Source organism: Ochotona curzoniae, unplaced genomic scaffold (genome assembly GCF_017591425.1).
Source record: "Ochotona curzoniae isolate NIBS_2020 unplaced genomic scaffold, NIBS_Ocur_1.0 contig_4105, whole genome shotgun sequence".
Lineage (NCBI taxonomy): Eukaryota > Metazoa > Chordata > Mammalia > Lagomorpha > Ochotonidae > Ochotona > Ochotona curzoniae.
Window position 1 is genome coordinate 6,029,894 of NW_024466129.1, and position 144,179 is coordinate 6,174,072.

A 144,179-nucleotide genomic window follows, 5' to 3' on the forward strand; every position below is an offset into this window, starting at 1 on the left:
CCCGACTAAGGCCTGGTGCAGCCACATATGTGACAGGCCATTCCCTATCCCTCATGGGGCAAGTGCTTCTCCCAGTACTACGTGCTCACAAGCCACCATAACTCCTAGTACCTGGGTGGTCCTATGCCAGTGCTACCTGTGGCCACAGGTCCCACTAGAACTTGCAGCTACTCAATGAGATGCCCCAGTGTGTGCTGATCACTCCTGGGCAGGCAGAAAATGTCTGTGAGCTCAGGATCGAGATACCAGCAAATGTGCTGCAGGTCCTGATGGTGAGCTCTGGGTCCGGGAAGTGCCACAACACCCTGCTAAAACTAAGAAAAGAAGACAAACCAATACAACAGTCAACGTATCAAACATGAATGTCCCATGAATGTCACAAGTTGTGAAAAGCCAAAACGTCAAACTTGGAAGTTACAGGAAAACTTTACTGGATATCCTTCAGGGAATAAAAGGGAAAAAAATAAGGCATACAGGAGCTGGGCAAGTGCTGTGGCCCAATGGAGTAAGGCGCTAACTGTGATGTCAGGATTCCATGTGAGTGGCCTCTGCTTCGTGTCCAGCTCCCTGCTGATGTGCCTAGGAAACCACGAAATGCGGCCCAGGTGTCATCATCCCACCTGGGAGACCCAAAGAGGCACCTGCTTTCAACCTGCACCAACACCAGCAACTGAGGCATGATTGAAACTCTCCAGCAGACAGAAATGCATCTCTCACCCTTTCTCATTAATTGGCTACAAGATCAGCAATTCTTTAAATGTGTGTGTGTGTGTGTGTGTGTGTGTGTGTGTGTGTAACTCCGAGATACAGATGGAGGGAGAATGTGGAAATTTGCTCCTTAGATGGCCACCAATTACCAGGGACCACCAGGCTGAACACAGGCACCCAGAGCTGCTTCTAGGAATGTCAAATAGTGGCAGGGCACCAGCACTTGGGCTTTCTTCCGCTGCTTTTCCCAGGTCAATAGCAGAGAGCGGCACTGGAGTGACAGAAGCCAGGACACTGATCGCCTCCCATGTAGGAGGCCAGCATTGTAGACACAGCTGTTACTAAAGATTGGCTTATTTTACTTGGAATGTCACAGTTACATACAGATTGAGAGATCTTTCAATTGCTGGTTCACTCCCTAAATGGCTGCAATGGTTGAAACTGAGCCAATCTGAAACCAGGAGTCAAGAACCTCCTCTTGGTTTGCCACATGGGTGCAGGGTCCCAACAACTTGAGCCACATCATCTGATTTCCCAGGCCATAAAAGTTGCATTGAGAACTGGAGCACTCAGGACATGAACTGGCACCCATTTGGCAGCCATCTGACCGCCAACTTTAAACACCAGCCCCTTCAATCATTCTTTAAAAGAGAATGCTCTCATAAAGCTCACTTTCCAGCCTTCCCTTCTAGATTCTGCAGGTGAGCACTGAGAGTTACCACGCCCCAAGTACTGGATCCTTCTCACAGACAGTATGCGACTCTAAGTCACACCATACATGTCAGCTCAAGAGTGATCCTGGTGCTTACAATGAAGAGCAAAAGATGTTCTACCACGGGGCAACCCCTGGATCGGAGGAGCTCTGTGATAGCACGTGGGGACAAAGATCCAACGTATTTCCTGTTAAATGTCTCTACCGCAGCAAATGAACTCATTCTGTCTGTGGCAATGTTTTACTCACATATTTCTGACCTTTTTAAAACTTATATTTGATATTCCAGAGAGACATATTAAAACACAAGCTAGGGCCCGGCGCGGTGGCACAAGTGGTTAAGGTCCTCGCCTTGAACGCCCGGGATCCCATATGGGCACCGGTTCTAATCCCGGCAGCCCCGCTTCCCTTCCAGCTCCCTGCCTGTGGCCTGGGAAAGCAGTTGAGGACGGCCCAAAGCTTTGGGACCCTGCACCCGTGTGGGAGACCCTGAAGAGGCTCCTGGGTTCGGATCGGCATGGCACTGGCCGTTGCGCTCACTTGGGGAGTAAATCATCAGACGGAAGATTTTCCTCTCTGTCTCTCCTCTCTGTATGTCCGCCTTTCCAATAAAAATAAAAACTAAAAAAAAAAAAAGCACAAGCTAGTTTTCTGAGTGTTTAAAGACTAAATTGGGAGCCCACATGACAGCTTAGACTTCATCTGTAATGGTCTCTTCCTTAAGACTGGACAACAAAGCAACAACACATTTGACCTTTTTTTGCCTGCACTTCAACTAATCCTTTCCACAGATACACAGCAAAACGACTTGACTTCGGTTCTGTATTTGCAAGTCCCACAGCATGACATTTAAAGGACTCTGCAACCTGGCCCTGGGTCAAATTCTTGTAGCTTCAACACCTTGGCTTTCCCTACAGCCCACATCCTTTGCTCCTCTGGAGGGCTTCTGCTTTTCAGACGTGCCTCCACCTCCACACTTCCGCGCTCCACGGCTGATGTCTTCACCTCTGCCCAGAGAAAAGCCCTACCTCCACACCGACCCCTGTCAAATTTCTCAAGGCCAGCCAGGACCGATCTGAGTACCAACAAAACACAGGTCAAGCCAGGAGAGAGGTGGCGCTCATGTCTTGTCTGCTGCACTACCCTTGAATGTCCAAACAGAAGCACATAACACATGTTGAAATGGTTATTGCCACATGAAAGCAAAGTCGTGATTATACACAGCAGATGTCAAGCCCATCTCTATTTAGCATCAGCACGGCATCTCTATTTATCGCTGTCCTCAGCACCATGACTATTCAAGGCTGAATACACATCTAGCCTGCATGCAGTGACCACGACATTCACAGAACTAAAGCAAGTGTTTTCCACTTTCACAAGTATTCACTATGAGGATAAATGCACACTCAGAAAGTCAAAGAATCATGTATCACTCATACATGCAGGTTGACAGAGTTCTAAAAGACACGGGACCCGCTCCTACGTTATTTGTTCTAGTTCTCTCACACACAGAGCTGCCTTAAAAATGAAGCCAAAAAAAGGTTCTTTCACAACAAAACATCAGGCCATTAAGACAGGGTAACAAGAACAAGTGCTTCTGAGCACTTACACAGCTGTCCGGGCCACCGGGCCACACCTGCACTATTCATGCAAGACGTGTGAGAGTGAACAATCCTGGGATGGGAAGCACGTGATCCTGACAAGCATGGCCGCCCCAAAGAAGGGCAGGCTCAACTGACATTTTCCATTATGCAATCAGCCTGGTTCTCAGGCTTGACAGAAAACATCATGTTCCAAAACCATTGGCTGTGAAAGACTCATGAGCAAATTAGACACAACAGGTCAATCCCACCGGAAGTATGACTTTATCTTACCAATACAGAGCAGGCCGCTTTCCTAAATGCCAGCCAGTACTTTGGAAGGCCCTCAGCTCACATCCCAGCAAGTCAATAGAGACCCATCCAGGAGCATTCCACATCCCAGGATGAGAGACGCATACCCAGAGATCACCTGTAGCACTAATGCCATAAACCTAGAAGCACCACTTGGCGCGCACGCAGCTTTCCAAGTGCACTGCCTGCTGTTGGTCCCAAGGCCAATCTTGGCACATCTGTCCACTTCTGAAAGTGGAGCTAGGGGAAAAGCCCAAGCTAACAGGTACTTGAAAAGTCCTCCTGACACCTGCTGTCCCTTAAACACTACAAACGCAAAGGGCTTGAACAGCAGGAACAGCAACAAGCCCAGATGAGCTGGGTCAGAGTTACGCTCACACTTCTGTAGCATATTCAACTCTTCCGTCCACAAACTTGAGTGCAACCACAGATTCCTCAGGCCCTTGCTGAGCCTGAGAGCCGATCTCATCTGGACCAACCAGGACCAACCTGGACCTCTCAGCCTCGGTCACACACAACCCTTCCCAGGCCTATCAGAGTCCTCCCTGCCCTGCCGTGTTCCGGTCACACAGCCATGCAAACATTAGGCCCCACACATTTTTCCCTGTCTCACCTTTCTGTTGCCATGCTTCTCGGCTTGACCTGGGGGCTGGTGCTCCTGAGGTGGTATCCAGGCATGAGGAATTCAGGCGAGATGGCTAATAACAGCTGGTACAGGCAGCTTACAGCGGCAATGGCAGTAACCTGCATGTGCAGGTAGGGGATGGGACCCAGAGGCCTGGGGCAGCAGCCAGCAACGCCCAGAAAGCACACAGTGACAGGCGCACATCAGGGCGGGCGGCAGGGGCTGGTGGAGGCAGCCCTGATGGATAGAGGGATAGAGGTGGGCTGAGCCAGGCACTGGAGGCTCTGCCCAGGGAGGTGGGCGGAGGCCAGGGAAGGCAGAGCAGGAAGGCAAGAGGAGGAGGCAATGAGGAAATGAAGGTGCCTCTCACCGTGATGGGGTCATCCAGGAACACAGCGGAGCCCCCACTCCCCAACACACAAAGCCAGCCCCCCAGTATAGCACCTCCGGAGCCCAAGTTCTAAGGGAGACTTCTGGTCATGGCAAGAAGGAAGCACAGGTAGAGGGGTCAGAGAATCAGAAACAATTTAGTCAGGGTTGTTCACAGGATGTTCCAAGGCCAGCTGATGTGGCAACATTGTTCTCAGAGCTGGCCAGACCATCACACACTAGGAGGGCTGAGTCAGAGCTCTTAATGAGAGGATCCCAAAATAGACGTTGTCAGAGGAGGGTCTTCCTGTTGGCCTTTTTCTGACACCTGCACTCTTCTCCTGCTACTTGCTGTGTGAGCTCAGGCCAACTGCTTCTCAGGGAGGCGGCTTCAGGGCTGCCTGACAAGCCAGAGGCCCCTGAGCAGGGCCTTGAGAGCAGCCCAGCTGCCCTCACACCATTGCCCCGCCAGCCTTGAGCTGTGCAGCCTGCTAAGGACCATGACGAGGGCTTATCCTTCTGGACTGGCCTTTCAGGCCGCACTGAGCCCTTGCCGAAACAAAGTGTGGTAATGTGTGTTTATTTATTTGAGCTGTGCTTTCTCACTTGCATTAAAGTATGATAACAATAGCTTGGGAAAATTCACATTTTCTTGCTCTGATTATTAACTCCTAATCCCCATAAGAATTAAAATAAATCTTGAGACCTGTATCATGAGAAATGTCAATATCAGTACAATAATGTCGAACTCATGACTTTGCTATACTTCCATGACATACAAGACAAAAAGAAGACAGTCATGTTTCTACAGGAAACACTGAGTACAGTTAGAATATGTAGGTGTTTAAAGGATGAACTAATATAAAAGCAAAACTTGGATTACCTGCAGAAGGACACAAAATGGAAATGTTAGAAGCTTGTTTGGAGCGCTGCTATTATGACCTGACAAGCCAGCCTTTGCCTGAAAGGTTGGGATCTCTTGTTAGTGTTAGTTCAAGTTGCAGCTGCTCCACTGAAAACCAGATCCTTGCTAATACACCTGGGAAAGCACCAGAGGATGGCCCAAGTGTTTGGCCCCTACACCCATGCTGGAGACCTGGATGGAGCTCCTGCTTTCAGCCTGGCCCATCCCTGGCCATCGCAGCATTTGGGGGGAGTGGCAGGCCCCTCTCTCATTCTCTCTCTCTCTCTCTTTCCCTCTCTTCTTCCCTCCCTCCTTCCAAATAAAATTAAAAACATATATCTTAAACAATGACTGTTGTGTGCTACTTGTTAAAACTGACTTTTGGATGGGAACAAGAAAACAGGAATATTCAATTTGTTTCTGGTGGTGACAGTGTAGGGGTCAAGATGATATGAGACATTACAGAGGAGACAAAGGCCGTGTGAGTGGCCTTGGTAGGAGACTCTGATCTCAGGCCGGCTGCCCTGCCACCATCGGCCTGTCGTGTGTGAGGACAGTCCATGTGGGGATCAGGAGGGCCTGAGCCCGTCAGGAAAAGGGTGGGAAGCAGCCTGGTGCATGCTCTGGAGGCTGGCTGTGGGGCTGGAGTCCCGGAGGCCTAAGGCACTAAAGCTGCTTGCCAGGTGTGTTCATGCAAGCTGTCCCTGCACGAGCCCAGACCTTCTGGGTGACACGGATGTTGACAGATTCACGGGGGCTCCTGATGCTGAGCGGGGAGGGTGGCCATCTTGGCTGTGAGACTGCTGTGCTGCCTGATTGCATCTCAGTGTTGGCGGAGTATTTGCCAGGCTTCAGGAAGGATCCATTCAGGGGTCCAGCTTTGCTAGTGCAAAGACTGCCTACCACTGGGGGCAGATAGGTGTCACGGGTAGTCCACTTCACAGGTTTCTGAACCTCCTGTGCCTTTTCACCCAAGCAAGCCAAGCCCAGGGCTGCACACCATGGAGCCGTTTGATGTTCCACCATGCTGCTGGTCATGCTCCTCAACCACAAGATGGTGACACCCTGCTGCCAGGCTTATGTTGGCATTTGGGACCTTGTGCAGGAAGGACATCTCTCTGTTCATGGCTCTGGGCCTCAGTGATGGAGACAGTGCTCCTTCAAACGGCAGGGCTTCTCCAGGTACACAGCCACATGTCCAGCCAACTGCAGCCCACGCCACCCCACCCCACTGTTACAGCAACGTGTCATGGACTGCACAGGGCATCCGTGTCAAAGGCACAGGACTCAAAGTAGAGAGGCTCAAACTCTCCCAAAGACCTGTGTCTACAGGTGTGTCCATCTGCTAGTCCCCTCAGCCACCCACCCTGGCTGGGCAGCAGTGACACCACACACAGAAGAGTCTGAGGACATCTGCAGATACTGACAGTCCACGTCTTGGTCTGGCCCAGATGACCACTTCTAGGCTGCCTCTCACACAAATGGCATCCTGTCACTCATTTGGCCCCAGTGCCTGCTAGCCTGCCCATGCCCCTCAGGCCCAGTCATGCCTCTGGCCACCTCCCCCAGGCTGCCAGGGATCAAAGTTCTTTGTGTCAAAGCATACCTTATGTCTCATGTGAGCCGTGCTGAGCACCCCCTCCACACGACGTGCATGTGGCATTGCCGCATCAAGTTTTTCTTTGCTCTGGCATAAATCTGGAGTGACAACAAGGACTGGATGTGAGGACCTAGATTTTCTCGGAATACCCTCTCCAGACTCATGGCTCTTCTCTAACTCCCCAGGCTCTGCTGGCATGTGTCGGCTCCACAGCTCATTGGTCAGGGTCTGCACCTGCTTCTCCATGCTGGGTACGTGTGCTTGAGCTGCAGCAGCTGGGTGGCAGTGGGTCACATGCACAGTAGCTGTAGCACAGTGGGGTGTCAACAGTGCAGCCTCTTACTTAGAGAGATCGGTTGGGGTTAGCCACCTGAGTCACACCGCTGGCGGGAGAGGGGGTTGAGTCACACCGCCCGGGACTGGGGTGCTACCCAAATTTCGGGGCACCCTCTGGCTAACATCTGTAGGACTTCGATCCATACACAGTCACCATAGCTTGGCAGACGAACTGGAGAAGTAGTCTTTCTATTATTTTGTTTTGTCTGCCTAGCAGCCTTTTACTGCCTCCCATTCTGTTGCAGGAAGCAATTTAAAATCCTTTTTTCTCCTTCCACACTGCAACTCACTTATCCATACACCTTATAAGAAAACAATTTTTGAAGAAACTAAACATTAGTCTCCCTGAAAGCTAAATATCATTGCAAAAATTAAACATCAGTTTACAAAGTATGCTTCCAAATCATATCATGCCTACGGTACTTATCAAGGCTTTCAGCTGAAAACAGCAATAACGGTGAAGACACTCACCAGAAATGTCCTGGGGGATAGTAATTGGCACATAGAACCTGCCAGGTGTTTGCAAACACTAACTCAGAAAGCAGAAGAAACAGGCAAAGTCCGGACAGCTGGACTCAGAGTCAACGAACGAGTGCACCTGACAGCGAGGATGTTGTCGGCACCCTTCATCAGCACCGGTCGTGTGCTGCCTTGGTCTGATCCCTCTGCAACCTGCTGATACCCAAGAAGGCTGCTCTGGTCTTCATGATTCATTGGTTCTGGGACTGAAGTTTACGACCGGCTCAACTGGGCTCATGGGTTTGTGGATTATGTCATTGCCGCTCGTAGCCATCAGTTCAGATGGATGTTGCCATAGAGCCTCAAGACTGTTTGCAAAGGAGCCTGGGAGAGGGAGTATTTGTCCTTTCAGGCTCTCACGGCTCTCCTACCCACCATGGCCATGGACACGTATTCTGTAACACAGGAAGGGTTCATCTACACTCGACCAAAGAAAGCAGGCTAACAACAGTAAGAACACCCAATGTCCACCACAGCAACACAATAAAGAAAGGACTTCTAAGTTTAACTTGATTAATTTGCACTTAACCCATTATTCTACATTTGGAAAGATACACAAATGATTATCACTTTTAAAGTTTTAAGAATCTCCCTTTTGGGCCCGTCGCGGTGGCACAAGTGGTTAAGGTCCTCGCCTTGCACGCCTGGGATCCCATATGGGCACCGGTTCTATCCCGGCAGCCCCGCTTCCCTTCCAGCCCCCTGCCTGTGGCCCGGGAAAGCAGTCGAGGACAGCCCAAAGCTTTGGGACCCTGCACCCGCGTGGGAGACCTGGAAGAGGCTCCTGGCTTCGGATTGGCATAGCATCGGCCGTTGCGCTCACTTGGGGAGTGAATCATCGGACGGAAGATCTTCCTCTCTCTCTCCTCTCTGTATATTCGCCTTTCCAATAAAAAAATAATAAAAATAAGTCTTAAAAAAAAAAAAAGAATATCCCTTTTGTCTGGCCTTGGGGCTGGGGTGAAAGGAGCCCTCTGCAGTGTGGCATTTGCGGGGGGTGCCTGAGCCAGGTGGGACCCCATGCTTGGGAGCAATGCCATAGCCACTGCTGCCACGCGGTGAGCGAGTCCCAAGCCTTCAGAGGCCAGCGTGCTAAGTAGCGCAAGGCTCCGCCTGCTGGCCACCCAGCAGTGAGCTCTGGGGGTTTTTTGGGTATGTAATTGCTACCAAAAGACATCAGTGGATAAAGCCAATGTAGGTGAAGGAAGAATTCTATGTGACTCCCAGCGACAGGGTCACCGAACTTGCTGGCAAGCGTGGGGACTGAGACCTGGCCATTCAGAAGGGAGAGTCCATATGATGTGTTTGGGTCAGATTGATCCACCAGCCCTGAGTCCTGAGATGAGCTGTTAACACAGAGCATTGAGCATAGAGCACTGCTGACTGCCACACGCCAGTACTCACAAAAGCTATGACTAAGGGCCTGTCTGGCAGGGTTGGATCCCAGTACCTGACTGTCAGAACAGGGGTGAGCCACATTAGGAAGGGTCATGACACCAACCAGCACGCGAGAGAACCAGGTCTGGGGGTAGATCCTGCAGGGAATAAATGGGCCCAATCCTGTGGAAATACAAGTCCTGCTGGTTAGCTTAAGAATTGGGCGGTGATGGGCTGAGCTAGAAATGACTATGGAACTCACCTACACTCATGGGTGCTAGGGCTGCCAACAGCTGGGGCAGGTCCAGGCTGCAGTACCCACATGTGAATCCTATCACAGGGTGTGAGGTGGGCTGGGCTGCAACATTCTCCAGCTAGGCTGTCAGACATACCAGATTGCATGAGACTGGTAGGGGAGCAGATGGAGCAGGGCCAGGTTCCAGCACCTGCGGTGGGACATGGTTTAGGCTCAGTCAGGACAGGCTACAGCATCCAAAGGCAAAGGTCATGACAGGTGAGTGACTAGGCCAAGTTGGTTCGGAGCAACCACTGCCACATGCAAGATCAATAGCTGGGAACAGACCTAGAAGTTCTGGCAAATAAAATCCATGTGTTTAAACAAACTTCAAGAAAAACTGTAAGAAAACACAAAGTCCCCTCGTGAGTCCATACTTACATAGATTAGTGCAGAGCAGCCCAGGATACAGACGCCGCCACGGGGATTCAGCACGCCCACGAAGGGCACTCACAGGCTGCGCAAAAGACAGCTTCTTTTCCAGAGGCGGAAATCAGAGCTGCCACTGGAAATCAAGGGAGAAATACTCCAATCTCAAGCCTATGGTGCCAATAAAATATTGCAACCTTTATTTAAAACAGAACACGACGTGGCAAACCTTGTGGAGACAGCAGGCAGAGCGAGCAGTCCCTTTCAAGGGCATCATTTATTTACATCAAGTTTAACACTGTTAGCAGTTCACAGTCAGACAAGAGTGAAAGAATTAAATTAGGAAACGAAACAACTGCAAATACGTTACAATAACAATTAAGAAGCAATATGACAACACTGGTAGTGCCCGTAATGGATGTGTTTCCGTTCAATCCTGCCCGGTCTCATTGTGGCCCGTCAGCAATGCACAGTGCCCAAGGCTGAGGGTGCCACACACACACACACACACACACACACACACACACACGCACACGCACACACACACACACACACACACACACACACACACACACACACACACGAGTTTCAGAGATCTGAATGAGCACACTTTAGGTCAAAGTTCCGTCCACCACCATGAAACGTTCCAACTGATCTTTACTGAGCCAGCCTAAACAGGGGTTTCTCCTCTGACAGTCATTATAGGATCCGACTGCAGAGAAGGGCAAGGGCAAGGCCTCAAGGTAGACAGGGCTTTGATCTGCACACAGCTCACCACAGGGAAGGACCTGCTCCACTGCCCCCACCCTCTCCTCTTGGTGGGCACAAGCATGTCCCCCATATAGGTCTGAGACATTTTCACACACACACACACACACACCCTCACTGCTGCAGGCAGTGTCCTTTCTAAGTTTCTGAAGACAAATTTCCCTGCAGCACAGTCAGCCTGCTCAAGGTGATTTGCAAAGACTCAGAAAAAAAAAAATCCTCCTCACAACGGAGTCACAGTGGCCACAGTGGAAAGTGACCATCACAAAGGAAGGTTGGTCTACCTGGTCCTCAGGTGCTAGAAGCATCTGTCACCTCCTCTCACAGCTCGTAGTACACGGCACCACGCTTCCGAATCAAGCACAACAGCATTTGGGATTGTCTGCCCATGAACCTGAAGCTCCACAGGGTCTTGCAGTAACGTTTCAATCAAGAATACATTCATGGGCCTAGTGTGATAGCCTAGTGGCTAAAGTTCTTGCCTTGCAGGCTCTGGGATCCCATATGGGCACCCAGCTACTCCACTTCCCATCCAGCTCCCTGCTTGTGGCATGGAAAAACAGCAGGGGATGGGCCCAAAGCCTTGGGAATCTACACTCACGTGAGAGACTCGGAAGAAGCTCTTAGCTCCTGGCTTCAGACCAGCTTGGCTCTGGACGTTGAGGTCACTTGGGGAGTCAACCAGCAGATGGAATATCTATCTCATCTGTCTCTCCTTCTCTCTGAAAATCTAACTTTCCAATAAATAAATCTTAAAAAAAAGAGAGAGAGAGAGAATACATTCATTTGGCATACCTTTTATGTTACTGTGCTATAATTTGTAAAAACTGGGTCTCCATCTATGTGAAAATTAACCACAAATCCCTTCCATTAAAGTTCATGGTCCCTGATCACATGACTTAAATCTCCTTTTCCGAGGGTCAGAAGCAAGTCTAAGCCAGTTTCAGCCACGCCAAGTCCCTGTATTTTCTTCCATAAAGCCTACTGCCTAGGGGAGTTTGCTTCCAGTGTCTCAAAGGGTTAAGCAGCATGGGCAAAGACCTCAAGGTCTGCAGAGCTCAGTAGCTTCAAGTGAGGTGCATGAGCCAGGAGACAACGTCAAACAGCCAATCTCCAAGAATGCAGAGGCTGCACACTCCAATTCTGTTCTGGATTTGGCACGATGCAAGGCTGGCACTGAACCCAACCTCTGCACGTGCAGTGGCTGTGCGTTGTCCACAGGTGGTCTGCAGGTGTGAAGGCCTGCTCGACATGCCACCTGTCATCTCTGACCCAGTCAGCAGGGCACTGCCTTTGCCAGGAGCCTAGCCATGGGGAAGCAAAGTCACGTTTCTAGGAGAAAGCAACAATTTTCAACATGTAATTGCAAGTACGGGCATCTGCAGTGTCCTTCCTCAGCTCCCCAAGCCTGACTCAAAAGTCCTGCCCACTTGGCGCAGGGGGCGGGGAGGATACTCACTGGATGGCTCACCCAGAGTTGGCTCTGGGCCTCACCAGCTCCAGCTCAGTCAAGCAAATCGCTCCTGCTGGCAAGTCTGGTCCTCTGCCAGACTCCAGAGCCCACCTCCGAAGGGGCCGACCTGCTGGGAGTGCTGCCGCTCCAAGGCAGCGCAGAGGTGAAGGGCTCTGGGAGAAGCGCGGCTCTTCTCCTGCGGGCGCAGGGTGGAAGCCGACCTCCCAGCCGTTGGCTCTGGAAGGCCAAGTCAGACCTGGAGGAAGGTTCATCTCACACCAGGACAAAACAGAACATGTACCTCTAGGTGTGGCATGAAAAGTAACTGTTGTCCCCAGGCAGAAAGGCATCCTTCTGGGCAGGACAACAAATATGACAGACAGGCTCTGGCAAGGTCCCAGCCCAGCCACAGGGAACGGCAGTAATGTTCAGGTGAACTGAGGCAGTGCTGCAAAAGGCAAATGGCAGGCATGAGCACTCTAGGTACCACTGGTTTACCAGGAAAAGCCACCCTTGCATTAGACTTCCTAAGCTCCAGAACTCTATCCAGCAGAGAGCCTGACTGTTCAGAGTGGGAGATACGTTAGAACCAGGCAAGGCCTCTCTGCTCCACCTGGTGAAGTTACAGTCAGTAGCATTTCTCTGATTGTTCTTCAGAAGCTACAGCAGCCCTGGGGCTGCCTCTGTTGGCCTGTGTCCCAGAGCACAGGCTGCCCTGGAGCTGCCTTTCTAGGTTCTCCTCTGCTCTCACACAGCCTGGGACTGGAAGATGCTGGTAAAGGAACTCAGCTACCGGCCTAGACGGGCACAGGGGAGGGACCAGTCCAGAGACACACCCACCTACAGAAGAGGGACTGATCGCCAACAGATGCCAAGGGTGTCATGGGCCCCAGTCCAGGTGCAGCAGGGAAATGCTAGCAAAATGAGGAGACCCCAAAATCATAGAAAACAGAAATACAGACAGCCCTATCAGCTCAACTTGAACTGTGGGGGCACAGTCTAAAAATAAGTGACATTAGTAACAAAAAATGAAAGGGAGTGGGAGATCGGCATGAAATGTGGCCATTCTTTAAATCTCTACTGATACAACTTATTCTTTAAGATTTTATAATCTAATAGGGGACTTCAACTCAGCTAGTCTTTGGAAAAAAAAATATATATATGCACATGATAACTGCCAATATTATTTGGAACGGGTAGGAAATCCTGGAGATGTCATTTATAAGCCACACTGGCTCTATGGCCAGTCAGCTCCTCCTCCCCGCCCTCAAAAGAACCACACAGGTTAAAAGAGCCACTGCCAACATCAACAGGTAGTCAGTCGGCTCCCCAACACACAGGCTGCCAGAGTGCAGTGCGCAGCAGATGCATGTTCAAGGGCAAGAGGGCCTCACCCTTCTGGAGACAAGGTCCTTGGAGGAGCTTCTATGTTCTGGAGTAAGGACACATTACTGCTTCTTAAAAATCAGAATTAAACTAAGAAGTTGGTCCCTCGTTTTCAGAAGTTACTCAGCTCTGAATTTTAGCTAGAACACTTGCTAAACCTGCCCAGTCATTTAGCAGTGGGCAGCATGGATGGCACGAATTACAGACGAGCCTGTTAATCTCAGGTCTCCCCCATAGCTAAACGCCTTCTGAAAAGACATTAATGACACAACCATATAGTTACATTACACTTGATACTTTTTCAAAGTGCCTTCATATACATTATCTCATAGTCATTCAAATGATACTGAACAATAAATTTAAGAATAAGGAATGTAGGATTAGGTCTTTACAACAAAAATACTAACCAATTTCAGTTTTAACTACAAAGTGCAGACCTGCTGTGGTTGGTGACCCCGGGTTGTTGTTTAAATTACTGAGTACTGCTGAAGGCTGGCTTGCTAGGGTCACCACCACCTAAGCTGGAAGCTCGAAGGGTCAGAGGGCACCGTGAGCATGTGCCTTGGAGAGGGTGCAGCCCCCTGCAGCCTGATTGTCGAGCTGAGCTGTTTTGGCGGGCAATGTCTCATGAGGCTACAGGTGTGGTGTTCTGGAAAGGCCCCGCCACCGGGGAGCCAGGAACCCTGCTTCCTGGCTCTGCCACCTAACACGCAGGCAAAGAAACCCTTCTCTCCTCCAGTTTCTGCTCTGCAAAAGGCCAGGCGGTGATGACCTCAGACAGCACTGGGGTGTCGAAGCCGTGGGACAGATCCTTGCAAAACAATCTTGGCTGAGACCCACCTCACTGGGAACCCTAATCTACAGAGTACTTCATCAAGCTTTGCTTCTGTTTTGAACAGAGTAAAGCTTGTTGGTACATACACAGGAGGCAACAAGAGAAGTAACTGGTTCAGACTCATCCGCTGAAACAAAGCCCCATGGGATTCTGTCGTCCATGCTGGGTCTTGGGGTCAACAGCACCAGTCAGCAGTCACCTGGTGTCAGGCACTTTGGCTGTGTCTAACTACCTCTCCACATCCTGACAACTGCCCTGAGGTAGTCTGTCATCATCCCTGCTAACAGAACTGCTCTTCCCGACCGGCTTGAGAGCCTGACTCTAGCCCACCGTCTACACGGCAACGTTTACACTCAGGCACTCCATGACTGCAGATCAATATGGGCGGGGCCTCAGCAAGCTCAGCATGTTTTATTGCCTGGAAACTATTTCACCAGCCAATTTTGAACTGAACTGTAAGAAGATGTCCAATTTAAACCCTGGGGAAAAAAATCTCTAGTGACCCCCCCCCATATAAAAAGGTCATCTAGAAAGATAGTAAAATTCTTGGGGCTAAATTCTTCTTTTATGGCTAAAACTCTGAAAATTATGATCAAGGTCTCCAGAAAGATTACATGCATTTCAGTTTTACACAGAGCATCTTAAGAAAAAAAAATCTTTAAAAGTACAATCAAGATGTGTTCAACACAAAACGCTCCAGTCTAAAGGCGAAAATGCAGAGTGAAGCCATTTTCCTGTATGTGAAGGGAGTGGAGCCGCGGCAGCCACACAGCACGCGCACAGCCGCATCCCACCACGTTCTGACAGCACCAGCTCCCTGCACAAGGGACTCTCCCTTGCTGTCTGCTCTTAGGCTAGATAAAATTAAATTACATTTTTAGTGTCTAGAAGCAATGGTCTCTGCTTGGGACTCAAGCCTTTTCATTGATGCAAGGTTTTAAGGTTGGTCTTTTTCAAGTAGAAAAAGGAAAAACCTCCACGACACATGCGTGGTGAGTCGACAGTGCCACTTTAACCCCGGGTCCTCAACCCCTGCAGTCACAGCTCAAGTGTCATGCGGATCGAGAGTGCTACAGCAGTCCGTGCTGCTCGTGGAAGTGTTGGGGAAAACCAAGTCGGCTTCTGAGTTTCTGGAGCACCCACTACAGGCAGACAGAGCGAGGTGCTGCCCTGAGTAAGACACAGTCCCCGCTCCCACCCTTGGTCTGTGGTGAGAAAACCAGGGAGCTTAAATACACTCAGTAGTGTTTCTCCAAGGCTTGTTTTCAGAACTCTCAAACAGAGCTCTTGATTTAAAAAAAAAAAAAAATCCCCTGACAAACAACTATAATCCCTTAACTTATATCCCACAATGATGGGGATAAATTGAAAAAGCAGCATAATCATATTCTAAAGTTTCAGCCTTCCCTCCCCTCCCTTGAAAGGATAACTGCTAAAATGGAGTTCAAGTTTATGGATGTGTATGATGCGGGGGAGTGACAAGGAAGAAGGTGGGACATCCAAGTTCTCTTGGAGCCACGACAAGGAGATCCACCTGGTGGGCAGGTGCCTGCACTGCAGCTCAAGGTGACACACTGACAGGCGCCCCCAACACCTGTCGCTACTGCCCCTCAAGTCCTTCTCTTAACCCGGGCCTCCTCTGGAGAAGCAAGGAGGAAAAAAAAAAAATCAAAGCTTCCTTCCTTTCTAACCAAAACTGTATTTCCTCCTCAAAGATGCTAAACTCTATCCAAATGAAACATTTTCCCCCTTGGTATTCTAAACTCAATCAGTATAAATACTCTTCGCTGTTACAAGTTTTATTAGTACCTGCTACTCAGCAGAGAATGAAAAAGAGAGAGAGAGAGAGAGAGAGAGAGAGAGAGAGAGAGAGAGAAAGCCTGCCCATTCCATATAACACTGCCCTGAAGAGCTGTCCAGAGGGGCTCCAAGGGATGGCCTCACACCTGTTTGCAAATAGCTCATTCTGTTACACTGAAATGGAACTGTGGCTCAACAGTGGACAGAAGACAGACTCAGGTAGAAAACTCCCTGCTCAATTGCGAATTCCCATCTTTTTAAACTAATCTTTGCTTGGGAGGAAAAAAGTTTCATGTGTTGGATTCTCCTTGGCAAGCGGGGAGGGAAGTGCTCACCAAGGTTTTAAAACGGAAGTAATAACCCGGATTGCACCTGACACTGCCAACACCAAAACACCACACCCACCAAATTCCAGACAACCAGGCATCCTAACCGAGCAGGGAAGGAAAAGAGCTATTTTTTTTTTCAAGGACAAAACATCTTTGAGTGTCCACCTGAGGCTTCCTGATGCATTCCTTCAATCACACATTCTTAAAATAGAGGTGCAATGACAAAATAAATTAACAATATTCCCCATATGATCTGTACAAACAAGCACACTGATTGTGAGGGGGCAGGATTATGTGAGGGGAGAAAAACTTGTGGGAGATATTAAACTGGGAGTCATTCATTTCAAATCCCCAGAGCTAGGATGCCTGCACGCCCCCCGCCACTTCGCCGAGTTGTGGGTAAGCTGGACTAGAGGGGGAAGGAACAGAGAGACAGCCACTGGGCCCGCACCAGCTTCTCTCAGCCACAGGCCTCCGGGCCTGGCCACTGGGTTCCTAAGAGACCACCCCGCTGGCATTTTAGTGCACAAGCAATGAGACAGCTGCTTGGGTGTGTCAGCACCCAGGTTCCCCCAGAACCTGTGGGGACCACTGTTTTCACAATCAATGCTGATTAATACCCTCAATGCTGCCAGGAATAAAGATGGCTCGCCCAGCAATATGTTTAAACGGCCACCAATACTCAAAAAGAAGAAAAAAAAGTCGGTCCCGGTACACTGAGAAAACAACACTCAAATGGGAAAGTGACTCCTGCTAAACAGTGTAAGATTTTAGGAGGCAATTTCAATCTCCCTGGTTCCTGCACCAACCAATATACCTGTGACAGCCAGCCCAGGAGCAGAGACCAGACCGACTCTCTGGCTTTATACACTAACAGCGCCAGCTACAGGGCTCGCTACAGCAGCAGCCTCATGGGAGCGAGGTTAACAGACGCTTCCAGTAACCTTGACCTAAGCTGCTCCCGGTGCATTCTCACCTGCCCTGCCTTGTGCTCCACCCAATTCCTCCAGCCAGTCTTCTGGCCTGGCCCGGCCCGGCCCTGCCGCCCTGTGGAGAGCAGCGCTGGCCAGCGCCTCCCACCTCCAGAGAGCCGGTGGCCTTTTCTCCCTTCCCTTCCGTAGGACACACACGTGCCACAGCTGACTCCTTCCACCACTGCCTTGCCCCCATCTCATCCACCTCTCCTACACTTGGGTGGTTTGCCTGGCGTGACTAGTGAGATGAACCTGTAAACGTGAGAGCTCGGGGAGCTGAGGGACTTCACATGAGCACACTCAAGCATCAGTCTTTCGTATCTTGGAAACAAGAACACAGGAAAACAAGTCCCTTTCCCTCTCCCCGCAGAAATGTGTGCACTCGCCCAGCAGGCTGGCAGTGGCTACCTCTGCACCACATCGCTGATCTCCTGCACACACGACAACAAGTTATTAAGGACGGGGTTTGCCCCGGCCACGCCAGCAGCTGCTGAAGACACCTGCAGCTCCTGCAGGCTCAGTTCCAGTTTGCTCACGGCCTCTCGGAAGGCAAACTTGTTGCGGGTTTGAGGGATGCAGTCCACGTAGCCTGAGCAGTAGTCGAGCAGCTGGTGCCCAGTGTCCACCAGCTGGCTGTTGGGCACAGGCTCTGTGATCGCACTGGACAGTAGGTCAGCACACTCCAGCAGGGCCTCTTTGCTGATTTTGTCTGCTGAGATCTTCTCAGCCGCCTGCTTGGTTTTCCTCAGAGCCACTTTCGTACCTGCTGTGCCATTAGCCAGAGTGGCTGGTGAGATGGAAGACGTGGGTGGAGGCACTTGAGGTGGAGGCACAGCTGGCCTCCCAACTTTCCCACTGATGGGCACCGGCCCTGGAGCTGCCTTTTTTCCTCCTTCCTGGGTTTCTGGTGTGGGCTGACCTGCGCTTGGGGCGGACGGCTCTTCCGCAGGATCTGAGCCTGGGGACGGATGCTGCAGTAGTCTCATCACTGGTGGAGGGGGCGGGGCACACTTTGGTTTTACCCGTCGGGGCCGGTCCTTGTCCCCAGAGGACGTGACCTGATGCTCGGATAAGAGCTTGAACTTGTTCCCCTGAGAGTCCGTGCCGATGAGCTGCACGTCAGCCGGAGTGTGTTTCAGAGTGGGAGAGATAAGGACTGGCACTTTGTGGTTGTGAGTGGTTGGGAAGACTGATGCCACCTTGGCTGGGGAAGACCAGCCCGGCTGCTCTCCGTCATCTGGGACTCCAGCCATCCCAAGGCGGGCCCCACCATTCCTCTCCTTGCCCTTGGGAGCGGCTGCCACTCCAGCTGCCCCCAGCCCCGCAGAGTCCTTCTCGGCAATGGCTGGGTCGCCCGAGGGGGCCCGGAGAGGAAGCGCTGTGGCTCCCCGGGGCAGGAGCTTGGCTTTTGGTCTCTCCCTGGGCGCTGCAGGCCCTTCCTCTGACTTTTTGGGGAGCATGTCACTGGCCCTGCCCACATTCTCTTCTGGCTGGGAAGAGGTAGACACTGTCCTTTCCAGCTGGAGTCTGGTCCTCTGGCAGTTCCTGGGAAGGGTCATTGCCATCCTATCCTGCTCTGGAAGCCCTGAAGACATGGAAGATGTAGAGTTTGACCTTGGAAAAGGCTTGGAAGTGTCATCACTGGCTGTGGGTTTACCTGCTCGTAAGCCCAGTGTCTTTTTGATTAAACGTGGCGTAAAGAAGCCCGTGATGCCAGACCACCCGCCCCCAGCAGTGCCACTGCCCGCACTGTCATCATTACAGAGGTTCCTCTGTGCAAAGCTCCCCCCGTAGCACTTGGGTGGCACCAGGCTTGCCTCTTGCTGGGCAGGAGCGAAAGACAACCCATCAGCATGCTGTGGGGAAGCAACAGATGAGAAGTTACCCGCGAGTTCGTATTTCTTTTGGGGCTGATTCTCCATTTCTCGGAAGGAGCTGCTGCGTTTTGGGGGTGTCGGGGCACTTCTCTTCCTCATGAAGGAGCTGAAGAACCCCCCCTTCCTGTCCCGAGTGAAACACGTCTCTTTGGCATCTTCCAAGAGGCTGCTGGGTGACTTGTCTCTGTGCTTTCGAGGCAGTGCCGGGGACCCGCTGGATGCCTGTGCACTTCGAATGAACCCTGGTCAGAAACAGCCAATCAATAACAAGCAGACAAGCAGTAGATCCACTACAGTTCCCAAGGGTCAGTCCTAAGTTTCGCCAGCAATAATGAAGTGCCAAGTGTTGTTTGGGTGCACGGGAGATTAGTAATGCACAATCACTTTACAGTGATGAGTGGTTTCAAATGCAATGTGGTTATAACTAGGGACAAATACCCTGCTCTGTGCTCAACCTGGCCTCATCCGTCAAACCCAATGAATAAGCTTTTGCCAGAACTGGATGGAGGGTAACGCTGGGAACTGGGAGCAAAGGGCACGGAGTAGGAGACAGAGTCGCAGGTCGGGCAGACAGGTTAGGACTACTAGTGCTAGCAATGCCGAACCCAGGACGAGAGCGGTCAGAAAGGGCAGGTATGAAAACAGGCAGAAGAGCATCTTACCCTATGCTGCTTTACACAAGTCAGCTGCTACCCTGACTCTGCCTGCACACAGCCCTTACCTGGGGCCGAGTTGCAAGCAGGATTCTCGGTGGCATCTGGTAGCCCTTCGATATTCTCCTTGTTCTCCAACTGTTTCTTCAGCGTCCGCGTCTTGGAAGGAAGGATGGGCAAGCGGGGCAGGTAAGGAACCACCGATGACGAGGAGGCAGCTCGCCCAAGCTCCTCAGCTACCTCTGTGAGAAAGACCAAGGAACTGAGAATGACGCAACCTCATAAGGAGAAAGGGGTCCGCACTTCAGGCAGGCACAGACCCAAGCAAGACCTGAACAGCAGAAAGCAGAAGTGTGTAACACACACTTACACAGTCACACACGAGGTTCCCATGCCAGCTGCTTCTCAACGTAAGGTCTGCAGATAAAGTCTGTGCTCTTGAACGTGGAGAGGTTCTTTCTCGTGCTAGTACAGCTTCCAAAGTGCTAACACAGCAACATTCACTTGTTTCTAGTTTTCAGCTAATAAGGACTGCTGCTGGGAATATCCAGCTACGGATCCTCTGTCTCACAATGGAATGCATATCTGCTTGGCACAGGCTCAGAGAAACTGCTGGGTCCATGCATGTGCAGCTTTAGAGTGACTGTACCAGGCCCAGCGCTGTGGCCTAGTGGCTAAAGTCCTCACCTTGAATGCGCCGGGATCCCATATGGGCACCTGTTCTAATCCCAGCAGCTCCACTTCCCATCCAGCTCCCTGCTTGTGGCCTGGGAAAGCAGTCGAGGATGGCCCAGGGCCTTGGTACCCTGCAACCGTGTGGGAGACCCAGAAAGAAGTTCCTGGCTCCTGGCTTTGGATTAGCATAGCACCAACCGTTGCGCTCACTTGGGGAGTGAATCATTGGACGGAAGATCTTCCTCTCTGTCTCTCCTCCTCTCTGTATCTTTGTAATAAAAATAAACAAATCTTAAAAAAAAGTGACTACCGATTTATACTTTTTCTAGCAGCAGTGTTTATAATTTCTGCCTCCTCTGCTTGCTTGCCAGCATCAACTTATTCACTTGAATTTAATCTTAACCATTCTTGTAGGCATGTCTAGGTATCTCACGTGGTTTTATTTTGGAATTCTCTGTGATAAGTGCTGTTGGCTATGGTTATTGCTCATCAGTATGTTCTCATTTACTGAGTGTCTGTTCAGATGTTGAACCAAGTGGATAAACAGAGAGGAATGAATATTCTAACTTTTGGCTGCACATTGTGCTATAAATGAGAACAAATGAGATTCCATTTCATGCAAATGAAGTAAATTAGGCTCATAAAAAAGTGTTCATCCCATTAGTAACATTTGGATGAGTAAAACTTGGCAATGGTGTTGTGGCTTTGTTATTCATTGCTGAACAAAAGCAAAGAAGGCAACAACAACTGTAAAATTTTATAATTCTTTTACAATTTTCTGGATAACTAATTTGCTCCGAGAGCCAGGGCAGACATTGTCTGTATTGTCAGGTTACAAGCTCTGAAGACTAAACCTCCCAGATGTTGGCAACTACATCTCACACCATTTCTTCAAACTGATGATGGATTCAACTAGTGGCAGAGAGCAAAAAGCAGAGAGCTGCTGGGACAGCTGTCTGAAACTCCTGGAGGGTCCCAGGCTTTGAGCTGTCCTCAACTGCTTTCCCAGGTCATAAGCAGGAAACTGGATGGGAAGCGGCACTGCCAGGATTAGAACTGGTGACCATTTGGGATCCCAGCGCATTCAAGGTGAAGACTTTAGCCACTAGGCCACAGTGCTGGGCCACAGCCAACTAATCTTTGACAAGAAAACAGAAAACAGGGAAAAAGCCTGGTCTATTCAACAAATGCTGTTGGGACAACTGGTTAACAGCCTGCAGAAATAAGAAACAAGATCCACACCTTTCACCAAACTTTTGGAAGAAAAAGTTGGAAATACTTTGCAAGATATAGGTGTAGGCACTGACTTCCTAGAAAAATCATCAAATGCAAAGAAAGTCAAGACCAAAATAAACAAATGGGACTACATCAAACTAAGAAGCTTCTGCACAGCAAATGAAGCAATCAACAAAGTAAAAAAGCACCAACAGAGTGGGAAAAAAATCTTTGCACACTATACAGAAGACAAGGGGCTAATTTCCACAATATACAAAAAAAACTCCAGAACAACCATAACAACAAAACAAATAAACCAGTCAGAAAATCGGCAAGGGAAATGGGCAGATACTTTTGAAAGGAACAAATCCAAATGGCTAACAGGCATATGAAAAAACGCTCACGCTCCATGGCAATAAGGGAAATTCAAATAAAAACAACACTGAGGTTCCACTTAACTCCAGTAAGAATGTCCCAAATACAGGAAACTACCAACAACACCTGCTGGTGAGGTTGTGGGGAAAAAGGAACCATTACTCCACTGCTGGCGGGACTGCAGACTGGTTCAACCACTATGGAAGTCAGTATGGAGAATACTTAGGCAACTGAAAATCTACCTACCATATGACCCAGAATACTACTCCTAGGAACATATCCAAAAGACTTGTTACATGCGAAAGCAATGTGCGACCCTGTGTTCATTGCAGCACAATCAATAATCGCAAAAACATGGAAGCAATCTAAATGCTCATTAACAGAGGACTGAATAAAGAAACTGTGGTTCATCTACTCCAGGGAATACTATTCAGCTATCAAAAAAAAAAAAAAAATGAAGCACAATACTTTGTGGCCAAATGGCCCAAATCTGGAGACCATTAAGCTAAGGGATATGAGCCAACCCCAAAAGGTCAGATGTCATATGTTTGCTCTAATATATTATGATGTCAAATCTAAGGATTTACCTGCAAATTTTACGTTATGCACTTCCTAGCTATTTGTATCTTTCATAATAAGATCTTATAATGCAATCCATTAATCAATCATCCATAAGAGACTGCTTGTCATCACCCAAGATCGTCAATGTCCCTTTAACACTGTATTGCTACTGCCTGTAAGTAATGATGGTGTAGTCCTTACTGCACTTTCATTAGTGCCACACGGGACACATGATGGCATTTATTCCTACATGAAGATGCTGGACAGTCTTTCCCCACCCTAGTGTCACACTGCTACCTTTGCTACATGTTCCTTAACTTCATGTGGATGAAGGTTCTTCTCATGGTGGACTGTACTTCAGCGGATGCACAATGGAAGCGTAGCAGAAATGAACACGTTCATAGGTGGAAATAGAAGTTTGTCTCCATGGATGCAGTGCAAGGTGGACTCGCAGCGAAATGGCTGACAATCTCCTGCCCTGTTGCAAGATGCCTCAGTGGCAGCATGATGGACTTGTGAAAATGCACAAATGACACCCATTGCAAGACTGGAGGGGAGTGCAGCGGGGGAGGGGAGGGAACTTCAAGAAGGGGAAGAGAGACCCCAGTGCCTACTAAACTGTTACAAAATTAAAAAAACAAAAACAAAAAAACTTCTGAATTGGGCCTGGCATGGTAGACTACCAGCAGAAGTCCTCATCTTGCGCGTGCCAGGACCTTATATAGGTACCGGGTTCTAATCCTGGTAGCCCTGTTTCCCATTAAGCTCCCTGCCTGTGGCCTGGGAAAGCAATGGAGGACGGGTCAAAGCCTCGGGAGCCCGTACCCACATGGAAGACCTGGAAGAGGCTCCTGGCTTTGGAATGGCGCAGCTCTGGCCATTGCCGCCATTTGGGGTGTGTGATTCAATAGATGGAAGATCTTCTTGTCTCTCCTTTTCTTTATATATCTGACTTTCCAACAAAATTTTTAAAATAAATAAAAATCTTCAAAACAAACAAACAAAAAACCTTCTGAACTGATAGACATGGTACAGAGCTTCAATGGCTAAATCCTTGTCTTGCAAGCACCAGGATATCATATGAGTGCTGGTTCATATCCTGGCTGCTGCCACTTTCCATCCAGCTCCCTGCTTGTGGCCTGGGAAAGAAGTGGAGGACGGCCCAAAGTCTTGGGACCCTGCACCCACATGGGAGACCTGGAGGAAGCTCCTGGCTTCAGACCGGCTCAGCTGTGGCCATTGTAGCCACCTGGGAAGTGAACCAGTGGATGGACAACCTCTCTCTCTTCACATCTCCTTCTCTCTGTACATCTGCCTTTCCAATAAAAATGAAATAAATCTTAAAAAAAAAAAACCACTAGAGCAATCAGACAAGTCAACTCGCCTGATTTCCTCTCTTTGTATTTTCTCTTGAATTCAAGTGGTCAAATCTGTTCAATTAGGAAGAAAAGAAAACTCTGAAAAACAAATACAAAATTTGAGAACCAGTTTTGTCGTCTTTCTATCTTAATAAGTAAGAGTGATTTCCCACCTACTGGCTCACTGAGCAGCTAGGGCTTAGACAGGTGGGAGGCTCACTTGGAAGACAATGAAGGACAAGAAACAGGGTGTCACGCATTGTGCAATTTAGAGAAGGGGAAGAAGAAAAGAAGTGTGACTCATCTGCCAGGAACAGCACCTGGAAGAAGTGGCAATATACGGTAACAAAGAGACGAGCTCAAAGATCCATGGGGGGATGAGCCAGAGACGTCTAGGTACAGACTGTGGTTCAACTGAGGTTTGCTTAATTTTTTAAAATTATTATTCATTTTCCACGCTATTTGAGTCACACAGACAAGAGAGCTGCATCTCTCCATCTTCCATCTGCTGATCCATTTCCCCAACATGTCATAAAACTGAGGCTGGGTCAGACTGAGCCCAGGAGCTGTCAACTCCAGCTGGGCCTCCCTGGTGGGTGGCAGGATCCCAAGTCCTCGAGTCACCCTCTTCTACCTGCCAGGCTGTGTGAGCAGCTGGACTGGAAGCAGAGCTGGAACAACCCAGGCACACTATACTGGAGGCAGGACCTCAACTGTCGTGCCAAACACCTCCACAGCATATCAATCGAACATTCAATTATACAGATGTAATAATTAATAGTCTTCTAGATATTTAAGTTGTTCTTAATTTTTCAATATTAAAATCTAGCCTCTAACGCATTCAAAAAGTTATAAGTGTTTATGCTTAAAAGGACTACAAGTTTATTAACTTGATGAAGAAACAAAATCATTTTCTACTTAAAACAATTTTTGATAGTAAGTATACTGAGAAAGACGCACTATAAAAAGCAATACAGGAACAATAAAGGCCAAAAGTTAACTTAGTATCTTGAGACAGTCACAAGCCACAAAAGTCGATGACTTCTAAAGTATTATTCCCATCGTCATCACTAGCGACACCTGAAACTAGTCACCTACAAACACCAAAGTCACCAGTCTCTCACCTTCAGAGATGCTCGAGTCATGGAACATGGTTTCAAAAGCTTGATGTGTTTCGGCAAAAGAAGGCCTGTCCGCAGGGCTCCATTTCCAGCCTACGGAAGAGAAAAGGAACATTAAGAGCCCCCAGAAGGTCAGGCAGCCCGTGCCTGGGGTGCTCTGCCTCAGCCTGTTCACTGTGACGGGGATAACAGCTGCTTCTCCACTCCCGGCTCGGTGATGAACCCACCGCTAGGTGGGCCTCGGGTCCTATTCCCCACTAAGAGGATGAGGGCAGGTGGGGAAAACAGAAGCAGTAAAACTTGTCTTTGAAACTCAGTCTAATTATACCAGATACTTAACTCTACACTCAGAAATAGACTAGCGTATCAGAAAAAAGGAAGTTGAAGTTCGTATGTGCAAAGGGTAAGAGAGAACACCAATGGTGAATGAGAAAATCACCTAAGGAAGGGCTGACAAACTCAACTGTGACTCATGACTCGCCTCTATCCCCGCATCTTGAAGCAGGCGCTGGTGTTTACTCATCCCCAAGCCAACCTGGTACACTGGTCAGTCTTTAGCTATCTCATCTAGCTGCAAGCAGCCCTCCCCTATTGTGATCTCTAAACCCAATTTCTTTAAAGTGTTTTTTTTTTTTAAACTGGGTCAATACTCAGGTCATAAGCGACAGGTTCTTAGGATTCCAGTAAGTCACAATGATAACAGGAAAACAAGAGACCAACTTTCCAAGCAGCACAGGGCTGGATTCAACCTAACAATACTCCAGAGAGGTGTTTCCAATTTGTTAAGCACTCTGAATTGCTGCCGTAAACTTTCAAAGTTATAGACAATACTCACACGCTCTCATTAGTTCATACACTTTGGGCGGGCATCCCTCTGGTTGTTCCATCCGATACCCTTTCTCCAGCAGATCATAGACTTGCGACAGGTCAATACCCGGATAGGGTGACATCCCGTATGTAGCAATTTCCCATAACAGTACTCCAAAAGCTGCACAAGGATTACAAAAAGCACTACGTATTACTTCTTTATAAGACTAGCTAACTTCTCTGTTAAATTCTGGGTTACATTTACCCCTAGTAATAACATTACCACGTCCTGTTCTTAACATGATTTTTCCTGTCCTCTAAGATACCTGCCCCAGGAACACTGCAGGCAATTCTCAAGGCAGTTTTCTTTGAAATATGCACTTTGGACTGGTTGTGTAGTGCATCAGTGAATTGCCACCTATGACAGTGGTGTCCCCAGTGCTCCACTTCTGATTCAGCTCCCGCCTAATGTGCCTGGGAAAGCAGCAGGCCATCCACATGAGAGCAGGACCGAGCTCTGACTCGTGGCTCCAGACTGGCCAGCACCCAGGCACTACGGAGCTCTCCTCACCTCTCTCTCTGTCTCTGCCTATCAAATAAGCACAGCTTTTAAAAGTATACCAACCTCCAAATTTTTATTTAACTAGTTTTACTCCAATGAGATACAGCAAACTATAACCATGTAAGAAATCCTTGCCTTGAACACTCCAGGATCCCATATGAGCACCGGTTTGTGTCCTGGCTGTTCCACTTCCCATCAGCTCCCTGCTTGTGGCCTGGGAAAGCAGTCAAGGACGGCCCAAAGCCTTGGGACCCTGAACCCGTGTGGGAGACCGAGAAGAAACTCCTGGCTCCTGGCTTTGGGTCAGCTCAGCTCTGGCTGTTGCGGCCAGTTGGGGAGTGAAACAGCAGATGGAACATCTGTTTCCCCTTCTCTCTCTAAATCAACCTTTCCAATAAAAATAATGAAATAAGTCATTAAAAAAAAAAAGGTGAAGGGCAGGAGCTGGCATCGATAGCTACATTGACTAATCCTCCACCTGCAAGCACCAGCATCTCATATCAGCATCAGTTTGATTCCCAGCTGTTTCACTTCCACTCCAACTCCCTGCTAATGACCTGGGGAAGCAGTGAAGGACAGCCCAAAGCTTTGGGACTCTGTGCCCACGTGGCAGATCCAGAAGAAGCTCCTGGTTCCTGGTTTGGGGATGGCTCAGCTCTGGCTGTTGCAGCCATTTGGGGAGTGAAACAGCAGATAGGAAATCTTTCTCCCCTCCTCTCTGTAAAATATGCCTTCCCAACAAAAACAAATAAATCTTACTTTTTTTTAAACAAATGGAAGGGGGGTAGTATCCAACCATTAGAACTGTCTTTGAACTGCCTAATACTTTTCATGGTTTTAAAGTCAGCTAATCAGAGGACTGAAGTGAAGAGGTTCATTCATACTCCACAAAGGAGCAGGCATCTAACCGAGTGGTTTGCGACACCGGCTGACGCCGCAGCCCGCAGGGGACTGCCTGGCCTTGACTGCTGCTTCCAGCGTGACTGCAGCTTCTGCAGCACACTGCGCGCTCTGCGGACACAGACTTCTTCGTTGTCAACCTTGCTCTTCAAACTTACTTCTGTGTCCAGTCCCTAGCAGCTAGGAGAGACGCAGAAGTGCTTGCTGAGTGATTCAAGAAGGGTCAAGGTCAAAGCAGAGCCCACTAAATGTCACGTGAAAGAGACCTGAAGGGACCAAGGTGATACACGCAGGGAAAGAGTGTTCCAACCTTACCCCACACGTCAGACTTAATGGAGAAGGTATTGTAGGCAAGACTCTCCGGTGCCGTCCACTTAATGGGGAATTTGGCCCCCGCATGAGCAGTATAGGTGTCTCCTGTCATCAGTCTGCTTAAGCCAAAGTCAGCCACTTTCACCACGTGGTTTTCTCCCACTAGGCAGTTGCGAGCTGCAAGATCTCTGTGAGATAGAGAAGCCTAACATGACTCCATGCAGATGGTGAGAAAATGGCCACAGATGCTGTATTTTTTCGTGCTACAAGCAGCACTGGTAAGTGCGTGCTAACAAGCATGATGGCATTCTATGACAATCTACCATGGCAAAAAGTCGCTAATGACACATCACTCCTAGCATAGAGGAAGTTAAGGATCTTTGCAAAATGGCTTCCTATCTGTAAGCAGCTGGGGTAGATTTCAGAGTGGAGCTATCGGTGGCTTTTCCCTAGGGCTGTTCAGTTCTTTGCCAAGACAGAAAACTACTTTAAAAATTCAGCCACTAGGGGCCCGGCGCGGTGGCACAAGTGGTTAAGGTCCTCGCCTTGCACGCCCGGGATCCCATATGGGCACCGGTTCTAATCCCGGCAGCCCCGCTTCCCTTCCAGCCCCCTGCCTGTGGCCCGGGAAAGCAGTCGAGGACGGCCCAAAGCTTTGGGACCCTGCACCCGCGTGGGAGACCCGGAAGAGGCTCCTGGCTTCGGATCAGCATAGTATCGGCCGTTGCGCTCACTTGGGGAGTAAATCATCAGACGAAAGATCTTCCTCTCTGTCTCTCCTCTCTGTATATCTGCCTTTCCAATAAAAAAAATAATAAAAATAAATCTTAAAAAAAAATTCAGCCACTAGAGGGAGCATTTGGACAGTGCTGAGCAAGAGAAACCTTTCCAGTTTTGGCAGTAACAAAGGCTCCTGGCACTTGATCAGAGGGTGGAGGGATTACAGGTTAGACACGATATCATTACTTCATTATGTGAAAGCTGTAACTACTTCCTTCGTTCATGGGAAAGCCTGGGAAGGGTCTCACTCTGCTCCTTCATCTCTGTGTCAAGCAGGATGACTTCACGCTTAGTCCCAGCAGTGCCCAGGCTGACGCACCTGTGGATGAAGTTCTTCTTCTCTAGATACTCCATGGCAGACGAGATCTGAGTGGCCATGTAAAGCAGGACGACTGCAGTCACCTCCTCGCGGTTGCATTCTCGGAGATAATCAAGCAAATTCCCATACGGCATGTATTCAGTCACAATGTAAAAGGGGGGTTCCAAAGTACACACACCTGCAATTTGAAGATTAGAGCTTTTTTGTTCTTACTAGTACATATTCAAACAATGCATTTGATAGCTCTCCGAACTAGTTTGGTTGTAATCTTTCCCCCTTCTCAGCAAGCAATCAGGAAGCTGGTTGAGAGGCAGGCACCCGAGCCGGCAGGTGAGACACCTCCTGGGACGGCCGCTTCCGTGCCGGAGTGCCAAGGTGCCAGTCCGGCTCTGCTGCAGATGTCAGGGTTCTGCTGAGGTGCACGCTGGGCTGCAGCAGGCGACAGGCCCAGTACGAAGGTCCCTGGCTGAGTCCCTGGCTGAGTCCCTGACCGAGTCCCTGGCTGAGTCCCTGACCAAGTCCCTGGCTCAGCCCCAGCTACTGCAGACACTGGAGAAGGGCACCTACGGACAGATCTCTGTGTCACTGTGTCTTTCCCCTTTGAGGGGAGAAAAGAGCAAGGGAGAAGGAAGAAAAGTTGAAAAGGGAGTCCTTGTGTCACTGTTTTCTAGAAATCATATGGCTATGAGTATCTGCCTATTTGAGCAGATTTACTCGCATTAATTCCATACAGGGCCAAGAAGATTATAATTAAATAACTTCGATTTGAAAAGCAGACAGGGAGATTTTCCATTTGTTGGTTTGCCCTTCCCGCCTCCACCCCTAAATGCCCACTGGGCAAGGCTGAGGCCTTAGGGACTAAGGACTCAAGTCAGCACCTCCCACGGAGGTGGCAGGTACCAAGTCCTTGGGCCATCACCCACTGCCCCCCCACTCCCCCGAATGCACAGCAGGACGGAGACCAAACCAGAAGTGCAGCAAGGACCTAGGCCCAGGTACTCTGGGACAGGCACAGCCATGGCACCACATGCATTCCCAGAAACCAAAGCTAGTTCTTTCCATGCTTGGATTCTCCGCCACACAACCTGGAGACTGTGAACTCCACCTCTAACAATGCTTTGTAAAAAGACCTTAACGTTTGCCATGTTCAAGGATTTCACTGATAGCAAATTCCTTATTTGGACAAATTTGTGCATCCAAAGAAACCAGCCCTATTTTTAAAAGGGAAAAGCTTTTAGTCAAAGGTTTCTTTGCAGTCTGCACGGGTGTAGAGCCAATCTACGGCATCCAAGCACTTCCTGCCGCCAGAGGACCAGGGGTTTGGTTACAAGCTTTAACTGCTTTTCAATTATTTATTTTGCTTGTTTAGAATTTCTTGATGTTGTGAAAATATTTAATGACAGCTGTTAGTCTGGCACCATTCTAAAAGCTCCGGAGTCGGAATCTGGAGCAATGCCCACCAGCTCAACAGTTTCCTGTAATGAAGTCAAGATCAGGCCGCTAAAGCAGGACCTGATAAGGAACGGCGGCGGGGCTGGGGGGCAGCATCAGAGAAATCGGGTTCACGCACACTTCCTCACCTAACAGCTGTACCAGATTCGGATGCTTGATTTCCTTCATAACTGCAGCTTCTTTTAGGAACTCCTCCACTTCCATGGTATCTTCCTGGGAAACAGAAAGGTGCGGAGAAAAAAAAGGGACAAGCCCCTCTTAATTGTTTAGTCAACTTACAACTCTAACACTTCAATTTTGAAAGTAGAAGGGAATGTCTTTTAAATACTTCGGCATGGCTTTATCACAGTGCAATGTGCTCTATGGAAGTCTCAAGACATCCTTGAACACGTTACAAACTTCAGTAGAAATTACAAGGGTGAGTAGCATTCAGCAACCATGTCCTATCAGCAACCAACACAGGCCAGGGGCGCTCGGGCTGGATCTTCCATCCTCTGGCAGCTCACTCCTCGGGGGTCTCGGCCTTGAAACCAGTTCACAGACCACACTCCACTGTTCAGCGCCCACCGTCCCGATCAGATGATGAGCTTCTCAGGGAGAGATGCATCTTCAGCACTCAGCTTATACTTAACAAGCTCACAGCAGGAGGAAAGCCCTTCTGCGTGCTGGCCTGGAGCTGGCAACCCTGTAATTTTGCTTCAGCAGACCCAAAGGAGAGAGCGTGGGATCAGGAAAAATGGTTTCTGGAAACAGTACGGACAAGAAGTGACCCAACACATGGAGAGGGGAGAAGTAAGGACAGAATAAAGAGTGAGCCCCATGGTTCAGACAAGGGCTAAAGAGCTCTGCGCTGCCCAGGGTGTCCTCAGGAAGCCAGCAGCCAGGGAGTTTTTGGAAATTCTAATTTGCCTCTAACCTCCTACAAGGTCTGCACTAACAGGTTCCAGAAACATTTTGCTCACGCATGGCTTTCACTGTCTTGCAGTTAATAATCTGCCTTTGCAATGTCAGCAGTGACACTGGAGTTAATCACTGCAATTTGCTAAAACGCTTGCCGATCAGTGGGTGGAAAGTGTTTCAAAGTTAAAGGGCACAGCAGTATTTCCAAGGGATTTGGCCCAGAAGAGCAGGCTACCTGGAAACTGCAATTCTGGGCAACCCACCTTGAGCGTTTTCACGGCAACTGTAAGGCTGTATCTCTTCCACACGCCGACGTAAACCTCTCCGTACTGACCGCCCCCAAGCTTGTGCTTCATGGTGATATCTGTCCGTTCCATTTCCCATTTGTCATGGATGGGGGACACCCCATAGACCGTGGGCTTATTACACTTGGGTGCAGGGTAGTGCAGGGTTGTCACCAGCCCGTCAGCCACTGTGGAGTGATGGTGAACAAGCTCGGCCAGGGTGCTAAAGCGACTCTCAGCGGTCACGTACACCTGGCCAAGAAAAAGAAAAGCGATGAGGGACTTTGGCCCAGACTTCACCTGCCTGAAGCTACAGAGAGGAAAGCTACTCTGAGGCCAGTGAACACGTTACACGACGGCAGAACTCCCGCTGTATCTTATTTAAGCCAATCTCCCAGTTCTCCCTGAGTTAGTGAAGTACTGGGGGAAATTATTCTTCTTTTTTTTAAGATTTATTTTTATTTATTTATTTTTTTATTGGAAAGGCAGATATACAGAGAGGAGAGACAGAGAGGAAGATCTTCCGTCTGATGATTCACTCCCCAAGTGAGTGCAACGGGCCGATGCTATGCTGGTCCGAAGCCAGGAGCCTCCTCCGGGTCTCCCACGCGGGTGCAGGGTCCCAAAGCTTTGGGCCGTCCTCAGCTGCTTTCCCGGGCCACAGGCAGGGAGCTGGATGGGAAGCGGGGCTGCCGGGCTAGAACCGGCGCCCACATGGGATCCCGGGCGTGCAAGGCGAGGACCTTTAACCACTTGTGCCACCGCGCCGGCCCTGGAGGAAATTCTTAAAGACAGTTTTCTGGATCACCCAGCTCACTGACCTCCAAATATTTCTAAGCACCAGGACTCTGAAGTCCAACACATGAGGGAGACAAAGAAGAGATCCTCCGATTGAAGAAGGCAACCACCAGGTGGACTCCTGCGGGCACCTGGCCTCTGGCAGCCACCAGCAAACTGCCAGGACCTTTGAGTCCTTCGCCTGTACGTAGGCGTCTTTTGTGTTTGCTTTCTCACATTCAACTTCTTTTTTTACTGACTATAACCCACGTCACAAAAAATTCACCATTTTGGTATGCACAGGTCAGTTTCCTTTGTTGTTATTTTTGTTATATTCACAACTCTCCGACCATCACAGAACTCAAATCCAGAACATTTTCATCGTCAAAGGAAATGCCAGTCAGCGGTGGTCCCCATCTCCTGGCAGCCACTGCTCACACGCACTGATCTGTGAACCTCATTTACAGCAGGCAAAGGCAAGCTATTTGTAAAGGGCCAAGTAACAAATACTTTAGGCCTGGGTCAATGTTACAAGCACTCCACACTTCCCAGTAATAACCATGCATAAACGAGTGGGTGTAGGCTGGTCCCAATAACGGTTAAAGTGGGGCCGAAGGAAGGCCATAGTTATTCCTGACTTCCATTGGCAGCAGGGCCGTGTTCACACATCTTGTTGCATGGGACTCCATTTCTGAATATGCTAGAATTTCTTCATCAGTGCACTAGCTATCACAGAACACTGCTAGGAACACTGCTGTGCGTGTTCTGGCACACACACACACTCATCCCTGTTGGTGTGCAAGCAGCAGCAGAACTGCTGGGTCTCTCACATTATTATTTGGTTTTATTTGCTTTGGTCAACAGCATAGTACAGATGGCGGCACAAAAGACAAAGAATTAATGATCTGCCCGTTTCTTACTTTGTACTGGTTACGATATCTTACATAAATAATTTAATTTCATCCTTACAATAATCCAGAAAGTGGGATGTAATGATAGACTGGGGGATCGATGCTTACGTGCGCTCACAACCGACTGGCACAGTGACAGCCAGCCAGGTCCCCCGCCCCAAGCCCCGCTTCCCCTTCCATGCAAACACTGAGAGAAGGATTAGATAAATGAGCCCATAAAACGTACACTTCAATAAAAGAAAATCCCGTTTCTACAGTTTATAAAGTACAACCGTTCAAGTTTAAAATACATTCTGGCACAGTGCTTTTCTTTTTATTTTTTTAAAGATTTTTATTTATTTCTTCAAAAGGCAGATTTACAGAGAGGAGAGACAAAGATCTTCCATCTACTGGTTCACTTCCCAAGTGGCGACAACAGCTGCAGCTGAGCCGATCCGAAGCCAGAAGCCAGGAGCCAGGAGCTTCCTTCAGGTTTCCCACATGGTGAGGGTCCCAAGGCTTTGGGCCATGCCCTACTCTTTTCCCAGGCCGCAAGCAGGGAACTGGATGGAAAGCAGGGCAGCCAAGACAGGAACCAGTGCCCATATGGGATCCCGGCATGTGCATGGCGAGGATTTAGCTACGAGGCTATCGTGCTGGACCCATACGTCTAAATCTTTAATGTGAACTTTCTCAGAGAGATCGTTTTTATTAACATGTAAGATTAATTTACAAGTTCTAGAGCAATATGCAGCGTCGCCCCTCATCCATGTTTTGACTTGCCTCAGTCTCAGTTACAGCCAATGTAGTAAGATACTCTAACAGCGGCTAGTGTTGTGGAAGTGTTTAAGCTGCTGCCTGTGACACCAGAACAGCAGTTCAAGTCCCGGCTGCTCTGTTTCTGATCTACCCCCCTGCTAGTGCACCTGGGAAAGCAGCAAGCTGGCCAATGCACTCGGGCCCAGCACCCAGTGAGGACCAGTGTTGTAGCTCCAGTCTGCCCCAGGCCTGGCCGCTGTGGTCATTCAGGCTGTGAGCCAGCAGATGGGGGATCTCTCAGACTTTCCCCTTCTCTGTAACTATGCCTTTCAAGTAAATAAACAAAAAACTTAAAAAAATGTATTCAGAAAAACATTCACACAAATTTTCTTTATACTATATTGTTCCAGCTGTTTCTATATCTCACTATTATTGTTGTTCATCTCTTATTGTGCATAACCTACACATTAAGCTTCACTCACAAGTGTACACATAAAGAAAGAACCTGCAGCACAGAGCTTTGGTGTTGTCTGTAGCTCTAGATTTCAACTGGCAGTGTGACAGCAAATCCCACTTAAATGGGAGATGGTCTTGGCAGGTATACACCTGTGAAATGACCACTAGAAAGGCTCACCATTCTTCACCTCCAAATTTAGCTTATCATTAAACTATCAATACCATTTGCTTTCAATTTCCATTACCTAGCATCTAAAGGCAAAGCCGAGACCGCTGGGGGCTCCGCCAAGCTGGGTCAGAGCAGCCACCGACACGTATGAGATCTATAGTGGGAACAGGCCTGGCTGAGGAGTTAAGAGGACACCCTGTCTGGGTTGTGGTTCCCACTGGTGAGTGCAAAGGGCCAGAGTGGGGACTGTGGTCTGGTCTGTACATGGCTACAGTCTCCCTCAGCATGGGTGTGGACTGGGTCTGAGGTGTGCCAGACTGGGCTGGACTCCAGTACCCACTGGAGCTCATGAAATCCAGGATGGGTGTAGGATGGGCCTGGGCTAGATCTCTGTCTCTACTGTGCCATTAGTGAGCTGTGTCTGGTTATAGACCAGGCTTGGCTGGGCTGTAGCACCCAACAGTAACAACTGGAATGGATAATGGCAGGTCAGGAAAGGTCACTATTCCTGCTAGGATGGAAGGTGGACTAAGTAGGGCTGGCCCAAGGACCCATCAGTAGGCCCAAGACTGGCACTGGGAGAGGTTCTGATGGAGGTGCTTGGGGAACTCCTCTGTTGGGACACAGTCCCTGCAGGTAAGTGCAAAGACCAAGCCAGGTATTGGTACCCACTGGCATACATTTGGCTCAGATTTGGGGCAAGCCAGCCCAGGCCAGTTCATATCATCCCCGGCAAATGCGAGCACCAGAATGGAGTGTGGGTCGGGCTGGGGTGGGTCACAACACAACTCAGTTCACATGAGGGCCAGGATGGGGGCCAGCTGGCTGGGCTAGACTGTAGGCCCCACCAGTGGGAGCCACACTATAGCACCCACTGGCAAATGCCATTTTCAGCAGGCCATGCCCGACTGGACCACAGCACCCAACCAGCACACGAGACCCAGCGGCGGAGGAAGTGAAGCTAGTAATGGGGCTGCATGGGGTTCCCCTGCTGGACCAGAACTCCCATTGTGAGCATGAGAGCTGGGATTGGGAGCAGACCAGACTGGGCAGAGCTACAACATGTGTTGGCCTCATGTGAGCTGGACAGGGGAAAGTCAGGCTGGGTTTACTGTTCATACCTGTGCATTCATAAGCAAAGTGGGTGAGGGTTGGTTGGGCTTTGCCACAGCATCAGCTGGCAGATGCTGGCACAGGGAGCTAATTTTGTCATGTTAAACTGCAGAATCACCTGGAGAGTGCAAAATCCAGGAGTGAGAGTGGGCCTAGTAGGGAAACGGTGGGCCCTTCCTTCCTGAATTGCCACTCTTACTGGTGAGCATGAGAACCAGGACTGGGACAGGGGTGGCTAGACAGAATGGCACCCACCAGCATATGTTTTGGCTGGATAGTGGGGCTGGTTGGGTTGAACTAGGCTTCATTGCCTTTTGACATGTATAAAAACTGAATGGGATACGGGACAGACTAGACCAGTCTGTTGTACATATTGGTAAGCACAGGAACCAGGGCAGGAGGCTGGTCTGGTAGGGATAACTGGGAGTCACCCAAACTAGGCTGCAGCTCCCACTGGTTAATGTGGCTCCCACTGGCTTAAGTATGTGATGGGTGGGCAGGATCGGGCTGGGCTGCAACACCCATTGGTTTGTGTAGAAGACAGGGCTGGAGACAGAACTAACCCAGCAATTGCAACCACCAGTGCACGTGTTAGCTGATTGGGGCAACAGACTGTGCTGGAATCAGGTCTGGCGTCACCTCAGATGACGTTTCTTTGGGGATCTCCCAACGAAACCACTGGACTCAGAACTTTGACCATGGAGAAAATTGCAGGTTCCATGGTCTAACCATGGGATGCTTGCATCAGACCTGTGCCTCCCCAGTGGCTTAGATGAAACAGTGGACAGCATGGCCAGTTGCACATGGAGGATATGATGGCACGTTAGAATCTGCAGAGGACACCTGGTACCACAACAGATGATGGAGGACAAATTGGTCAACTGCCCCAGCCAAGTTAACAGTGATAATCTGGGCAAACAGAGACTCTAAGGTGGACTATGTCAGCCAGTGGATTCTGTTTGGAAAGGCGAGATTGGCAGCAATTCAGAACTGCTGAACTATCAAAACCACTTGAGCAGTGCCCTCGGAGCATGACCCCCGCACTGGAGAACCTGGGATGGGTGGGAGGGTGGCTTTTCTCCTTATCTCGCTCCTTCCCCCAGATACAGGCAGGGGAAAAGAGGATGTGAAAACAATGGTCTTACCCACTCTCCCCTAGCCTCTGACCCTTTGCGCCCTAATAACTATGTAAAGATCATCAACAAAATTAAAATAAGGAAAAAAAATTTCCATTACCATATTCTTTTGGAAACAGTAAGGTTTGTCTCACATGCCAAACAGACTCAACTCCTAAGGCTAGCCCATGCTTGTTTCATGTCAAATCTAGAGCCCACTTTGGTTATTCTGAGTGTCCACAGAGCAGCCAGCCCACCGCTGGCCGTGAGTCCTGGCAAATCTTACCTTGCCGTCTGTGCTGGTATTGATCCTGTAGTGATACACACGGCCCTCGTACCTGAGCGAGATGGATAGCTGCCCAGGGCTGCTCTCGCTTTCTCGCACCAGGAAGCTGCCGTTGATGAGACTGCTGAGCAGGTACTCGGCCGCGCTGCGGGACACCGGGCCATGGTACCAGGAATGCTTCTCCAAGCTGTTCACAGGAGTGATGTAGTTGCTTGGTACCCAACCCTGTCCATTCTTAGAACGGACTTCACTCCACTCGCCATTCTGGTTGTAACCGAGGACTCGTAACTTTTCACCTGGCAGTGAAAACACAGACCAAACGCTGTTAAGATTTCCTTTTACAGTGAAGCAGTATTCTATCAAACTTTAAATTTATTGAAAAATAAACATATAAACTTTATGCTAAAAGCTGTCTTAAATGATATAAACAAAAAGCCAAACTTGACTGCTCACTCTACCCTGAGAGATCTCTTTAATTAGAATGTAAACCACAAAAGCATAGTGAGATGTGGCTCAACATATTTTTAAAGGTTTATACATGTTGTGGCTGGTATTAGCTTGAATGTGGAAGGTTTGACCCCCAAGCACTTATATTAATGATACTAAGATGGCAAAAACATAACTGAATTTGTTGTTGGGGTAGCATCCTGGCACAGCAGCCTCAACAACAGCTTTGATGCCAGTATCCCATACAGGGGTGCCAATGAAAGCCCTGGCTGCTCTGCTTTCAATCCAGCTCCCTACTAATATGCCTGGGAAGGCAGCATTATATAAATACTTGAGTTGACTATATTAAGTATGTGAGTCCCTGCCACCCACGTGGGAAACTGGGATGGAGTTCCTGGCTCCTGGCCTGACCTGGCTGTCATGGTATTTGGAAGTGACTGAGTTGGATCCTGAGGGTGGAGCCCCTATAATTAATGTAGTTGCTTTATAAAAGACTATGCAGCCATAGCCGTACCCGCTCTTGTCACGATGCTCTGGATTACCTTAGGACTCTGCCAGCATCAGCACCAGTCCTGATGCCAAATCAACAAGGACATGCTCTCAGGGATTTGAACCTTCAGAACTGTGAGCCGAAATATACACTTCTTTTCTTAGTATTTCACTATTTGTGACAAAAGCTGACTAACACAACACACCATCTAAAAACTGTCCTTAGCAAAGTTTATATAGTAATAAAATGGAATGCAAAGAAAGATCACTCAAATGACTGAAAGTGATGCAATGTTCACTTTAAAGAAACATAGAAAATTCACTTTCCTTCAAAGTAGTTAATCAAAGAGTATATTTTACATGTAAATAGTTCAATGCTGATCACAAGCAAGGAGTTAGGGATAAGACAGGTTTACCAGCTAAATTTCATTTGGCACCAAAGTAGTAATATCATCTATGTAAACAAACCACAAAAACACGGATCACTGAGGGGCAGGGCAGGGCATGGGAGTAGGTGAATCAGCAGTGAAAACTCCCAAACACAAGATTTTTCCACACTCAAGTGTTAAGAGTGAACAGTTTCCAATTTCCGCCCTACTCCCCATGAAGAATGAATCACTCCTACTCATTCCTGAAAAATTGGTGTGGAAACAGAAGCTGACTCTTACAATTGGAACCCCCCAAGCCCAAGTCTCTCTGCGGGTCTTTGTAGCAGAGCTTGATTTCTCTAATAAAGTTGAACATAACCAAGTTAGACTTTAACATGCCTCTTACGCCCATACTTGAAGCATGGGTTAAAGGCTCATCTAGCAAAACACGGAAGGCGAAAGAGGTACCGTTAGTGATAAATGTTACAGAATCTTTGTAGTGCCTTAAGGCTCTGATCATTAAGAAATGCAAGGCTTTAAAATAATAATCATAATGCAAGCCTTTGTACGGAGCTCATGCTGATTTCCTCTGCATCAAAAAAGCAGAAGGGAAGCTAAATCAATAAAAAAGGCACATGGCCTGGAAGTCATCAGGTAAAGGCTACTGAGGAAAAACTCAGTGGTCTGGTAAGCACCTAGCTTTTGCCAACAGTCTACAAAAATGTTTGCCATCAGGTAAGTTTCTGCTAGGCTCTAACTCCCACCTGAAACAAGTGGATTTAAGAGCACAGCAGTGTGCATGTGCATACGCGTATGCAGGAGACACTCAGGACCTGCACACAGATGGCAGTGTGTCTGGAGTGGCAATGGATCATGCCAACCACACTGAGAGAGACAAGACAGGACCTTGCTAGCAAACCTGAAGAACACAGTGTTGCTCTGTGGCTTTTCATTATTGATCCGCAAGAACTAGAGGCGAGGATTAAGCACCAGGTAATTACACACATTCTATCCTACATAAGTGCCTTCCTTAAGAGAGTCGATCATGGCAGGCTGTTTAATTTGCACAGCCAACCCCCTGGTTGCTGGTTTGCTTGCCTTCTAGCCCAGAACGTTCTGGCAATTGTGGAAGCTGACCGGGCATGACCGCCAGTGACAGCAACACTGATCCTATCTGCACAGGAATCCCAGGGAGAATTCACTTTCTTAAAATCAATCAAAATTCCAGCTTCAAAGAAGGTACTAAAATTAGTACTAGTGTTTTCTTTTTTAAAAAATATAGTATCTTTCAAAAATAATAAAACAGCCTCAGCATGATATCAATTCCTGTTAGGAAGAACCTGACACACGCGTTAGCATTCTGTGGGTTTTAAGAGAAACCCTGTTGGCCACAGACTGAGAGCCCGTGTGCCGGAGCTGCACATCAGGGCTGCTCTAACTGGGAACCGACGCTTCCCAGGACTTTCCTCATCAGCGTTGCCATGGCAACTGGGCTATCTTGGAAAATGCTGACAAGAAAATTACACCTAGGGAAGAATATTCTGAGTCATCACTTCACTGACTCTCCACTGAAGTGTCAGGAAAGGTAAAACAGATTCCATGTTAACAAAGACTACAGCACAATATAAAATTTCTCCGAATTTCTATTTTAGCCTTAAACCTTGCAGAGAATTTTCCTTCGGCTGAATAAGCATAACCCTTACAAGCCCAACACACACACGATCACCATCCTGTCCTCAACACTGCCAACATCTGTATGTAAACTGAGAGGAGATAACGCACTCTGATGCTTCCTTACGCTTTCACAACTTCTGCCACGACTACACAAACAATCCTATCCAATTCTAGGCTGCAAGGAGGACTCAGCTTGAGACATTCAAGCCGAAGAATTTCTGCATTTGATCTGCCTGGATTTTGAAAACTGATGTATATACACACTATGAATGGGTGGGCACTTGGTGCAGGAGCTGGGCTGCCACTGTCATGCCCACATCCTACAGGCGAGCGCATGGTTCAAGCCTTATCGCCACATCTGATTCAGTTCCTAATCCAGACCTTGGAAAGGCGGCGGGGAGTGCCTGGGTCCCGACCACACACGGAGGACCTAGAACGAATTCCCAGCTCCTGGCCGGAGCCAGAATCAGCCCTGCTCGTAGCAGGTACTAGAGGAGTCAATGAGCAAACGGAAGACTTCCATCTGGCTCTCTACCTTTCAAATTAAATGAAAATCAATTTTTAAAAAATTCAATTATAGCTAAGTATTATTCAAGGAGAGAAATTTGTCTCCTTAATTTGGAATATCAACTTACCTTTGAATGTGACATTCTGAACCTTGTAAGTACAAAGCATTATAAATAAAACAAAAACAAAGAACCAAGTACAAAGCATTTACATGACAAATATTCACTGAAGCTACCCTTTTCATTTAGCTAACAATTATCCTAAAATACATTTTTTTTTCTCTGTAAGGGCCTTTCATAAATTCAAGATGCAAGAATAAGCTTACGTAGAAAGCAAGAATCCATGCACACAATGAAAACCCTTTCATGGTTCTATTTCTTTCTCATAAAAGTTTTGCTCTGTTCGTTTGTTTTCAAGAAATAGAAGTATGATTTTATCTGGTCATGCCTCAAGTCTCCTTTTTCTAAGAATTTACTACTGAATAAACTGCAACTTTGTTGAGATAATAATAAAAACCCTTCGTACTATTCCTTTCGTTAACAGGGGTTAATAAGCCAGCAGACAGGTCAGTAGCAATGAAGGCTGGAACTCAACAAGAAGTTTGTGCCACAAGGCAAAACACCGGCTCACCATCTTCACACAGAACGTCTTGCTCCAAATATTAACATGTTAGTCAAACTCAGAAATGACCTCTGCCCTTAGCACTGTGCTTGGCTTCCAATCCGAGGGCGCATTCTTAATCTCACCAAGGACCGCTATGAACTAATTCTGGGCAGAGTCCACAGGCCACACTTTCCAGGAGCATTGGGGTCTGGCAACATAACTTGGGAAACTACAGCCCAGTCAGAACAGGAATCCAACCCTTATGGCATACAACACACAGTACTGAGAATAAAGGCAATTTATGTACATATTAAAGAGTGTTTCTCAAGTGTACGTTTTCATTTTGCCCTTAATAAACCCTAAAAATTGGAATTACACTTCACAGGGCATTGCAACATACACAGGTGAAAACAATAATGAAAAAAGAGCACTTAATCACCTACTTAATTTTAGCCAGTGGCAGAAGCCGGAAGAGGCTCCGTATCCTTCAACTACCAATGCGAATGGAGAGGTACCATGCAGACACCTCACCTTTGGTGATGCTGAGTGTGTTATCACCACTTGCTACAAAATCATAAAGTGCAACAAAGAGATTAGGGTCACTCTCAGTGGCTCCGAGCAAGTTCTCCTTCGAGCTCCACCTGATGGCTTCGTTCAGTGCCTGGGGTTCAACATCACAACCATAGGGGCGATGCAAAGCTTCTGCAAGATACAAAAAGGGAAAGGAATTCACAATGAGTTCAACAGCTGAAAATTCATCCGAATTCAGTACACAGACAGTATTACAACTGCTAGCACATCCTGACAGCGCTGAAGCGGGACAGCATTGTCCAGCCCGTGCAGACATGAAGAATGAGCAAACAGGCTCTGTGTATCCTGAGCACAAGGAAAGAATTTACTAATGAAACACAACAAAGCAGGCAGCGAGGAGGTCACAGAATGAGTTGGCCCTGATTTAGGCATTCATCATTCTAGTTGACACAGAGAGAGGCAGAGAGAAGAAGAGCATCTGTGATTGTATTTCATCTCATGCCCACTCCCTCTTCTCCATCTCCACTGCCAGGGCCTTACTTAGTGCAGAACCCCAACATCTCTCACCTGGACTACTGCCTCCAGTCTTGTCTCCCTCAAATCCATCCTCCACACAGCTGGCAAAGTGATCTATGTAAGACAAAAATTTGACCATGTCACTCTTAAGCCTCTTCAACAGTTCATCAACACACTTAAATCTCCTTAGCACGATGCTAAGGCCTTCTATGATGGGGTCTGGGCCCAGCCCACCCCTCCAATTGCAAACTTGGCCACTGTCCATGCAGCTTCCAACCTTCAGACCTTGGTTCACACAGCTCAGTCCTCTGAGGTGGGTGCTCGTGGTCTCAATCCACCACTGTTCACATCCTGCAGCACTCAGCTCCCCTGGGAGCCGTCCCCTGCCTGGCCCCACTGTGCCCTCCCCAGCAGACCGCTCACGATGCTGATCCTCCATCCTTGTCTCTATAGTGACAGCCACTTACTGGAGCTGCTTCTGAAAGTGTAGAATGTGCTCCTTGGGAGTAAGAAGTTTATGAGATTTTGTTCTGTTGAGTCACATAATATGTATTCAACTGTTAGCTAAATGAATATATGATAATACATGCCAACAAACAATGATATAATCTTATTTTTTTTTGCGGGGGGCATCCTCCTCTGCTTTCCTGGGACACAAACTGATGCCCGTTTGGGATCCTGGCACCTAGAGGTAGAGGATTAACCAGTTGAGCTATCACACTGGGCCCAATCTTAGTCTTGAAAAATCACATTAATGAAATATTTAAAGATTGACTTTTTACTGTTCACATGATAGAAGCAGAAATTCTTGTTGTGGGTAAAATCTGTAATTCTAACAGCTTTAGAATTGGTTTAGCTTTTTTGACCACATTTCTTCCACCTCTGTCACTCTTCATTTTGAAAAAAAAAAAAAATGAACTCATCCTAATGAAAAAATTATCTAAACTTGCAAATGTCCGATAGGCTACAAACTGCCCATCCTTTACTAAAATGGAAAGACTTTGAGCTGGTGTTGTGACTCAACAGGTTAAGCCACTACCTGTGGCATCACCGCAACCCACATGCACATAAAGTTCAAGTCCTAGCCACTCCAATTCCATTCAGCCTTCTGCTGCCGTGCCTGGAAGAGCAGTGGAAGATCACCCCAATGCTCGGGTCCTTGCCACCCTCCTAAGAGACCTGGTTGGAGTGCCCAGCTCCTGCCTCTGGCTTGGTCCAGCCCCAGCCACTGTGGTATTCTGAGTGGCTAGAAGACCTCAATCCTTCTAAATAAATAAATCTTAAAAAAAAAAGTTAGATTCAGAGCCCAGCACAGCTTAGTGGCTGACGGTCTCCCCTTGCATGTGCGAGGATCCCCTATGGGCACTGATTCTAATCCCAGCTGCTCCACTTCCCATCCAGCTCCCTGCTTGTGGCCTGGGAAAGCAATGCAGAACGGACCCTTCACCTACATGGGAGACCCAGAGGAAGTTCTGGTTCCTGGCTTCGGATCAGATTAGCTCCAGCCACTGTAGCCACTTGAGGAGTGAACTAGCAGATGGAAGATTTTTGTCTCTCCTTTTCTCTGCAAATCTGCCTTCCCAATAAAAATAAATCTTTAAAAAAAAAAAATTGGATTCGGGCCCGGCACAGTGGCGCAAGTGGTTAACGTCCCCGCCTTGCACGCCCGGGATCCCATATGGGCGCCGGTTCTAATCCCGGCAGCCCCGCTTCCCTTCCAGCTCCCTGCCTGTGGCCTGGGAAAGCAGTCGAGGACGGCCCAAAGCTTTGGGAACCTGCACCCGCGTGGGAGACCCGGAAGAGGCTCCTGGCTTCGGACCGGCATAGCATCGGCCATTGCGCTCACTTGGGGAGTGAATCATCGGATGGAAGATCTTCCTCTCTGTCTCTCCTCTCTATATATCCGCCTTTCCAATGAAAATAAAATAAATCTTTAAAAAAAAACTGGATTCAATCATGACTCTGTTCGTGCATTTATATAGCCAGTCACTCTACTCAGAAATCCTGTTGGCACTGCCTTCACAACCCTAATCAGGGGTGGACATTTAGCCTATCAGTTAAAGCATCCCACATCAAGTACCTGAGTCTGATATCTGGGTCTGGCTCCTGGCTCCTGCCTTCCCCCCTCCAATGCAGGCCCTGGCAGGCAGCAGCAACCCTTCAAATAATTAAGTTCCTGCCACCCACCTGGGATCCTAGACTGTTGTCTCAGCCTTGGCCTAACCTAGACCCAGATGTTTAGCATCTACAGAGTAACCCAGTGAGAGTGTTCTCTCTCCCTCTCTCTGAAGGCAAATAAAAATAAAAAAATAATCTATATAGAACCCTCCCATTTCCCATTATATTCCACCTAGCTTGTTTTACTTGACCACTGATTTCAGTTCTCCATATCTGCTCCCTATGGTTTGTTATCCAGACTGTGTTGCTCCCTTGTTTGAAATACTGTGATGCTTCGTATTTTACAGTGCCCATCAAAATCCTGAAATCCTTCCAGGCCCTTCAGAATCTGCTCTGCATAATTCATCCACTCCTCCTCTCCTAGCCTCATTTTGGCCATTGGCTTCTTGGCTTCCTGGCTTTTGCTTGTACATGGAAGCTACAACTCATGGAATTTCACTCCAATAAATCCCTCTCCGTTTGGCATTCTCTACATGAGCAGAGCTCAAGTTTGACAGCACTGCCCCACACAGCCTTCAGAGCAGCCCCAGCTGACCACAGGACAGCTCCATGACTGGTTCCTGTGAAGGCCGGCCACAGAGTACCCAGTTGCACCAGCCAAGCCTCCCTTCCACATATGCATCATCAATTCCTTCCCCTTCCATGTAGCAGAAATCACAATTCTGCAACTAGAATCAGTGCCTGCTAGAAAGCTGCTGTAACGCAGCATCAAGCTGTGTCCCTGGGATGTCCTTCAGTTCATTGTAATGTTGTTATAATGAAATAACCATGGCTGGCATTCCCACTCCCATGATGCACCTTATGCAAGGACACTTCTGAGATTTCCAAAAATGGTCAAGGAAATGGTTAGTACTCAAGCCTTGTGCCAAACTCCAGCTCTCTGATTATCCTATGAAGGTCTGTCCCTGACAGTACCTCCTACACCTCCAGACAGAAGTACAGAACAGAAGGGACCCTGGTGCTCACAGCTCTTTCTCCTAGGTTGCCCAGCACTCCCTCCAGAATGGCTACTTTCACAGCATGTAAACCTTGCTCCCTGGCTTGCCTTTAGATTCCTTCCTGTGTGTAGACAGAAATCTGTGCCAAGCCTGGCCACCCAACATGATCAGCTTATTTAAAAATACATCCATTCCTCACAACACCCTCATTTCCCCTTTCTTGATTTATGTATCTCCAAAGCTCTTATTCCCAAATATATTGTATACTTGTATCCTGTTCATGTGTAGTACATAAAATGTATGTTTTCGGAAGATCAGGATTGTAGCCTGATTGGTTCACAACACAGTGGTACCAGATTGGTGCTGATACTGCCGAGGTTCTCATCAAAGATCAGACTGCCACACTCACAGTGGGTGCTGTGAGGCAGAAGTTAAAGCAAAACTGTGGGAGCAGGCAAGGTCGAAACTGAACAAACACTTCAAAAGGACAAGAATTCTTACTCATGACTCAGTATGCAAGGACATATTGATAAAGTGTTCAACTGTACTGGAAAGAACTCCTGTCCCAACACAGGACTGCTAAAAACAAGGCAACTGCTTAAAAAACCATGGCACTTGATGAAAATAGGATCAGATATAGAGAATAACTGTATGGGAGTTTAAAAGACACTTTTAGGCCAAACAGTGTTATCTATTTCTCAAATATACACAAAGAAATAAAAATGGGACAAAAATAATTTTTGAGACTAAAGTATTAACGGAATCATAACCTGAAAATCTTTTGTCCCCAACTCCCATTCCTGATTTTACCGTCTTGTTGATGAAGTCAAGAGATTTCAACTTCCTTCCTTCCAGCTTTCTTCCCACTCAACCTTGTGTTCTCACAGGGCTAAGGGTCAGTTTCCTGTACGATCTGTCTGCACAGGATATCCACTTACACGCCATCCTACCCGGCAGCACTAACAAAAAGAAAACTTTTTCAAAAGAAAAAAAAAAAAAACCCTAACATTTTTATGAGGCCAAAAATGAACAAGTATTGACTCATAAAGAGTTAAAGAACTAAATGGAAAAGACCAAGCCAAGAAATAAAAACAAACATAAAATTAGACAAAAGCCCATGGGAATAGCAAGTAAATGTTCCCGTGTTACCCAGTGAGTCCAGTCTAGGCCGCTTTCCTTGTCAAAGACAGACGGGATGACTCAGATGTGCTGCACCCGCCCGAATCCCGCAAGTGTAGGCTGGGAATGTTTTATTTTTGAACACGATGAAGCGACTATTATATATTAGGTAACTGAGATAGCAAGTTAACTAATCTTCCATGAATTGTTGTCACAGAGGTCGGCCACAGGTTCAAGACTAGAAAATACTGTGCTTTTACTTCTTGAAAGGACCTGGGTAGCAGACACCCATCAGGACGACTATAAAAGATAGCATTACTCTGACATTTGCAGGATAAAACAGAAAAAGCAGAACAGATATAGCAGCTTACACAACCAATTATTAATACTAAACAAGTCCAAGATAATAAGTTAATTTCAAATTCTGAGATAATTCCTGAAGTTAATGTTTCATTTTATTAAAAGCACCTTCATTTTTTATTTTATTTTTATTTTTAACTTTATGTTAACATAGTCGATCAGAATAGAATGAAAACACTTTCTGCCAGCTAATCATTCAAGAATTTGTCAGTCTGATTAGAAGTTCATCATATAGTAGCTGAAGAAAAGAAAAGATTTACACTTCAGGCATTTTCAAGTATTTCATAAACTTTTATCTTGCCAAAATGCCATTTTATTCAGCTGTATATTCCTCGAGATATCTATAACTTTTCACCTTTTAAAAACTGTATAAAGTGGTTGGCTAAACTAGCCTGTAGTTCTCAATACAGCTTAAGATGGATGTACGTTGATTACTGTGAAAAGCTTAACCCCAGACACCGTTACTCACATATACTTTCCTCAGTTTGGTAAGTATTTATTGAGACTTTTCTACAAAACGCCAGAAACAAAGCATATAAGCCTCCAGTGACCAAAAATAACAACAACATCCGACAAGATGAATTTTTGAGGTCGCCTTTCACACTTGATCTATGGTGGTCAGCCCTTTCCCCTGAACTGCTGCGCCCTGCGAGCCGTACCTGCTCCGCCGGGGAGCCCCGCTTCCGAGGCTCCGCTGCACAGGCAGCACGGTGCTGCATCCTGCTCTCTGCCGTAAGGATTCGGTGGAAGCAGAACTGTCCCGAGCACCATCCCTCCGCCAGAAGCACAAAGGTTAAGCTGTTGTATGTGAGAAGGAAGCCGAGCACTCCACTGTCTGAGAGGCAACAGCACATGCAGGTGGCATTTACTCACGCGCTGCGGCCAGAGGGGACCAATGAGAGGGTGAGCACTCACCACTCCCAGAGTGGGTGGAGACCAACCTAAGGGCAAGTGTAGTGACGGCAAAAGACTGAGCCGAGTTACTTCCAAAGCTCTGGACACACGTTTTAAATACATGTAAAAAAAAATAATCACACCAACAACAGCTTAAACAAGACTATTTAAGGATCAGTACAGAAAGGAGACCGATTCCCAAGCAGATGACGAGGTGACTATGGAGAAAGTTTCCTTGGAGAAGACCTGTATACAACAAAACAGTCACTAGAACAGAGGAAAACGCCCAGCACAGCGTCATCTTTTACATCACCTAAACAAATTCAACAAACCACAAAACCAAAGGCAGAGCAACAGTTACCATCTGATTCACAGGCACAGACAGAAGCCAGGAAATAACTTCTTTCATTAATATTTTGGCACCATAGCTTAATCATAAAATTTCAGAACCCAGCACAATCACAGAAACTTCTGAAATCAAAAGCCTCTGGGAAGGTGTTGAGCCTAGCTGTCCTGACGCCCACCTCTCAGACAGGAGGGCCCTGAGCCCCGCTGCGGGCTAACCCCACTGGCAGCAGTGCTGCTGGCTCAGGCAGGTGCCCTGACTGGAGTTCCAGGGCCACAGCTTCCGTCCACCCGGGCCCCCTCACTGCAGGCTGTTCCACCTGCTTCTCAAATAAATCTAAATAAAAGTAACAGTATAAACCTGTAACAAAGATACTTCATGAGTTAAACTAGTAAAATTACAAAAAATGAAGGCTCTTGGTGGTGTAACCTAAAAAACAAAATGGCACAAGTGTTTGTAGCCATAAAGCTGAGACTATTCACTGAGTCAGTAAATACTGATGAAGCTTTTTACCAGCCACTGTTTGAGGTCAGTAAGAACTAACAGGATTGGGCCCGGCGCGGTGGCGCAAGTGGTTAAAGGTCCTCGCCTTGCACGCCCGGGATCCCATATGGGCGCCGGTTCTAATCCCGGCAGCCCCGCTTCCCTTCCAGCTCCCTGCCTGTGGCCTGGGAAAGCAGTCGAGGACAGCCCAAAGCTTTGGGACCCTGCACCCGCGTGGGAGACCCGGAAGAGGCTCCTGGCTTCGGATCGGCATAGTATCGGCCCGTTGCGCTCACTTGGGGAGTGAATCATCGGACGGAAGATCTTCCTCTCTGTCTCTCCTCTCTGTATATCCGCCTTTCCAATGAAAAAATAATAAAAATAAATCTTTAAAAAAAAAAAAAAAAAAGAACTAACAGGATTAAATTAAGGACAGTAGAATGAAAACAGTCTTCAATAAAGTTGAAATATAAAATTATAATTTTAATTCTTATTAGAAAAAGAATGACTTTGGTGTGGATGATTTTTTTTATCAATTAAGAGACAAAGTTTACACATTCCTTAAACATAAAACCAGTACCATCAACAGTATAAGAAAAATTAGGTGAATGACTAAAAGTTACCTCATTTAATGACTCAATCTCCAATGCCAAGTTGAATTTCTCCTTCTCTGAATCACAAAGTATTTTCTGGGAAAGGATCTCCACACCTCGTACTACATCCACATGCAGATTCTATATCCTAAGAGTCACTGTTTAATCAATAAATCTAAATGGCCAATAATTATATTTAATTGCTCTCACATAACTGTAAAAAGAGAAATAACTGGAATGTAGTAGAAACATGGAATGTAATATTCTCAGGCATTAAAAGGAAGGAAGCTTTGATATACTCACATATTACAACATAGAAAGACCTTGAAAATAAGTGAAATAAACAAATAGAATAATTCCACTTACATGAAATACGTAGAATTTTCTAGTACTAGAAACTTAGTTCTGCAATTGATGATTGTACAACATTGTGACTACATACTTAATGCTATAGATTGTAGACCTAAAAATGTTATAATGGTGAAGTTGGTGCTCTGTGTATTTGATCATAATAAAAAGTTAAAGAGATCTCCAAAGACCTTCTGTTTAAGTGGTCTGTATTTATTATTATTTAACTTTATTTGAAAGAATTACATTGAGATATTTTAACAATAGCTGTTTCTTTTCAAAATGTATTTATATACCTAAAAAGCAGAGCAAGAAGGAATAAGGAAGAAAGGCCTTCAGCCTCCTGGGTCAGCCCAGATTGGCCTCATCAGCCAGAACGGGAGCAGCCCAGAACCAGGGACAGCAAGCCAAGAATCAGGGATTCATCCCTGGTCTCCCACTCGGGTGACAGGTCCCCAAGCATGTGAGCCATCTCCACTGCTTTACACATAAGAAGCGGCTGGATTAGAAGCAGAGTAGCTGGACCGAGCTGGCACCCCATCTGTGATGCCAGCCTCGCAAACAGTAACTTAACTCTTTATACCACAAGTCAGCCCCATAACAACACTTATTAATTAAAATAATGAACACAGTATCAATAGGAATATCATCTTTATTTTTAAAAAGAACTTTTAAAAAAAGAATCAAGAGAGGTAAGAGTAATTTTATCACTTTTTGTAAAACTCTTTTGTAACAGACTGAGGCATTTTAATGAAAGTGATATCTATAAAAGGCCCGAAGCAATGGAAAGCTCTAAGCCAATGGAAGTGAGAGCAGAGATGTGTCAAGTGCAAACAGACAAAAGTGGGAACAAAGAATCTGGTACACAGAAGACTCGAAAAGTGCGACTATTGTTGAGGAAGTCAGAAGAGAAACAAGAAAAAATGCAAGAGAGAGAGCTGTCCAGATCAGGATTTAGAATTCTATTCTAACTACAAAGAAAACACAGTAAGCTGATTTAAGCAGAAAGTCACTAGTCTCACGTTCATTTTATAAAGATCACGACCGGGGCTGGCATTGTGGGGCAGCAGGCAAGCGGCCGCCAACGATGTCAACATGCCATATCTGAGGCCCCGGTTCAAGTCCTGGCCACCAGGCTTCATACCTAGCTCCCTGCTAACCTCCTGGGGGACGGAGGTGACAGCCCAAGTGCCTGATTCCTATGACCCACACAGGAAGCCAGACGGAGGTTTCCTGGCAGCTAGCGTCAGCTCAGCCAGGGACTGAATCAGTAGATGGATCTCTCTCCCTTCCTGTCACTCTGCTTTGCAAATAAAACTTCAAAAAGAAAGAGAGAGAGAGACAGAAGGATCACTGCTGTGTGAAAAAATATACTACATATGGAAAAATTAGAAAAATATAATTCTGAAATGGCATCATGTAGCTTTGGAAAAGGATGGTAGCAATGGAGACAATGCAAAGAGGAAGAACCTACCGATACAGTTGAGAGATGGAATTGCAAAGGGCTAGCAGACTACGTGAATATACCTTAAGAGACAGAGAAAATAAAGAATGGCTGTTAGGGAATAGCTGGCCATGAAATTCAGCTAGAAACAGTGGGAGTGTATCTTAAGTTTCATGGGCAAGCAAAGTTGGGAGACAAAATTAAGTATTTCTAAAAAAATTTTTTTAAAGATTTATTTATTTATTTTTATTAGAAAGGCGGATATACAGAGAGGAGGAGAGACAAAGAGGAAGATCTTCTGTCCGATGGTTCACTCCCCAAGTGACCACAACAGCTGGAGCTGAGGCAATCTGAAGCCAGGAGCCAGGAGCTCTTCCAGGTCTCCCATGCAGGTGCAGGCTCCCAAGGCTTTGGACCATCCTCGACTGCTTTCCCAGGCCACAAGCATGATGGGAAGCGAGGCCGCCGGGATTAGAACCAGTGACCATATGGGATCCCAACGTGTGTAAGGCGAGGAACTTAACCACTACACTATCACGCCAGGACCCAAAATTCAGTACTTTAAAATACATGTCTGAAGCTCAGGGAAGACCTTGGCCTGTGGTCCCTTATGTTCTGATGGATGTTGTTACACTCTGGCTGTGGATGAGAGCATTCAGAGGATCATACTTACAGGAGAAAAATTACTTTAATCACTGCAGATTTCTAATTTGAAATCAGACTAGAAAGTAGCCAAATAAATAAATAAAATGCTGAGAAGAGGAAAAACAAAAATCACTCCTAAACTGTATCCTTTCTAAAGGCAGACACTGCCTGTTAAAGGTAAGACTGTTGACAGGAGAGCTGCTCTGTTCTCCAGACAGAACAGAAATGAGACAAGAAAATTTTGGAACATTTAGAATAAAGGAGAAGCTACAAAAATAGTCAAGTTCTGGGTAAACACAACAGACTATTCTCGAGGGTTTTTTGTTGTTGTTGTTGTTAGTACATATCTGATGAGTGAAAGCAAAATCTATAAAACCAACTGTAAAGGCCATATTACATGTAACAGCTGAAACATCAAAATGAAAAGCCAGGAGAACGCTGATAGATTTCTACGTTTCACTTGGAGAAGTGTATCAGTGAAACCGAGCAGCACATGAAAAGTTCCCTATGTATACGTAAATCCTCACATCAACCAGTATGAAACCTAAACAAAGAAACACAGTCAAAAGCAAGGTAGATCAGTTTCACGGGATACTGGGCGGAGGCTTGGGACTCGCGGCTGAGATGCTCACATCCAGTTTCGTGCTGTACCCCCTGGAGGCAGCAGCGTAGGCTCAGGCAGCTGGGTCTGATACCACCTAGGGAATCCTCAGCGAGTTCCCAACCCCCAGCTCCAGTCTGGCCCAGCCTGCCCCAGCACTGACAGCACTGAAAGTATTACCCAGCGCCTGGAAGATCTCTGTCTGTCCATGTCTATTTCTCTGTCTTTAAATAGAAATTAAAACAAACAAACAAAAATAGTCACCTTTTAAAAATACCACTCACACTCTACAGTGACTGACACAAACGTGCTAACATAATCAAGTGCTAATCAGGATGTGGACCAACTGTGCTCCTCATCCACCGCTGTGTGAATGGGAAGCAGCGCAGTCACTGTACGACCCTGCAATCTCATTCACAAATAATTATCCTACAAAAATTAAAACATCTGCTCACCCAAAATCCTACAACGTGTTCATAGCAGCTCCTCAAATAATTATTCAAATTTTAAATTGAAAACAACCTAAATGTTATTCAAAAGAGGAATAAATTGTGCTACATTCATATAATTGAATATTACGTGCCAATAAAAATGAAGAAACTATTGACCTTATTAAACAACTTACTGATAAATACAGTAACTTGGATGACTCTCAAAAGCATTACGTTGGGTTTCCCCAAATCCAGTAATATTTCCCAAAAATAAAACCTCTACTAACATCAGGGTTTGGGGAACGCACAACGACAGTGATTTTGATGGGGTGGGGGAATCACACTCCTGTCAGTACAGTGGTCCTACCACTTGCATGCAGTTTGCTGGGTGCTGGGAAGCTGGGGAGCTGGTCCTCAGTGGATAACGGGGGGATTACTGGCCTCTTCCTACCTTGCCATATGTGATTTCCTCCTCTTGCAGAAGTTCCCAAAATCGTGATGTCACCCTCCACAAGGACATCAACAGAGCCAGGTAACAGCCAGCACCACGCTGTGTGTACCTCAGAGCCATGAGCTAAAGGAAAGCTCTTCTCTAGAAAATACCCAGTTTCATTGCAGTAACGAAAAAGACTGACGAGGAACAACAATGATTCATTTAAAAAAGCAAGTATGTGACTTCTTGCGACAACAAGAGAGCATCATTTCATACCACTTAAACTTTTTTTTTCTTAAAAAATTTAAATTTTTTAAAAAGCACTTATTTTTATATATTTGAAAGGCAGAGAGCCAGAACTTGAGACAAACAGATCATCCATCTACTGGTTCACTCCCCCAAATGCTTGTAACAACTAGGCCAGGTCAGACTGCAGCCAAAGTCTGGAATCCCAATGCAAGTCTTCCACAGCTGGCAAGGACCATCACCCGCCACGTCTCTAGAACTGGACACAGAGTCATGACTCCCAACTCAAACAGGGGAAGCAGGCACCCCAAGGCCAAATGCCCACCACTCCACCCACCTTCCATAATCACAACTCTATGGAGAATGAAAACTAGTGAAGCCAGGCAAAGAAAGAAAAATATCACATGTGCCCACTTACACGTGGAAGCTAAACAGCTGACCTCAGGAAGTACAGAGCAGTGTTCCTAGAGCCTGAGGAGGGTTTGAAGGACGGAGCGATGGATGCTAAGCAGGTGCAGCAGGGCAGCCAAACAGCAAGAATCACTTCTAACGCCTCACAGCACAGCACGGTGACTACAGTTGACAACAGCGAACTTCCCTGGTTTGTTTGTGTTTTGCATTTTGTTTGGAGGAGAATGTAACCAATGATTCCACTATCTCTGAGACTTCAAAATCCGTTGTACAGAATTTTGAAAGTTCCCAATACAAAGAAATTATAAATGCTAGCAGTGATAGTAAGCCAGTTACTCTGATGTGTTCATCATTTTACTATATACACATGCTGAAATGTCAAACCATAGCCCACAGACACACTTTGTCAATCAAAAATAAAAAATCATTCAACATTTGTAATTCATTTAAATAAATTAGATTTGTCATAATTTAATTCACTTTCTCCCTAAACAAGAAATTAATTTCTATACGGGTAAGATTTTTGGGATAGCCCCCAGCTTTGGAGGACCACAAACCATTGTAAGAATCTAAGTGCTTACAGCACTGAGAGAACACCTGCTATGCGCCTCTTCAAATCACACACAAAGGCACACACAGTACTCACTCACTCCTGGAAGAGCAGGCACCCTCTCTGATTACATAATCAAGCATATCAACCTTCTCTGGGTCTGAAATCTTGTGTCACAGAGAAAGGAAGAGCACATTCTTTCTAAGCAAAAACGAGTGTATATAAGCAAAGGCAAAGGGCATGGTTAACGCAAGCCACACCACGAAGTGCGGGACTCTAAGCTGGCTAATAACCAACACTTGCTCAAGCCACTATCCAGCGTGTTTCACACGTGCTCAGGAAGGAAGCAACGCAGGAGCAGAGGAAGTCTGGGCACGGGTATTGGCTCTTCTACAGTCTGCAGTGATTTCCCTCTTGCCCTAAATTCAGATCCAAACTCGGCCAGCGTGCTGCGGTTCACCAGCACCACCCGTCCCCGCAGGCAGTCTGGGGATATCCTTTGGGGATCCCATGCACCAGCCCCATCCACCCATGAAAATCTTTTTACAGCTACCTAAAATGCCTTCCGTGAGAGAACGTTCAGAAAAGTTTTCCACTTCCTTTGACTTCCAGTAACTCTTTAAGAAGCCAGCACTCAGCAAGGGGACCAGGTGCCACATTCTTCATGTCAGTTCAGTAAGTCTCCTGCATGAAGAATTCGGTCTCATTAGAAGAGATGGTTGGGCAGATTTGGAAGAGGCAAATTCTTTTAACTTTTCTTTACTGTGGAAGAATTTTATTTCATTTTCAAAGAGGAAAATTTGATTGGATATGTTATCCTAGGCAGACAATTTTTTTCTTTTAGAATCTGGAATATGTCACTCCGTTCTCTTCTTGCCTGTAGAGTTTCCTGTGAGAGATCTCCTGTAGTTTAATTGGCATTCCTTTATATGTCAATTGATTTTTTTCATGTGCACATTTAAGGATCTTTTCCTTATGTTCAATTGAAGAGAGCTTGATGATCATGTGTCTTGGTGAAGATTTCTTTTGGTCAAGTCTGTTGGGAGTTCTGTGCCCCTCCTGGATGTTGCTTCTCAATTCTTTCGACAGAGAAGAGGAGTAGCACCAAACAAAACCAAAGGCAAATGTGAACACCCCAGTAAAATGACAACAGAAGACTAAATCAATGAACAACCCATTCCTAAAATGACAGGACCAAAGTACCACCCATACATATTAACCCTGAATGTAAATGGCTTAAGTTCAATCAAATGTCATAGATTAATAGACTGGATTAAAAAACAAAACCCATCTATTTGTTGTCTAGAAGAGACACACTTCACCAACAAAAATCAGTGGAAACTATATCACATGGGATTTGATGTTTTCGGTTAGTTTGATCTCTTCAAAACACTTTCTTCTGATTAAATCATGCAATGACTCATAGATCATACAGTAGCATCATTTTGTTCAAGAAGGTTTTTGATTTTCATTTCTTCAGCCACATGTTAGTCATTTAGTAGCATGTTATTTAACTTCACGGTGCTGTTAATTTCTTTTTTCTTCCTGATGTTGATTTTGTTTTGTGGATCTTCATTTAAGGGGATGTATAGTAGCTGTGTAATGGAGACTGTCATATCTAGCAACATGTTATTTAACTTCATGGCATTGTAAATTTCTATTTTTCTGTTGTTGATTTTGTGTTATGACTTTTCATTTGAGTGGATGTACAGTAGCTGTGAAAGAGACTAACATCCAGATGTGAGGATACAATGCAGTATACATTTCTACTTCCAGACAAAGATGGACTTATAATGAAAATGTTTACTCTATCTTGACAATAGGATTCTGGACTCTCTGCTATTGTCCATGCCTGCAATGATGGACAGATCACTGTGTTTTTGTACATGCTAGCTCTCCTTCCATAAGCCTCTCCATCTCCAGCGACCCAGCAGATTCATTAGTTCACCCCTCTGCTTCATGAGTCTTCTCCCACATCTAACGTAAAGCTTCTGACTAACCCTATCCTGTTTCACAACCACATGCATTCATATTACTCCTGCCCCAGCATGCCCTCATCCCACTCAAGGGCAATAATTACGTCTTATTCACACTCATTTTCCTAACATATTTACTCAGTAAATGTCTTCTGACAAATCATTTTCCTACTTACAGAAGCAATACAAGTCCATTTTCCAAAATTGTAAACACAGTGATGTAATCTATTACAAGCAACCTTGATTCCTGCCTTAGTCTGATACATCCTCCAAATTCCATGGGTTGGAAACCTAATCCCCAAAGTCCTAAATTCAGTTGCATGATGGACAGGCAGTGCTGTGTGGCAGCAGAGCTGTGGCAGCAACACTGGCATCCCCTGGGATTTATTTATTTGAAAAGCAAAGTGAGGGGGAGAGAGAGATCTTCGTATCAGCTGTTCACCCTCCAATGACCTTCGTGGCCAGGGCTGGGCCATCCTAGTCTCCCACAGGAGTAGCAGAGATCCAAGTATTTGAGCTATCTTGTACTTTCTCAGGTGCATTAGCAGGAACTGGATCAGAAGTGGATCACCTGGAACTCAAACTGGCACCCTAATATGAGATGCTGGCATTGCAAGCAGAGGCTTACCTTGCTGTGCCATAAGGCTGGCCCCGTAAGCAGTTTAAGTACATTGCAATTTATGATATCATTACCTAATATCCTGAAGGACAATCTTATCACCGACAAGTGAAATTTCAAGTAACCTACTAGAAGCCCAGAGCTTGTTGGTGAAACCTTAGACCTGATCTAACTCCAAGGCCCTTGCTCTTTGCAACATTCCAGCCTAGTGCAACAGACAGTGGTATATAAAAGAACTGAAAATGTTCTCCTACTTTCTAAAGAATCTCTGAGCTAACCATGATTCATCACGCACATGGCCTCTAAGAGTCACACCTAGGAGACTAATCAATCAGACATGCAGGTATGCTGACCAACCAGGCCACTTAATCAAAGGAAATGAAGTCTGTCATTCACTCCCAGCAGTAATCACAGTGCTATCCAATAATGCACAGTAAGCCAGAGAAGAGGGCTTTTTTTTTTCATCTCCAAGATTTATTCTTTTAAAGGAATGAACTGAGAAAAAAAGCATGGGGAAGAGAAGTATGAATACAATGTAAGCTGTTGCTGGCTAAGCATTTGATAACCACAATTAGTGCACAGAATGCCCTGTACCAAACACCACAGGGGTTCGAGGAGTTCCTTCGGCGAGGCAGTCTCTGGTGTTTGAAATTTAGGCTGCAGTTCTTGGTTTGGGTGGATCATTGGTTTTGTGGCTGAGTCCACGCTTTTAACCAGATCTGAAAGAGGAACAGCCACCTGGCCCGGGTAGAACAGAAGTGTTTGGTTTCATGTGTCACATAACTACCAAAGTTTCTCGCCACAAGTCAGTGCCAAGTGGGGCTGTACTTCTTGTCAAACTCCTCCTCGCTGTGGGCCGCAGTATCCTTCCCTGGGTTATATTTCTCCAGCACTGGGCATAGCACCGAACCCTGATGTATCTCTTCGGACATGTCCGCATTTCTGATGACCGCCTCACAGTCCCCACATGGTTACCAAAGAGCAGGGGCTGGCTCAACAGACCGGTCTCCTCGGGAAGGTGCTGACGCCTTCCAGCTCAGGCGAGAGGCTGCGTCCTACCAAAACTGTGACGCAGCTAAGCCCGCAGGTTTTTTAAATATATGTGTTTCACACCGGTTTTAAGAATCCATGCAAGATATGAATGGGCAATATCCATCTCCTTTTGGATAACCTAACTCGAATCAGAAGTCAGCCAGTGCCTTTCCTTTTGATTCTCCTCACAGAAAGGATGAGCCAAACAAACACCTTCCTGTATCACACGATTCATCTCACAAACATTTGCCAAAAAAGGTAATACGTGTGTGTATTCACTGGGAAACACTCCTTTTAGTTCTGTTTCCTCTAATCTTATTCTATCAGGACACCTGTCACTGCCTTGTAGATAACTTGGTAATATAACAATCTTTTCATGTGATGCTAAAAGTAAGGTAAAATAAAAGGCTCATTCTTCTGGCTCAGACCTGGGGAGCTAATTCCCCAATGTCTATAACAGCTGTGTCCACGTACATGCTCCCTATTCACATGGGCACAGGGTGCACAGTTTCCTGCCAGCTAAATTTGGGTTATTTCCAATAGTCTTAGTAAGACAAAGGACCTTATTCCTTAGTCTTATTTCAGCAGGTATTGGCTACCCCAAGCAAGAAAATTCCAATCCTCTCTACAGCACGTGTCTTGGAGATAGGAACTACACACACACACACACACACTTCAGATCACATTTGTTTGACTTACAACACACTTTAGTATTTTGCTGCTGTTGTTCGAATAATCTTTGAAAGTATACATGCCAGCGTGATAGAGTAATGGTTAAGGTTCTCGCCTTGACTGCGCCAGAATCCTATATGGGCACCGGTTCTAATTCTGGCAGCTCCACTTTCCATCCAGCTCCCTGCTTGTAGCCTGGGAAAGCAGTCGAGGACGCCCCAAAGCCTTGGGAGCCTGCACCTGCATGGGAGACCTGGAAGAAGTTCCTGGCTCCTGGCTTCAGATCGGTGCAGCACTGGCTGGTGTGGTCACTTGCGGAGTGAATCATCAGACAGAAGATATTTCTCTCTGCCTCTCCTCATATATATACATATGATCTGACTTTGCAGTAAAAATAAATAAATCTTTAAAAAAAATACTACTGAAATCACCAACACAATAAAAAATACCATGACATAGCTCAGTTATAAAGCTCCCTATTAAATTCATCTTTGCTGGAAAATCTGTATCAAACTGTGAAAGGTTTATAATATACTTTACTATTATAACTGACTTAATTTTTTAAAAATATTTATTTATTTATTTATTGGAAAGTCAGACATAAAGAGAGAAGGACAGACAGAGAGGAGGAGAGACAGAGAGGAAGATCTTCCATCCGATGATTCACTCCCCAAGTGACCGCAACAGCTGGTGCTGAGCCAATCCGGAGCCAGGAGCCAGAAACCTCCTCCAGGTCTCCCACACAGGTGCAGGGTACCAAGGCCCTGGGCCGTCCTCGACTGCTTTCCCAGGCCACAGGCAGGGTGGGAAGTGGGGCTGCTGGGATTAGAACCGGCACCCATATGGGATCCCGGTGCATTTAAGGCAAGGACTTCAGCTGTTAGGCCACCGTGCCAGGCCCATAACTGACTTAACTTATGGTGTGTGGTAAAAACCATAGGGCAGCAAAAACACTCAGCTTGAATTCCACCACCATTACTAATATCATCTTTTCAGTCTGGTAATGGTGTAACTGTTGTGGAAGATTTAGAAAGTAAATCATCATCGCCATCATCATCGTCATCCTCCTCCTCCTCCTTCAGAGTATCCTAAAGTGAAAACCCTTGTGCTTAGAGGCAGAGTGTTGGATGATACGGGCCCCAGATTATGAAAGGAATGGCTAGTTAAATTATCCAAAACTATGACTCATTCCACTTTTTACTTCCAATTTTGTTAGATGCTACTAATTCTATCTTGATGGTAGAATTGACAGAAAATTGTATTTACTAATAAAACTCACTGGGGAGTTTAAGAAAGAATGCTAATGAGACATCATATGTTGAGACAGACTGTACTATGGGACTTAGAAATTGCCAACCGGGAAGAACAGGCAAGCTGAAGAGAAACAGCTGTATGAGGACAGCAGCCAAGCTGATCTTTGCACCACATCATCCAGCGGCAAGCTGGAAGACTATTTACACCTCACAGCCATTAAACACTTGGCAAGATAAGCAAGGAATTCTAATCCTCACCTTATTCTGCCAGATACTATTATCCCATTTCTCATAGGAACATACAATTTGGTAAGACAGAGATCAAATCTTACAGTTGAACTTAGAAATCTACCTTTAGCATGAGATTTCTTGAAATACTGGGCGATCAACTCTGAATCCATGAAGTTATTCCTCTAACCGGGACAACAAGGAAACTCTTAACAGTGTTGCAGAAATGTGCATGGCACTGCCCTCCAGTGCCAGACCCTGCCTCAGATGGCCCAGAGGCGTTTAAGCTCACCAGAACCACCAGACCGGTAGCAAAACTGACCTGTGACCTATAGCTAAGAATGGATGATGAACACCACATCTCTTCCACAATAAGAGAGTGGATGGTGGGAGATGACAATGGCAGAGAGCCAAGAGAGACAGCCTAGGGGCTGAATCCTGGACTTTCCTGCACCAAAATCCCATATGGCACAGAAGCTCCACAGCCCATTCAGCTCCCTGACTGTGGCCTGGGAAAGCAGTGAAAAATGGTTCAAAGCCATGGGTCCTGCACCCGCGTAGGAGACCCGGAAGAAGCTCCTGGCTCTTGGCTTCCAGATCAGCTCAGCTCCAGCCAATGAGGCCACTTGGAGACTGAATCAGTGAACGAAAGATCTTTCTTTGTCTCTCCTCTCAGTAAATTTGATTTTTTCAAAAATAAATAAATAAGTAAACTACTACAGATTAATATTCCTTAGACACAAAAATCTTTGATAAACAACTCACAAACCAAATCCAACAGTCCATTAATTAAACATCTGACCAAGTACAATTATTCCCAGTAGTTCATGGTTGATTCAACATAATATTTCTATACAAAAAAAAAAAAAAAACTTACTTATTTTTATCTGAAAGAGTTAGGAGAGAGAGGAGCAGAAAGAGAATGACATACATCTTCATACAAAAATGCAATAATTTAATCCAGGATTTCTGAATCATGACGATTGTTACTCGTAGCTAAATACATTGTAGATATTGTAGGATGTACAGCTGCAGGACCTAGCAGCATCCCTGGCTTCCACCCACTAAGCCAGGAGTTGCTCTTGCCCAAATGTAATAACCAAGTATTTTTATACATCAAAAAGTGTACGTGGGCAGAAGCTGGTATTATAGCAAAGCGAGTAAAGCTGCTAACTGAGATAGCGGCATCTCCGATGGTCTCTGTCCTTGCCACCCTGACTCCATCCAGCTCCCTGTTAATGGTCTGGGAAATACAGACCACTGTATTGCCCAAGTACTGTGCCCCTGCTGCCTATTGAGGGACCTGGCTGAAGCTCCTGGCTCTTGGCTTTGGCCTTACGCTGCCTGGGGCCACTGAGGCACCTGTGCATGAACGAGCAGATGCAGGCGCTCTGTCTTTCTCTGTCTCTCTGTAACTGATGCTTTCAAATGAAGTGGGCAGGAGCCATGGCACAGATGGCTAAACCTCTTATCTGTGGTGCTCTCATATGGGTGCTATTCGAGTCCCAGCTGCTCTATTTCTGATCAAGCTTCCTGCTAATGGCCTGGAAAAGGAGCGAATCATAGCTCAAGTCCTTGGGCCCCTGCACTCATACCCCTTGGGAATCGATTTAATTTTGATAAATCAAATTTTCCAACTTTGACTCCAGTGCCCTTTTCTGACACATCTGCTTGCTCTCTAATGTTTCCAATCAATAATCTAGTGAGAAAAAGGTCATGCTGCAACACAGCACATAAACACATAAATGAAGCGAGGTTCTTAAAGACTTTTCACTACATCCAATACATTTGACTACATCTGATAAAGGCCCACATGCCATCTCGCAGAGCCTGGGATGGAGCCCTGAAGTCACGCTCTCCAGGCCAGCTTCCTGCTACAGCAGGCTGAGTGGGGAGGCGGCCGCACCGGACTCCCACCTGGAAGACCCACACTCAGTTCTGGGTTCTGGTCCTGGCCCAGTTGAGCCCGTCTGCGGAGACTGCGCGCACACTTGCCTCACCATCTCCCTCCCTCTCGCTCTCATTCTCCTCCTTCCCTCTCCTTTCACAATGCTGAGTTTTCCAAAGAAGTCAGTTTCAAAAGGTTGTGTACAATATGACTTTATTTGCATGATATTTTTAACAAGACAAAAAAAAGCATTAGAAGGACTGGTGTGACGGTTCAACTGGCTGATTCTCCACCTGCAAGCACGCGATCCCATACAGGCAGGAGTTCATTGAGTCCCCGCTTCCCACCCAGCTCCCTGCCTGTGGCCTGCAAAAGCATTAGGACAGCCCAAAGCCTTAGGACCCTGCACCCGTGTGGGGGGCCCTGAGTGAGCGCCTGGCTCTGGATACGCTCAGCTCTGCTCATTACAGTCATGTGAGGAGTGAACCAGTGGATACAAGATTTTTCCGTCTTTCTCTGCTCTCTGTAAATCTGATCTGCCTCACCAATAAAAAGCAGGGGAAGATGTGACTGAACAGTGATTGCAGGAGGAGGTTTTGGGGCAAAGGGATCATTCTGACGACTGTAGGTTCACACAGGTCTACAGACGCTAAAATCCTCTGTACAATCAACTGTACAATCAACTATCAAAGCTCAATTTTTCTATGTGAGGAGTTTTAAAATAAAGAGAAAAAAGGTGAAGCCTGTTTCCATGCTAGCTATATAAAATCATGCCATAAACACACTTTTTTAAACACTAAACTATAACAATATGTAAAGATGAGAATTTCTAGCCTAATCTGAATTTTCCATTTCCATATTTACTTTAGATAAAAATATCTTCTATTCAGAACTGTGAGCAGTGTAGTGAAAGAAAGGTCATTCCTAAGCACATAAAATTTGTGGAATTCAGCATTCCGACATCTTTGCTCCTCGGTGGAAACACACCACGGCCTGCGAAGTCCAGGCAGAGATGAACTATCTAAGGGATGACAGGAATGTGCCGATCCTCTCCCCCGCGCAATCCCCACAGTCAGAGCAGCCAGCACCTGGTACAGCGACTTCAAGGCCAGCTCAAAGCCGCATTCCTGCCAAGGGACTTGCAAATAAACCTAGACCATTCCTAAAGACTCACAATACAATCCTTTGTAATCCAAGCGGTCAGCTGTTTCCCCAGGAAGCATGCAACAACTGCTTACACACACACACACACATTCTGCACATGGAATTATACAGCTGAAGGTATATGCACACATAAAGAAACAAAACTGCTAAATCCATACAACATTCCATAATTTGTATCTATCAATAATTCGTCAATGTGTTAATTACTGCAATGCTTGTTGAACGCCCACTCTAACAAGAACCAGGGACACAATCAGTAAACAGCTAATATGAGGCCTGAGTCACCACAGGTCCTTTCTTCCAGTTAAAAGGCACTCCAAAGGGCCCAGCATGGTAGTCTAGCAGCTAAATCCTCGCCTTACATGCACCGGGATGCCATATGGGTGCCGGTTCTAATCCCGGCAGCCCCACTTCCCATTCAGCTCCCTGTTTGGGGCCTGGGGAAGCAGTCAAGGGCGACCCAAAGCCTTGGGACCCTGCACCTGTGTGGGAGACCTGGAAGAGGCTCTGGGCTCCTGGCTTCGGATTGGCACAGTTCCGGCTGTCATGGTCACTTGCGGAGTGACTCATCAGAAGGAAGTAGGTCCTCTCTATATCTGACTTTCCAATTTAAGGGGAAAAAAAAGGCACCCGGAAGTCCTCACGACAGCCAGTATTCAAAGCCACTCCAGGGAAGGAGGAAGCAGCCATTCCAGGTAGGGAGCGCCACACTCACTCTGCATCCTGACAATGGGGCGACAACCTGTGTGTTCCTGTTTGCTTTTGTGCAGTGTGTGCATGAAGCAATGTGACAAAAACCAAAGCAGGAGAGGTAGGCAAGCTTCAAACGCCCACACCAAGTAGTTCAGATTTATTTTGTTGGTGACTAGAAGCCATGAAAAAGCATTAACAATTTCAAAAATTTTCCTTCCTAATAAAATTTTACCTTTATCAAAAAATGTTGTTGTGGGCCCAGCGGCGTGGCCTAGTGGCTAAAGTCCTCGCCTTGACTACACCAGGATCCCATATGGGCGCCAGTTCTAATCCCAGCAGCTCCACTTCCCATCCAGCTCCCTGCTTGTGGCCTGGGAAAGTAGTTGAGGATGACCCCAAAGCCTTGGGACCCTGCACCTGCGTGGGAGACCCAGAAGAAGGACCTGGTTCCTGCTTTGGATTGGCTCAACTCTGGCCATTGCAGCCACTTGGGGACTGAATCATCAGATGGAAGATCTTCTTTGTATCTCTCCTCCTTTCAATATATCTGACTTTGCAATTAAAAAAACAATGTTGTCTTAATTATATGCTAATGTTAAACTACTACTAAATAAAAAGATTGACACCTAGAGAAATAAAAATTCCATTTCAATTCATCTGACTGTTTTGGGTACAACACAAAGTAATGGTTGGTCTACAAAATATGACATTAATGTAAAATTCTATGAGGAAAACAGAAAAAACAAATTCAAAGAAAAATGGGAAATAACATTTAGATATGAAAGAAGAGCTCTGCTCAAATATTTTTGAAACAGGTAATGTTGAGTTCTAAATTGAAATTCCTAAATATATTTAAAATAATGATGTAGTCGTTTTAAACTTAATACATCAAAATGACATAATTTATAATTATTAAACCTGGGGAAGTTTTTTGGATGTCATGAAAATGTACGTAGAAGACACTTTCTTGGGCCCAGCACAGTGGCCTAGCAGCTAAAGTCCTCGCCTTGAATGCGCTGGGATCCCATATGGGCTCCAGTTCTAATCCCAGCAGCTCCACTTCCCATCCAGCTCCCTGCCTGTGGCCTGGGAAAGCAGCTGAGGACGGCCCAAAGCTTTGGGACCCTGCACCCGCGTGGGAGACCCGGAAGAGGCTCCTGGCTTCAAGTCAGCATAGCATCGGCCGTTGCGCTCACTTGGGGAGTGAATCATCGAATGGAAGATCTTCCTCTCTGTCTCTCCTCCTCTCTGTATATCTGACTTTCCAATAAATAAATAAATCTTTTTTTTTAAAAAAAAAAAAAAAAAAAAGGACACTTTCTCCTGCTGTGTCGTTCTATATTTGGTGCTTGTGTAACCTCAGGAAGACCATCACTTCTCTGGAAGGATGCAGAAGGATACAGCTCTTTTCCCATCCTCCACAGTCACGTCTGCTTCCCACGCTGGAAGTTCCACAATTAGCATGGAGAACACTTCCACAGGACTGTCACTGACTAGGATAACTTACTGAGGTTTTAAATTTTCAACCAAATTCCAGGTCCATCAATTGTGTTACTAATGTCAAGCACATCTGATAAGCAACAGCAGAAATTTACTCTATGGATCAGATAATACATTCAAGCCAATGAACAAACCTATGACTCACAATCCTTGAAGAATTCACTTTCTCCACAACAGGCAGAGGAGGACAGCCTAATTTTGTCTGGCAATTCATCATATCTTAAAATAGAAATGCTTGGCTATATGAGCTTTTAAAGAAAAAAAAATTTCTTGAGCCCAGCACAGTAGCCTAGCGGCTAAAGTCCTTGCCTTGCATGCGCTGGGATCCCATGTGAGTGCCAGTTCCTATCCTGGCTGCTCAGCCTCCCATCTAGCTCCCTGCCTGCGGCCTGCAAAGCAGTAGACAACAGCCCAAAGCCTTGGGACCCTCTACCCACATGGGAGACCAGGAAGAAGCTCCAGGCTCCTGGCTTAGGATCAGCTCAGCTCTGGACGTGTGGCCACTTGGGAACTGAACCAAGGGGTGGAGGATCTTGCTGTCTCTCCTCTCTGTAAACCCGCCTTTCCAAGAGACAAGAACAGAGTGTGAGATATTCTACCCATCCGTCCACTCCTTAAATGGCTTCAGTGGCCAGTGCTGGACCAGGCCGAAGCTGGAAGCCAGGAGCTGCTTCCAGGCCTGACCCTCAGAGGTAACAGGGCCTAAGCAACTGCACCATCTTCCACTGCTTCCCAGGCACATTACAACAAAACTGGATTCAAAACTATTGCAGCACTGCAGCACAGCTGACCAATGTTCCACCTGTAGTGTTGGCATTACATATGGGTGCCGTTTCAAGTCCCAGCTTCTTCTCTACTTCCAATCCAGCTCTCTCCCTGCTTAAAACCAGGGAAAGCACAGAGGATTGTCCAAAGCTTTGGAACCCTGCACCCACATGGGACTGGGAGAAGTTCCTGGCTCCTGGCTTCAGATCAGTCCAGCTCCCATGATCCCAACCATTCGGGGAATGATTCAGTGGATAGAAGATATCTCTCACCGTGTCCGACCCCCCGCCCTTTGTAAACGTTTCTTTCTTTTTTTACATAGTTTTATTTATTCATTTTTATTGGAAAGTCAGACTTAGAGAAGACGATATAGACAAAAAGATCTTCCATCTGCTGGTTCACTCCCTAGTGGCTGCAGTGGCCAGAGCTGAGCCAATCCAAAGCCAGGAACTGGTCTCCCATGCAGGTCTCAAGGCTTTGTGTCACTCAACACTGCTTTCCCAGGCCACCAGCAGGGAGCCAGATGGAAAACAAAGCTCCAAGGATAGGAACCAGCTCCCATATGGGATCCTGGCACATGCAAGGAAAAGACCTTAGCTACCAGGCTACTGCACCATAAACGTTGAGGGTATCCCAGACTCTACGGAATTTTATCATAAAAAATTTTTATTTGTATCATAAAATTAAAATTTTTACAAAAGAAAGAAATCTTAAACAAAACAAATGAAAAACAAATGGAGTCCCCCGGACCTGACCCAGCACTCATGTGGGATGCTGGCATCGCAGGTGGCAGCCAGCTTTACCCACAAGGCCAGTCCCTTGTATTTCTAAAAGACCTCAGGAGTGAGGATTTTCTTCCATTCTCTGTTTACTTTTTTTTTTCCCCCCAGAAACTGTGCCTTAAAAACAAAAACCAAAAAACTGCGGTGAAATGATAAACCCCTGATGCAAAGCAGCAGCTCTCCTGCAGCAAGGGGTGTCGGCCGGGCTTTCCCAGACCGCACCTGCGCCTCCGGAGAAGCAGCCCAAGTCAGCATAAGGGACAGCCGTGATGGAGAAAGTCAAACACAGCAAGTGTGTCTGCGGTGACTTCCTGGAGAACTGGAAGAGTACCGGTTCAACCCTACCCAAAGCTACAGAAAAACCTGCTAATTCTGTCATGGAGTTCACATTTAAAACACCTGTCTCTAAAGGAAAAAATCAGTATAAATCCCAGCAGAGTTATATTTGAGAATAACAAAGAATTAAAGCCAGGGCCAGCATGTGCTACAGTAGGGTAAGCTGCTTGCACCCAGCATCCCTCCCACATCGGAGCACCAGTTCAAACCCTGGCTGCTTCCTGCTGAGGTACCTGGGACAGCTGGACCGCAATGGACACACCCCTGCCAGCACCTGCTCGTGTTGAAGACCAGGTGAAGTTCCTGACTCCTGGGTTCAGCCTTGCCAGGCCCTGGCCCTTGCAGCCATTTGGGGAGCGAACCAAGCCAGGAGATGCAAGTCATTCTCTCTTCCGCTCCATCTCTCTCCCCTTGACTCCACTCCCATCATTCTTTCAAATAAATAAAATAAATCTTTTTAAAAAGAATTAAATGGAAAGTAGCATTTTTAAAAATCTGTATTAGCCTTACGTAACAAAATGTAAAATCTTCACTTAATCGAAATTTTTGAGCAATTATGCTAACCAACAGACTTGCATTTTTATCTAATGAACGACTGCCTTTGCAGCCATTGGCCATCTAAGCAGGACCACTAACATCTGTATGGACCTTTTAATAACCACCTGCCCTGTTGTGGCCCTCCCTTACGGCAGGGCTCTGGGGGCTCCAATGCTACAGATCTACAGGCTGTCCAGGAGCCTGATGGCCACGCTACAAACTTAGATGAAGTTACACAAAAAATCAGGCTACATGTAAGCACAAAGAACTAGGAATACAGTTCTGTAAGCAGCTCTGGGAAACCTGAAAGAATAGGCTCTCATGTAATTATTTTCTGATTTCTAGAAAGGCACAATATAATCACTAATGGGAGAGAAACGCTGCAACCAAGCTCCTCTGATCACAGACTTCCGTACTGATTCTAAAAAGGCTTCCCTAGGAGGGAAACACATAAAACAATACAGGCCGAAATACACCTTCATCCTCACTAAAGTAGAACTCGGGAAAACTCACAGCAAAATATAAAGCAAATTAAATACCTTAAAAAGAGCAAATAGTTTAATAAGTGTTTCCCAATAGCAAAGATCATAATTAAATGTTGGTATACACTAGGCTTCAAAAAAGGGAAACCTGTTAGACTTAACTGAAGAAAACAAAGTATTAACTGCAAATTCCCTCTTTTCCTAACCCCTCTTACTGAGTCAGACCCACTGTCTGCGACTTGGTCCCGGACTGAACAGGAGTAATAGCAGAAGAGGCCAGATTTAATTATTTTAACAGAGGACAAAGATGAGGGCCCTAAGTGATACCAAGGCAAGAACTCCATGTTATCACTACAGCCTTAGAAGGCAGAGATAATCTGATAAGGAACTTATAGCATGATATTAATATGTAAATAATAACACCCAATAGCTCTACCACACAAATATTTACATCTTAATAGAGATTGCACAGTAAAATAAATGAAACTGTCCTCAAATAAAGAATCTTAGAGGTTAGCAAGTTCCTCAAATCATGCAACAATATCTTTCTCATCCCTCTTTATAAATACAGATGACCTAAAAGCTAGTCAACCTCTTCTGAAAATACTAAATGACGGAGTCAGACAAATGTCCACCCAGAATATTATACGTTGGTTTGCCTTTTAAAATGCAGACATAACCAGCTTCATCTGGGCAAATGTAAACTATTAAAAATCATAAGGCATAAACAAAAGTCTTTACTTGAAAAAAACAAAACTTCCATATGTATTCTTTCATAGCCATCAAGAAATATTTCAAAAGCATATTACAACAGTTCATACAATTAGAGTAACACAGCAACAAATTTAGACTTTTAATGACTTTTCAGAAACAGTATTTAACTGTTCCAAATACCAGATTTAAAACAGAAAATCTACAGATCAAGATTTAATATCTATTACCTACACATAGCATATATCTACATTTGTGGGCATATGTGTATGTATATGTGTGCATATATATGTTTTTTCCAGTTGTTTCACTGTTTGGAAATCAGAGAAACAGAGACAGACAGCTACATTTCCCTTCTGCTGGCTTACCTTTCAAACGCTTTTAACTTCTGGAGCCAGAGCCAGGAGCTGGGAAAGCAATCCAGCCCCCTCCCAGCCCCTCCAAAGTGGCAGAAACCCAATTACTTAAAAGCCACTCGTTGCCTCCTAGGGTCTGCATGGGAAGAAAGCGGAGGCCACTATTCAAACTCAGAAACGTTGATGTAGATGTGAGCATACTAATCTCTAGGGTAACTGTATGCTCCAACTACTGAATACTGTATCAATTTTCTAGTCTAAGAAAAAACAAAGTAGAGAAATATAAATGGGAATTTTCCCTGAAAGTTCCTCTTACTGCCTTTCCCCTTTGTTTCATGAATTTTTCCCTAATGTTTATTAATTTTTATTTGAAAGTCAGATTTGCAGCTAGCAGCACAGAAAGATCTTTCATCCACTGGTGCAAGCCCCAAGTGACCGCAATGGCTGGTGCTGTGCCAATCTGAAGCCAGGAGCCACGCACCTCCTCCAGATCTCACACATCCCAAGGCTTTGGGCCGTCCTCGACTGCTTTCCCAGGCCACAAGCAGGGAGCTGGATGGGAAGTGAAGCAGCAGGGACACAAACCAGCACCATATGAGATGTTGTAATCACAGGCCAGAGGACCAGCCTGTTGAGCCATGTCGCCTGCCCCACAGCGAAACTTCTTAGAGTAGTACTTATTTCAAAACCAGAAAAAATACAAGGCAGTTTTTTATTTCTATTTAGAGCAGATTAGTTAGGTAGAAAACACACAGCCACAGCAGCACTAGGATGTCAATGTCAGGAGCAAACAAAGCAGCCCCACTGTCGGACAGGAACTCCCTGACTCCTAGCACAGACCTGCTGTTCCCCACGCCTCCTGAGAGCAGGAAGCCGCTACCAGTCACTAGAAACTGCTTCAAAACCAGACTGCACTGCCAAGCATTTTTCATAATAATAAAATTTAGTAAATATCTGGAAATCTGATTAGACTATTAGGACAAGATGGTAGCTACCTGAAAGGAAGAAATCAGGCATTTAAGCAGAGGATTAGGGAGGGGAAACTGCTCTCCTTAAATGGATGTCCTTAAAGAAAAACCCGTGGAGGCACACAGATGTCCTAGGAGGCATAACCACGGTCTGGCGAGTGTAGTGACTGCGAATGGGAGCTCAAGCGCAGGCTGTGGCAAGGCAGCCAGGAGCAGAGGACAGAGGGCCGCGACACGCCGGGCAGTCTCACTACAGTGGCCACAGTAAGGCGAGCCTCGAAGATACTGACCGAACCACTCATCACTCCTTTCAAAATATATGCATGCAGGATGTCTTACAGTCCTAAGAGAATGTCGCTGTGGGAGATGGGAGTGCTGCTCCAGAAAATAAAAATACTAAGGCTTTTATTAGCAGCAGTCAGCTTTAGCTTCAGCACTGTCGGACATCAATCTATATTAAACGTCTTTGATGTGAAAAACTTGAGTCAGTCAACAGGAAAAGCAGCTTTAACTTCACACAGAGGGGAACAGAGAGATGAGTGAGCAGCAGGGACCTGATAAGAACAAAACACACAGCTAACACGTTTTCTTAAACCAACATACAAAAGAAACCAGTGTGAGAGCACTGAGCTCTCTGGCTGGAAGCCAGGCTGCCACAACAAGCAGCCTGATTATTTCAAAGATGCCCCGAGATCCACCCATCGCTCCGGGCTCCTGCCAGAGCACAGAGGGGCCAAGTCAAGTTCCAAGAATAGTGATGCCACCGCATCCCCAGCCAGCAGGCCCTCCCCAAGGAGACTGCGGTCTCTGGGGGCATCCTGCCCTAGGACAGAATTCAGAAGGGCAGTCAGCTGCTACTATTTTTTCTTTCCTTATCCACCGAAAGGCCAACAAAGAGGAGATTATGGAACATAATCATTAATTCATTTAATAATATTTAACTAGGGGGTAGGGCCTAGGCAAAAATTCTCTTCCATAATTCTGATCTTTCAGGGGCTATCTGGAAAACTACCAAAAGCACCTTCAAAAATACTGACATGGCTATCCCTTTTCCTGACAAGCTAGGATAGACAATGTACTAACGGGCAAAGTGTCAGGTAAACATAGCCGCGTAGGGCTGCCACAGCATGCAGCGTGGGTACCCCACATGAACCCCGGCCTGAGGCCCAGCTGTTCACTTCCAACCCAGGTCTCTGCTGATGCGCCTGGGAGGAGAGCTAAGCACGGCCCAAGTGTTTGGGCTCCTGCACAAAGGAAACCCCGAAGAAGCCTTGCTTCCTTTGAACCGGACCAGCACCAGCTGCTGTGGCCATGCAAGGAGTGAACCAGCAGATGAAGATTGCCTGTCTCCTCTCTCTGTAACTCCTCCTTTCAAATACTACCTAAAGAAGAAAAACTGCTCAGTCCTTCATCTATCCAGTCATAGCAAACAAAGGAAAAATGTTGCTGGGAGAAGGTGGGAAAAAAGAAGTCAGGAGTCAAATCAAGAATGTGAAGTGGATGCCTGGCGATCTTGCATCACCATGCTCATAAAGGAGCCCCCCGTGGATGAGAAGAGCCCCCAGGGGATGAGAAGAGCCAGCAGGCCTCCCGGGGTGATTGAGCGTGGCCTTGGGGGTGGGGTGGACTCCGCTAAGGCTCTGGCTGACTTCCTCAACACACTCTCCACCAAGCAGGTGATACTGTCAACCCTGCACAAGGGCAGCAAGAAAAAGGCCGAGCGTTCTAACAGCCTGCTGCCACGACCTCTGCTCTCGGCCAGTCCACTCTGCCTTTGATCTTGACCTCTTCAGCACTGTGTCGATCGTGCCTTGCTTCATCTCCCACTGATTCCTTGAAAACTCCTCCAGGATCTAGAGCCCCTTGAAAACGTCCACTAAAGTTCTGCTCTTCTTTGCAGACGATCTGAATGCAGCCACTCTGGCCTCTGCTGCACAGAAACCCCACTCCGCCTTACACACTGATGTCTCAACTGAGTGTCTCATCCTGTTTAGATACTCTTCAACAAGTCAGCATGAATTTACGATAATGCAATTAAAAAAACACTTTTAATCTAGATAGTTTTTCATAACATTTAATTTTCTGTAAAAATGTATTTTCTGTGAAATATATACTGCTGTGTGTTTCAGGTTCTTTATAAATAACACTGGTATTAATACAGCTACAAAGATATAGAGTATGGGGCGCCGTGGGTAAAGCCATCCTGTGCAGTGTTGGCATCCCATATGGGCATCAGTTCAAGTCTCAGCTGCTCCACTTCCAATCCAATGCCTTGCTAATGCACGTGGGAAAGCAGTGAACGATGGCAGCTTGGGCCCCTGCAGCCGTGTAGGGCAGCAACACAGCTCCAGCACGTAGGGCCATTTCGGCAACGAGCCAGTGGATGGATGATGTCTCTTTTTAACTCTGCCTTCCAAATAAGTCAAATTCTGAATCAGTTTTTGAGAAACTAATGGGAGATGAAACAGCTTTGGCAATACAATCCTGAAGGGAAAGCACAATCAAAACAATGGCTATGAAGAAATACAAGCAAAGTGTACTAGTCAAGGGCAAAAGCAAATTTACAAAATATACACATTTGGCAATAAATGATTTTAGGTTCTGACATGTCAAAGTTTGCATCAAATGAAATAATTGTACTAATGCTAACTTAAGTCTCTGCTCATATGCCAACTAAATACAACTCCAAATATTTTTATTTTTGAGCTAGACAGACAGACCTTCCACCTGTTAGTTCATTTCCCAAAGGGTTGCAGCAGCTACATCTGGGCCAGGCAGAGACCAAGAACCAGAAATGCTGTCTCCCTCAGGGACACAAGAGGCCTAAGTCTGTCTGTCTCCCTCAGGGACAGTAAGGGGATTAAGCAGTTCAGTTGGGCCATCTTCTTGTACCTTCTCAAGTACCTTAGCAAGAAGCTGGCTAGGAAGTGGAGCAGCCAGGAACTTTGCTGATGTCACAGGCTTAACCCGAGGTGCCACAACACCAGGTTTTTTTCTTTAAAACTCTTAATTTTTTTTAAATTGACACATAACAATTACACATATTGACAGAGTATCATGTGACGTTTCAATACAGCTCTACATTGTGTACTATCCAGATCAGAGCATCTCTTCAAATAGCCAGTATTTCTTAGCAGTGAAAACATTCAGCATCTTCTTTTAGCTTATGAAAAAACTGCACAATACAGGGGGCAGCATGGTGCTGTAGCAAGCTAATCCTGCGCCTGTGGCATCAGCACCACAGACGGGTGCTCCCAGGAAGGCAGCTCATGTCCTGGGAAGGCAGTAGAGGAGGAGCTAAGGCCTTGGGCTCCTACAGCCACAAGGGAGGCCGCGAAGAAGTTCCTGGTTCCCAGCTTCAGAGCAGTTTAGCTCCAGCCACTGACCATTTGGACAGAGAACCAGTGGATGCAAGATCTCTGTCCTGCTCCCTCCTTCTAACTCTTATTTTCAAAGAAAATAAATAAATCTTAAAAAGAGAGAGAGAGAGGTTTACTTATCTCTTTAAAAGCAGAATGAGAGACAGCGACATTGATTGGCTGATTAAGCTTCAGTCTGCTGATTCACTCTCCTAACGGCAGCAAAAGCCAGGACTGGACCAGGTCAACCCAGGAGCCTTGAATTCCATGCGACATGAGTAGCAGGGGCCCAAGGACTTGGACTGCCATCCACTGACTTTCTAGGTGCACTAATGGGGGACTGGATGGGAAGTGGAACATGTAAGACACAAACCAGTGCTCCAATATGGATGCTAGAATGGCAAACGGTGGCTTAACATGCTAGACCATTCTGGCCCAGGATTTGTGCCAAAGGTAATTTTCTACTCAGATAATAATTTTCAAATACATACAAATAAATAAAACTCCTGAAAATATCCTTGACAAACTTTTTATCAAGACTCATACCTAACAAACAAGAATATGCTTGCATTGCTTGGCAAACAAACATTCTGTCTCCACTGTATAATGAACCAATCTTTCAAAGAAGGAGTTGGAAGAATAAAAGCTCTTCAAATGTGAACATCATGGAGATTCACTAACGCAGTCCCAGAAGGTTAGAGGCAGGAGAAGGTTTACAGATTGTGTAATTCAACCTCCATTTACACACACATGTATATGAGTGCATTTACATATACACACACTCACATATATGATTCACTTATTTACTTGAGATACAAAAAGAGGGAGGGAGAGTCAGAAGCAGGCAGAGCTCTCCCATCCACTGGTTTACTTCTCAAATGGCTGACAGCCAGGACTGGGCCAGGCCAGAGCCAAGTCTCCCCCATGGATGCAGGGACCCAGGCAATTGGGTCATCTTCCACTCATTTCCCAGGTACATCAGAGGGAGGTGGATCAGAAGTGAGACAGCTGGGACAAGACCCTGTGCTCACATGGGATACTGGCCCTCCGTTTTTTTGGGGTTTGTTGTTGTTATTGTTGTTGGTTTGCTTTTAAGATTTATTTATTCTTGTTGGAAAGTCAGATATACAGAGAGGAAGATCTTCCATCCAAGGATTCAGTCCCCAAGTGGCCACAACAGTCGGAGCTGAGCTGATCCAAAGCCAGGAGCCGGAGCCTCTTCCAAATCTCCCACGCGGGTGCAGGATTCCAAGGCTCGGGGTCATCCTCCACTGCTTTCCCAGGCCATGGGCAGGGAGCTGGATAGGAAGTGGGGCCGCTAGGATTAGAACCAGTGACCAGATGGGATCCCGGTATATGCAAGGCGAGTACTTTAGCCACTAGGCTACTGAACCAGCCACAGGCCCTCCATTTTTAAAGAAAAGGGAACAAAAGAGATGTTAAAAGACTCACTCAAGATCATATAACTAAACACCTTAAAAGAAGGATTAGGTCCTAGGAATGACTACTTCAACATGGCTAGTGGGGACATTAAACAATGCAGCCACTACGGAAGAAAGTTTAATTCCTGAAAAAGTTTAAAAGGAGCTTCACTCCTAATTATATACTGAAAACAGCGATTGAAACAGATACTTACACACTGATATTCGCTGAGGGATTACATGAAAAACCAAAAGCTATACAATCCACGTGTGCATCAGTAGATGAATGGATAAAACATGGTATATGTACATATACAAGTTACACGGGTGTCTGTTCCGAGAAACATGTTGTTGAGCAACTTCTTCCCTGTGTGGCCATCAGAGGGCATGGCCTCCTGCGGCTTAGGTCAAATGGAATAGCCCGTTGCTCCCGGAGACAGAGCTATCACTGAAGTTACAATGACAGCAACCCTGACACAATGCTACAGACTTCAACATGAGGTAACAGGAAATTCTCATCTCCATTATAAGTTTATGGCACCATTTTAGGTACACACCACTCATCACTAAATTAAATGTTGTTATGCAGTGCATGATTATAGCAGAATATGACTGAGCCATAAAAAGGAATGGAGTTCTGATACGTGCTGCAATGTGGGTAAAACCTGGAAGCATGATGCTAAGTGAAATAATTCACAGCAATAAAAGTCTAAATATTGTATGATTCCACTTATGCGAAATATCTAAAACAGACACATTCACAGACAGTAGATCCAAGAGGTTACTAGGGACCATGAAAGAAGAGGAATGGGAAGTTATAATTAACAGTGACGAAGTTGCTGCTTAAACTGACGAAAAGTCTTGGAAATGCATAGCAAAGTGACTCGCACAATATTTTAACCAATGTCACTGAACTGTATGTTTTAAAACAGTAAAACACAGATTCTTTTCTATATATAATAACAATTACAAATGCGCAGGAGTGAGCTTCCTAACAGCTTCTGCCAGCTATAAAGAGCCTTGGCATGGAAACGGACTGCACTGGAACAGCAGCGACCAAAGCTGTCCTAATCGCACGCCTGAATTCGCTCACTGAAACTTTATCTAAATAAGTCTACATGAACTTGGATCTTCACCTAATTATTTATATATCTTTACAGAACTTAAAAATCCTGCTCCCAAAACTCCGAGCCAGTTTTAGTGTGCTGAACACCTTCCTTGGTCATTGTTTCCCCTAAATAATCCCACAACTAAAATTAGCAGTGGAGAGGAAAAAAAATTAAAACTGGTGGTAAATGATTCTAGTTCTGGACTTTAAAAAAAGGCACACTTAAAAATAAAGCTTCCCCTTAGGAACAAACAATGACTAAGACACTAAATCAGGAACACCTAGCTTACACCATTTCTGACGTCAAAGTATAAAAGTCAAGTGGTTCTGATGAAAGAGAACTGAAACTCAAAAATAAACCTGCGCGCACAATAACATCTTCAGTAGGAACACAATTCAGCAACGAGTTGTCAATTTAATGCAAAACCCAGATGTGCTGATTAAGAGTAAGACTTGCATGATCCTGCTGAGTTACTCAGATAACTCCTCCAGCGGCAGAAGAACCCTGCAATCCTAAAATTCCTACACCAGATCCCAATCCTACAAGGGCAATCACATGACATTAATTATAACTGTTACAATAGATTTTCACTGGAATACTGATTATTTCATAAGCATCTAAGCAATTTTCATCTTCCAAGGGCAAGGAAGTGAAATTAATGAGAAATCCAGCATATGACATCACTAGTACACATTTCAGGAAACCCACAGGTTTTAGGTGACACAAAGCGCCCATGAGAAGCAGGCGCAGAGCTGGGGCAGACACTGAGGCATAGAACATGCGGTCCTGGCCCTCGAGAGTTTTGCATGATTTTACCATATAGGGATGTGGCATGACTGCCTGAAATCAAGGCACAGACAAAAGTTCACAGCCTCTTGGAAAAAGCTTCTTCAAGCTTTGCTGAAGGACTATCCCATGTGACACTATGGGGAGTCACGGGGGAAGGGGCAGTGGGGACGGTGGAAATCCCTGACCCTATGGAACCCTATCACGAAAAAAAAATATTTAAAGCTTCTTGGCCTAATCCGTTTTTTTTTTAAAGATTGATTTTTATTACAAAGTCAGATATACAGAGAGGAGAGACAGAGAGGAAAATCTTCCATCCGATGATTCACTCCCCAAGTGAGCGCAACGGCCGGTGCTGCACCAATCCGAAGCTGGGAACCAGGAGCCTCCTCCAAGTCTCCCAGATGGGTACAGGGTCCCAAGGCTTTGGGCCGTCCTCTACTGCTTTCCCAGGCCACAAGCAGGGAGCTGGATGGGAAGTGGAGCTGCCAGGATTAGAAACGGCGGCTATGTGGGATCCTGGTGCGTTCAAGGCAAGGACTTTAGCTGCTAGGCCACGCCGCCGGCCCCAGCTTCTTGGCCTAGTCTTTAAGTCAAGAGTTTGCTACTGAACATGCAAGATATATATACAACTTCATTCATTCAAGAAGTGTTTCTGGACGCCCTGTTCTGGGCCGGTGACAGAGCACGTTTAGAGAACCACACGTATTCCAGCAGAGCTAGACTTACGCACCAAGCTGCAGACATCTTGAACGCTCCGTCCCGGGGTCTGGGTTTCATCCTAGAAATTAATGAAGGAGGTAACGAAGGCAGTAACAGGATCTGAGCTGCACCGTGCACACCCTGCCTCCAGCTATCTTACACAGTCCGTGGCATCCAGGGAGCTCTCCCGGGGGCCCCAGGGAGCAGGGAGGAAGCGGCTGACATGACCTGGGGGAAGATGACCGACTGCCCCGTGTGCCATCCGTCTCCTCTTCGGGGCCTGAAAGCCTCGGTGTCAGCAGGAGACAGCGGGCAGGAGGAATGGCTGTAGCCAGAGCTCATCCCTAGATAAGCATCCATAAACAGGGCCTCGCTCCAACACAGTTCATCCACAGCATGCTGAAACACTGTTGCATAGGACGGTAAAGTCTGTTTACTTATATTTTACCAGAATTTAATTTTTTAAATGTGTATTTGAGAGGTACCACAACAGAACTCCCATCTGAGGGTTCACTCCCCAAAGGCCCACCGCTGAGGTCTGAAGCCATCCTCCCACACTTTGCCAGGCCATAGCAGGGAGCTGGATCTGGAAATGGAGCAGCTGGGGCTAGAACCAGTGCCCACAGGGGCGGTCGTGCCACAGAATAGAGGCTTAGCTCATTATGCCACTGCACCAGACCCTAAAATAATTTTGAGAAAAACATCACCTGAAATTTATGTATACCACTTTTCTGGTAGACATTTAGAATAGTAAATATTCATCTTATGACTAATGATAATGATCTCATTTTTCTTTCACCTTTCAAGAACACTTCAAAGTCTACCTCCCATCACAGCACTCAATAACTAAAGACACACAGCAAGAGCGTGATGACCATCACTGCCGGGGAGTGAAGACCACATCCAAACAGGTGACACTCAGCAGCCAACCAGCAGGCCTTTCACGCAGGCTGCCACGGCAAAGAATGCGCGCAGCTCTGGCAGACACATTCTAACAGCACAGCTGTCCGCCCCGCCACGCTGCTGAAACGACAGACGTCCCCACTTGTTCTGCGGGTTCCACCCAACAGAAGGAGCTTAGGAAGCCATCCTATTTAAACCTTGAATGCATGTGTTTTGTGTAAGACTGGCTAGGTAAGTGCAGCAGCGGTAAACCCCTCTAATATCATCCTTAGATCAGAAATGATTCCCAACGAGGAAAACCATTCTGTTGCTGTGTATTTCTCAGGATCTTGCCTTGCACGGCCAGCGCTGTGGCACAGCACGTAAAGCTGCGGTCTGCGGTGCCTCAGGTGTTTCCGCCCCATCTCCCCCCTGCTGAGGCCTGGGTACAGCAGAGCAAGAGAACGCAAGTGTCCCGGTCCCCATAACAAATCTCTAAAAAGAATCAAACAAATCTCTAAAGAAAACCTGTGACTCGACACTGTCATTTAGGTAAAAAAATACGAAAACAACAATTCATGGACCTAGAAAATGGACCGGACGCAGCTGTTAGCCCGGCGGCTGGGGCACGGGTTAAGGTGACGGAACGCCTGGTGAGTGCAGGCTTGGTGCCTGGGAGCCGTCCTACTCCCTCCAGCTGGCTGCCGGTCCAGGCCTGCTGGTGATGGCTCAGTTAACTGGCCTCTTCCTGTGCGAGAGCTGATCTTAGTTCCTGGACCCTGGCTCTGGCTCCAGTTCGGGCCCACTGTGGCAGGCATCTGAGGAAAAAGCAAGTGAACAAGAGCTTTCCATCTTTTATACTCTAAGTAAAATAATTAGGTAATCATTGCTTCACGGACGTACTGCGGGGGAAGACTGCGGAGACGCAGACGAAAGGAGCCGAAGCAGCATCAGCCAATCTAACTCTGTGACCTCGGGAAACTCAGCCTTCCTGACTTCAATTTTCCATAAAGCATGAATAGTGATACTTACTAGCTGAGTTGCTCAAAGAACTACAGTCCTCCCTCAGCAAGCACCCCAGGCATCCTCTCAACCCTTCCACAGCCCTCCTGGGCTCCTGGGCTCCGGGGTCCCACCCACCCAGGCTGTTTCTCTAGCGCAGGAACACCTCCGATCATTTGTCGGTAACCCTATGAAGCTCCAATCCAGTGATCAATGAAGTGACGGAGGAGAGACCGTCTCCAACCCACCGATGCAACCACCTTTCACCACCCCTCACTGGCAACCCTCCTCCGGCCGCCCTTCACGCAGACTAGCCATTTGCGCTCTCTCGCTTGGGCCTACTCCATAAACCCACAAGCCTGGTTAAACTCCACTGTCCTCATGCTAAAGCACATGCAGCTGGAGGGAAAAAGCACACACCATTGTTAACAGGCCTCATTTATTTTCTGTAAAGATTTATTCATTTTTATTTAAAAGATTTATAGAAACGAGAAACAGAAAGAACTTCCGCCCACTGGTTCACTCCCCAAGTGGCCACAATGGCCAGAGCTGAGCTGATCCCAAACCAAGGGCCAAGAGCCTCTTCCAGGTCTCCCACATAGGTGCAGGGTTCCAAGGCCTTGGGCCTTCCTCCACTGCTTTCCCAGGCATGGAGCTGGATAGGAAGCGGGGCCACCAGTGCCCATATGGGATCCCAGTGCATGCACGGCAAGGGCTTTGGCCACTAGGCTACCTTGCTGGGTTCAAGTAGTCCTGACTGATTTGAAAAGTTGCTGGCTTTCTTGTACCAGAGGTGAGGAATTCTTTCTAAAGCCTGTTGCTCTCCTTGTAGAGCCCAGGACGCCCAGAGACGCTGGCTGTAAAGCCTGGCCTGGAGTGCTGCTTAACCTGTCCTTTCCATCCTTTTAAGAGTACTCAAAGTCCCGCTAGCTTAGACGAGCTGGCTGGCTTGTCTTGCACCTGGACATTCTGGAACATTCTGTATTCTGGAACAGGATTCAGCAACAGACGCGGCCAACTCCTGCAACATGTGCTCTAGGGGTCAGACCACATGTCTGCATGACTTCCCCTGAGACAGGGAGTCAAACATATTCGTCTAGTTGGGGAGTCCCTAAGAAGCCTCACCTGAGTCCTCAGAGCTGGCTCTGCGGGGCCAGGGCCAGCCCGCCCCCTCCACCAGCCCATGCACGTAACAGAGGGTGCAGCTGCCTGGCCAGTCCCATACCCAACCACAACTCTCACATGAACCAGAACCAGCTGGTGCTGTGGCTCAGCCCAAAGACCTTCAGTTTGACCCTTATTCTTGCATATGACAAGGCCTCATTCTTTTTTATGGCTGAGTAGCACACCACTGCATACACCCTTCAGTTGATGGATCCTTACAGCTCCATTTCCCAGCTACTGTGATTAATGTTGCAATAAACATGGAGTACAAACACCTCTGTACCAGATGGAGTTCAGGTGCCATGGATACACCCAGACAGGAACTGCTGGATCATTCTGTAGTCCCAATTGCAGTTTTCCGAGGAACTTTGTATCATTTTCCATAATGGAAGTACTACCTTGATTTTTAAAAGTATTTACATCTCGGGCCTGGCTCAATAGCCTAGCGGCTAAAGTCCTCAGTTTGAATGTGCCAGGATCCCATATGGGCACTGGTTCTAATCTCAGCAGCCCCACTTCCCATCCAGCTCCCTGCTTGTGGCCTGGGAAAGCAGTCCAGGATGGCCCAAAGCCTTGGGACCCTGAACCCATGTGGGAAACCTGGAAGAAGTTCCTGGCTCCTGGCTTCAGACAGGCTGAGCTCCAGCCGTTGCAACCGCTTGGGGAGTGAATCATCTGACGGAAGATCTTCCTGTCTCCTTTTCTCTCCACCTTTACAATAAAAATAAATTAAAAAATAAAAGTATTAACATCTCTCTGTCAAACCCCTTTGCTAGAACATTCCATTGCCTCTCTGTGTTCTCTCGAAGTTCACTGACTTCTTATAACAGCTATTTTTACATTGCTCATCGGCGCACTTGACAATGTCAGAACCAAAGTGGCTGGTTTCTGGCACCTTATTCTGTTTTTAAGGCTGTGACTCACTGGAGTACCTGGTGCTTGCTGCCATGTGATTTTGTAATCTGGCTTCCTTTATGACTGTTTCAGAAAATCTAAGCTGTCAGCTTATTTCCTTTGAGCCCGTGACACTTCTGTCACATCAGCACTAGATGGCGCTCTAATATGTGGTTTACAAGTCACAGTTCCTACCCTTCCAAGAGATCTGTCCCAAAGCTGTCGCAGTCATGCAGCTTAGAATGAACCATGTAGGTGTCCAGAAAGTAGTCCTTCCTTCTAAGCCTTGCACTTGGGACCAGAAAGGTCCAGCCACCTACTTCTATGGCCACCAACCCTAAGTCCCACTCACCCTCAGATCCCACCGCCCACCCAGACGCGCACAGCAGAGGAGCTGCTGCCCCCTTAAAGCTGTTGCAGTCAGCCTTGATGTTGCTGGCTGGAATGCCCCATCAACGGAGGCCTCGGGGCAGGGCCAGGGGTCTGGGCACGGGCCTCCAGATAGGAGTCAACAGATTCTGTCCGACATTGGGTTTTACCAGCCTGGCTGGCACTGAACACTAAGATACAGTCTGGGGTCCAGTGCAAAGCTCAGTAACTGAATCCTCTCCTTGCAAGCGTCAGGATCCCATAAAGGCATCAGTTTGGGTCCCGGCTACTCCATTTCCCTTCCAGCTCCCTGCCTGTGGGCAGCAGAGGACAGCCCAAAGCCTTGGGACCCTGCACGTCAAAGGCCAAGAAAAAGCTCCTGGCCTTGGATTGACTGGCTCAGCGCCAGTCACTGCAGCCACCTGGTGAGTGAACCAGCAGGTGGAAGATCTTTCTTTCTCTCCTCCTCCCTATAAATCTGCCTTTTCAATAAAAAATAAATTGGGCCCAGCATGATAGCCTAGTGGGTAAAGTCCTTACCTTGCATGCAACAGGATCCCATATGGACACCAGTTCACATCTTGCTGTGGCCTGGGAAAGCAGTAGAGGACAGTTCAAAGCCTTGGGACCCTGCACCCATGTGGGAGACACGAAAGAGGCTCCTGGCTTCAGATCAGCACAGCTCTGGCCATTGTGGCCACTTGAGGAATGAGCCAGTGGATGGAAGGTCTTTGTCTCTCCTCTCTATATCTTTCCAATAAAATAAAATAAATCTTTAATAAATATATTTTCAAAAATAAAAAGGGCACAGTCAGTGGCTCCTTGCTGTCTTCCTGAGGACAGGACAAGGGTGCAGGCTGGCACTGAGCTAGGACACAGTTGGGTCTCACAGTCACCAGGCCCTGCCCAATGTGAGGACTGCACAGTGGATCTACAGGAGGCTTGCGGTGACACACACCCAAACAACTGCATCCTACCAAGGCCAGGACTGCCGGACCCTGGGCGAGTCTAGAGGTTCCAGCCACAGACACCGACCTAAGGACTTCAGTACCTGCCCACCGTGTGTGCTATCAGGCCACTGGCGAGTCACCACAGACTCACATAGTTTCTGATGCTTGCCCGCTGTTGTGGGGAGGGAGACAAAGGCAGTCCCTTGGGTGCCCAGGCTGGCATTAAGCTGGGTCACAACTAGGTCTGACAGTTCCCAAGCCCTTGGCAATCTCAGCTCAGCCGCAGCAGTTCCCGTCCCCCAAGCCCGAGGCAGGGGAGCTCAGGTGGCTCTCTGTAGCACTGGCCTGGGACAGAGGCCAGTCACACGCAGGCCCTCACCCTGCAGCCTGGATCTGGGCTGGATGACAGAGCCCTAAGCTCCCCTCACGTCCTGCTCTGCTTGTGGGCCAAGAGTAGGGATGTGTGCTGGGCACCCTGCCTCCGCACCTGCTGGCCAGCCAGTCTCTGCACCCTGAGGGAAGGAGCCCCGGGGCCCTGCCCTGGTTTTTCATCATGGCAGGCCTACTACTGACCTTCAGACAGAAGGTCTGAACTGAATTCCTTCTTCCTGTCCGGGCAGCACGGGAGCCCTCTCCCTCTAGATGGAGCTGGGGAGGCAACACGGGCGGCTCCCGGGCTACGCTGACTCCAGGCACTGCTCTCTTACCTGGCTGCCCAGGCTTGGTGCAGGTGTCCCTGGGAAAACGACTCCCACAGCATCGGACCGGGCTCCTGTCCTGCCAGAAGCCTTAAACCCCAAACATCTGCATGAGTCTGGGGGTCGTTTCCTATTTAAACCATACCACTTTATCAACCCACTTATAGATTTTTGTTCCACAAAAAAATTAGCAACTAACACTGAAAAAGGCAAAATGCTAATTCAAATAAAAATAAATAGCATCGCAATAACCAATCAGGATGCTGGCAATTAAAATTAGAAGGTTTTGATAAATAATGAATTTCTAGGAATTTACAAGCCAGCTTTTATTTGAAGAAAGCCACAGGCTATTACCTTCTCAGAAGACAACATCCTTACAAATATGCATAACAAACTAAAGTTGATTAATCAAATTCAGCAATGTTATAAAACTGTTTCTGCTAACATGCAACTGAAATACTGAACAGGTATCAGACAGACATGAAGTACCATGGCACCCAGGCTGCAGAGTGCAAGCTTCTAGTCTGGCTAGAGCAGCGACACCAGCAGGGTTAATCACGGCGCTCCACTGGGAAGATCAAGAAGCAGGGGAAGAGGATCATTTGGAAATTTTCAGTTTAAAAATCCTACAATTCAATGAACCAAACTAGGGTATGCCATATTTCGTTATTTTTGAACAGAAGTAAAAAAGACACACGTTGTCACCGAAGGCCACATTACACTGCTTGTGAGTGAATGAGCCAGCTGCAGATGAATATTATGGCAAGAATAAAAACCCATTACAGAGTGAAGAAGGCTGTACGGTAAGAACACAGGCTGCGGCCCTTGGCAAAGGCCCTCCTGCGGACACTTCTTTTGTAAAGCTCTTTAAAAATGTCTTCTAAACCAGCAACTTGAAGCACTTCATGCTACATCACAAGTCACATTTTATCAAATAACAATTAAGAGTAATTTAGTGATGCCTTTAGGCAATAGCTGCTTAATAAATGATGTAATAGGCATGGAATTTACTGTCAGAGTGTGCATACGGCCATGTCAGCCATTTCAACTAGATCCAGCAAACCCTTACAAGTGTTTTAAGCTTCGTATTATTTATTTGAAAGACAGAGCAACAAAGACCTTCCACCTTACTCTCAGAATGCTCGCAACAACCAGGGCTGGGCGGACCAAGTCGGGCACCGAGAGCTGCATGTCCCGCTTGGGCACTGGCCCGGCCCCCTGAACCATCACCTGGTGCACCCCACGTGCATCAAGAAGGGGAGCTGGCACTGGGACAGCACCTCAGGGCGGGACTCCTCCAGCAGAGGCTCAGCCTGAAGTACTGCAACGCCTGACCCTGAACTTCTAAACTCTACATACGACAGGCTTTCTCTTCAGCCTTCATTTCCCATTCTTTTCCTTCCAATGCTATTATTTGTTTTAATGTGCTTTATAATATCTACTTTGCTTTTCTGCTTCCTGCACATTTATCACGTCTGGTCTTCCATGTCCCCCTTATTTAGGATTTCCGGTGGGATTCAGTGTCTCTCCATTCAATCCTCACATTTCAGGTTTATTTCCTTCCCACAATCAGACACAGCAGGTTTGCTAGCAAACTTAAACATAGCATCAATCACATGAAAGCTTAAATTTTATATGTTGACTTTTTTATTTTCCATTTGTTTTTCACCGCTAGCTACCACTTGCTTAGTCTTTTTAAGGATTTTGTCTTTTAGATACTTTTGTAGCATTTGACACACTGGAAAAGCAGTTTCAAACTGAAACGTCATTTAGTCAAGATAGGAAAAAAAAAAAAACAGAACCCAATATTTAATTTGTCAAAATCTTGCCACACAGCCTCTCTAGGAAAGCCCAAGGGGAAAATAACATACTGCTTCTATAATGGACCTAAGACGTGAGCTTCAGCAGGCCTTTAGCCCGGCAGCTCAGGTGCCTCTGTCCCACCTGGGCAGGACTGCAGCCAGCTCCTGGCCACAGCTTCCCCCCAGGGAACCCCTGGGGACCAGCAGAGCTGGTGCCAGTGACAGCTCCTGCTTCAGCCCCAGCCGCAACAGGAGATCGGGAAATAACCAGAGCATGGGGGTCCACGACAGTGAGTGAGTGTGTGTGCGAATGCGTGCAACTCCCTCTCAAGTGCTTTAAAAATGTAAATTGAAGGCACTAAAGTTATTTCAAGACATGAGTGATACTTGGGAGATCTACACACATTTAAATAACTATAGAATTTAGCCATTAAAAGTGTAATTATACATAACAAGCTCATCTGTTGTGGAGTCAAAGCTTGAGGAACAACTAAATTGGACAAAGCCCACTGCTCTCTGTCCAGCTCGGCGCTCTAAGTTCTGCTTTGGGCGCCCAGCTAGTCCCGGCTTTTCCCTTCTCCACAAGCAGCCGGAACGCGCAGGAACCTTCCAATACACTCCCACCCGCCAGAGCGAAGTCCCGGTTCCCCGACCCCTCTTTCTGCTTTTACAAATAATCCCTGCTATCTTCCAAGGCTCAGGCCTCTCCAGCCAGCCTGGCTTCTCTGCCACCCTGAAGGAACACACACCTCTGCCCGCTCCAGCCAGCCTGGCCTCTGCCATCCTGAAGGAACACACACCTCTGCCCGCTCCAGCCAGCCTGGCCTCTGCCATCCTGAAGGAACAAACGCCTCTGCCTCCAATACGCTCCCCAGAATGCTCCCCAAAACCACGAGTCCAACTCCTTCAGGTCACAATCCTCCCCTGAACTGTCACCCCCTCAGGCCTTCCCCGACTAGCCAGCCCTAAGCCACACAGCTGCTCTTACTGTCTTCCAACCAGCTCTCGCTTCTTCCTAAAACTCATCACCACATACTAAACACGTGACGTACTCATCCGAAATGCTTGGGGCCTGAAGCGTTCTAACTTCAGAGTTTTTCAGATTTTTGGAATATTATCACACACTTCCCTGGCTGAGCATCCCTCATCTGGAAATCTGAACTCTCTAACGCTATGAAGTCTAAAAATTTTTGGATACCATATCAGCACTCAGAACGCTTCAGACTGCACACAAGTCAGACTCTGGCTTTTCAGACAAGAGATGCTGAGTGTGGCAAGCAAGCATTTCATTCCTGGCGGCCCGAGCCACTGCAGCGGGAGCTCTCCACCAACACGGGGCCTGCGAGTTCTCTGCCCGCGGGGCGCTGCCAGCACGCTCACCAACTGCTCAGGAAGCGACAGCTTCACGGGTCTGCCTGCAGCACCGGAGCTGTCCACGTCAATTATTCATGCCTAACGAAGAAGTCTTTCAATAATACATGGAAAAGTATGGCTCGAATGCAGTACTGATTGCCTCCAGGGAGGGAGACTGGATAGCTGCAGAGAGATAAAGATTAAATGTATACCTTTTAACTCTGGATCTACATTAATATATTAACTTTTCAAAATAAAGCTTATCTTAATTTAATAGTAATAATCATGCCTGAATTACATTAACTTTCCAGTTCAATTCTGCAACTTCAAGATATAGAACACTAATGGCAAAAACATGAAATTCTTCCAAGTTCTGGGGTATTTAATAGAATTCTTCAGGAATTTCTCACAGTCAAAGGAGTTAAAGGGTCCCCCGATCGGTCCCTCATTCACGTATCAGAACGAAACTAGAACTACTTCTCAGTACAAAGCTGCTTAGCCACATACATTAGTTCACTTGCATAGAGTGAAACATCAAAAGTACAATATTTTTTAAATCTGATTTTAAAAAAAAAACCTCAGAATTGTTCTTAGTCTCAACAGAACAACAGAATGCTTCAACAGCAGGCACATGGGGGTGATTCCCCCAGACAAGCAGCAGACACTTGCTGGGTGCCCTCCACCTCAGTGCCCACACCACTGATTTGAGGTTGCAATCCAACAAGCTGGCCCCACTTCAGATGCCAGCTGCCAACACAGGTAAGAGATCTGATCAAGCAGCTGGGTCAGAGTTTTCACAAACCCCTTCTTTGGTTCAACCGCTTCACAGAGCAGAAATGGTTAACGCACATTTAACCCTTTACTACAAACGCTATCATGAAGACTACAGATGAACAGCTGGAGGAACCAGCCAAGGAGCTTCAAGGCCCTCTTCACCCTCCAGGCTGCTCCCATCCCAGGCCAGCAGGAAGCTCTCTGAGCCCAGACCTTCAGGCTTTTACCAAGGTTTCAGTACATGGGCACAACTGAATCACCAGCCACTGGTGCTGTTTGACCTTCACCTCCCCTGCTTTAGCCAAAGAATGGGAAAGGGGATCCAAACCCCAATCCTCCAATCACACCTTAGTCTAAACGATGACCAGCTCCCATCCTGAGACCATCAGGAGTCTTCATGTCATCTCATCAGCATAAAGACACTCTTCCACTGGGAGGAGTTTTATTTGCTGTTTTGGGTTTTTGTTTGGTTTTGTTTTTTGCCAAGAAAAGGAACAGTGCACTTCAAATTTGATGATTATCAGAAACTCTGTAACTAGGGAACAGGCATTTAGCCTGCTAAGAAGCCCGCTTCCCAGACTACACTGCCTGAATTCAACTCCCAGCTCCCCTTCCAGCCAGCCCACACACAGCCAGGAGGAAGCAGCTAAGGCTGCCACCTCAACCCACTGCCCTGCGAACGGCCTGGGAGCAGCAAAGGATGGCCCACTTTCTCTAGCCCCTGGTTCTATGTGGGAAGCCTGGAAGAAGCTCCCGGCTCCTAGCTTCAGATCAGCCCAGATGCGGCCGCTGCAGAATTTGGAAAGTGAATCAGCAGGACGAAGATCCCTCTCTCTGTATCCATCTCTGCAAGTCTGTCTTTCAAATAAATCAATCTTTTTTAAAAAATTAAATTTGGACTTAAAGAAAAGCATCATAAATGATATCTCTTTTGTTTTATATTTAAGAAAACAATCTTTATTGCAAATACAAAGTGCAAAAGCAGAAGACTCATACAAATATTTTGTTTAACCCTCAGTCAGATGGTAGCAACAATACAAACCCGAGAAGTGTCTTCTGAAACAGTACTTCTCATCTCTTCCTAATATGAGATTTAAATTCCTTCCAGATTTTGCTATTTTAAGTACAGAATTCATTTTTAATGCACCTTTTTTTTAAAGCATAAAGTCACGCTCTATCATGTTTACTTAACTAGGGAGAAAAATCCAGATACTTGGCTCTGTTAAATAACTCTGATTGCAATATGAACCGCTGACCCTGCGTACTGGCTAAATCTAAGGTCACATTTCATACTTTTGAAGATAAATGTGTAGAACAGCATACAAGATATATTGGGGAAAAAATAAAACAAACATTGTTATCAGCTCTTCTCACCTTCCAAGGAAAAGTAAAACTCAGAAAATAACCTGGCAGGGTATGGAGGTAGAGCACAGCAAGTAAAACCACCTTCTGGGACGCTGGCACCCACCACGGGCGCTGGTTTGTATCCCTGCTGCTCCACTGCTGATCCAGCCCCATGCTGCTGGCCTGGGAAAGCAGCAGCAGATGGCTCAAGTGCTGGCCCCTGCACCCACACGGGAGACATGGATGAAGCTCCAGGCTCCTGCTCCCAACCTCGGCCACTGCAACCACTTGAGGGGGTGGGAGGTGAATCAACAGCTAGAAGCTTCCTCATACCCACCCCCCACATTTTCTCTTTCGCATAAATAAATCTTAAAAAAAAGAAAAATGAATAAAAGGAATTGCGAGTCACTTTTCCTATACAACAAAAAAACAATTTTTGTAAAACGCTCAATTTGTTGCAACTACAAGAAAAAGTTACCAATGACTCACACTATGAATTTCAACCTCTAAAAGTGTAGTGAGGGGCCAGTATGATGCACATTAATCTTCATTGTGCAGTGCCAGCATCTCACATGGGCACTAGTGCATGACCCAGAATGCTCCATTTCCATCCAGCTCCTACTTAGAGCCTGGGAAAGCAGTGAAGGACGGCCTAAGTCCTTGGGTCCTGTACCCATGTGGGAGACCAAGCAGAAGCTCCAGGCTCCTGGCTTCAGATCAGCTCAGCTCCTTGCAATGCTGGGGAGTGAACCAGTGGATGGAAGACCTTTCTCTCCGTATTTCCTCTCTGTAAATCTGCCTTCCCAATAAAAATAAGTAGATTTTAAAAAAATAAATAGCAAATTTTTCCTAATGATAAATGCCATCATCAAATATTAGCCCAAACTATCTCTAAAAGTTTAACCCTCTTTTTTTCATTGAGCAAACAAGAAAGTAATTGACAGTTCTATTAAGTAAGTGGTAATTTTTAAGCAATAGTAGCAACTATAGTTTCTTCTTAAGTACCGCAGTATCCCCTAGCGGACAAACTTGCCAAGTATCTGATCACAGAAAATTCACTTATATTCCAACTTCAAACTTATGTTTCCACCTCCCATGAAAAACAGTGTTTGGGGCTGACATGATGGCCCAAATGGCTAATCTTCCACCTGTAAGAGTCAGCATCCCATGTGGGCTATGGTTCATGTCCTGACCACTCCAATTCCCTTCCAGCTCCCTCTTTGTGGCCTGGGATTTAGAAATTAAACTCAGTCCTTTTAAGTTACATAATAAAGATCAATCTTAATAACACAATTTTAAACGAAAGGAAGATATTAAGGAAATCAAAATGCTTTACAGTTTTAACTGTCAATAAGGCAATCAGGGTATCAAGGGCAGTGTTTTCTAGAAACAACAGTTAGCAAAAATGAATTTGACAAACTACTGATAAGGAGTTAGAAAGGATTTTTCAAATGCATTTATTGTGAAAGGCAGAGCTACAGAGAGGGGAGGAAGAGAAAGAAGCAGAGGCAGAGCGCGATCTTCCAGCTGCAGGTTCACGCCCCTCGTAGCCATGAGAGTCCTCACCGAGCCAGGCCAAGGCCAGAAGCCAGGAGCCTCATCCAGATCTCCTACACAGCCAGCAGGGGCCCAGACACTTGGCCCATCTTCACTGCCTTTCTGGGCCATCAGCAGGGACCTGGATCAGATACAACTGATACCCACGAGAGATGGCAGCATAGGAAAATTAGCAAGAAGCAATGAAAGACAAAAATGCTGAGATTTTTCCAAAACTGCTGTAATTTCACAAAACATAAAAAGCTGCTAGCAGAATACATAAGAAATTCATATATCTAGTTATTTTTAGTGAAAATCTAAAGATACAAAAAAAAAAACAACAACAAAATAAATCTAATCCACTTGGTAGAGATAAACTTATTCTGAGTTACTTCCTTAGTAGCAACAATGGAACCCAGGGTATAATAATACAGTAAAAAAGCTGAGGTCCAAATATAACAAATGGCTAAAAGGTCCCTCAGAAATGCGAACCTTAAAAAAAACTATGCCAGGGCCCAGCACGATATCGTGAGTGGCTAAAGTCCTCGCATTGCACACCCAGGATCCCATATGGGCAACAGTTCTAATCCCGGCAACTCCACTTCCCATCCAGCTCCCTGCTTGTGGCCTGGGAAAGCAATTGAGGACAGCCCAAAGCTTTGGGACCCTGCACCTGTGTGGGAGACCCAGAAGAGCTCCTGGCTCCTGGCTTTGAATTGGCTCAGCACTGGCCGTTGTGGTCGCTTGGGGAGTGAATCATCGGATGGAAGATATTTCTGTCTCTCCTCCTCTGTGTGTGATATATATGATATATATATATATATATATATATATCTGACTTTGTAATAAAAATAAATAAATCTTAAAAAGAAAGAACTGGTAAAGCCTTGTTTGGACGAATATTAAAAAACAAAACAAAACTGATGATTTGAATTGCCAGCATCTGAGCAGCTAGGGGAAAGGCCTGGCACAAAGACATCCGTTATCTTTAGAATTATGAGTCATATAAATGTACTGACCCTTCAATAAGTACACAAATGATTAAAATTTAACAAGGATAAATGATAAAAGAATATGCTGAGCTTGTCCTGACAGAGGCACTGAGGCAGCCGTTACTCAGCTGACACACTGCGGCCAAAAAAGCCAGCTGGAAGCCAGCACCGTGCGGCTCCAGCAGTGGAAAGGAGCGTCCTCGGGCCAGCCCAGCACTCCACCCGCGGACGCAGGGCCCACGGCGGCTGTCCCCGGAACGCTGCGAGCCCCAGCTAGCCACGGGAGCCAACGCCGCGCGCCACCACCGTCACCAGCAACTTTGGGGCTGTTTGCTGTGTTTTGCTTTAAGGCTCCTAAAACTAGCTTTTCCATATGAACTTTGGGTCATTTCCAAGTGTCCTTTGTGAGGGAAGAAAGGTTTAACCTAAGGGAAGCACTGACCACAGCCAGTAGAAAGATGGTTACGCTATGTTCCTCTACAACCCAGAAGCCCAGGAATCCAGTAACTGAGCCGAAATATACTACTTTGTATTAATGCTTCAAAATCATCTGAGCCTTAATATTTGAGATTTTTTTCAATGTATTTAGAATGGTTTGAAACATACGTCAATCTAATCAAATGTTAGAAAATAAACCTTTTCTAAATATTTATTTATTTTTATTGCAAAGTCAGATATACAGAGAGGAGAGACAGAGAGGAAGATCTTCCATCTGATGATTCACTCCCCAAGTGACCACAACGGCCAGTGCTGAGCCAATTCAAAGCCAGGAGCCAGGAGCTCTTCCGGGTCCTCCCACACAGGTGCAGGGTCCCAAAGCTTTGGGCTGTCCTCAATTGCTTTCCCAGGCCACAAGCAGGGAGCTGGATGGGAAGTGGAGCTGCTGGAATTAGAACTGGCATCCACACAGGATTCCAGCGCATTCAAGGCAAGGACTTCGGCTGTTAGGCCACTGCACTGGGCCCCTCCTTGGGAATTTTAAGTGAAATAATTGTTAACTCTTTTTCTTAAGATTTATATATTTTTATGGGAGAGGCAGGTTTACAGAGAGGAGGGACACATAGAGAAATCTTCCATCGGCTGCTTCAACTCCCCAAATGGCCAAAGCTGAGCTAACCCAAAGCCAGGAAGCAGAAGTTTCTCCCAGGTATCCCACGTGGATACAGGGTCCCAAGTCACTGGGTCATCCTTCACTGCTTTCCCAGTCCATAATCACAGAGCTGGATCGGAAGTGGAGCAAAGGGACTATAACCTGCACACGTGTGGGATGCCAGTGCTGCAGGCCAACAATCAGCCTGCTGGGCCACCATGTCAGCCCTGGTTTTTAATATTTGCCACTCTAAGACAGTACTACCAGCGCAACGATTTCATATAAACAAAATAGAATAAAATACTTGCCCAGGAATACATGACTTCTAAGGTCTCCTCAGATTCTAAGTTCTTTTAAATGACACCTATGACAAAGTACCAAAATCATAATTTTATCCAGAGTCTAAACCCACATGGACAACATTCCACGCTCTCAGGAGCATGCTGGCAAATGACTGAATGACGGCACTCAACTACAAAATCACAATGCTTTAGCAATTAGGAGAGTAAGAAAACATCTATTTACATCAAGGTTGCAGTTATGCTAGTGAGGTCTTAAATACTCCTGTCTGGCTTTCTTAAGGAATATTTTTCTGGTAGTAGGAATTATCTAAGCTTGTTTTACCAATGGTCTTGTATGTCTCAAGTCTAAAAATGACCTATACAAGAACAAAAATAATACCTGCAAACTAGCTTCAAAATAAACCAGTTGTACTTACTAACTTTTAATAAAGCTATATATGCTATATGTTCTTTTCCCTCTTATTTTCTTATCATGAAGACTTCCAGAAGCTTAGAGAACATCAGCATGGGACACCTCCTCCCACTGTGAGCAGCAGGGTATGGGGGAAACCACAAAACAAAGCCACATTCTTTTTTTTTTAAGATTTATTTATTTTTATTGGAAAGACAGATTTACAGAGAGTAAGAGAGAAAGATCTTACATCCACTCTTTGATTCCCCAAGTGGCCACAATGGCCAGAGCTAAGCTGATTCAAAGCCAGGATCCAAGAGCTTCTTCCAGGTCTCCCACACGGGTGCAGGGTCTCATGGCTGGGTTGGACAGTGTCTTTTGCATGAGTCCCCAGCATTGGGTCCCACCCAGCAGGGGCATCCCCCACAGCTGCCACACTGCAGGGAGCTGCAGCTGCCCCCAACCCCAAGGCCCGAATTATGCTTTCATCACTTATCAGCTAAGGTTCATATATAATAAAATTCGCAGCAGAATTGCTTAGTAAATATTACTATATAATTACTACCAACAGCAAAAACAAAAACAAAAAAATATCAACAAAACTAGCCCAATGGGGCCCCGTGTTGTTGGGGCCATAGCAAAGCTAAGCCATCACCTGAGATGCAGGCTTCCATGTGGGCACCGGTGTGAGCCCCAGCTGCATCCCTTCCAACCCAGTTCCCTGCTATGACACCTTGGAAAGCAGCAGAGGATGGTCTAAGTCTCTGAGCCCCTGAACTCATGTGGCAGACCTAGAAGCAGCTCCAGGCTCCTGGCTTTGGACCCAGCATTGGTCACTGCAGTAATTTGGGGAGAGAACCAGCAGACAGAAGACTGCTCTTTCTCTCCCTCTCCAATTCTACCCTTCAAATAAAATAGAGCGCATGTGTGCCTAGAAAAATAGGCTGGATTCTACTATTTCTTCCCTCTATCATGAGGACAGGAAACAACATCCAAACACATGGCATTTGAGAGAACAGCAGAAGGAAGATAATTTATCTGACTTTCTCCTTTCTTTCCCCTGAAGCCCTCCCATCCTAGAGGGAGCCTCAGGATTCCCAGCAGAACGGAACAGCCTGACCTCCGACAGCAGAGGGCCACTGAGAAGAATGAACTAGCCTTGCTCACGCCGCCTTCATTTCCTACCATTAGATCATTTCCCCTTTGCAATCCTACTCCTGCACAGCTTGTTACTCTTCAGCAAACATAAGCAGAAAGCACAGAGATCTGTGGACTTTTCTATCTGAAGACTTCTCTATCACATGATACTTGCACGAATCTGCGGGTTTTTCTCACACCAGTCTGTCCTTTGCCGCAGTGAGCTTACCCATGCAGCTCATGAGAAGAGGAAAAGATTCCTTCTCCCCCAAATCGCCCTAACATATGAGTCAGTACTCAGCTTGTTTCAACTCTCCAACGAGCAGTTTTCTCATCTGGAAGAGCGATGCCAGGCAGTATCTGAGACTTGTATTTTTTAATTGGCAGTAGAACACTGCCAGCCGTAGCTGGCAGAAGCAAATGTCAGTATTCCAAATGTTGAAAACCCTTGGGCTGGAATGCCACGCGTACTGTGGACATCCACGCAGAGCCAGTGCAAATGTGGCTGCTACACTTGGTCCAGCTCCCTGCTAATGCTCCTGGGGAAGCAGCACAGGCTGATCCGAATGCTTGAGGCGCTGCCCCAGGGTGGGAGATTCAAGCAGGATGCCAGGCTCTCAGGCTTGGCCCGACTCAGCCCAGCCACTTCAGCCAACGGAGGGTGAACCAGCAGGCCGAGATCTATCTGTCCTATGATGCCTTACAAATAAATAAACCTAAAAATCCTTCACCGAGAACCAGGAACAGAGGCATTTCCCTTACCACTTTCTCCCAACCCTACCTCTCCATCCAGGTCGGCAGCCCACATGGGTCTGCAGTCTCTGAACCTTTGTAATTAGCAACAAAAGATTAAATAAAGTAAAAAAAAAAAAAAAAAAAGAGGCAGCATTGTGGTACAGGGTGTTAAGCCACAGCCTACAATGCTGCAATGCTGACACCCCCACGAGCACTGCTTGCTCCACTCCTGGTCAAGCTTCCTGCTGAGGCACCTGGGAAGCAATGGAAGACATTCCAAGTACTTGGATCCCTGTGTCCACATAAGAGACCTGGAAGAAGCTCAAGGCTCCAGAGTATGGAACAGCCAAGCTTCTGCTCTCGTGGCCATGTGGGGAATAAACCAGTGGATGGAAGATCTCTGTCCCTCTTCTCTGTAAATCTGCCTTTCAAATAAAAATAAATAAACCATTAAAAAAATTAACATATACTATAGATTGTCCTTCTGACAACAGGAAAGTTTAAAAAAAAATGGGAGGTTCAATATGAAGTGAAAGTTTAAGAGAAGAAAATGAGCAGACAGGAGCCAAAACACAGAGACAAAATCAAATCAATGCTACTCCAACTTCAGGTGGAAGCCCACTTCTTATTGCTGGACTGGCATCTATACATTCTTGCCCACAAGCTCCCTGGACACCCACCATCCCACAGAATTAGCAATGTAACACTGTAGCTGGTTACTCATAACCAAGTCCTACTAACACATTTACCCACAAAATTGCTAACAGAAAAAAATTATCAGAAATAAATGTGATGAAATGTAATAATGGAAAGCCAACTGAGATTTAGAATAGAAATGAGAGTTACTCCATAACAACATTAGAGAAAACAGAAAGGCAAAAAGTGGATGAAACAGGGAAAGAAATGTTCTTGAAACTGGAGACAATCACAGTGGCACAGCTGGCTATGCTGCCACTTGCTGTAAGCATCCTATATTAGAGTGCCTAATTCAAGTCCCAGCCAATAATGGTCCCTGCCCAGCCATGTGGGAGGCTCAGACGCAGTTCCTGGCTCCAGGCATCTGCAAACTGAAGCAGCAGAAGGAAGATACCTCTCTCCCTGCTTGGGTCTCTCCCTCTTTTTCTGTCTTTCAAATAAATAAATCTATTTTTCAAAAATTCTTAAACTAGAATGCAGTCAAAACTCATAAAGATTCATAAATAATTCTTTAATTCTTTTCCTTTTTATTTGAAAGGCAGAGTTAGAAGAGACAAAGAGAGATTGTCAGTCCACTAGTTCACTCCCCAAACGGCCTCAACAGTTGGAACAGGGTCAATCCGAACCCAGGAGCTTCAGTCATGTCTCTTCCATAGGTGCAGGCACCAAGGACTTCGGCTGTCCTTCGCTGCTTTCCCAGGTCATCAGCCGGGAGCTGGATTAGAAGTGGAGCAGCTGGGATATGAAACTGTGCCCATATGGCATGCCAGGTGTAACAGGCAGAGGCTCAGCCCACCAAGCTATGGCACCAGCCCCAAAAATAATTCTTTCTTTTCAAACATCCACAAACACTTCAGTGTTGAGGAAGAATTTTAAAGATCAACAATAAAGACTTCAAACACTCCCTAGAAAAGAGAACAAATATTCAAATATAAAAGGATAAGCACATCAGACTTGCAAAGGAAACAATTTGATAAAATATTCGCTCAGAGCTAATGACATCTCAATAATCACAGAAAAAAATCATCTTGACCCAGTCTTTCTCTTAAAACAGTTAATAAGCATAATAAAAGAATCCAAACATCATCAAGTTATAACAGCATACAGATTTTCCAAATAACAAGGCAAATGACAGGACACACGGAAGTTGAGAAGCAGCTTACAGTAGCACCGAGCCTCCCCACTCTGCACTGCAGGATGGAGTGCAGCTGGCAGTAAGGTTTCTGATGTAGCAATGACAACACCTCTTGGGACACTCACCTCCCATACTGCAATCTCCAGGGCACTCCTGCTCCTGCTTCCGGTTCCAACTGCTGCCAGGGTGCACCCTGGCACCTACTTGGCAGACCTGGATTCAGTTCCAGGCTCCTGGTCTATACCTGGGCCCAGCAGATTTACAGAGAAAGGAAGACGGAAAGATCTTCCACCTGCTGGTTCACTCCCCAAGTGGCTACAACAGCTGGAGCTAAGCTAATCCAAAGCCAGAGAAGCCAGGCACTTCTTCAGGGTCGCCCCATGGGTGCAGGGTCCCAAGGCTTTGGGCCGTCCTCTACTGCCCTCCCAGGCCACAAGCAGGGAGCTGGATGGGAAGTGGAGTGACCAGGACACAAACTGACACCCATACAGGACTCATGCTTGAAGAGGGAGGATTAGCCAGCTTAGCCTTTAAATTTTTTTTTTAAACATGTGATCCTCGTACATTTTATGGGCTACAGAGCAATAATTAATCACATATACACAGCATAAACTGATAAAATCAAATAAATAGCATAATTGGCATTTCCCTTTATTCTTCTTCATACTTCCTGCCTACAAGCTCCTCTGCCAGTTTAGAACTGTGTTTTACATGGCTCTATCTCACAAACCTATTAGTAAAAAAGTTCCAAGATGACAGGTATAGGATTTATGTAGAGCTTTCAACTACACAAAATTATATACTGTTACACACAGGAGGTAATTACATGCAGAATAAAATGCAACTACACAGAGGGCAGGAGGAAGATAAACACCAACACCGTGATGGTGTCAACCACAGGGAAGGGAAACCAACGTGCTAGAGGCTCAGCCTGAAACAGAAGCCGTCAGGTAAGGAAGAGGGGTCAAGGAGAACCGGGGCTTAAGGCAGAGTCTGAACTCTGGAAAAGGAATTCTAGAGATGAACTACAGTGACAGTTGTTGACACGATGTGCCATCGCCGAAAGGCACAGCGAACACTGCTTACAGGCCGACTGCCGATGCAGCGGGAACGTGCTGTGTGGGCTGCCCATTTTCCATACTCAGTCCTTGCTCTGCTTCCTCTCGGGCACCCTGCACAGCCCAGGTGGCAGCAGGGCATGGCTCAGATGGCAGGGTCCCCGCTGCTGGCATGGAAGGCCCAAGGTGACTACCAGGTTCCTGCAGTTCTGGCTATTCCACATGAGACTAGCCAGTAAATGGAAGATAGCCCTTTCTCTTGCTTCTTCTCCCTCCTTATTAAATAAATTTGGGGGAAAAAATGTTCAGATGGCGAAATGTAAGTTTTTGTGTCATATCTGAAAACAATAAAAAAATTCTGGAAAAAAGTAACAAAACTACTATCTGTCAACTCTGAGTGATGGCGTCTACACACACTTCCAGGTTACATGCATACTCCCATACAGTTACAATTACTTCTAAAAACAGATGTTCTGGGGCCCAGCGCCTTGGTCTAGCAGCTAAAGTCCTCATCTTGAACACGCCGGGATCTCATATGGGCGCCGGTTCTAATCTTGGCAGCTCCACTTCCCATCCAGCTCCCTGCTTGTGGCCTGGGAAAGCAGTTGAGGACGGCCCAAAGCCTTGGGACCCTGCACCTGCGTGGGAGACCCGGAAGAGGCTCCTGACTCCTGACTTCAGCTCTAGCCATTATGGCCACTTGGGGAGTGAACCAGCAGATGAAGACATCTGTCTTTCCTTTTCTTGTAAATCTGCCTTTTCAATAAACAAACAAATCTTAAAAAAAAAAAAAAAGAAAGAAAGAAAAGAAAAGATGCTCCCCTCCCAAGTCAGAGTATAGCTGAGTTGGAGCCCAGGCTCTGCTCCCAACTCCAGCTTCCTGCCCGCTGTCCCTGGCAAGCAGCAGTGACGGCTCCAGGGCCTGTATCCCCACCATCCATAAGGAACCCGGACTGGGTTCCTGCTGCCAGCCTTCCAGACACTGTGGACACTTAGGAAAGTAAGCCAGGGCCTGGCGCGGTGGCGCAAGTGGTTAAAGGTCCTCGCCTTGCACGCCCGGGATCCCATATGGGCGCCGGTTCTAATCCCGGCAGCCCCGCTTCCCTTCCAGCCCCCTGCCTGTGGCCCGGGAAAGCAGTCGAGGACGGCCCAAAGCTTTGGGACCCTGCACCCGCGTGGGAGACCCGGAAGAGGCTCCTGGCTTCGGATCGGCATAGTATCGGCCCGTTGCGCTCACTTGGGGAGTGAATCATCGGACGGAAGATCTTCCTCTCTGTCTCTCCTCTCTGTATATCCGCCTTTCCAATGAAAAAATAATAAAAATAAAAATCTTAAAAAAAAAGAAAGTAAGCCAGCACAGGGGACCCCCTTCTCCCACTATCTGCCCATCTCTGTCTTAAAAAGTTTTGAATATAATTCAAAATTGTTTCCTTTTTTATTGTTTTATGGTACAGTTCTACAGGCTCTAGGACTTCCCCTCCTCCCTGCTCAAGTCTCCTCCCCCCACTGACTTCCTCTTTATACACAGCACAGTCCTTCATACACAGTCCTAAGTCCATCATTCTGTTATTTAAGCGTATTCTGATGTTGTAGGCATGGACAATGGCACAGAGTTCAGCATCCTATTGTCAAGATACATTCAACAGTTTTATTGAGAGTTCGTCTTGATTCGGAAGTAGACATGCACACTCTATTGTATCTTCACATATGGATATGATAGTCTCTTACACAGTTACAACATAGCCACTTAAATGGAAAGCCATAAAACAAAAACAATAGGAAGAAAAGCGAAGTTAAATAACAAAAATCAAAAACCTTCTTGAAGAAAATGATGCCACTATATGACCTATGTGTCCCTGAAGAAATTACTAAGGAAAAAAAATTTACTTTTAAAAAAAGAAAATTACTAAGGCCAGCACTGTGCCATGGCGAGCAAAGCCACCACCTGTGGTACCACCACCCCACTCGAGCACAGGTTCAAATCCTGGCTACTGTTCTGATCCAGCGCTCTGACTAAGGCATGGTAAAGCAGCAAAGGTCCCTGCGCCATCCGGAGAGCAGAGGACGCTCACTGCGGCCAGCTGAGCAACCAATCAGTGGATGGAAAGCAATCTTCCTCTTCTCGCTCCCTCCCTGGCCTCCTCTCGCTCCCTCCCTGGCCTCCTCTCCAATTCTGCTTTTCTAATAAATCTTGGAAAAAAAATTACTCCTGTAGAAAATATGATTTCTTTAATCAAGACAATTAAAATTTGGTGTAAGTCCAGTATACCAACCAAACCCAAGATTAACATGCAAAAATGTAAATTTCAAAATCAGTTTTAAAAATCCACTTGCAACCTCCATATTTCAACAAATCTTTCCTATAAAGTACAGACGGGTAATACAAATTATGCTGGTTAGCACGGTCATTTTAGAGAAATGCTTTCTTAGCAATTACAAAATGCTAAGTGGCAATCTTCAGTCCTAAATCAGTACTGGTATTTTAATTTGATGGAAATAGCAGAGAAGAACAAAACTGCAGTACACACACTGTGCATTAAGCTACAGAACATTTTCTTTGACCTTGACCGTATCAAGTGAAAGGTTGCTACACCCTGCCTCCCTAGCTCAGCAAAGTAGGGTATGCACATGGCTGGGTCAGCTGACTTGTATTCTGCTAGGTTCTGGCTGAGTCCACATGGAGGAACCAGTGGGACCATCACTACGGACGCAGCCCAGGTAACAGTCGGAAGCCAAGTACAGGTAAGCCCAACGTTACACACATATGCGTGTCTAAGAATGACAGAAGGGGGTACCTTCTATCTGCTGGTTCACTCCCCAGATGGCTGCAACAGCCAGACCTGGGCCAGAGCCTCTCCAGGACTCCCGCGTGGGTGCTGGGACCCCAGGACTTGGACCATCTCCTTGTGCTTTCCCAGGCACATGTGGAGGGAACTGGATTGAAAGCGGAGCAGCTGGGACCCAAACCAGCACCCACAAACCAGGAGTAGAAATTTACTCTGGGTTTGTCACAAGAGTAGCAGCAGCCCAAATGTGCAGGCCATCACGCACTGCTTTCCAAGGTCAAGGAGCAGAGAGCTGCATCAGAAGCAGGGCAGGGTGTTCAGCCAGCACTCCAACTGCAGCATGCGGGCGTTGCAAGCACGGCCTTAACCTGCTGCTCCACCACAGCCACCCCAGCTCATACTTTTGTAATCAATGACATTTAAATGTATGCTAGTGTTATGTTTAATGCGTATTTGTCCATGCTCATGAACAGAAGTTCCACTGAAACCAATACCAAGAAAATTTTAAATTAGTATAACCACAAATTTACAGAATAAAATTATGCATTCAATTCAAAAAGCAATGAATCCAATCCATGAGATGAAAACACCTTTAGGTGCTTCATGAGAACTGCCACCACTATCTATTGCAGCAGCAACGGTTTTTTGCATGGCAGTCTGTCTAAATTAAAATCTAAGAATTCCCTCAGAACATTAACACAGACCATTAGTACAGCATAAAGCAACAAAGAAATACGGAAAATGCTCTGAGGCGTTAAGCAAAAATTTTTTCCTTAAACATTTTCTTACTGTGATATAATATACATAATATATTTACCATTTTCACTGTTTAGAAAGTAGAACTCAGTGGCATGAAGTGAACAAACTTAAAAATGTTCAAAACATCCTACTTTCCCTAGGGAGAATAGACAGCTCCTTAGAGGCCGCATACTGGAAAAATAAACTAAATGGAGCACTTCAAGGGGCTCCCCGGCTTCTGATACACAATCACCAGAGCCATTCGTTTTTAATACTACAAGCCTACAATAATGCCCCCACAAAATTGTTTATCCTCAAAACAAACACTTTAGTAGATAATTTACTACAACTGGCTATTATATCAAGAGAAAAAAAAAAAAAACTGCAGCTGCTACAATGGTGTAGTGTGTTAAGCCTCTGCCTGCTATGCTGGCATCCCTTCTAGGCACATGTTCAAGTCCCAACTGCTTCACTTCGGCTCGGCTCGGCTCAGCTCAGCTCCGGCCATTGTGGTCATTTGGTGAGTGAATCAACAGACAGAAGATCTTTCTCTCTGTCTCGCCTCCTCTCTGTATATCTGAGCTTCCAATAAAAATAAGATAAATCTTTAAAAAAAAAAAACTTGCTACTACAAAGTTTTATCATGTAAAACTGTCTAGTCAGATATATTGCCGTTTAAAACGCTTCAATTAACAAACTATTACAGAAACATAAATAGCAAAATAAATCTCAAAATCATTTCACAAATACTCCAGAACACCTACTCTGCCAGGTACTTTTAAGATCCCACATGAAGACATGCGTCCTCACAGTCTAATCTTAGAGCCCAGGAGTCACAACAAGTCAGGCCACAAGTGCGTCACCGCCTGTTACTGTCCAGCCTGTCCTGCCAGTCAGTGCTTCTCTAACCATCCACTGACTGGCTGCTAACACTCGAGGAACACTCGAGGGCGTCTGAGCTAGCATTTCCGCTATTTCCCAAATTCACAAAGAAAACCGGCAGAGTACATTCATTTGCTTATAGCAACCCAATAACTACCATTGTTACCTATACATTTTCTTATAATTTTCTAATAAGTCAAGAGGAAAAAAGGAATTGTAACCTACGAACAGAGAAAAGAGCAGCTTGTTTAGTGGGACACAGCACTAGCAACAAGCAGAGTACGTCAGAATGTCACTCCAAGGGCAGGGCAGTGCCCATAACACCCTTCACTAGGCAGCTCAGGTGCCTAAACCCACAGACCACACAGACCTGTTGCTCAAATCATCACCAGGTGTGTCAACAGGGTAAGAAGGAAGTCTAAAAACATGCAGATATATACACACATTATGTGGGCTCTTCAAAAAATTCAAGGGCCCAGTGCAGTGGCCTAGTGGCTAAAGTCCTCGCCTTGAACGCACCGGGATCCCATATGGGCGCTGGTTCGAATCCCGGCAGCTCCACTTCCCATCCAGCTCCCTGCTTGTGGCCTGGGAAAGCAGTTGAGGATGGCCCAAAGCCTTGGGACCCTGCACCCGTGTGGGAGACCTGGAGGAGGTCCCTGGCTCCTGGCTTTGGATCAGCGCAGCACCAGCCATTGCGGTCATTTGGGGAGTGAGTCATCAGATGGAAGATCTTCCTCACTGTCTCTCCTCCTCTCTGTATATCTGACTTTGCAATAAAAATAAATCTTAAATAAATAATTCAAGAAAATACATAATTAAGAAAAATCTATCATGGATTTTAATTTTTTGCACCAAAATAAATTTCATTTCCCCTCTGGATTCCTTGGAGTGTCCTTGTGCATACACATAAATGCACACACTCCTAAAGCTTATTAGTCACTACATATAGCAAAACTACAGAATCACAAAGACACCCAAAATTCTTTGTTCTCTAATTCTTTTCAAACCAGGCAGCTGCAGTTTTATGAGGTTTAAATGAAAAAGCAGATACTAAGTACTCAGAACATGCCTGCACATTGCACTCAAAAAATGGCAATTATTCCACCATCTAATTCTTGCAGGACCTGAGGTCCACTCTGCTGCAGCCCAAGTCTGTCCGCAGAGCCTCGTGTTCCCTGCGCCCGCTTCCCGGAGAACGCCAGTTCCCCAGGCGTCTCTCCACAGGCCCTCTGCACGGGACCTTGGGGAGGCACATCAGCAGTGTCAAAACAGCAGGCACTTGCACGTGACTTCACTCTCCAACACACCTGAAAGGCTAGGCTAGTCAGACTACAGCCAGGAGCGGGGAACTTCATCCCGGTCTCCCAAGTGCTCCAAGGGACTGAGTACTTGGGCCAGCACCTGCTGCCTTCTAGGACACACGGGGAGGGAAGCTGCAGAGGCAGCCAGGCAGCTGCGACTCCAACCAGGCACCCTGACTGGGAGGCAGGTTTCAAGTGCTGTCTCAACCACAGTACCAAAAGCCTACTCCCCAACAAGCTGTCCACCCTAACATTTCAGAACAACTTGTCTATACGATTTGAAAACTAATCTACAGTGAAACTCTAAATCTATTCCACAAGTATTTTTGAAGTCTCTGTGTATAGTGCCATATGGATTAAAAAAAAAAAAAAAGGCCAATTTGAGTCACAACTTCAAGAACATTGAGGGTGGAGCCAGTGTGACGACTCAATTGGCTAATCCTCCAGCTTGCGGCACCGGCATACGGGCACCAGTTTGTGTCCCAGCTTCTCCACTTCCCATCCAGCTCCCCCTGCTTTTAACCTGGGAAAGCAGCGAAGTATGGCCCAAAGCCCTGGGACCCCGTACCCATACAGGAGATTCAGAAGAAGCTCCTGGAGCCTGGTCTCAGATGGACTCAGCTCTAGCTGTTGTGGCCATTTGGGGAGTAAACCAGCAAATGGAAGAGCTTTCCTTCCTTCTCTCTGTAAATCTGCTTTTCTAATAAAAATGAATAAATTGAAAAAAAAAAAAAAAAGGAACTCTGAAGTCCTAGAAACTTTAGGGGCAGGTGCCGGGCACCACTTGGAACACCCACCCCACAATGCAATGCCTGGTTTTACTCTTGGACACTAGATTTGCAGCCCAGCTTCCCATGGGGCATCCAGAGAAGCAGCAGATGAGAGAACTTGGTCCTTCTTCCCCATGGGAGACCTCGATTCAGCGTCAGGCTGCCGGCTCCGGCCCGCTGCAGCTCTAGCACTTGTGAGCACTTGGGGAATGAACCAGCACATGGATGGATGGATCTGTCCCTCCCTCCCTCCTCTCTCTCTACCTTTCAAATAAAATTAAAGTAAGTTACAAATTTTTTTTAAAGCTAGAGGTAAAAATAATACACAGAAGCAAGGGGAAAAAATCTCAAGAGTATTAAGAATATCAGAAGAAGGTGGCTACAATATAAAAGGTCGTTTTTAAAATGCAAAAAAAAAAAAGCGGGGGCACAGCACGATAACAACTCAGTGGCTGAATCCTCACCTTGCAAGCACCACGATCCCACATGGACACCAGTTCGTGTCCCGGCAGCTCCGCTTCCCATCCAGCTCCCTGCTTGTGCCTTGGGAAACTGCATCCGTGGGGGAGACCTGAAAGAAGCTCCTGGCTCCTGGCTTTGGACTGACTCAGCTCTGACTGTTGTGGCCACTTGGGGAGTGAATCAGCAAATAGAAAATCTTTGTCTCTCCTTCTCTGTAAATCTGACTTTGCAATTAAAAAAAAAAAATCCTAAGTATATCTTTTTTTAAAAACCCAGGCATCCCAAGAAGCATTTTCAAGATTTTCTTCTTCTGCAGTTTTTAAGAATTTTTGATGACATTTACATAATTGATCAGGGTAGGAAGGGGCGAGGATCAGGATGAGATGACTATTTACACATTCTTTTTCTTCCTTCTGTATATGGAAGAGGAGAACCCACACCCAACCTTCTCCACTGCCCCATTAACCGGGAGATGGGGAGCTGCCACCTGGTGTCATCCCAGGGTCCCCGTTGTGGAGCATTTTCCGGGGGTCTGCTCATGTGGTTTCAATAGTTCTGAGACGCTGCTGATATCGATGCTCCACAGATGAAGAAATCCTCCCAAGGTCAGTGGCTGTCAGTCGGCCCCGAGTCTCCACTGGCCCAGAAATCACTGGGGTAGCTGATCAGTTTGTACTGCTCTCCATCCTCAGCAAACCAATGGATACTGCAGCCCAGTCCAGCCCTGCCCAACGCAGTCAGCCCTCACGTATACCAGGGGAGCTGTAGCACAGTCAGAATGACCCCAATAACCTCCACTGGACCAGCCCCCCAGCTTTGGTTCCTGTGCCTGCCAGCATGTGCAGTAGACTACACATCCCAGTAAGACCTTGTATACATCACTGTGCACTGAAGTCTAACTCATCCCAACAGACTCCACCCTCCAGCCCACACTCATGCCAGGGGGTGCCACTGCCTGTCTAGCCAGGCTGCCCCAGTCCTGGTTCTCATGCTCACCAGTGGGAGTTGCAGCCCGTCAGGAAGGAGCCCACAATCTCCCCACTGCACCAACTCCCTCCCCCGGATACTGCCCTCTCCAGGTGGTTCACCAAAGCAGCATTTTAATGCCAGGCCAAACACCCATCCCCTTACTGCTTTCTGAAAGTTCCCTAGTAACTGAGGCAACCATGTGCCAATACCAGACCTAAGGCACAATGTAAATTAAATCCCATCTGGTTCTTTTTCTACAGTTTTTTTAAAGATTTATTTATTTATTTTCATTGGAAAGAATTACAGAGAGAAAGAGAGATAAAGATCTTCCACCTGCTGTTACATTCATTCCCCAAGTGGCCACAATGGCCAGAGCCAAGCCATCCAAAGCCAGGAGCCTGGAGCCTCTTCCAGGTCTCCCACACAGGTGCAGGGTCCCAAAGCTTCGGGCCGTCCTCCACTGCTTTCCCAGGCCACAGGCAGGGAGCTGGATGGGAAGCAGAGCAGCTGGGACATAAACTGGCACCTATATGGGATCCAGGGCATGCAAGGCGAGGATTTAGCCACTAGGCTGTTTTGTCAAGCCCTAAATCCATCTGATTCTAAAATACACATTCTCTAAATCTCCACCCTGTGGCAAGACTTGGAGGAAAGAACTGAGGTTGAGTCCCAGTACTTTCACTTAACAGCACATGCCTAAGGAAGCCATTTGGTCGCTTAATTCTCTGACTCCTCCATCATCTAGAAGTGGGAAGGTCAATATTTGCCTCTTCTACTTCATAGAACAGTTGTAAACAACAAATGAAACAGGTCTTCATGACTCAAACAGCACCGTACCCATTCCCCATCTTGACAAAGAGAGCAAAGAGAACAAAATCCATTTCCACGTTGGGGGAGAGGGAGAGTAAGAATCTAAGGGCGGAACTTGAGGCTTCATAATTTTACCTGTACTCTTTACAGCCAACTGAATGCTGGTAACAGAACTTGGACAACTTATTTTACTAAAAAGCTATGCATCTATAATTTACACAGATTTGGACATTAATTTAAAAAAACCTAATAGTCGATTTCTTTTAAATTTTTTTTTCTTTTTATTGGAAAGGCAAAGAGGGAAGGAGAGAGAGACACCAAATGACCACCAACAGCTGGAGAGGAGCCAGCCTGACTCCAAGAGCTTCTTCCCGGTCTCCCAGGAGGGCAGGAGCAGCAGCACTGGAGCCATCCTCCGCTGCTTTCCTAGGCCATGAGCAAGGAACAGCCAGGCTGCGGAGTCCGCCCACACGGATCTCTCTGGGAGGAGTTTCATCTGGGAGCAGGCACGCCGTGCAGCAGTTAGCTCAGTCACAGCCCACATTCGGAGCTCAATTCTAGCTCCTGACTCCAACCCCGCCAGGGTGGATCCTAGCAGGCAGCAGTGATGGCTCTCCTAACCCAACTCCTGCCTCTCACACAGGAGGACTTGGTTTACTGATTCTCAGCTTCTGGGTCAGACCCCAGCCCACCTGGGCAGTAAACCAATTCACTGGAATTTGCTCAGTTTCTGCCTTTCAAATAAAGCCCCATAAAAATAAAAATACAGAAGCAGCAGTGCAGCATAGAAAGCTAAGCCACTGCCTGCAAATCTGACATCCCACATGGATGCTAGCTTGAGTCTCGGCCATTCCACTTCCCATCCAGCTACCTGCTAATATGTCTGGGAAAGCAGTAGAAAATACAGTCCATGTGAATGGGCCCTTTACACCCATGTGGGAGACCCAGACAAAGCTCCTGACTTTGGCCGGGCTCAGACCCAGCCTTGCAGCCATTTGGGGAGTGAACCAGGATAAAAGTCCTCTCTCTACCACTCCCTGCCCACCATCCATAACTCCGCCTTCGAAATAAACAAATCTTTTTTCAAAAATAAACAAAAATCCATGAAATTTGATTCTCATAAGAATCAGTAATCACTGGGCCCGGCGCGGTGGCGCAAGTGGTTAAGGTCCTCGCCTTGAACGCCCGGGATCCCATATGGGCGCCGGTTCTAATCCCGGCAGCCCTGCTTCCCATCCAGCTCCCTGCCTGTGGCCCGGGAAAGCAGTCGAGGACGGCCCAAAGCTTTGGGACCCTGCACCCGCGTGGGAGACCCGGAAGAGGCTCCTGGCTTCGGATCGGCATAGCATCGGCCGTTGCGCTCACTTGGGGAGTGAATCATCAGACGGAAGATCTTCCTCTCTGTCTCTCCTCTCTGTATATCTGCCTTTCCAATAAAAAAATAATAAAAATAAATCTTTAAAAAATTAATTAATTAATTTTTTAAAAAAAAAGAATCAGTAATCACTGCAATAGGTCCTAGGGGAGCCTACATCTTTCATTTTGAAGAGACTACAAAATCAACAGACCTAAAAGAAAAGTCACATTTCTTTAAAACAGTAAGTTTAAGGAAAATTTTATTATTCAAAGCTTCTTAACACAAAGTTCATTTTCATGCAATTTTTAGAAACTGGGTAAGAAAAGGAAGTAAAACTGAAATGAAATCATTGGGCTTGATTGACAAGTACGCCACACTAAGACAATAGCAGGGCTGAGCCTACTGGTTAAGACCCTGCAGGGGCCCAGCGGTGTGGCCTAGCAGCTAAAGTCCTTGCCTTAAACGCCCGGGATCCCATAGAGGCACCAGTTCTAATCCCCGGCAGCCCCACTTCCCATCCAGCTCCCTGCTTGTGGCCTGGGAAAGCAGTCGAGGACAGCCCAAAGCCTTGGGACCCTGCACTCGCGTGGGAGACCTGGAAGAAGTTCCTGGGTCCTGGCTTCAGATTGGCATAGCATCGGCCATTGTGCTCACTTGGGGAGTGAATCATCGGACGGAAGATCTTCCTCTGTCTCTCCTCCTCTCTGTATATCTGACTTTCCAATAAATAATAAATAAATCTTCAAAAAAAAAAAAAAAAGACCCTGCCTAGGACACATCCACCCCACAGCCCCCACTAGAGTGCCTGGTGTAAATTCCAGCTCCGCTCCAGCTGCTTGCTAACGGGCACCCTGAGAGGGAGCAGGATGGCTCCTACCACCTAGCGGACGCTCAGTGAGTTCCAGCCGCTGCAGCCTGGCCCAGCACTGGCTGTTGCAAGCAGTTGGGAAGTAAACCAGCAGATAAGAGATCCCTCCTGTCTCCCTCCCTTTCAGGTAAAAATTTTTTTAAAGATTTATTTTTATTATTTTTCTATTTGAAAGGCAGATCAGATTTAAGGAGAAAAATAGAGATCTTCCATCTGCTTGTTTACTCCCCAAATGACTGCAAGGGTCAGAGCTGAGCTGATCTAAAGACAAGAACCAGGAGCTCCTTCCTGGTCTCCCACGCAGGTGCAGGCCCCCAAGGCTTTGAGCCGTCTTCCACTGCTTTCCCAGGCCACAAGCAGGGAGCTGGATGGGAAGCAGAGCAGCTGGGACACTAATGCTTGTGCTTGGAGGTGGGGGATTAGGCTACTGAGCCATGGTGCCAGCCCATGCCCTATTATCTTTATTCCTTGTAAAATACTTTCACAAAAATCACTTACAGCAAGGCAAATTACTCTAACAGCTTACCTACATATCATTAATGAAAACATTACAGCGCTAAAGAGAAAAAGCATGTAATATGAATAACTTTCAACATATTTATTAACTACATGCAATACCTAATTACATTAAAACTTACATGTTAATTTAACAGCAACACAACTTTCACATGAAATTATGTCCTCAGATCAACACTACAAACTCAAGACAGTGACTGCTTCACTGTTCTAAGATCTAGATTTTTCATGTTATCATCAAGTGTTCACTGAAGACCTTTTAAATCTAACTCATTTATTCAGCTGAGATTCTGCTAAGTGTTTCTCAGCAGTGGTTCTCCATCAGGAGTGATTTTCCCCGCTGAGGATGAGCACTGTCTGGAGACATTGTTGGTTCTGACAACTGAAGAACCACAAAGTGCTACTGTATGTGTACAGCCTGTTCAGCCAGGGAGGCAGCTAGACACCCCACAAGACAACAGACCCCACCCCAAAATCGAACAAGCCAGGCCAAAGAGGCAATACAACTGTGCTCAAGAGCCCCTGATCTGCAGAAAAGCTGACAGGGCCGGGCGCAGGGGCAGACAGTTATTTAAAACAGTGGTTGAGTTCTAGTTCATATGATATTACGATATTTTACGCGCAGCTAATTCCCACAACCTGGTTCTTTACCACGAGCTGAAAACACCAGACGCAACGAGGTATCTCAGGAGGTTTCTTCCAGCAGGGCAGGAGCAGGGGAAGGGGAAAGGGAAAGAGGGGAAGGGAGGCCGGAAGGGGAGGGAGAGAGGGAGCAAAGACTAGCAAAGAGAGGGAGCCGCACCTGGGGGCCTTTTTGTCTGCCAGGTGTGGGGGGCGGGGATTGGGAGGGATTGAGGGCGGGCCCCAGGGGACTGGTGCCTGCAGGTGAATGCCTGGGGATGATAGGTGAGTGGGCGGGGTTGGGGAAGGGGCTGGAAGATTAGGGGTGGGATTCTCAGGTGGAATGCCAGGTTACATCTGATTGGTAGATGGCTAGACTGGCACGAATTTCGTGAGCTGTGAGGAAAAAGGAATGGCGCCAGGTCCAGGGTGGGATATTGGAATAACTCCTTACACAGACAGATTTTGGTTCACTCCCCAAATGGTCACAATAGCCAGGTCTGGGTCAGGCCAAAGCCAGGGACAAGAACTGAACCCTGCTCTCTCACACATTCAGCTCATGATCTGCCGCTTTCCCAGGTACATGTGCAGGACGCTGCAGCAGAAGCAGAGTAGCCAGGAGCCAGACCAGTATCTCAGCAACAGCTTAGCTCGCTATGCTTAGAGCAGGAAAACACAGCACCCACTTCATCTTCTTCCTATATTTGCTATTTCCATTCTTTTCACACTAGGCTTTGGCATCAAACTCTCTCCCCATGCTTCCAGTTCCTAACTTTCAAACTTTGGAAAGCATACTCATTATCCCAGTCAGCCAGTTTCAAAACCTCTGTCATTGAAGTATCATCCTATTATCAATAATAGGAATTGTCATGGTACCAGTAGCAGTACTAACTTTGTAACTATGTGCCAGTCACTGTCCTGACTGCTTCTGATTCTAGGTACTAGTAATACCTGTTTCACAAAGGAAGAAACCAGGACACAATAAAATTCAGAAAAGCTTGCTTGACCAGGACCACACAGGCAACAGCAGCTGACTGAGGTTTCAAATCTAGGCAGAAAGGTCCATCCTCTCCCTCCCCAAGATTTGTTGATAAGAAAGCCAGAGTTGGGGGTGGTGGGTGCTTCATCCTTCCTCTGAATCATCCTCCAAGTGGCCACTACCGCCGGGTCTCCTTTGGGGGCAGCAGGCGCCAAAGCACTCGGGCCACCCTGCTTTCCTTTATTCCGAACAGGCCTCCAGATGGAATGCAGGTGTCGCAGGCGGCACCTTCACCCAGTGCACACACCCAGTGCTTCTGCCTTTAAGGACGACTCCAAAGAGATCTCTTCTCTCATCCACACTGAATCAAACTCCTTAAAGATCCACCCCAGCAGCAATACCCCCACAGCCCAACACATTAACAGGTACTCAAAAACCCTTTTGCTTGTTAAACACATGAGCTGTCCCTGATCAAGGATCAAGCCTAGTCTAGAACATTCCACACTTGGGTTTGCTGGTATATCCTATTGGCCATTCAGGCAGACAGACACAAGCCTCTGCCAGATCTTCCCAAACCCAGCCCCATCCAACATAAGTTTTTTGTTTCTATTGCTTCTCAATTAAGATCATAAAATCTTAAACAAGCAAGAAAGTATCTTAGTAATCATCTAGTCCAACCTCATTTTACAGATAAAGAAACCCAAAAGTAGTGAGTAAGTCTACAAGCCAGGCAGAACAAGAACTTGACTCAAACTTTCTGCTCTGGTTGGAAGTTCACTCCTGACAGAGGTCTCCTTACTTCCTTCTGAGGTCCTGATTAGGACATTAGAGGAAGATGACCACTATTGCCCTGTGGATGAAGCTAAACACACATGAACACTGCCCAGAAAGGAAAACCGATTTAATAATTTCTGCCCTAAAATTAAAAAAAAAAAAAAAAAAAAACTTGATTCAAGATACAAACAGGCAAGCAGGCTTGTTTACTTCCCGCATACCAGCATGGCCAGACTGAGGTAGACAGCAGGAACTCGGTCCAAGCCTCCCCTGTGGGCGGCAGGAAGCCCAGTGCTGGAGCCATCAGCTGCCTCGTAGGGCCAGTGCTGGAGCCATTAGCTGGCGGCAGGAACCCCATGCTGGAGCCACCAGCTGCCTCGTAGGGCCAGTGCTGGAGCCATCAGCTGGCGGCAGGAACCCCAGTGCTAGAGCCACCAGCTGGCAGCAGGAACCCCAGTGCTGGAGCCACCAGCTGGCGGCAGGAACCCCATGCTGGAGCCACCAGCTGGCAGCAGGAAGCCCAGTGCTGGAGCCATCAGCTGCCTCGTAGGGCCAGTGCTGGAGCCATTAGCTGGCGGCAGGAACCCCATGCTGGAGCCACCAGCTGCCTCGTAGGGCCAGTGCTGGAGCCATCAGCTGGCAGCAGGAACCCCAGTGCTGGAGCCACCAGCTGGCGGCAGGAACCCCATGCTGGAGCCACCAGCTGGCGGCAGGAAGTCCAGTGCTGGAGCCATCAGCTGCCTCGCAGGGCCAGTGCTGGAGCCATCAGCTGGAGGCAGGAACCCCAATGCTGGAGCCACCAGCCCCCTTGCAGGGCCTGCAGTAGCAGGAAGCTGGAATTAAACCCAAGCCTTGCAAGATATGGAACATCAGCATCTTAACTGCCAGGGCCAATCCTCTTGAAAACTATTCCTCTCTTCTTTCCTCCTACGGTTTAAGAAACGATTTCAATAAAAACGAACTCACATGGCAACTGCATAAAATATTCATGCACCAAAAAAGCTTCTCAAGCACATTTTTAGTATCAGACATATAAAGTTCATGTATCTCCAAGTTATACACATATCCTCCATTAAGACACAATTTACTTTATGGGGCAATGCTTGGTGCCGAAGTCAAAACGTCACTGGAGACACGCACACTCCACACCGCAGTACCCAAGGTTCCAACTTCTTTCTACCATACACCTTGGCAGGCAGCATCTGATGGCTCAGGGCTCGAGTTCTCCCTACCCAGATGGGTAAAGTCAGGGTCAGCCCCAGGCCAGCCCCAGCTGCTGTAGGCATTGGGGCAGTGAGCCAACAGGTGGAGGACCAATCTTTCTCTCTTTCAAACAAAATAAAGACAAATTTTTTTTTTTTTAAGATTTATTTTTATTATTTTTTATTGGAAAGGCGGATATACAGAGAGGAGATACAGAGAGGAAGATCTTCCATCCGATGTTTCACTCCCCAAGTGAGCCGCAACGGGTCGATACTATGCCGATCCGAAGCCAGGAGCCTCTTCCGGGTCTCCCACGCGGGTGCAGGGTCCCAAAGCCTTGGGCCGTCCTCAACTGCTTTCCCAGGCCACAGGCAGGGAGCTGGAAGGGAAGCGGGGCTGCCGGGATTAGAACCGGCGCCCATATGGGATCCCGGGCGTGCAAGGCGAGGACTTAACCACTTGCACCACCGCGCCGGGCCCAAGACAAATTTTTTATAAAGATTTATTTACTTTCATTGGAAAGGCAGATTTATAGAGACAAAGATCTTCCATCGACTGGTTCACTCCCCAAAAGGCCACAACACCCAGAGCTAACCCATCTGAAGCCAGGAGTCAGGAGCTTCTTCCAAATCTCCCACGCAGGTGCAGGTCCCAAGGTTTTGGGCCGTCCTCAACTGCTTTCCCAGGCCACAAGTGGGGAGCTGGAAGGAAGTGGAGCAGCCAGGACATGAACCGGAGTCCATATAGGTTGCTGCCACTTGGGAGGCCAGTTGGGTCACCAAACCAACCCCAAAATGAAATTTTTAAAAGTTAAAAATGTTTGAGTTTAATCACAAAGTCCAAATTGAGAACTCACCTAACTGCCGCAGATCCTTGGATTCATCTTCCTTTGCATGCTACCACCCACTATTCCGTCCTTCAAACTTCATCGCTAGTAAATAATTCACACTTCTCTCTTTCTCTCTCCTTCCCTACGCTGTGTGGCACAGAAACCCTGTCTTTTTTTCCTTTGTTACTTCACATGCACACAGCTTCAAAGTCCTGCTACTTTCTGGTCAAGTCCAGCTACCCAGTGCTGCAAGAGCCACCGTACCTAACCTGCAGCTCCCAAAGGGGATGTGGGAATCGCCAGCCTGTGACAGCCAATACTGCCATTTCCCTCTTTCAAAAGCGCCATGAGGAAGTATAGAAAGAATCCTCTGGGCTGCGGTTAAAAAAAAAAAAATCAGGATTCTTACTATATTTTCATGTTCTCCTTTCCTAAATCTTGTTCCTGTACATGTTTGAAAATTACAACACCCATGAGCACAGTACATATAATTAACCATTTAAAACACATAAATCAGAATACATGCTCAACCTTTTTACCAGGGGCCTAACAAAGGGGTTTGACAACTCTTCTCAAATTATATAGATGAGATCCAAGTAACGGCTTCCAGACCATGGATTTGCAAGCATTGCACACATGCATGCGCGTGCACGCACACACACGCACACACACACACACACACACACACACACACACACAGGGTACAAAGAACAACTCTTGCTCCTACCCAAAGTCCTCACCATGCCCACCAACTCAGAGCCCCTGCCAGCCATGTCAGAACCTGGTCCTGCTCAAAGGCGCAGGACAGCATGGTTGGGCAAAGCCCTTCATTTCGAGTTTGTACACACACGTCCAAAGTCACGAGATCGCATCCTTATCTTCCTCTGCATAGGAGTCCTCCGGGGCACTGTTCACGGCTCACTAGGCTCCACTGCTCACCGCCGGAGACCTAACTCCGTCCACAGCCACAATCTCCGGAGCGTCAGTTCCTGCCTCCCAATCTCTTGGAAAGCAAACTCGGGTTCCCTCGGCTGACAAGCGGCTCACACCGCCACCTCCGAGACGGGAGTCCGTGCCTTCCCCCCGCCCGCGGGACCACCGGTCGCTGCCCTCCTCCCGACGCACACAGCCCAGTCCCCCGTCCACGCTCGCGGTGACCACTGCTCTCGCCTCCTCCGCCCCCGGGAGCTGCCAGCCAGGCTGGAGACGGGAGGGGGAGGGGTGTGACTCGCCTCCCGTGACTAGCCCAGATGGCAGCCGATCGCGCCCCCCATCTCGGGCACCCCTCCACCTCGCGACCCCCGGCAGGGCGCCCGCCCGTCCGCCTCCCACCCACCCACCCACCCACGCCCTCGCGCCGGCGCCCGGACACACTCACCATGCTGGGTGAAGATATTGAAGCCGGTCTCCGCGCTGCGCCCCGCAGGGTCCCGCCTGCGGCCGGAGGGCCTGGCCGCGCTGCTGCCTCGGAGCCCGCGGGGCTGAGGCTGCGGGAGCCCGGGAGCCTCCCCGACGCGGCCCACCTGCTGCCCCATCCCTGCGCTCGCGTACTCCCGCGCCCCGCGCCGAGCCCCGCTCACATTCCTCCTCCCGGGCTCCGCGCTGCGGCCTCTCCCTTCCCAGCGCAGGCCCCGGCCCCGAGCGGCCGGGCGGCCGGCGGCTCGGCCCCCGCACTCCTCACCGCGGCCGCTGCGCCCTTCCCGGGCGCCTCACAGACTCTCCTTCTCCCGCCCCCGCCCGCGGCTCCGCGCCCTCAACGCCGCCGCCGCCGCCGCCGCCATCTTTAAACCACCGAGCGCCGGGCGAGCGCGGGGCAGAGCGTCTCCCTCCCCCGCCCGCCAGGCCCCTCGGCTCCCCCGGAGGGAGGGCTTCCCGGCGGCTCCGCCCCGCTCCCCGCGCCCACCTCGCCGCCCGTCGGCGGCCGCCTTCTCGGCTCCTCGCCATCTCGGGTCCTCCGCACCTTGGCCCCCGAGCCCAGAGCCGAGCGGCTCCCACCTTGAGCTCCACGCGCTGCGTACCTTTTGGGATGATGGGTCGCAGGCCTCTCCTGCCGCGGCTCCACCTGTCAAATCACTCGGGCGGGGGTTCGGCGCCCACCACGTGCGCCGCCCAGAAGCAGGCACAGGTGCAGACCAGAGCAAGGCAACCGCCCTTGGCAACACAAGGCCTGGAGTCAAAATTAAAGTAAGGCAAAATTCACAGGAAGAGAGTGTGCAGGTAAATGGCAGGCGGCGGGTCTCGTCAGGAAAGCCTTCCTGACCCATCCCTCCCGCTGCCAGGAATTCCTCTTGAGCTCCTTTGCTATCTCACCACTCGTGTTTCTGTTTCCATCGCTGGGCTTGACCATGAAGTTCAAGTTCCCGCTGGCGTCCTCTATATTCACATATTGTGCAGGAGGTCAGGTGAGCAAGGAGCAAAAATATGTATTTTTGATCTAGTTTCTGAGCCAGCACTTCTCATCTTTAGCGTGTGTGGTCTGAAGAGAGTGAATGAAACAGATGAAAAATGCTTTTTACACACACACACACACACACACGTGCAGGCTTCACTCACCATGCTCTCCGACTAGGCATCTCTTTAAGTTTTCTAAAAACTTTATTCAGTAAAGGATTTCCCCAAATGATGTCAACAGAAGTGTATAGGTTCTTTCTCCTTGGGTGTGTGAATATTCATACAGGCAATGTGCTAACAATCGTGACGATTTCCTAGTTTCTTCTCCCTAACTACACAGAGAAATAGCGACACACAGTTTTGAACCTGTCTCAGCGCAGCAGTTGAACCTGTGAGGTGGTATTTTGACTTCCTGCAGGTTTTTCATAGGGTCATGACTGTGACCTTGACCAACTCAAGCACAGGTTGAGTCCCTCAGGTTTTTTGTGTTTGCCACTGACCAGTCAGTCACCTGCTGTGTGAGTCAGAAGGCTGCAGAAGCCTTCCTTCCGATGACTAAACCTGGTTGTTTCTCAGCCCTGCCGGAAGGCGCATCCCAGCTGGCAGAGGGTCTGGGAGCAGCATGTCCACCTTCACTGAGGGCATGGGATGTGGGGAGGGGACGCACTGCCTCCCCCTGTATCCAAAGGAAGGAGAAAATGGCTGATCCCGATGTTTTGGAATCTCAAAGCACTACATGATGATCGTTCTCTCAATCCTTTAGCTGCTTTATTAGAAGGTGTTCATGATTAGCAGTACAACACTTGTAGACCCAAAACAATCCCAAGGAGGAGAGGGTCTTTGGCAGAACCAGGGTGACCTCTGACCTCATTGAAGCGCCCACTGACAGGTACTCTGAAAGAGCGCCATAGAATCAGTCCATTGTGGAGCCTGCGTGCTGGCAAAGCAAGCTCGCATCCCTCTGCTTATGGCCTGGGGAAGCACTGAGGACAGTTCAAGTCCTTGGGGCCCTGTGCCCAGGTGAGGGACCTGGAAGAAGCTTCTTCGGATCAGCTCAGCTGTAGCAGTTGAGACCATCGGAGCGGGGAACCAGCAGATGGAATATCACACACTCTGTTGTCTACCTCTCTCTGCTTAGAACGCTGAGTTTCAAGTAAAAATAAATAAATCTCTAAAACCAATTAGTCCATTGTTCTTTTCTTTTGTTTTCCAAAGTGTTTGCAGCTACCAGAACAAGTATATTCATAAAGGATAAGGATTATAGAGTCAGAATATGTTTTTTTGTTTGGTTTTTATTATGTGAGAGGATTTCAGTTTGGGATTTTTTTCCCTCTGCTAACTCATTTGTGGTTTAGCATCATGCTGTGAGTCTCTTATAGTGCAAGGATTAAGAGTAGGAACTCCAAAACTAGACTGCTGACCTTTAAAACTTGGCTCTGACACTTCAGAGCTATTGAACTTGGGCAAAGTGCTCAATCATTTTGTGTCCCAGTTCTTAACCCATGAAATGAAGATGACAACAGGGTTATTGTGAGAATTAAGTAAGCTAATACATGGTTTAAGCGGTATTTGACACATAAAAGTATCATATAAACATATACTACTAGTTCCAAAAAAATGTAATGTTTCCAGAGTCCTCTATTTTTCTAACTTCTTCAAAGAGTAAAAACTTCTGTCACGGGCCAAAGCCGCTGCCTGCCATTCTGCATATAACTAGAAAATATCAACCAAGCAACACAAAAGTGAACCATGCACCACTTTCGTAGTCCTGTTTGGCCATCAGCAGCTGCTTGCAAGTGAGCCCTTAAAATGCAGGACCTTAGTTTCGAATATGAAGATTTTCTCACCAGTGATTCTTAAGATCCTACAGGGCTAAAGCAAGTATCCTGTAAGTGAACACTTAGGGGACAGGCATGACCTTGTAAATGTTTTCCACGCTTTCATTTTCAGAATGAAATGGGAAGTATGGCGGGTGGGGGATAGACAGGTACAACCTAGTTAATGAGTTCAGGGAAACTCACTGCCATATAGCCAAGCCTAAGCTATTTGCTGAGCATTGTTTACGGTTCATTGTCATCAGCCATGGTGATTACCATGGTTCAGCATCAAAAACCATCCCAACCGTGTAAATCTGACGAGAGGGCAGCTGTAAGCTCCAGGCACGAGCAGAAACCAGGGAAGGTTCCTGGAGTGGTGCACAGTGGCACAGGGCAGCTTTACCTGAGCAATGACGAGCAGTGGGCACGAGCCAGCCACACATCGCCTACACCGCTGAGGCGCCACGCAGGCAGAGGTACCTCTCCCCATCACCACCTGGACCAGGAGTCCACTCACTCTTCCCAAGGAGCCAGGGGTTGTGAGCAATGCCTCGCCTATGCTCATCTTCACCAGTCTGCATTTCCAGGCAGGATTTCCCACCTCTACAGCATCTCTCCATCTGTGAAGGCTGTGTTGTGAAAGACCAGTGCTACTTTAGGCTCAGATTGACCCTCTGTTACATTCTAGAAGCCCGTTCTCGATTCCTCTCCTTTAACACCAAGCAATTCTCTAATCAGAACCTCCACCTTGCTCTTGGTGCCTTGATGTTGCTCCTTTCCCTTCATCACAAAGTCTGAACCTTGCACCTCCCGTTTCAAGATTGCTTTCCAAGATGCTTTGGATTGTAATGGCTTAATGTTCGTCTTCTGCCCTTGCAACTCCCACCCTTCCTCTGGCAGGCACATGAGCTTCATCCGGTCAATGCCTTTATCTTTTTCTCCACTGTCTCCTTTTCTCTAAGACTTCTATAAGAACTGGGGTTGGAGCCGTGGCACAGGCATCCCATAGGGATCCCAATTCTAGTCCTGGCTAATCCACTTCCGAATCCAACTCCCTGCATATGGCCTGGGAAAGCAGCAGAAGATAGCCCAAGTCCCTGAGCCCCTGCACTCAGCGGAGGAGACATGAGAGAATGGGCTCAGCTCCACCACTGTGGCCATTCGAGGAGTGAACGAATGAATGGAAGATCTCTGTCTCTCCTTCTCTCTAACTCTGCCTTACAGATAAAGATAAAATACATCTTTTTTCTTTTTTAAGGCTTCTGGGCTCGGCATGGTGGCCTAATGGTTAAAGTCCTCACCTTACATCTGCTGGGATCCCATATGGGCTCAGGTTCATGTCCCAGCTGCTGTACTTTCCATCCAGTTCCCTGCTTGTGGCCTGGAAAAGCAGTAGGGGATGGCCCAAAGCCTTGGGATCCCACACCCACATGGAAGACCTGGAAAGAAGCTCCAGGCTCCTGGCTTCAGATCAACTCAGTTCTGGTCGGCGGCCACTTGGGGAGTGAATAAGCAGACAGATCTTCCTCTCTGTTTCTCTTTCTCTTTGTGTATCTGACTTTCTGTACACTATTTACCTATGTGGCCTGGAAAATGTTTATTCACCTAAATGGCAAAGGGGAATTGTTATTTTACCCATAGCATTTTTCATAAGCTGCTTGTGCCTGTGGCACTGTGGATTTTGCACATCTGTGGCTTGCTTCTGCATTGTTGTACTAACTCTTTAAAAGCCTATAGAATGCCAAATACTGTTCCATTTACAGCTTGACATTCTAAAAGTTCTCTTGGATGACAACAAAGAGGAGGAAGAGGGGATTTTTTATCTGATTGGGATAGAATAAGTCCTTCTCTTTGAAGGTAAGGGGATGGATTAAATGACCTCTTATTGTTCCTTTTTAGCCCCAAGAGTCTATGATTCAACGTTTCTGTGATTTAAAAACCTCATAAATTATTAAGAGACTGTTTCAAACAATTGGCAAAGTGCTGTATAAATGTTACCAGTAGCAATATCTATTCATTTTAAATTAATAAATGAGTACTCACTTCCTTTTCAATGGTAATAATGAAAAAGCTGACTAAACAATCTATTTAACTTGTAACCTATTACTAACTATAGTATAATAGACCTGGGTCTGAACTAGTATTTATGTCAAATGGAGTTGTTTCAATTATCCATTGCTGCCTAACAAAGTACACACACACACACACACACACACACAAACTTAAAACAATAGTCATTGAGGGCCCAGCGCTGTGGCACAGTGGTTAAGGTCCTCGCCTTGCACGCCCGGGATCCCATATGGGCGCTGGTTCTATCCCGGCAGCCCTGCTTCCCCTTCCAGCTCCCTGCCTGTGGCCTGGGAAAGCAGTCGAGGACAGTCCAGGGCTTTGGGACCCTGCACCTGCGTGGGAGACCCGGAAGAGGCTCCTGGCTTCAGATGGGCATAGCACCGGCCGTTGCGCTCACTTGGGGAGTGAATGGAAGACCTTCCTCTCTGTCTCTCCTCTCTGTATATCTGCCTTTCCAATAAAAAAAATAATAATAAAAATAAATCTTTAAAAAAAAAAATAGTCGGGCCTGGCGCGGTGGCGCAAGTGGTTAAGGTCCTCGCCTTGCACGCCCGGGATCCCATATGGGCGCCAGTTCTAATCCCGGCAGCCCCGCTTCCCTTCCAGCTCCCTGCCTGTGGCCTGGGAAAGCAGTCGAGGACAGCCCAAAGCTTTGGGAACCTGCACCCACGTGGGAGACCCGGAAGAGGCTCCTGGCTTCGGACCGGCATAGTATCGACCCGTTGCGATTCACTCACTTGGGGAGTGAATCATCGGACGGAAGATCTTCCTCTCTGTCTCTCCTCTGTGTATATCCGCCTTTCCAATGAAAAAAAAAAACAATAAAAATAAATCTTTAAAAAAAAAATAGTCATTGAGACTGACATTGTGGCATAGAAAATTAAGGGCATCACCTACAATGCTGAGATCCCAAATGGCCACTGGTTCAAGTCCTGGCTGCTCAAGCTCCAATCCAGCTCCACACTAATGTACCTGGAATAACAGTGGAAGAGGGCCCAAGTGCTTGGGCCCCTGTACTCGTTAGGAGATCCAGAAGAAACTCCTGGCTCCTGGCTTCAGATCAGACCAGTTCCAGCTTTTGCAGCTATTTGGGGAGTGAAACAGCAGATAGAGGATATCTCTATAAAGAGATTGAGAGAGAGACACGAAGAGAGAGAGATCTTCTGTTTGCTCGCTCACTCCTCAAATGGCCCCAGTGGCCAGAGTTGAGCCAATTCAAAACTGCGAGCCAGGAGTTTCTTCCACGTCTCCCTTGTGAGTGCAGGGTCCTGAGGACTAGGACCATCCTCCACTGCTTTTGAGAGCCATAAATAGGGAGCTAGATTGGAGCTTGAGCAGCCAGGACTAGAAGTGGTACCTACATGGATGCCAGCACCACAGTCAAAGGATTAGCTTGCTATTACATCACTGGCCCCTAATGTATGAATTTTGCTGGAGTCACAGTTCAACCCACTTCAGTGAGTTTCCTCATATAACTGGGTGGTTTCAGATGCCAAGAGAGCCAGAATACAAGCTATAGGGCCGCTAGAGGCCTGGGATCAAAAACTCGCTGCACCACTCCCACCATGCTCTGTAGGTCGAAGCAAGTCACAGACCAGCCCAGACATACAGGACGTGGAGACGGGGGCCAACATTCTGGTGTAACAGGTAAAACCACAGTCTGTGATGCCTGCAGCCCATAACCAGATCGAATCTCGGCTGCTCCACTTCTGATTCTGCTCCTTGCTAATAGCCTAGGAAAAGCAGCAGAGGATGGCCCAAGTTCTTGGGCTTCTGCCAACCACATAGCAGACCCAGAACGAACTTCTGGCTCCTGGTTTTGGCATGGCCATCTAGGGAGTGAACCAGAAGATGGACAATCTTCTTGCTTTCTCTTTTCTCTCTCCCTCTCTCTTGTAACTCTGATTTTTAAATAGGTAAATAAATCTTAAAAATAAATAATGAGGAAATGGACTTTGCCTATTGATATTATATTATGGCCATGTTTTCAATCTGAAGGTTTTAATTTTTTTTTAAAGATTTTATTATTTTTTTTATTGGAAAGGCGGATATACAGAGAGGAGAGACAGAGAGGAAGATCTTCCGTCCGATGATTCACTCCCCAAGTGAGCGCAACGGGCCGACACTATGCCGATCCGAAGCCAGGAGCCTCTTCCGGGTCTCCCACGCAGGTGCAGGTTCCCAAAGCTTTGGGCCGTCCTCGACTGCTTTCCCAGGCCACAGGCAGGGAGCTGGAAGGGAAGCGGGGCTGCCGGGATTAGAACCGGCGCCCATATGGGATCCCGGGTGTGCAAGGCGAGGACCTTTAACCACTTGCGCCACCGCGCCGGGCCCGAAGGTTTTAATTTTTAAAAAGATTTATTTTTACTTATTTATTTGAAAGGCAGAATGGCAGAAAGGGAGAGCTACAGAAAGAGAAAAAGAGAGAGAGCTTTCATCCACTGGTTCACTTCCTAAATGCCCATAGAGTTGGGGCTAGAAATTCCATCTGGGTGTCCCATACAGATAGCAGGAACCGAAGTCCCTGGACCATTACCTACTGCCTCTCAAGTTCATTAGCAGGAAGTTGGGTCGTAAATATGGAGTAACCACAACTCAAATCAAGCTCTCTCATATGGGATACCAGTGTCATGTGCACCAGCCTACTGGCTGTGCCACTATCCCAGGCCCAAGGAAGCAGGCATTTTAACCAACATCTAACCCACTGGGTTAAACTAACTTACCTTCTCATCAAACATTAGAAATCTAATTTTCTATTTCTTCTGAAAGTAATTTTGTCAAATACATTTCTTTTGAAAATTCAAATCACAGTAATAAATTCCTATGTTAGAAGATGCAGAAAATTATAAAGAAGAATGCAAAACTATCTAGAATGCCATAACTCAGATATAGATTGGGTGCCTTTCTTTTTCTGGTGTAAATATATATGCACAAATGCTTAAGTTTGTGTTAAGTTTTATTTTTTAAATAAATAATACGCAATGTAGCTTCTCATAAGAATGAAAGTGATACAGGGATAGGAGTCTGACTTTGCATTTAAGGCGACAATTAGGAGGCCTGCTCTCACCCCAGGATGCCTGCCTCTGATGCCTGGGTCTAGCTCCTGATTTCAGCTTCCTGCCAATCAGATCCTGGGCAGCAACAAGGACTCAGGCCATTGAATGTCAGCCACCAACATAAAATATATGGATCCAGATCCTGATTTCTGGCTTCAGCCTAATCCAGCCCTGGGCTGTTTAGGAAATGAATGCTAGATAGGAGTTAGCTCTGTCTCTTGCCTCTCCAATAAATGCATCTTGAACGTCTTAAAAGCCAGGAGAGATGTTGCAGTGCAGTGGGGAGTCTGCTGGTGGGTACGCCCACAAAACATGTATGAGTGGCAGAGTGGATTCCTGTCCTGCCTCCACTTTGAATCCAGCTTCTTGGCGATGGCTCAAGTAGTTGAGTCCCTGGCACCGATATAAGAAATCTGGATGGATTTCCTGGCCCCTGGCTTTAACTTGATCCAGTCCCAGATGTTGCAGGCGTTTGGGAATGAACCAGCAGATGAAACAGCTCTGTCTCAAAATTTATCTTACCCTCATCCACAGTTAAAAAAAAAAGTAATCCAATTAATTCTATTATACATATAAATATGCATGTATATGACTGAGACTTTTTAAGTTTCATCACTTTTTACTCTTACGGTGATATAACCGTATTTTCTATTCTAGATGAATAATTATAATACAGAATATATCAGTAGTAACATTGAACATGGATTAAAGATAGAAAAAAAAAATAAAGCTTTCCTTCAACCTCCCTGCTCCTCTGTGTTAAAAGTTGGTTCATTTTTTTTCAAAAGAATAACATTGAGATCATGTTATATTCTCCACTCCGGAGGTTATCAAACTTCATTTTACCTTGTTCCTCAGAAATACATTTTACATTATAATTCAGCTTATCCAATTACACACATAAGTACACCCCTATAAATGGCTGAAATATAAACTTGCTGCAATACATTCATATCAGCTTTCTCTTCTAGTCCGTATCGTTTCTTTGAGTGTTAGACCAGGGGTACCCCCAAAGGCACTGTCAGAGCCCAGGCAGGGTTAAGAAGAGTCCGTGCTGGAAGCACAGCCAGCTGGCAACAGGGACCCAGAGCCCACGTGGGCTGAGGCGGGCTTCCCCACAGTCACACTCTTACATACATTGCGGGCATCTGAACGGAGTGAAGGGCTCGCTGTGCGGAAGGTGTGGCCCACGACCAAAGTCCTAGGTGCTGGGAACCCCCAGGCCAGTCCAGGAAAAGTCCCCATGTGAAAGAGAGGGGAAAGGGTAGAAGTCATCCCCCAAAACACAGAGCTGCAAGCAACACTCTGGGTCTCCATTTGATGTGTGTCCGTAGTTGCTGGTTACTGTTCACACTTTGCTAGTCCCCCAGGGTGACACTGGCTACCTTGGTAAGACGCTTAGTCATGGTTTTTGCAATGTTCCTGTACTTTAAAGGTTGGTGTTAAGTGGAAAGTTCACATGCTTTGCCTATGAATCAGCTATGGTAATTGGTGTCGAGATAGCGCTAGCTTGATATAATGTTGTGATCATGTGTTTTCAGATAACGAAAAAGAACAATTGCAATTACTGTAGCAGCATGACCAGACATCATCAGTGCAAAATAAAAGGCTGCCTGTGTTATTTTCATGAGCAATGGAGGGACCCATATGGGCCTAGCACAATAGCCTGATGGCTAAATCCTCACGTTGCAAGCAAGGAGATCTATTGTGGCCATTGGTTTATGTCTCTGCTGCTCCATTTCCCATCCAGCTCACTGCTTGTGGCTTAAAAAAGCAGTAGAGGCCTTGCAAGGTCCCAGGGCCTTGGGACCCTGCACCAGCATGGGAGACCCAGCAGAAGGCTCCTGTTTGCTGACTTTGAATTGGTTCAGCCCTGGCTTTGTGGCCACTTGGGGAGTGAACTAGTGGATGGAAGATCTTTGTCTCTGTCTTTCCTTCTTTCTACAGATATGCTCTGCCTTTTCTTTTTTTTCTTTTTAAGATTTATTTATTTTTCATTACAAAGTCAGATATACAGAGAGGAGGAGAGACAGAGAGGAAAGTCTTCTGTCAGGTGGTTCACTCCCCAAGTGAGTGCAACGGCCGGTACTGCGCCAATCCGAGGCCAGGAACCAGGAACCTCTTCCAGGTCTTCCACATGGGTGCAGGGTCCCAAGGCTTTGGGCTGTCCTCGACTGCTTTCCCAGGCCACAAGCAGGGAGCTGGATGGGAAGTGGGGCTGCCAGGATTAGAACTGGTGCCCATGTGGGATCCCGGGGCGTTCAAGGCAAGGATTTTAGCCGCTAGGCCACGCCGCTGGGCCCATGCTCTGCCTTTTCAATGAAAATGGATAAATTATATACATATAAAAAAGGAAGGAACTATATGAGAGATCCAGGAGGTAAGCAATCAATACAGAACACCCTGCACAGCATGCTGAAAAGAGCTTGGGGTTGACCATGAAAGCACTAAGCTGCAGACAGTTCTCACAGGTCTAGGATAAGAAAAGCAGTTACTTCTATACCAATCAAAAATTTGCCCATTTTCCCCCAAGACACCCATGCCTAGCCTGAAATAGTTACTGCTCATTTAACTTTAACTTGTGAATGTTACAAAGATGAACTCGGATTAAGGTGCATAACTCCATTCTTTGGTTATCCTATGCAACAGTAAAGTTATATTCTAAAATTTGGAGATTGCAACTAAAATGAAAAAAAAAAAGGCGATTGGGGGGGAATTGGGAGGCGGCATGGATTTGTTGACAGGTGGATTGGACCCTTGCAGTGCAGAGCTGGTCCTGAGCGATCCTTCCGACAGATGTGCTTCCTACCGTCTAGTAAGAAAAACCTCAAAGCACAGGAGCGACACATTCTTCCTAGCCCTTAAGGGCATGGAATTCTAAAAACAATTTTCAGTCACTTCCTTAAACTGGATGAAAACTTTAAGAAAGTGCAGAAAGGGTCCAGCGTGGTAGCCTAGTGGCTAACAACGTCACCTTGCATGCATTAGGGTCCCATGGGTGCCAGTTCATGTCCCTACTGCTCCACTTCCCATGCAACTCCCTGCTTGTGGCCTGGGAAAGCGGTATAGCATGGTCCAAAGCCTTGGGATCCTGTACCCACGTGGGTCAGCTCCAGCCGTTACAACCAGCGAATGGAAGACTTTTCTCTCTGTCTCTCCTTCTTTATGTAAATCTGACTTTCCAATAAAAATAAATCATAAATCTTAAAGAAAGTGCAGGAATACATTACAAAGAAGAGTGTGTAATGGCAGGTGTGGTGGTGTAGCGTGTTAGGCTGTTTGTTAAGCCTGGAACATCTGTGTTACCCAATCAGTGTATATGGGCCAGTCATACCTCCACTTTCAATCCAGTGTCGGCTAAATCTGCACCCCGGGAGGCAGCAGGTGATGGCTCAAGGGTTTGGGTCCCTCCCACCCACACAGGAGATCCAGATGGAATTCTGGCTTCAGCGTGGCCTAGCATAGCCAAACTTTGGGTATCTAGCTTCATATTTGGCAATATAAATGTAAATATTGGCAAACTGCACTGTCTATAAACCTGTTATCGGAGAAATTGTTAAATTCTGCCTGCCAAATGTCCTGCATATCTTGTAAACACCTACTTTGAAAAAGGAATGCAGGGCCCCGCGGCGTGGCCTAGCGGCTAAAGTCCTCGCCTTGAACGCCCCGGGATCCCATATGGGCGCCAGCAGCTCCACTTCCCATCCAGCTCCCTGCCTGTGGCCTGGGAAAGCAGTTGAGGACGGCCCAAAGCCTTGGGACCCTGCACCCGTGTGGGAGACCCGGAAGAAGTTCCTGGATCCTGGCCTCGGATCGGCATAGCATCGGCCGTTGTGCTTATTTGGGGAGTGAATCATCGGACGGAAAGATCTTATTTTCTGTCTCTCCTCCTCTCTGTATATCTGACTTTGTAATGAAAAATAAATAAATCTTAAAAAGAAAAAAAAAAGAAAAAGGAATGTGTGTGTGTGTGTGTGTGTGTGTGTGTGTGTGTGTGTGTGTGTGTGAGATCCGTTAGCTATGATATTGAGTCGCTCATAATTGCTATGGTCTGAATGTTGTTTATATCCTTCAAAAACTCATGCGTTGAAATTGAATCCACATTGTATTAAATGTTATCAAGAGGCAAAACCTGTAGGAGGTGATTAGGTGATTAGATCATGGGTAGCCAGTCCCATAAAGTACTAGTGCCCTCACAGGACACCCCGGGAAGCTGTTAGCCCCTCTGCAGTGTGGGACGTAGCAGGAAGACACCATGGATGACGCAGAAAGCCTCACCACTCAGCATTTTGACCAAGATTCTGTGAGCAGAAAGCAAGCCCTCCAGGGTATTTTGTTAGAGCAGGCCAAATACACTAAGAATAAGTATTTTTGTGCCCTTCCAGTTTTCTTAAAACAAGTGGAAGCATTTCATAACATTTTTTTTTGGTTTACAGAAATGGAAAGAGAGTCTCGTTAGAAATGTGTTTATGACTTTGATTTTTGCCTGCCACAGAAAAGATATTCAAAAGCTGGTGTGCCATACATCATATTCTCAAAGTGTGGAACGAGAAGTTCTGTTTTTAACTTGCAAATTACATTCAAGATAAAGTGAAGTAAAGCATTACAGTGAAAAACAAACGCATATGCTATTTCCCCCAAATCATCGGATAATCCTTGTGTTAAAAAGAAAAAAAGGCTCCAGAGGGAGGAGTGAATGTGAAGTATCACTGAGTAGTTCACTGTTATGTTGCAATAACAACAACACAACAACAAACAGTGAAAAAAGATTCTGTTTGAGAATATATGTATGTATACCACCATGAAAAGATAAGCCAAGTTAAATAAGACTTTGTCAATTTTGATACTAAAGCTGTAACTAAGCTGCAATCCAATTCTGACTTCATAGATTCCATTGACCTCTGGGCTTTAAAATAATTTTCCCCAGGAAAGATTTAACCCGATGGTAGCCAAAGGCCAGCACCGTGCACAGTAGGCTGAGCCTCTGCCTGCGGTGCTAACAGCCTTTGAGGCACCAGCACATGTTCTGGCTGCTCCACTTCCAACTCAGCTCCCTGCTAACAGCCTGTGAAAGCAGGGCAGCATGGCTCAAGTCCTTGGGTCCCTATGCCTATATCCAGACAAAGCTCCTGGCTTCTGGCTGCAGACAGACTCAGCTCTGGCCATTGTGATCATCTGGAGAGAGAACCAGAGGATGTCAGATCTCTCTCTCTCTCTTCTCTAAACCTACCTCTCAAGTAAAAATAGATAAATCTTCAAAAAAAGAAAGATGGCATCCAATGTGCTTCAGGTCGCTATTTGTTTCTCTTACACTGAATGGTCCCGTGGTTTGCTTTGACCAATCGTGTCTTAGTCCGTTTTCTGTCACTCTTAAAAATACCTGAGGTCACATCATCTATGACAAACAAGTCCGTTAGACTCAAGATTCCGGAGGGGGAAAGTCCGAGGGCATGGCTTCAGCATCAGCTCGGCGTCAGTCATATCGTGGCAGGAGCATCCATGGCGAGCCAGAGCAAGCTTGCCCATGCATGTCTGTCTGTCTCCCTATATAGTCCTTACACATGCCACCAGGTGGACCCCATCCTGACAACCGGTGCTCCTGCATCCCTCCCAAAGGCCCTACCTCCGATACAACACAGGAGTCTGGGAGTCTATTTGCCACACATGAACTTTAGGGGGACACAAAAGGGATATGGCAGAATTGACATAAAATACCCATCATCTTCTGTCCTCAGCATCTGACCCCTCCCTCTCATAATGCAGCCAAAGGTGTTAAACCTGGAAAGCAGAGCAGGTGTGCAATCCACATCGCAGTCCCTGAATTAGAGAATCCTGCCCCTGACTCCCTGGCCAGGATCAGTACTGCAGCCTGTAACTCCATCCACGTCTCCCACATGGGCGGCAGGGATCGTGCCCTTGAGACATCATCTACTGCCTCCCAGGAAGCTGGGTCATAAGAAGAGCCCACACTCGAACCAAGACATTCCAACACGGGAGGCAGGTATCCCAAGAATTGTCTTCACCCCTCAAACACAGCCATGCTGAAAAAAAAGAATTAAAAATAAAGGCCTGTGGATGGGGATGGCAGTGCCATGGCATTGCAGCTTAAACCTCTACCTACAGCAACCTCATCCCCCATGAAGGCCAGTTTGTTTTACTGGCTGCTCCGTTTTTATGTTTATGACCTGGGAAAGTAGTAGAGTATGACCCAAGTTCTTGGCACCCTACATCCATGTGGGAGACCCTGAGGAAGGTCCTGGCTCCTGCCTTAGATTAGCTCAGCGCTGATTGCTACAGCCATTTGGGGAGTGAACCAGTGGATGGAAGATCTCTCATTTTTCTCTCTGTCTCTCCTCTCTGTAAATCTGTCTTTCCAATAACAAGAAAACAAGTCTTTTTTAAAAATTAAAAAAATCAAAGGCTCAGGAGCAGAAGGCATTACAATGCGGTAGGTTGTATATGACATTAGTTAGTAAGAAAGGCATTAAATGGAAAATAAATATAAAACTGTAATGAAAACAATAAAGATTGGTTCAATAGTGAACCTTTCCAGAAGAAGACTTAATATTATGAAATGAATAACTTGTTCTTAAGAGATGATTTTACTTTAATTCTAACAAAACCACTTTGATATCATATAAACACCTATTTGTATATGACACTAAATTAATAGCAAACTTTATGATTATATATCTGATAAAATATTTACTTATTTGGAAGGGTTTCTAATATAGCTGTATTACTTTATTTTTTAAGATTTATTTTTATTTGAAAGCAAGTTTACAGAGAGAGCAGGAGAGACACAGAGAGATCTTTCATCTGCTGGTTCACTCCCCAGAATGATTCAATGGCCAATGTTGGACCAGTCCAAAGCCAGGATCCAGGAGTTTCTTCTGGGTCTCCCATGTCGGTGCAGGAGTCCAAGGACTTAATTCAGCCTCTGCTGCTTTCCCAGGCCATTAGCAGGAAACTGGATTGGAAGTGGAGCATCTGGGATATAAACCAGTGCCCATATGGAATACTGGCACAGCACGCAGAGGTTTAATGTACCTTGCCATGGTGTTGGTCCCAGCTGTATAACTTTCTAAAGAGCTGGTTACACTAACATCAGTCATTCGTTCACAAAAGGTTTATTAAGCTTTTCCTTACTACGTGCCTGCAAGTCTCAGGGATTAAGGTTACAGTTGGAAAAAGGCAGATACAATTCCTTTCTCTGCACAGAGGATTTACGCCAAGAAAGCCAGCAACGAGAATGCTCGGTCTATACGTGCCGGGGCAGGGGAAATGACCTACAGAGCACAGGGGCAGGGTAGGGCAGGCCTTCCCAGCCTGGGAACCTGCAAGATAAACATGAGTCAGCCCAGGGAAGTGGGGGTGAGAGAAGGGAGGAAGGAAGCACCCCCGCCCCCAGGCCCTCAGCAGACCAGAGAGAGAGAGCGCGGCGCCAGCGGCGAGCAGCTGGGTATTCTTTCTCTCTCTCTTATTTTTAGCACCAGCAAATATCTGTGTGTGCTGTATGAGCGAGGGTAACCAGGTGAGTGACAATGATATGGTGGGGGTGGAAAGACATCATAAGTTGAATTCCAACACTGACAGACCAAGGGAAGGCACGGCACTTGAGGCACAGATTCAGGTGAAGCGTCTCTGTTCAGGGCTTTGACAGTGTAACCTTTTTTATTTTGGAGGGAAAAAAGCTAAATGTACAGAAATCGTGTAATGAGTGTCCATGTTTCCACAGGTAAAATTGCCAGGTGTTGACATCTAGGCACACCTGCTTTGTCTGTCAACACAGGTGTACACACAGTTCCCTTCAGCCAATAGGCCACCCTCCTGTGTCACTCCTCCACCCCCTTCCACACCCACATGTCTTGAGCCTGTCCACAGCACAGCATTTGGAAAGCCACCTTCTGCTCAATGCCTCCACCACCACTCAGTCAGCACTTTGAATTTCCTCAGCTGCGCCCAAAATGTCCTTCATGATTGGTGTTCCTGTCCACTACATTTTTCAGATTTATTATTTTTATGGGGGAAGTAGATTTGTACAGAAAGAGAGAGAGAGATCTTCCCTCTGCTTCTTCACCCTCCTAACAGCTCTAATGGCTGGAGCCTGGGCTAGCTCAAAGCCAGGAGCCTGGAGCACCTTCCGGGTCTGCCACATGGGCGCAGGGGCCCACTCACTTGAGTCAACCTCTGCTGCTTTCCCCTGCCATAGCAGGAAGCTGGATCAGAAGTGGAGCAGCTGGAATGCTAACCAGGTCCTGTATGGTGAATGCCTAGGGCATGCTATGCCAGGGCACTGACGCCATGCCCAATCATATTTCAAAGTGCTTCTGTACTTTATAACCTACACTTGTGCCCAGGAGATAAATGCAATTTCTTCAGGTCTGTTTCTTCCCTTATGGGTGAGCTCTTCATGAAAGTGTGTTCTAGGTGGATTTGTCGGCCCTGGGGTTTGTGATTTCCAATGGAACCACTGGGGAGGAAGATAAATAAAAGAGAGCATTTCAGCTCAGCGTCGCAAGTAGCCTCTAGGTGTCCCTCTTGGCTAGCTTGTCGCAGAACGCTTGGCTGGCCTCCTGCGGAACTGTCCTTAGAGAAGACGCATTTTTCTGTAGTCGTCATTGATCAGAGGGGCTCACAGAGGTCTCAGAAGTCTAAACAGAACATAAATCAGCTCGACTGATGCGGCTGTCTGAATGTTTGGCACATAGAACAAGGATGCACCCGGGGAGCGTGTGTGGTTGGAACGTGACGCGGCAGGATGAAAACAGAGCAGCTAAGGATTCACACACCTCCTGCCCTCCACTGGGAGCCCTCTCCCCAGGCGGTCTGTGTGTTCCCTTTGTTGAACTCATCAGAGAAATGGGTAGCGAATAGAAGCATTCTAGAGGTACCTGGTGGAAGTGATCCAACAGGTGAGAAGACACAAACTGGACAGTCAGGGAGTCAACCAAGAGCTCCCTAGAGTCCGGGTCACTGTTTGTCAGTTGCTATGAGGGGTGGGACTTTGGGGAAAGATCTGTAGCTCGTAATAGGTTATTATGCTGTATGGGATGCCGTAATGCTGCATTGATATCTTTCCTGAGATGTGTTGCGGTTATAAAGTTGTAATAATAATAGTTATTTACTGCATGCTAATGAATGTGTCAGACCTGTGCTAAAAGCTTTGCACCTGTCAGTTCCTGTAATTCTAACAAGCCTGTGAACTCTTATTATCTCCATCTTGTAGATAAGAAAACTCATGGTTAGAGACATCAAGTAAGGTTATCTGAGGTCTCCCACATCGTAAACAGCAGGGCCAGAAGAACCAGGATTCCTGCCTCGGCTGACTCCAGAGCCTCTGCTCACGTGTGTTTGGCTGTAACACAACCATTCATTGCTGTCGTGTGTCATGTGGCATCACACGCAAAAGCATAAATGGCCAGGCACTAGTTCCCAGTCACTGCTTGTCAAAACGGTATCCATCATGGGGTCACTACTGTGCCTTTGGTGCCTTGAGCCCTCAGCATCTCAGAGTATTAGGGGAGAGCATTTGTCCTGCAGCTCAGGCGCCTCCTGGGACCCCTGCATCTCATAAGCCAGCGAGAGCTGCAGTCCTGTTCCTCTGCTTCTGCCCCAGCTGCCTGCTAATGCGTACCCTGCAGATGATGGCTCCAAGCTTGTGTCCCCACCACCTACATGGGAGACCAGGTTCCTGGTTTTTTGTAGCCGTATGGGAAATAATCAAATAGATAAAAGATTTCTGTTTGCTCCCTTCCCCACTGTCAGGTGTTGTGTGGTATGTGTCTTTCTAATGAAATAAATAGGCAATTACATATTTTTGGATCACAAGTTTATATAGTCCTTGTATGTTTGCAAAAAGTAACCATTCCTATTACCAGTTCTTCACTCACCCAAGAGAAATAACACATCAGTAGCCGTGCGGCTTTTCAAAGGCGTGTCATCTAGGTTGCCCGCTGCCATTCATGCAGAACACAGCCAGATGGAGAAAATAACCTGCCTGCCTATGCGTGATGGAGAAAAACGTATGCATCAATAAGAGATAAGCTCCTGGTATGGTCAGCAAATAACACCTCCTCTCTCTCCTTCTCTCTCTCTTCACACACACACACACACACACACATGTCTATCTCATACTGTTTAGAGACTAGCAATATTGTCTTACATGGATTCAACAGGTATGATTACATTAAGGATCTTAAGGTTCAAATCTAATCCTGGATTTTCCGGATGGACCCGAAGAAATCACACCAAACTTCCAGATGGGGACAGGGTTGGGGGCATTGGAATACGGACAAAGAGACGCGACGAGAGAGGTAGATGCTGGGAATAATGCAGGGCCACCAGCTTCTAGAAGAAGGTAAAGGCAGGAACCACGTTCTGCTATAGAACCTCACCACTCATTACAGTAACAATGGGAAACACACATTCTCTGTGTAAGGATACAGGAAGGCATGCTTGCTATTCTATGCTCTTCAGAAAGATCTTTGAACACATTGTTACAACATGGACACACACACATTTGAGTGACAGAAAAAAATAGAGAGTTCCCATGCACTTGGTTTATTGTCACAGAGCCTGAGGCTGGACCAGGGCTGAAGCTGGGCGCAAGGAATTAAGTCCAAATCTGTCATGTGAATGGCAGGAAATCAATGACCGGAACCATCACTGCTACCTCCCAGGGTGGCAACTATGATAGGGTGCTGCCACGGGGAGCTGGGGCCAGGTGTCAAACCCATGTGCTGTAATGTGGGATGAGGGCTAAAGATCAAAACACAGAGATATCACACTCTTTGTCTCTGTAATTCTTTTTCTCCTTCTATCATGGACCCCCTAGAAAACAGAGGCAATGAGCCTGGCGCAGTAGCCTTGCAGCTAAAGGGTCCCAAGGCTTTATAAATCTGTAATTCTACCTCTCTTGAATGTGCTGGGTCCCATATAGGTGCCAGCTCTAATCCCGGCAGCCCCAAATCCCATCCAGCTCCCTGCTTGTGGCCTGGGATAGCAGTGGAGGATGGCCCAAAGCCTTGGGACCCTGCACAGACGTGGGAGACCCGAAAGAGGCACCTGGCTCCTGGCTTCAAGTCTGCTCAGCTCCAATCGTTGTGGTCACTTGGGGAGTGAATCATCAGACAGAAGATCTTCCTCTCTGTCTCTCCTCCTCTCTATTTATCTGACTTTGTAATAAAATAAATAAATCTTTAAAGAAAAAGAAGACAGTCAGAGAGCAAGAGCTGAGGCTTTCAATGAGAGAGGCAAAGCCAGGGCCGTCAAGAACAGGAGGGGGGAAAGTGACAACGGGAGGAAACAACAACAAGGCTGCACCGGGCTCCTGCCTCTTCTTGCTGCACAGATCCAGTCCCAGCCAGGGCCACACAGCTGGCCAGCAGCGAGCTGAGCTGGAGAGTCCGCATTCTGACGCCCCAGACCCAGCGCATGCCCAGTGCTCTACGCTCTACTGTCTCCCTTGAAAGTCATCTTAGGGCCTGGCGCGATAGCGTAATGGTTAAGATCCTTGCCTTGAAAGAGCCCAGATCCCATATGGGCGCCAGTTCTAATCTCAGCAGTTCCACTTCCCATCCACTTCCCATCCAGCTCCCTGCTTGTGGCCTGGAAAAGCAGTCAAGGACAGCCCAAAGCCTTGGGATCCTGCACCCGCATGGGAGACCCAGAAGCTTGCAGCCATTTGGGGAGTGAATCATCGGACGGAAGATCTTCCTCTCTGTTTCTCTTCCTCCCTGTATATCTGACTTTGTAGTAAAAATTAATAACTCTTCAAAAAAAAAACCCCACATGTATCTATTTACTTGAAAGGCAGAGTTTACAGAGAGAGGGAGAGAGAGAAAGAGAGAGATTTTCCATACACTGGTTCATTACGCAAATGGCCACAATGGCCTGGACTGGGTCAGCTTCAAGCTGGAAGACAAGAACTTCTTCCAAGTCTCCCCACAAGTGTAGGGTTCCAAGTACTTGAACCATCTCCTGCTGCTTTCCAAGGAACTTTTAGCAGAGAGCTGGATCAGAAGTGGATCAGCTGAGACTTGAATTGGTACCCATTGCAGTCAATGCTGATCCCAATACTCAACGTGAAAGCAGAGTAAGATAAAATACCTTGATTTCCACTTCATGGCTAGAAGGTAGAGAGCATTTGGAACTAGACTGGCTACAATTCTTATCCTCATCTCTCTCCCACTCATCTGTAGCATTCTGAACATGAGACAGAACCATCTTCTTCCTGGAGAAGATTGGTGTCATTTCCATACAGGGAATATATGAACACTTCATTCCATACTTAACACTACCGTGATTTTACTCATTCAGTCAAGAGCCATTTAAGGTATCATTGCCATGTGCCAGGCAGCTGAGCTATCCTGGTAAGCTAGGGCCCTGTCTCTATCACACCTATAAAGGCCGTTCAGGAAGCGCAGACAAGATGCCACTAAATGGTGAGTGTGGAAGGTGTCTAGCTTGGCAGATGAGACACTCATGTCCCCACACTAAAATTCCTGAGCAGCCTTCTGCTCATGCAGATCCCAGGACTCCAGGAGGAAGGGGTGACCCCCAAGCAGCTGGCTTCCTGCTACCCGAGGGAGGCATCTGGGCTGTGTACCCAGCCTTTAGTGTGGTCCTGGCCCAGCCTCTGCTCTTGTGAGCATTTGGGCTGGGAGCTGTCTGTCCACCATCTCTCCTTCTGTCTATCTATCTATCCATGTATCTATCTAAGATTTATTTATTTTTGTAGGAAAGAAAAATTTACAGAGAGGAGGAGAGAGGAATCTTCCCAGTCATAATGGTTTGGTTCGAAGCCAGGTGGCTGCTCAGGACCTGGGAAAGCAGTGGAGGATGGCTCAGCTCACTGTGCCCTTGCACCCAAGTGGGAAAGCCCGGGTGGTGAGGCTTTTGTCTCCTGACTTTAGATGGCTCAGCCCTGGCTGTTGCTGACACTTGGGGATTCAACCAGCAGATGGAGCATCTCTCTTCCCTCTATCTCCCCTCTCTGTGAATGTGTCTTTCAAATAAAAATAAATAAATCTTAAAAAATAAAAGTAAAGCAACCAAAATGTACCTTTAGTATGTTAACATTAGGTTGCGTTTAACTTTATTTTTATCTGTAGACTTCATGAACTTTTTGCATTCTTGCTGTAATATCATGCAACCGGGGCAATTCTGCCTTCTAGGTTGGGTTGCCAGATTTAGCAAATACAAATACACATATTCAGTTAAATTTGGGTTTCAGGTAAGCAATGATTTTTTTTTTTTGTAGAATTATGTTTCATATATTATCATTTGTCTGGCAGCCCATCCCCAGGGCTTGCCATGTGTGGAGGGGTCAGAGGAGTAAGCCAAGACAGTGATCAAAACCACCTGAGACTTTTTCAAAGCATGTGTCACCACCCCACCCCTACCCAGGTCTTACCAGTGACAAATTCGAATTTACAAGATCATAGATGCTCCATTTTAATTTATTATTTATTTATTTATTTTAAAAGATTTATTTATTTATTGCAAAGTCAGATATACAGAGAGAAGGAGAGACAGAGAGGAAGATCTTCCGTCCGATGATTCACTCCCCAAGTGAGCGCAATGGCCGATGCTATGCCAATCCAAAGCCAGGATCCAGGAACTTCTTCCGGGTCTCCCACGCAGGTGCAGGGTCCCAAGGCTTTGGGCCGTCCTTTACTGCTTTTCCAGGCCACAAGCAGGGAGCTGGATGGAAAGCGGGGCTGCTGGGATTAGAGCTGGTGCTCATATGGGACCCGGGGGCGTTCAAGGCGAGGACTTTAGCTGCTAGGCCACGCCGTGGGGCCCTCCACTTTAATTTAAATACACACTCTGGGTGCCACTGAAAAGATGCTCTGAGTGAAAAGAAAACCTCACTTTGTCCCTCTCAGGAGTTCTTATTGCATGCTCTCCATTTAAAAGTTAACAGATGACCTTGAGTTGTAAGTCAGGGTAAGTGTCATGCCTCTGAAGCCAGCCTTGTGGTATAGCATGAGAAGCAGTGCCTGGCACCTGCCATCTCCGAGTGGAGAGCTGATTGCAGTCCCAGTACCCTGCTTCAGAGCCAGCTTCCTGCTAATGAACTTGGGAAAGCAGGGGATAACAACCTAAGCATTGGGCGCTGCCACCCATGTGGCAAACTCAAATGGAATTCCTGACCCCTAACTCTAACCTGGCCTGTCCCTGGCTGTTGTGGGCATTTGGGGAGTCACATAGTGGATGCAAGATCTCTCTTCCTCCTTTCCTCTCTCTCTCTGCCTGTCCTCTTCTGTTTGATGTCCCACCTTTCAAGTAAATACATCTTCGAAGACAGAAAGAAAAAGAGAGAGAGAGAGAGAGAGAGAAGAAGGGAAGGGAATCAGTTTCTTCTGCCAGGCTTAAATTTGTTGGAGAGATTTAACCTGAAGCCTGCTTTCCTTCGCATGCTTTAATGAGGTAAGTGCTGGGAAGTGAACCTTGGTCACTTATATGAGGGCACAGCATGACTGTGACCTCCTGTACAATCACACACCCACAACAGGGAGTGTGCAGAGAGCTGGGCAGGAACCCGGGGCACCTGCTCTGGGAAAGGTGATGTGATTAGAACTTTTCCGTGGGGGGTGGGAATTTGTCCTAGCCATCAAGTTGCAGGCTGGAGTGGCTGGCATCATGCCCAGGCTTCCTGCTCCTATCCACAACGGGCGGCATCAGGAAGGCCCCAAGAAGCTGTGTCTTCGCTGCCCATATGGTAGACCCGGACTGAATTTCTAGCTCCCAATCCTGGCCATTGCAGGTGCTTCAGTGGTAATTAAGGGGCTGGAAGCTTTCTCTGTCTCTTTTATACTGTGTCAAATAAATACATACAAATAAATACAAAGTTGCTTGGCTTATTGCGATGGAACCTTACCAGTTCTGAGAATAAACATTTCAATCAATACTTGCTTTTGCTTTTTTAAAGATCTATTTATTTGAAAGGCAGAGTTACAAAAGGAGGGAGAGAGACAGAGATTGTCTACCTGCTGATGGACTCCCCAGGGGCTGCAGTGGCCAGGCCTGGGCAAGGCTGCACCAGGAGCCGGGACCCCGGAGCTTCGTCTGGCTCTTCCATGTAGGTAGTAGAGTCCTAAGCACTATGGCTGCTGGTTATTCAGGTACATTAGAAGGATGCTGAGTCAGAGGAGGAGTAGCCTGGACTCAGAATAAGTGATATTCAGATTTCATGAGGACCAAGATCACTCAATGAGTTTGTTAGATCCCCACCTCCCACCTTAGTTTCTTATTCAGTAGATTTGAAATTACGAGTGGAATTTTGCTTATTATGATTCTTTTCTACAAATTTGAAGCCATTTTTTTTGGTGACAGCTTTTCTTGGTTACATTTTTTATGTAAGTCAACATAAGGTTAGAATCTCAATTCAAAGTGTTTTCACTTGCAAGTCTTTGCAGCTCACTCATGTATCATGTACCAGGGAGTAGCACTGAATTTAGCAGAAGATTTAATGGCCTCACAGCTTCCAAGAAATCCTTCCAGGGAGCAAATTTTACTGCACTCTGATGGCAAACACAGCAGTTTCTGCGCAGGCACTTCTCATCTCCACCCCAGTGCTGTCTGGACAGAGTCAGGGCAGCAATTCAAATCCAGCATCTCTGTCAACACTCATTGAACCAGCCTGAACCAAAAATGCTAGCCTGACATACTAGATCTGCTAAGCTAAATTCACTCTTGCCATCCAGTCTTGCCGGACTCGTCAGTGCTGGGTCCAGAGCATCCGGTCTGTCAGCGGCCATCAGCACTTCAACATTGTCTGGAGGATCCAAGCCACCCAGCCGACTGATCAGTCTCAGCACTGTTCTCTGCATTTCCTTGTCACCTCCAGCGCCATCATCCAACCAAACCCCTCCAACGGCATCAATCCCGTCAAAGAAGAAGAGGCAGGCTTTCTTGTGTTCTGATCTTTTTAAAGTGCTCACGCGCCCTTTTTAAAGCCCCTCTCCAATGTTGTGTTTAACTCAGAAGAAGCAAGCACCAGTGTGATGAGCCACTTCCCTGGGGAACAGAGCATCTTACCTCTCTCCAGTGGACCACAGAGTAGCATGTCACAGGAGGCTCAATGCCAGGGTTGACGAGCCTTTCTGGATGAAATAGTGGGATTTCAACTACTTCCTGTAACTTTTCCATCTGTTCCTTACAGCCACCAACATCACTGTAACAGCAGATTTGTCCTCCACCTTCATCCTGGTGACCGTTGGATCAATCTTGGAATGCAATGGAATGTGGATTGGATTCTTATTTGAGTCCATACTGACTCTCCTTCCCTCGTCAACGTGAGTAGGTGCCACCCGTTCACAGGCTGGCAAACTGTTTCACCTTGGTAATGTCACCAGAATGGTCCTCTGAATCAGTGTTGATTAACTCTGTGTGCCTCGCAGTTTGTGAATGCTGTTCACTCTGGCTCATTTGCCTATCGGCAGCCGAATCCCACAGCGCTGGTGGAGCTGGGCCAGTGTCAGCCTTGCTAATTAGTGAGCTCATTATAACGTAAGGGAGAGAGACCAAGGTCTGGCAAGGTCTATGTCAAAGGTATAGAGTGTCCTGTATTCCTTCTTTATTAAAAAAAAAAATACATGTATTTGAAAGGTATAGCAACAGTGACAGGGGAGAGAGAGACAGAGAGAGAGATTAATTTTCCATCTGCTTCTTAAAGTGCGACCAACAGCCCAGTCTTAGCCAGACCAGAGCCAGGAGCCTGGAACTTCATCTGAGTCTCCCATATGGGAAGCGGGGGTTCAAGCACCTTGGGCCACTATCTGCTGCCTCTCAAATGCAATGGCAGGAAGCTGAATCAGAACTGAAGTATACATCGATGTTGGGGCTCAACAAATTAAGCTATCACCTGTAAAAACCAGCATCCAAATACGGATGCCAATTTGAGACCCAGCTATTCCAGTTCTGATCTTCTCCTTGCTAATGTGCCTGGGAAAGCAGCCAAAGACGGCCTAAGTACTTGGGCCCCTCGACGCACATGGGAGAATCTGAAGCTGTAGCTCCTGGCTTTGGGCTTGCACAGCTCCCGCTGTGACCATTTGGGGAGTGAACCAGTGGATAGAATCTCTCTCTCTCTCCCTCTTCCTTCTCCCTCCCTCTCTCTGCAACTTTGCCTTTCAAACATGCAAAAACGAATTATTTAAGTGAAGTAGCCAGGAGTCCAAACGGGCATTTCAATTTGGGATGACGGCACTGTTGCAAGCAGTGGCTTTACCTGCTGCGCCATATGCCAGCCCTCGTATTCCTACTTGTTGAATTTGGAAACTATCTCTTAGTTCTCAAGGCTCTTTGCCTCTTTCCACCCATAACTCACTCTTTCACCTAGATAGTAGGTACATGCAGCTTGGCAGGAAAGGGGAATATGTGCAATCTAATTGCTACAGGCCTGTGCCGTTTTATTTACTTAGAAGTCTTACTGAGTCTTGGTCACAAGGCTTTTTCTATCTTGCTCCTTAACATTTGGCGTCAAGAGAAGTAGGATTTTTCCGGCCTTGAAGACCCCATGCTGTGTGATCACAGCTTGAAGCAAGCCTAGCTCCATGTAGCCTTTCTCTGTACTTCACTTTAGCTGCACTACACATCCGTACTCAGACTCCAACTTCCTTCCCTTAGAGCAAGGACTCTTGATTGGAAATTTGATGAAGGAAACTTGGATGCTGTGTGAAGTCAGGCTCTCTGCAAGCAGACCTGGGGTGAGGATTCTGGAGCAAGGGAGTGATTAGTGAGTGAGGGGGACAAAGGAAAAAGCAGAAGGATGGAGTGCGACTCAGCTGGATCCCACAGCGGAGCTCTGGGGCAGGAGTTAAGCCTTGTACCTTCTCAAGGCAAAGAAGCTGGGCTGTCACACACTGAGCAATCAGTCATCAACCGTGACATGCCGCCTGGGGGTCTTCAACACCCAGGGCCTCCTCTTTCCTTCCTCCACAGACCAAGGGCTGAAGGTGCCCAATGCGAGGCCTCCTGAATCATCAGACAGAAGATCTTCCTCTCTGTCTCTCCTCCTCTCTGTATATCTGACTTTGTAATAAAAATAAATGAATCTTAAAAAAAAAAAAAAAAAGAAAGAAAAACAGGTAAGTAAGGGCTCTGTTGGGCGGAGCCATCTTCACCTGGAAGAGCAGACAGAAGCAGAAGCAGGCAGATCGGTCACTTCAAACTTGCATCTGCTTGTAAGACAGGACAGGGAAATAGAACAATAGAAAAATGCCTGCTGGCTTCACAATGGGTTACTTCAGGGCCCCGCATTGCTCATGCGTAGGGACTAAGGCAGAGGGTGCTGCTTCATGCCATGTTCATTGAGTCGGGTCTGTTTTGCAATCTGGCTGTCATCATTGTCTCCTGAGCTTGACCTGGTGGCAGAACTTTGGCCTGGGTGACTCCATCTTGACTTTTACTCCGGTTGGTTGGGGCCAAAGGCAAGATTTTAGTCCACAACAATGGTCTTTTAGGAGACATCCAGTATTTTTAAATTAAATTTTAAAAACTGGGCCCCGCGCAATGTCCTCGCCTTGCACGCGTCGGGATCCCATATGGGCACCATTTTAATCCCGGCAGCCCTGCTTCCCGTCCAGCTCCCTGCCTGTGGCCCGGGAAAGCAGTCGAGGACGGCCCAAGGCTTTGGGACCCTGCACCCGCGTGGGAGACCTGGAAGAGGCTCCTGGCTCCTGGCTTCGGATCGGCATAGCATCAGCCATTGCGCTCACTTGGGGAGTGAATCATCGGACGGAAGATCTTCCTCTCTGTCTCTCCTCTCTGTCTTTCCTCTCTCTATATCCGCCTTTCCAATAAAAATAAAAAATAAATCTTTAAAAAAAATAAAAATTAAATTTAAAGTGTTCACTTATCTAGGAAAGCAGAAAGAATGAAATGAATAGGGACAGACAGAATTCTCCCATTCAGTGATTCTCTCCCAAACTACCTGTAATTGCCTGAGCTTGGCCACGTTGAAGATGGGAGCTTAGTCTCCCACATGGGTAGCAGAACTCATTGCCTGCTGCCTTCCTAGGTGGAACCAGGAGCAGAGATGGGTCTTGAACCTAGGCTCTGTGCTGTGAGATGTAATATTACAAGGAGAGACAGAAAGACCTTCCATCTGCTGCTTTATCCCCAAAATAGCCACAAAGGCTGGAGCTGAGCTAAGCCAGAGCCAGGAGTCAGGTCTCCCACACAAAAGCAGGGTCCCAAGGCTTTGGATCATCCTCCACTGCTTTCCCAGGCCAGCAGGGCGCTGGATGGGAAGTGGTGCGGCTGGAACATGCACCAATGTGCATATGCGATGCTGGCACTTGCAGTTAGCCAGTTGAGTCATAGCACCAGCCTGCCTTTTAAAAATTTGCAAAATATTATTTTATCCTTTTGTTTGGGGGTGCAGAATGATAGAGACAGACAAGGGGGCAGACGGAAGAGATGGTGAGAGAAAGAGATAGGCAGACAGGAGAGAGATCTTCTGTGTCCTGATCAACACTCCAAATGGCTACATAAGCAGAAACTGGTTCAGGCTACAGCCCAGAGCTCCATCCAAGTCCATATGGGTAGCAGGAACTGTTTGAACTGTCGCTCCAATTGGCCATGCCCAGGCACCAGCAGGCAACCGCTGAGCTCACTGTAGGTAGCACAATGTGGGCCCCAAGTGGTGTCTTCACTAGTGTGCCAAATGCCACCCCTAATATGTTTTAGAGAGTGTCTGCAATGCTGCTGACAGGCTAGAGGACATGGTGGGTGTAGGTGATTAATAAGCATGAACTGGAGTGAACTGAGCTCCCAAGGAAGAAGGTGTACAGCACCTGGCAGAACACACAAGAGAAACACTAACAGATAGGATAGTGATATTGATGTAATCGTCATTGCCTAGGGTTTCAGGTAGTACAAGGTTCCTAACTCAGACTGGGGGTTTATAAAGAAATCAACACTTGTGAAGGATGGACTGCAACAAGCGTTGGTGGATGATAAAGCACTAATTACCCCAACCCTGGGCAAGCCGTCGGAGACATGCCCAATGCGTCGTGTTGCAACAGCCTGTGGGAAAGGTTGCTCAGCCTGTGCAGGAAATTTCACTTTGCAGATCCTGCGGATACTATCTGGAAATCACCGTCCTACTTCCCACCCCAGGGAAGAAAAAAAATAAAATTTTAGGATGAATTCCTGAAGTCTTATAAACAAGGTAGACATAGACGCATACAACAGGATGTGGATGCAGCAGTCCAAGGGCAGTATCCTTAACGTGATGGATGATTTCTTGGTAGAAAATGCTTTTGTAATTACAGTGTGGTGTCTGCAGGTGCATGAGTGTGTTGGGGAAAATATTTTCCCATTAGAAGTTAAATCTGCGATTGTATAATGCAAAACAGAATTTATGAAACTATTTGAGTACAGGTTTGGAAATTTCAAGTTCTGTAACTACTTAAACAACAAAGACCTGGAACAATCCCATTTCCCTCGGAACTTCCCTGAGCCTTGCCACCAGCCCCTCCCCCACCTGTGCCCCAGCACCACCCGCTTTCTGTTTCCAGGGCTTCACCATTCCCAGAGGATCATGTACACAAAACTGTGCAGTGGAGAGCTTTGTGAGTCTGCCTTGTTTCATTTGGGGTGCTGCTTTTGAGGCTCAGTGATTTTGTGGCACTTACTGTGATTTGGGACCTTAAAACTTGGAAGAAAGACAGAAAGAAAGAGAGAGAGAGAAAGAAAGAAAGAAAGCGAGGAAGGAAGGGAGAAAAAAAGGTTAAATGTATTAAGAATCAACAGACCTCTTTGGTGGAAGAAAAAAAAGGAGAGCAGACTCCAGAGAAAGGAGAATCCTTACATTTTGAAATTTCAACAAAACACAAGCATTTAGACATTTTGCACCAAGACCTTATTCCCAATGGATGTTGTAAAAAAAAAATCACATGAGGACCCACTGCTGTAGCATAGCACATAAGTCACTACCAATAGTGTCGGCATTCCACATGGGCACTAGTTCTTGTCCAAGATACTCTACTTCCCATCCAACTCCATGCTGATGCACCTGAAAAAAAAACAGTGAAGAATGGCCACTTGCTTGTGACCCTACACCTACACAGGAGATCCAGAGGAGATTCCTGGCTCCTGGCTTTGGACCAGCCCAGCTCTGGCTGTTGCAGCCATTTGGAGAATGAACCAGCAGATGGAAAGTTTCTCTGTGTGTCTCTGTGTGTGTGCAATTCTGC

General features: G+C 46.9%; 1 protein-coding gene and 1 pseudogene across 7 annotated transcripts; both read right to left on the bottom strand.

The window, feature by feature from the left end:
* Positions 1 to 17,286: 17,286 nt before the first annotated feature.
* ABL2 (ABL proto-oncogene 2, non-receptor tyrosine kinase) lies at positions 17,287 to 115,430 on the bottom strand. 7 transcript variants are annotated; one of them, XM_040984330.1, is made up of 13 exons: positions 115,012 to 115,227; positions 42,154 to 42,216; positions 41,587 to 41,757; positions 36,968 to 37,263; positions 31,382 to 31,654; positions 30,347 to 30,431; positions 28,767 to 28,944; positions 27,671 to 27,855; positions 25,922 to 26,074; positions 25,090 to 25,179; positions 19,850 to 20,023; positions 19,137 to 19,370; positions 17,287 to 18,836 (listed from the first exon to the last, which is right to left on the bottom strand). In XM_040984330.1, exons 1-13 carry the CDS (start codon positions 115,166 to 115,168, stop codon positions 17,656 to 17,658), a joined length of 3,240 nt encoding a protein of 1,079 aa, XP_040840264.1. In that variant the 5' UTR covers positions 115,169 to 115,227; the 3' UTR covers positions 17,287 to 17,655. The 7 variants fall into 7 exon arrangements, with proteins under 7 accessions (XP_040840264.1, XP_040840262.1, XP_040840265.1 ...); XM_040984328.1 differs by lacking the exon at positions 115,012 to 115,227 and adding an exon at positions 47,357 to 48,046; XM_040984331.1 differs by lacking the exon at positions 42,154 to 42,216 and having other exon boundaries at positions 115,012 to 115,430.
* A 22,963-nt stretch (positions 115,431 to 138,393) lies between these two features.
* On the bottom strand, positions 138,394 to 139,479 carry LOC121159235 (annotated as a pseudogene).
* Between the last annotated feature and the right edge of the window lie 4,700 nt (positions 139,480 to 144,179).

What these genes read in the sequence shown, in the direction of transcription:
- ABL2 (XM_040984325.1), bottom strand. Translation starts at nt 47,714, where the DNA reads ATGTATTTAAAACGTGTGTCCAGAGCTTTGGAAGTAACTCGGCTCAGT. An exon ending in GGGGCTCCCCGGCGGAGCAG is followed by an intron (nt 42,217 to 47,356) that starts GTACGGCTCGCA and finishes TGTCTTACATAG; the next exon opens with ATCACTTTGCCAGCTGTGTG. An exon ending in TTGCCGTGAAAACGCTCAAG is followed by an intron (nt 30,432 to 31,381) that starts GTGGGTTGCCCA and finishes TCTGTTTCCCAG; the next exon opens with GAAGATACCATGGAAGTGGA.